Source organism: Ceratotherium simum, chromosome 15 (genome assembly GCF_057802395.1).
Source record: "Ceratotherium simum simum isolate JZ-2026a chromosome 15, ASM5780239v1, whole genome shotgun sequence".
Taxonomy (NCBI): Eukaryota; Metazoa; Chordata; class Mammalia; order Perissodactyla; family Rhinocerotidae; genus Ceratotherium; species Ceratotherium simum.
In genome coordinates, this window is record NC_141914.1 from 41,456,577 (window position 1) to 41,600,755 (window position 144,179).

The 144,179-nt window shown below is 37.3% G+C and overlaps 2 protein-coding genes across 5 annotated transcripts; one reads left to right on the plus strand and one right to left on the minus strand.

Moving 5' to 3' along the window:
* Positions 1 to 33,463: 33,463 nt before the first annotated feature.
* Positions 33,464 to 38,500, plus strand: DNAJC19 (DnaJ heat shock protein family (Hsp40) member C19). Its single transcript, XM_004424683.3, has 6 exons — positions 33,464 to 33,621; positions 34,485 to 34,536; positions 34,616 to 34,689; positions 35,973 to 36,052; positions 36,630 to 36,700; positions 38,345 to 38,500. Exons 1-6 carry the CDS (start codon positions 33,619 to 33,621, stop codon positions 38,413 to 38,415), a joined length of 351 nt encoding a protein of 116 aa, XP_004424740.1. The 5' UTR covers positions 33,464 to 33,618; the 3' UTR covers positions 38,416 to 38,500.
* Positions 38,501 to 46,876: 8,376 nt separating this feature from the next.
* Positions 46,877 to 110,273, minus strand: FXR1 (FMR1 autosomal homolog 1). Of its 4 annotated transcripts, XM_014783158.2 has the most exons (18): positions 110,121 to 110,273; positions 89,674 to 89,726; positions 87,128 to 87,221; positions 76,703 to 76,774; positions 76,137 to 76,285; positions 75,812 to 75,905; positions 75,230 to 75,346; positions 73,738 to 73,908; positions 71,950 to 72,028; positions 68,109 to 68,218; positions 62,677 to 62,763; positions 60,610 to 60,667; positions 60,460 to 60,522; positions 55,334 to 55,537; positions 53,233 to 53,433; positions 52,437 to 52,517; positions 48,659 to 48,750; positions 46,877 to 47,927 (listed from the first exon to the last, which is right to left on the minus strand). In XM_014783158.2, exons 1-18 carry the CDS (start codon positions 110,169 to 110,171, stop codon positions 47,757 to 47,759), a joined length of 1,947 nt encoding a protein of 648 aa, XP_014638644.1. In that variant the 5' UTR covers positions 110,172 to 110,273; the 3' UTR covers positions 46,877 to 47,756. The 4 variants fall into 4 exon arrangements, with proteins under 4 accessions (XP_014638644.1, XP_004424741.1, XP_014638643.1 ...); XM_004424684.3 differs by lacking the exon at positions 52,437 to 52,517 and having other exon boundaries at positions 110,121 to 110,272; XM_014783157.2 differs by lacking the exon at positions 52,437 to 52,517 and having other exon boundaries at positions 60,460 to 60,667.
* Between the last annotated feature and the right edge of the window lie 33,906 nt (positions 110,274 to 144,179).

Genomic DNA, 144,179 nt, shown 5'->3' on the forward strand with positions numbered 1-144,179 from the left:
GCCCTGAGCTAAGATCCATGATAATCCTCCTCTTTTTGCTGAGGAAGACCGGCTCTGAGCTAACATCTATTGCCAATCCTCCTCCTTTTCTTTTCCCCCCCAAAGCCCCAGTAGATAGTTGTATGTCATAGCTGCACATCCTTCCAGTTGCTGTATGTAGGACGCAGCCTCAGCATGGCCAGAGAAGCAGTGCGTCGGTGCGTGCCCGGGATACGAACCCGGGCCACCAGTAGCGGAGCCCGCGCACTTAACCACTAAGCCACGGGGCCGGCCCTATTTTTTATACTTTTGTCTTTTAACTTTCATACTAGAGTTAAGTGATTATAGTATTAGAGTATTCAGAATTTGACTATATACTTACCTTTATCAGTGAGTTTTATATTTTCATATATTTTCACGTTACTAATTAGTATTCTTTCATTTCAGCTTGAAGAACCCCCTTTAGCATTTCTTCTAAGGTAGAACAATCTGCTGATTCAGGAAGTGTGAGGTGAGACCCAGGAACCTTCATGTTTTCTCCCCAGGTGCCGATGATCACCCAGTTATAGGAAACACAACGGTGTGCAATGGCGAAACTCTCAGAGCCTCCTGAGCAACACAGAACTGCATTTCTCCTACATCTTAGGCTTTGACAGTGCCCTGTGCCTTGAGTTCTTGTGGCTTAATTTAATCGGTCTTTTTGTTTTACTTCTTTGTCACTAGTTCATCAGTTGCCACTCGTCAGTCTTAACAATATGCCTGCCTACAGCAGTGTCTCTCTTCATTTCTAAGTCATTGCTTTTATAATCTATGATCTTACAAGAAGATAAACAAAACTACTATAATTATGTATAAATTAAGAATAAACAGAACAGCTTTAGCTACTGAAGTTACCAAAACAAACTACTGCAAAACAAACAAATAAAAATCATGGAGAGTCTCAGACATGGAGGCAGCAGACACAACTGAGCATGGAAGTGAGAGTGGGATTAAACTCAGGGAGATTCATGAGATTAATTGAAGGTCTATACCCCAGTCCCATCACCAAAATTGTTCTCAAGAAATTAAATGAGCCATCAGGGAAAGCCAGAGCTGTTAATGTGGGTGATGGTACCCCACAGTGATGTTTTCTCAATCCTGGATTTGGGGTCCTCCAACACAATACCTGGTCCCCTCACACTGAGCTCATAGTCAGCCTTCATCTTCCTTTTCTCTCAACCACGAATAGACAGGCAAAAATTATCAGATATTTGAGAAAAATATACAGCATAAAAGAGGAAAATCATATGAAGTACAGAAAGAAATTGTCCCCAGAGGAAAGCAAGAGAATTCAGAAAACCAAAAAAAACAATTTTAAAAGTATGCCTTAATTAAAGTAGGCTTTGCTGAGCCAAATATTTCAAATTTATCTCTTGTTGATATACTGGGATTTGACACTTTGAAACAATATACAATGATAAGATTTGGAATGGGCAAAAGCTATGCTATTCTTGCATTCTCATAAAACAGTCATGGCCTACAGATCCTTAGGAAAGTTGTCATATATCCTCAGAGGTACATGTAGTCTAAAGACAGCTGTTATATTCAACCCTAAACTAAGATATTACAAAATCTGTTTGATTTATTATAAAAGGAAAATTACAAAAAGTGACTCAAGAAGCAAACAAAATGAATTGACAATTAAAGATCTACATTCCTAGTTTTCATCACTGAAAGGAAGGAAGAAAGAAAGAAAAAAGAAACCAGGCCCAGAAAGTTAATTCTATAAAATCTTCAAGCAATAATTAATTACTAAGTTATTTAAATTTTACAGAATGCATACAAGGATACAAAACTTCCCAATCCAAAACAATATATTGGCAAATTTGAATTCAAAAGTTGATTTAAAAAATAATATGTCAAGATTAAGTAAATATTACCCAATGATGGTTCAAAATTAGGAACATTATTCTTATAATTCTCTAGATTAACTGATTAAAAAAGGGGCCAGCTCAATGGCATAGTGGTTAAGTTCAAGTGCTCCACTTCAGTGGCCCAGGGTTCGCAGGTTTGGATCCTGGGCACAGACAGATGCACCACCTGTCAAGCCATGCTGTGGCAGTGTCCCATATAAAGTAGAGGAAGATGGGTATGGATGTTAGCCCAGGGCCAATCTTCATCAGCAAAAAAGAGGAGGATTAGTGGCAGATGTTAGCTCAGGGCTGATCTTCTTCACCCACACAAAAAAAAAGTTAAAAAAAAGCATAAAAAGTATTTAAAGAAATTTGAAAACCATGCAAATACTAATCATAAGAAAGCAAGGGTGGCTATATTAATGCCAGACAAAGTAAACTTCTTATCAGAGATAGAGGGGAACATTTCATAAGTGTGGCAATTCATCATTAAACATAATGATCTTAAATGTGTAAAGTCATAATAGCAGAGCTTCAAAATACATGAAGCAAAATCTAATTAAACTTAAAAGAGAAATGGAAAAATCTAAAATTATAGTTGCAGATTTAGCACTCCTCTGTCATAATTGATAGAACAAGTACACAGAAAATCAGTAGGGATACAGAAGATTTGAAAAATAGTATCAACCAACTTGACCTAATTGACATTTATACAATACTGCACTCAACAATGGTAGAATACATATTGCTGTAAAGTGCACATGAAACATTCACCAAGATAGACAATATTCTGGAATATCAAATAAGTTTAAATATATTTAAAGGACTTACATCAGACATAGCATGTCCTCTATGTATAAGAGAATTAAATTAGAAATCAATAACAAAAAGATATATGAAAATACTCAATTATTTTGAAATCAAAAACACACCTGAATAATGCTGGGTCAAAAAAGAAATTACAAAAGAAATAAGATTTTTAAATTATTATGAGTACATTATAATAAACACACACATATTAAAACTTGTGGAATGTAGTTAAAGCACATTTAAGGAACATTTATAGCTTTAAATAATAGAGAAGAAAAGTCTAAAATAAATAATTGCTGTTTCCATCTTAAGAAACTATAAAAAGAAGAGCAAAGAAAACACAAATAGGTATATATAAGTATATATAATAAATATAAATAGAAGCAGAAATTAATAAAACAGAAAAGCAACAGAAAATCAACGAAACAAAGATAGTTTGAAAAAAATTATGAAATTGATTAAAAAGAGAGAGAAAAGATGTAAATTAACAATATCGGGAATGAAAGAGTAAAGATCACAAAAGTTACCTCAGATATTAAAAAATAATAGGGACTATTATGAACAACATAGGCCAACAAACGTGATACTTAGATGAAATGGATAAATTCTTTGAAAAACATATCAAAATTGACAAATAATAACACAGAAAATTTAATAGCTCCATATTGATCCAGGAAATTGAATTTATCATAGAAACATTTTCCTTCAAAGAAAACTTCAAGCCTAGGTGGCTTTACTGGTAAACTCTGTCAAACATAAATGGAAGAAATAATACCATTCTTGTACAAATTATTTCAAGAAGTAGAAAGAAAAACTTCCCAACTGGTTATATGAGACCTGCATTACACTGATATCAAAAGAAGACACAAAAAATTACAAAAAAGAAAATGATACCCAGTAGAAACAGAATCCCTCATGAATATAAACACAAAAATTCTCCAAAATATATTAGCAGATTGACTATAGATGGAGAAGCCCTGTGTTCAGACAGTGATTGGTATTCTCCCATGGAATAATGTGAAGTAGGAAAAGAGCTGTCCCCAAAGGAGAGTATATCTCTCCATTTATTTTTAGATCTTTTTACATTTCTACTGGCAATTTTCAATCTACAGGTTTTCCACTCATTTTAGTTAATTTATCTCTAAGTTTTTCACATTTTTTTCTAGATACTAGCAACAAACAATTGAAAATTAAAATGTTTAACACCATTTACCACGTCAGCAAAAATGGCAGGCAAAGGACCTCTGAAAGTTCATTTCTCCACAAAAGCAATGAAAAAAACCTGCAAAAATTGTCAGAATAAACTTTTTCAGAACTCCAGAAACTAACCAAAAGCTTGCAGCAAGCCAGGGAGCATTTTGTCAAGAAAAACTGCTAGATCTTGATAAGAACAGTGAGCTTTGTGGCATTTTAACTTACCCTACTCCCATTTCCTGCTTCCCAGCTCTTGAGCATCCTTGAAAAAACAACCCACATTCTGGTACTGGAGGGAGAAGAACAGACCTGGAGCTCTTTCAGAGGCTCACTCCCAAAGAAGAGTCATTATTTGATCTGAGTCATCCTTCCGTGTAAGACTCTACTCAAAAGGCTTGTCATTATCAACAAGCAAGAGAGAAGTGGCTCATCACATACAAGGTATTCTCAATAAGATTAACAGCTAATTCCCTATCAGATACCACAGAGACCAGAAGGCAGTGGGATGACATATTCAAAGTGCTGAAAAAATTACAGTATCAACCAAGAATTCTATATCCAGCAAAACTAACCCTCAAAAATGAAGAAGAAATTAAGACATTCCTGGATAGTCAAAAACTAAGTTCTTTTCAAGCAGATCTGTTTCACAAGAAATACTAAAGGAAACTTTTCAGACTGAAATGAAAGGACACTAGACAGTAACACAAAATAAAGAGTATCACTAAAGGTAACTACATAGGTAAATATAAAAGGTAGTATACCCACTTACACCAATGGATAGATCATCCAGACAAAAAGTCAATAAAGAAACAGTGGACTTAAATGAAAAACTGGACGAGATGGACCTAGTAGACATATACAGAGCACTCCATCCAAAAACAGCTGACTACACATTCTTCTCAAGCACGCATGGAACATTCTCAAGGATAGACCATATGTTGGGAAACAAAGCAAGCCTCAATAAATTTAAGAAGACTGAAATCATAACAAGCATCTTTTCAGACCATAATGCTATGAAACTAGAAATAAACTACGAGAAAAAAACTGGGAAAGTGACAAAGATGTGGAGCTTAAACAACATGCTGCTGAACAACCAATGGATCATTGATGAAATTAAAGGAGAAATCAAAAAATATCTGGAAACAAAGGAAAATGAAAATATGCCATACCAAACCATATGGGATGCAGCAAAAGCGGTCCTGAGAGGGAAACTCATAGCGATACAAGCCCACCTTAACAAACAAGAAAAAAGCCCAAATAAGCAACCTTAAATTATACCTAACAGAACTAGAAAAAGAAGAACAAAGCCCAAAGTCAGCAGAACGAGAGAAATAATGAAAATCAGAGCAGAAATAAATGAAATTGAGACCAAAAAAAACAGTAGAAAGGATTAATGAAACAAAGAGTCAGTTCTTTGAGATGATAAACAAAATTGACAAACCCTTAGCCAGACTTACTAAGAAAAAAAGAGAAAAGACTCAAATAAATAAAATTAGAAATGAAAGAGGAGAAATTACAACGGATACCACGGAAATACAAAGGATTATAGGAGAACACTATGAGAAATTATACGCCAACAAATTGGACAATCTAGAAGAAATGGATAAACTCTTAGACTCATAAAACCTCCCAAAACTGAATCAAGAAGAAATGGAGAATCTGAATAGACCAATCACAAGTAAAGAGATTGAAATAGTAATCAAAAACCTCCCAAAAAATAAAAGTCCAGGACCAGACGGCTTCTCTGGTGAATTTTACCAAACATTCAAAGAAGATTTAATACCCATTCTTCTCAAACTATTCCAAAAAATAGAGGAAGGTGGAACACTTCCTAACTCATTCTACAAGGCCAATATCACCCTGACACCAAAGCCAGACAAAGACAATACAAAGAAGGAAAATTACAGGCCAATATCACTGATGAACATAGATGCAAAAATCCTAAACAAAATGTTGGCAAACCGAATACAGCAACACATTAAAAAGATCATACACCATGATCAAGTGGGATTTATACCAGGGATGCAGGGATGGTTCAACATCCGCAAATCAATCAACGTGATATACCACATCAACAAAACAAAGAATAAAAACCACATGGTCATCTCAATAGACGCAGAGAAGGCATCTGACAAGATACAACATCCGTTTATGATAAAAACTCTTAACAAAATGGGTATAGAAGGAAAGTACCTCAACATTATAAAGGCTACCTATGACAAACCCACAGCAAACATCATACTCAACGGGGAAAGGCTGAAAGCCATTCCTCTGAGAACAGGAATGAGACAAGGCTGCCCACTCTCACCACTCTTATTCAACATAGTACTGGAGGTTTTGGCCAGAGCAATTAGGCAAGAAAAAGGAGTAAAAGGAATCCAAGTAGGCAATGAAGAAGTGAAACTCTCACTATTTGCAGACAACATGATTTTATATATAGAAAACCCTAAAGAATCCATTGGAAAACTATTAGAAATAATCAATAACCATAGCAAAGTCGCAGGGTACAAAATCAATCCACAAAAATCAGTTGCATTTCTGCATGCTAATAACAAACTAACAGAAAGAGAGTTCACAAAGATAATACCATTTACAATTGCATCAAAAAGAATAAAATATCTAGGAATAAATCTTACCAAGGAGGTGAAAGACCTATACAATGAAAACTACAAGACATTATTGAAAGAAATTGATGATGACATAAAGAAATGGAAAGACATCCCATGCACATGGATTGGAAGAATAAACATAGTTAAAGTGTCTATATTACCTAAAGCGATCTACAGATTCAAAGCAGTCCCCATCAGAATCCCAATGACATTCTTCACGGAAATAGAAAAAAGAATACTAAAATTCATATGGGGCAACAAAAGACCCCGAATAGCTAAAGCAATCCTAAGAAAAAAGAACAAAGCTGGAGGCATCACAATCCCTGACTTCAAAACATACTACAAAGCAATAGTAATCAAAACAGCATGGTACTGGTACAAAAACAGACACACAGATCAATGGAACAGAATTGAAAGCCCAGAAAGAAAACCACACATATACGGACAGCTAATTTTCAACAAAGAAGCTAAGAACATACAATGGAGAAAGGAAAGTCTCTTCAATAAATGGTGTTGGGAAAACTGGACAGCCACATGCAAAAGAATGAAAGTAGCCCATCTGCTATCGCCATTCACAAAAATTAACTCAACATGGATCAAAGACCTGAAGGTGTGACCTGAAACTATAAAACTCATAGAAGAAAATATAGGCATCACACTATATGACATTGGTCATAAAGGAATCTTTTCAGATGCCATGCCTACCCAGACTAGGGAAACTAAAGAAAAAATAAGAAGTGGGACTTTATCAGATTAAAGAGCTTCTACAAGACAAATGAAACCAGAATCAAAATGAACAGACAACCTACCAGCTGGGAGAAAATATTTGCAAAACATATATCTGACAAGGGGTTAATCTCCATAATATATAAATAACTCACACAACTGAACAACAAAAAAACAAACAACCCGGTCAAAAAATGGGCAGAGGAAATGAACAGACACTTCTCCAAAAAGATATACAGATGGCCAATAGGCACATGAAACAATGTTCAACATCACTAATCATCAGGGAAATGCAAATCAAAACAACACTAAGATATAACCTCACACCCGTTAGAATGGCTATAATCACCAAGACAAAAAACAACAAATGTTGGAGTGGATGTGGAGAAACAGGAACCCTCATACACAGCTGGTGGGAGTGCAAACTGGTGTAGCCTCTATGGAAAATGGTATGGAGATTCCTTGAAAAATTAAAAATAGAAATACCCTATGGGGCCGGCCCCGTGGCTTAGTGGTTAAGTGAGCGCGCTCCACTGCTGGCGACCCGGGTTCGGATCCCGGGCTCGCACCGACGCGCTGCTTCTCTGGCCATGCTGAGGCCACATCCCACATACAGCAACTAGAAGGATGGGCAGCTATGACACACAACTATCTACTGGGGCTTTGGGGGGAAAAAATAAATAAATAAAATCTTTAAAAAAAAAAAAAAGAAATACCCTATGATCCAGCCATCCCACTACTGGGAATCTATCCAACGAACCTGAAATCAACAATCCAAAGAGGCTTATGCACCCCTATGTTCATCGCAGCATTATTCACTATAGCCAAGAAGTGGAAACAACCCAAGTGTCCCTTGACTGATGATTGGATCAAGAAGATGTGGTATATATATACAACGGAATACTACTCAGCCATAAAATAAGACAAAATTGTCCCATTTGCAACAACATGGATGGACCTGGAGGGTATTATGTTAAGGGAAATAAGCCAGAAAGAGAAAGACAAACACCATATGATCTCACTCATATGTGGAATATAAACCAACACATGGACAGAGAAAACTGTATTGTGGTTACCAGGGGCAATGGGGGTAGGGGGTAGGCACAAGGGGTGAAGGGAGACATGTATATGGTGATGGACAAACAAAAATGTACAACCAAAATTTTCACAATGTTATAAACTATTAAAACATCAATAAAAAAAAGAAAATTTAAAAAAAAGGTAGTATAAATGTAGTTTTTGTTTATAACTTTTTTCTATCTAATTTAAATGACAACTGCACAATGCAATAACTATAAATCTAAGTTTGTGGGTGTATCAAATTATAAAGATTTAATTTGTGACAATAACAGCATAAGGGGGTGGAGGGAGTGGAACGCCATAGGAGCAAAGTTTTTGTATACTACTGAAATTAACTTGGTATTAATTGAAACTAAATTGTTATAAATTAATATGTTAATGGTAATGCCCAAGGCAACCACTAAGAAAAGAACTTTAAAACATACAGTAAAAGAAATTACAAAAGAATTAAAATAGTATACTAGAAAATATCTACCTTACACAAAAGAAGGCAGTAATATGGAGGATTGGAGGAAAAAAAAGACATAGGACATATTAAAAACAGACAGCAAAATGGCAAATGTAATTTCTACCTTATCAGTAATTATATTAAATGTAAACAGATTAAACTTTTCAATTAAAAGGTAGAATTTGGCAAAATCAACAAAGAAACACAATCTAATTATATACTAGAGGCATACCTCGTTCTATTGCGCTTTGCTTTATTGCACTTTGCAATTATTGCGTTTTTTTACAAGACCCTCCACTAGCAAAAAACATTACGACTTGATGAAGGCTCAGATGGTGGTTAGCATTTTTTAGCAATAAAGTATTTTTTAATTAAGGTATGTACACTGTTTTTTTAGACATAATGTTATTGCACACATAATAGCCTACAATAAAACATAAACATAAACCAAAAAAGAAAACAAAAAAATTCACATGATTTGCTTTATTGTGACATTCGCTTTATAGCAGTGGTCTGAAACCAAACTCACAATATCTCCAAGGTATGCCTGTATATACAATAGACCCACTTCAGATTCAAAAACACAAATAGGTTGAAAGTAATAGAATAGAAAAAGATACACCATGCAAATGGTAGTGGAAAGAGCTAGAGTAGCTACACTAATGTCAGACAAAATAGAATTTAAAACAAAAATTGTTACTAGAGACAAAAAATGACTTTCATAATGATAAAAAAGGTCAATCAACCAAGAAGATATAATATTTATAAATACATATGCATCTAACAACAGAGACCCAAAATACATGAATAAAAAACTGACGGAATTAAAGAAAAAATAGACAATTCAACAATAAGAGTTGGATATTTCAATACCCTCATTTTCAATAATGTATAGAACAGCTAGCCAGAAGATCAGAAAGGAAATAAAAGCCTTAAACAACACTATAAACCAACTAGACCTAACAGACATCTATGGAACACCCCACTCTATAACAGAAAAATATATTCTTCTTAAGTGCACATGGAATATTCTCCAGGATAGAACATACGTTAGGCCATAAAACAAGTCTCAATAATTTAAGGGATTGAAATCATAAAAGTATATTCTCTGATGACAACGGAATGAAACTTGAAATCAATAACAAAAGGAAATTGAGGAAATTAAACAACGCACTCCAAAATAACCAATGGGTCAAAGAAGAAATCAGAAAGGCAATTAGAAAATACTTTGAGATTAAAGATAACAAAAACACAAAATATCAAAATGTGGAATTCAGTGAAAGTATGACTCAGACAGAAATTTGTAGCTCTAAATGCCTACGTTAAAAAAGAAGAAAAATCCCAAATCAATAACCTAACTTTCTGCCTGAAGAAACTAGAAAAAGAAGAGAAAACTAAACCCAAAGTAAACAGATGAAGGAAATAATAAAGATTAGGTTAAAGACAAATAAAATAAAGGTTAGAAAAACAATAGAGAAAATCAATGAAACCAAAAGTTGGTTCTTTGAAAAGATCAACAAAATTGACAAACCTGTAGTTAAACTGGCCAAAGAAAAAGAGAGAAAATGCTCAAATTATTAAAACCAAGAATGAAAGAGGGGACATTACTACCAACCAGAATATTAAAGAACTCCTACAACTCAATGATAAAAAGACAATAACGCAGGGGCCAGCCCGCTGGCGCAAGCGGTTAAGTGCGCACACTCCGCTGTGGCGGCCCGGGGTTCGCTGGTTCGGATTCCGGGCGTGCACCGATGCACTGCTTTGGCAAGCCATGCTGTGGCAGCATCCCATATAAAGTGGAGGAAGAGGGGCACGGATGTTAGCCCAGGGCCGTCTTCCTCAGCAAAAAAAGAGGAGGATTGGCGGATGTTAGCACAGGGCTGATCTCCTCACAAAAAAAAAAGACAATAACCCAGTTTTTTAAAGGGCAAAGGATTTGAATCAACATTTCTACAAAGATATACAAATGACCAATAAACACATGAAAAAATGCTCAACATCATTAGTCATTTAGGAAATGCAAATCAAAACCACAATGGGATATCACTTCACATCCAGTAGGATAGATATAATGAAAAAAAAAAACAGAAAATAACAAGTGTGGGTGAGGATTCAGAGAAATTGGAACCCATATACATTGCTAGTGGCAATGTAAAATAGTGCAGCCACTGTGGAAAACAGTTTGAGAGTTCCTCAAAATGTTAAACATAGAGTTACCATATGATCTAGCAATTCCTCTCCTAGGTATAATAACCAAAGAATTGAAAACTTAGGTTAATACAAAAATTGTACAGGAGTGTTCACAGCAACATTATTCATAATAACCAAAAAGCAGAAACCAACTCAAATCTCACCAACTCATGAATGGATAGACAAAAAGTGGTACAGTTATACAATATTATTCAGCCATAAAAAGGAATGAAGAACTGACACATGCTACATCAATGAATTTCAAAAACTTTATACTAGTGAAAGAAGTCAGACACAAAGGGCCACATAATGTAGGATTTCATCTGTATGAAATGTACAGAAAAGGCAAATCTACAGAGACAGAAAGTAAATTTGTGGTTGCAAGGGGTTTGGGGTAGGAAAGAACAGTGAGTGATGCTAATGAGTATTGGGGTTCTTTCTGGGGTGATAAATATGTCTTGGAATTAGAATGTAGTGATGGTTGTACAACTTTATGAATATACTAAAACCACTGAATTGTACAATTTAAAATGGTGAATTTTATGGCATGTGAATTATATTTCAATTTTAAAAGTTTTTAAAATATCATTTACAATATCATCAGAAATGACTTGAAAGAAATGATGTTTTTTTCTTTCTTTTTTTATTGAATATAATTGACATATAACATTATATTAGTTTCAAGTGTACAACATAATGATTCAATATTTGTATATACTGCGAAAATGATCACCACGATAAGTATAGTTAACATCCATCCTCATACATAGTTACAAAAAATTGTTTTTCTTGTGATGAGGACTTTAAGATCTATTCTTGTAGCAGCTTTCAAATATGCAATACAGTGTTATTAACTACAACCAGCCCTACTGGTCTAGTGGTTAAGATTTGGCGCTCTCACCACTGCGGCCCGGGTTCATTCCCCGTCAGGGAACCACACTAACCACCTGTCGGTTGTCACACTGTGGCAGCTGCACGTTGCTGTGATGCTGAAAGCTATGCCACCCATATTTCAAATACTAGCAGGGTCACCCATGGTGGACAGGTTTCAGCAGAGCTTCCAGACTAAAACAGACTAGGAAGAAGGACCTGACCACTCACTCCAGAAAAAACTGGCCATGAAAGCCCTATGAATAGCAGCAGAGCATTGTCTCATATAGTGTGGAAGGTGAGAGGATGGCGCAAAAAGACCAGGCAGGATTCTGCTCTGCTGTACACAGGGTCTCTAGGAGTAAGAATCAACCTGTCGTCACTAACAACAACAAATTACTAACTTTAGTCACCATGCTATACATTACATCCCCATGACTTATTCATTTTACAACCAGAAGGTTGTACTTTTTGACTCCTTTCACTCATGCTTTTCTAATAAGTTTATAAAAGAAAGCCTATAGTCCTATTGATTCAGTAAATTTCCTGACACAGAGAAAATGAGAAATTGTTCAAATATGACATCTTTGTGGCCCATTTGTAAACAGATGTTCTCTATATTTTGTTATAATTTATTTTTATATTCTACCACATTTCCCAAAAAGGGGGGAAGGATTTGAATTGACTGTTTTTCCTTACTAACATATCAGCTAACAGCAGATGGATCATCTGTAAATAAGACATCTCTGATTATGAGCCATAATGAATCTTTAGCCATTTTTAAGAGATCCAAAGTAATTCAAAATTATACACTAAAGCATAACACATAAGTGACCAGCCTACGCATATTATCAGAGATTACTCTGTTATTACTCAAGTTATTATGACATGAGCCCCACTGGCCTACTATCTGGAAGTTAAAGGTGCTCCCGCAACTCCCAGCATAATTTCTGGGAGTTTCCTAGTGAGTTGCCACAGGCATCCTCCAGAATAATTTCCTCCATATCTTCTGCTCTGCACTGTTATCTCACCACTTTAGTACAGCCTTTTCTGGGACTGCTTCTTTGGAGACAGCTGCTCTGCTGAGGATAATTTCACTGGAGATCCTGCTGATGTCCCCACCAAGGCTTGGAGAGGAAATGATGCTTCCCCTCATTTCCACAGTAGAATAAGACTTTTAAAAGACTTTATGGAGGATCTGAGGATAAGGAAGTCTGACACAGAATATAGGTTATAGTAGAATAGCCCTTAGAGATTATATGGCACCACCTGACTTTGAATCCACACCTGGCTCCTGCCAGGGCTCTGTGAAGCAAGAGTCAGTCCACTCACACCACTGGAATCTCCATATAATCCCATACCTCTGAATTTGTGTTCAAAACTTCTTTAGTCGTAGAAAAAGGAAAAAAAGAAATTTTTCCTTTCTCTAGTTCAAGAGGGGAAAGTCTATTTCCTTCAGGAAAATCCCACCTTACTCTTCCATACCGTTTCCAGCAGTTACTTACTTTTTTAGCTAGTACCCAGGTTTCCTAACTTCCATTCTAATGCTCTTTCTACTGCTGTGTTGAATGTATGTCATTCAAACACTGGCCCAGAGAATTCTGACTTTGTCAATGCACACAAACATACAGATTGGCCTAGGGGACCAATTAGGAAGTTACCCTAATAATCCAGCCAAGAGTTGATGAGAGTCTGAACTAAAAGTACCAGCAAGGATGAAGAAAAGGGAAGAGAATTCACACTTACAGTTAGCCATATGTACTGACCAGTTAGATGCAAGGATTGAGAGAAAAGATAAGATAGAGCGGACCAGGAGCTGAGTGTCACTGAGCCTCTATTTACACCAAGAGATTGGATATCAAGAGATTATGGCCATAAAGTCAAAATAGGGATGGTAAAAGTATCATGTGTTCAAAGGAGAACACCAAGTTCAAACTCATGATAGGTAGATAGGAGAGGGCATACTTCTCATTAAACCACCTGGTCATAGATGTGTTCTTCTAACAGGGCTGTACAGTAGAAGCTCTTAAAAAAAGAAGAAATTAGCCTAGACAAACCAGGAGACTGTGGAATTAACCAGGGGTGGAGGCCACAGCGGTTCCTAAGAAACAGTGTCTTCCAGTGGCAGATACATATCTAAGTGATATACCAAGGAAATGAACCCTACTCAAAGTAAGGGCGACATGAAACAATGTCCAATGCTAGACAATGGGGCTTCAGGGAACGTAGCAAAGAGGTCAAGGTCCCAGCAGAGCTGTCCTGGCCAAACTCTGGGCAAGGACCAGAGGACGTTTGGATTCTATGGGCCTGTGGCTAGTGGGGAGGCTCCTACCTCAGGTGAGCAGGGACAGTGGGAAAAGAAAGAGACAAGAAGATCCAAACTTCAGTGTCTCAGAAGTTCTTAACCCTGTTTGTACCATAGACTCTTTTGCCTGTCTGCTGAAGCCTATGAACTCTTTCTCAGAATAGGTTTTAAATATGCAATAAAATACATAGGATTATAAAGGAAACACTTTATTGGAATAAAGCTATTGAAATTTGTTTTTTAATTTGTGACATATAACGATAAGTATGCTTCTTTATTAACACATTAAATAAGAAGAGATATTTCAATATACTCTATTTTTAAGTATGATAAGTGTAAATGATATTTTAAGATTTATTATAACTTTAATGTGCTATAAAAATATCTGTCACTTTGTCACTGATCTCTATCAGTGACAAAGTTACAGGTACTACTAATATTACTGTGTTTTGTTGCCTGCATTCGTAATTGAAGGAAATGATAAATTTCAATTAGAAGTTAATGAAAATAAAAACAAATTTTTTCCCATTCAAGTTCACAGACCCTTCGCAGGCTGAGAACTCTTGATTAATCATATACTTCAACAACAAAGAAATGAAAAAGCTGATCAAAAAATGGGCAGAGGATATGAATAGACATTTTTCCAAAGAAGATATACAGATGGCCAATAGGTACATGAAAAGATGTTGAACATCACTAATTATTAGGGAAATGCAAATCAAAACTACAATGAGATATCACCTCACACCCATCAGAATGGCTACAATTAACAAGACAAGAAATAACAAGTGTTGGAGAGGATGTGGAGAAAAGGGAACCCTCATGTACTGCTGGTGTGAATGCAAATTGGTGCAGCCACTATGGAAAACAGTATGGAAATTTCTCAAAAAGTTAAAAATAGACAAACCATATGACCCAGCTATTCTGCTACTAGGTATTTATCCAAAGAACATGAAATCAATAATTCAAAAACATTTATGCACCCTATGTTCATTGCAGCATTATTCACAATAGCGAAGACGTGGAAGTAACCCAAGTGCCCATCAACGGATGAATGGATAAAGAAGATGTGGTATATATATATATTATATATATATATAGGACGGAATACTACTCGGCCATAAAAAAGACAAAATCATGCCATTTGCGACAACATGGATAGACCATGAGAGTGTTATGTTAAGGGAAATAAGTCAGACAGAGAAAGACAAATACCATATGACTTCACTCATATGTGGAAGATCAACAAACACATAGATGAGGAGAACACATTAGTGGTTACCAGAGGAGAAGGGGGTGGGGGGAGGGTGAAAAGGGTAAAGGGGCACATATGTTTGGTGAAGGATAAAAACTAGACTATTAGCAGTCTATATAGAAACTGAAATATAACAATGTACACCTGAAATTTACACAATGTTATAAGCCAATATGACCTCAATAAAATAATTTGGAGAAAAAAAAACAGATCACAGCTTGCCTGATGGAACATAGATCTAAGACAGGAGCTGGGGAATGGAGAAGGTAAAGAAAATGAGCTGGAGCACCAGCAAGTATAAGCTCAACTCTAACTTTTGTGGGGTCCTGGGAAAAAGTATAAATGGAGACTCCTAGCTGTGCACAACTCACCCACTCACCTCCACGTTCTCTTCCCACCACCGCCCTTTTTACTGCTCAGTAAGAGGCCTCAGCTTGAGGGTTCCCAGCGTGAGGTCTAGAAGGAGGATCACAGTCTCTGAATGAGCACATCTCCTCGGCCCCACAAACTCATCTCCCATCAGGAGAGGCACAGCCAGAGAAGAGCCAGAATGGAACCCTCTAAAACATGGATCTTAAGGCAGAACTTGGATGCCAGGATCGCAGGGCATTCCTGAGCAGGTGTGTCTTATCTTTAAGGGCCAGCAGGTATGCAATGCATGGGTGCCATTAAAAGCGTTAAAAGACCAAGATGCTGCAAACTTTTGACGTTTTGTTTTGACTCTTATTCTAATATTCTCCAGCAATCTAAATGGAACTGTTTTCCTTTTTTCTCATTTTTCATTATATTCTTCATGACGTTATATTCTTCACTTTTCACCTAAACTACTGAGTTGCCACTTTTCTTTCAGGGTCCAACTTGTCTAGTTCAACTCTGCACATCTCTACACCCTTCCCTTCAGTGACTACACCTAGCTCTGATAATCTTAAAATAGCATTTGAAACATTTAAAAGCCTTCTCTAATACATGTCCCTTTCTCGACTACTTTATCTCCATGAAAAGAGTACATATTTTCATCATTCACAAATGAGAGAGGACTAGAATCTCTGTCCTCTTCCTATCTTTGCCCTACCTCATCTTCACTAGACGGGTGGGACAGGGTTTTCTTTCCCCTTTATCTCTTTCATCCTGCCCCATGCTCAGTCCAGGTAGAAAGGAGATAATTTACCATAATAACACATTAACTGTATACCAAGAGAGGTTTGTCTGTCTGACGGGTCTCCACTGTGGAGAATGTAAAGATCCAGGGCAAGCCAGGAGCCAGGTAGGAGGATGGATAGAATGGGAAGAAGAGAGAACACGAGGGAAGCAGACTTCTTAGTGCCCCAGGAAGTGAACTCCCCCCCTGTAGGAAAAGTGACCTGAGGAGAGGAAGAAAGAGAAGTTTGCAGAAATCATTCAACTCCAAATTTATCCTTGAGTCTGTCTGATAAATGCTGTCTGGTATTTAAGACTGAGCCCACATTTCTTTCTAACTACTGCATTTAATTTATCATAAGCCACATTTCAGTTTATGGAGAAGGAATGATTCAGTTCTTAATTCCATTCTTTTCATTTTCTTAACCCTTACCAAACCCATCACCTGCAAGCTAACCCTACTCTGCAACCCGACAGATTCCTTTCGGTGGGATCACTACTCTACTGTTCTTTATGTTCCAAAAACCCTTCAATTTTGAATGATGCAAGCCATCTCAACTCAGGGATATGTTCAAGAAAAAAAGAAATGCAAGCATAAATGAATCATGTCTTTAAAACAATAGAATTTTTTATAGTTTATATAGAATCACTATTTTTAACAATAGTTTCTGAGGGTGTTGATCTCACCTCTAGTCTGATGACTGCCAAATTTGAATTTTCCATACTAAATTCTAACCCACACTCCATACCATAATTCCAGCTGCCTATTGAGCTCCCATTAGATGTCTCATTGCCATAGCAAAAAATTACTGAAATGGCACTTGACTCCTACAGAGTTCCCAGTGCCACACCCTCTCACACCCTTTCTGTGTCTTACTTGTTGCTAAAAATGAGAACACCTTAGCCGGTGCCCTCATTTCAACAAGCTCATCACTAAAGCAATTCCTTCAGCTTCTGCCTGAAGTCCTTCTCTCCAAGTGCTCAGTCACAAATCCAAAGTACCAAGCTCTCCTCCCCATTCCCCATCACATCCAGCTACAACTCTCACGCAATTAATCCCCATGACAGCTCATCCCACAGGCCTACATATAAATCTATTTAGGCTTGCAGTAATATCACCACCAAACTAGTTAGTTCTCTCTCGCTCTCTCTCTCAAGCTCTCTCTCTTTCTCTCTCAATCTCTCTCTCTCTCCTCCCTCCTTATCAACTAAATTCCAAATTGTCCATTCCATTTATAGTACATGTTATAAGAGCTCCCCTAAAATATTACATCTATGAGGCTCAAGATCTCTCACTACCATACAACTAATGTTCCTCCTCATTGGAAGTAAATGGGATGACTACTGTTTGTTGCTTTTAAGCAAAGTATGCAAAGTTTTCTATGTCCATTCCCAGAAGATAAGTGATATTTCTGCAGCAAAGGAAAAGCACATGTACTTTCTGCACATTCTTTGTTAAAATCCTTTATTTGTTTGTAATCAGATCTTCCTAGTTTTTTATATTGCTATAAAGAACAGGGAGACTTTGGATTTCAGTCATGGTTGACTAAGTAATTCAGATCATCCTACCAACAAAGGAAAACTGGAAAGGATGGATAATATATATAATGTTGAAGAGCAAACAAGATTAAAGAATACATAACTTGTCTGAGATAATGGAGAAGTTAGGAATCCAGAGAGGTTAGCCAAACACTGGCCACTTTTACCCTGATGGCCTTTGCCAATTTTGGGTGAGGTGACAGAGACACTAAGGAACACTTTTCTGACCAGGCTTATGCAGCAAGGACGACAAAATTGAGTCAGGTCTCCCAATTAGTGCTCTAGTGAACCCTCCATCTTTGCAGTGCCACTCCCAAATTGCTGTACCCTATTCGATGAGAGAACGAGAATGAAATCCCCAGCTTCCAGTCATCTGAGTGGTCCAGACAACATCAGTCTCTGAAGTTGGATTCATGTGATCCCAAAGGTTAGTGCTTATAGACACTTGGAGGAAGGGAAAAAAAAAAAAACCCTCTGGAAGAAGTTCAAGTTCCCAAATAATTTTTCAAATAAAATGTCCAGGAGAAAATCAAGTATAAGCAGACACAAGAGAAGGCAAGACAACACAAAGAAGAATAAGTATAAACAACAAACAAGAGAAACAGAGCCATAAAAGCTCCAGATACTGAATTGATCAGATATGAACTTAAAATAACTATATATTTTTTTCACTGAAATGATCGAAAATTTTGTCAGTGAGCTAGAAACTATATACAGTGACTAAAAAACTTATAAATGGCCAAATAGAAATTCTAGAATTGAAAAAGATAAGAACCAAAATTAAGAACTCAACTGATGTGTTTAATAGCATATTAAACTCAGCTAAAGAAAGAATCAGTAAACTGAAAGATAGGTCAGAAAAAAAAAACTTCAAGATAAAGCACAGAAATAGAAAAGAATGGACAAAATAGAATTCAGAGTGTGATGGTTTTAAAATATATCCAAAAATTATTTGACACTCATACTGTCAAAAGGTAGAGCCTAATTCCTCTCCCCTTGAGTGTAAGCTAGATTTATTAATTCAATTCTAACAAATAGAATATGGCAGAAGTAACAGTGTATGACTTCCAAGACTAGGTCACAGAAGGCACTGCAATCTCTTCCTTGCATTCTCTCTTGTTTCACTTAAACTGGGGAAAGTCAGATGCCACAACATGAGGATACTCAAGCAGCCTTATAAAGCGGTCCATGTGGGGAAGAACTGAGGTCTCCTTCCAACAGCTATGAGAGTGAGCCATCTTGAAAGAGTTCTCTTCAGCCCCTTTCAAATGTTTAGATGACTACACCTCTGGCCAATATCTCGACTGCAACCTCACGAGAGAGCTTGAGCCAGAATGATTGTTGCTCCTTAATTCCTGATCTAGAGAACTGTGAGATAACTAATGTTTGTTGTTTTAAGCCATAAGTTTTGGGGTAATTTGTTAGTCATAGATAACTAAGTCACAGAGTAAAAGAAAGCAGATACAGTAAGAAGTTTTCATATGCATCTAATTGAGGTTTCAGAAAAAGAAAACAGGGTAAAAACAATACTTGAAGAAATACAATTAAGAATTTTTCAAAATGAAAAAAAATTCATAGGTTCTTGAAGAAAAACTATCCTCAAGAAGTGCAAATTTTTAAAAATCTATATGTAGGAACATTATATTAAAATTGCTGAAGAAGAAAGAGAAAGAGAAAAACTTAAAAGCACCCAAATAAAAATGATAAAGGTGCAAAATTAGGCTGAGATCTTACTTCTCACCAGAATACAGTGGGAGCCAGAAATAATGAAATGATCTATCTGAAGTGATGAAAGAAATTAGCTATTAATCTATAATCATATACATAGTGAATATATCCTTTAATAAATAAAATAAAGATATTTCCAAGCAAACAAAAACTGTGGGTCACCAACAGATCTGCACTAAAAGAAATACTAAAAATATTTCTTAGGTGGAGGGAATATGATCACAGACAGAAACATTAATTGAAGAAAAGAAAAACAAAAAGAATAAACAGGAATAGAAATGGTAAATATCTGGGTAAATCCTAATGAATACTGACTGTATAAAATAAAAATAAAGTTTTTAGTATTTAAAATACATGTATAATTAAAATACATGAAAACAATAACACAAAAGGCAGAAAGGGAAAAAGTCTTTTAGGAAATGGCAAAGTACTAATTTATATTAGATTTTAATAAGTCAAGGATTCATGCTGTACTATCAACAGTAGTCACTAGAAGGATTGTAAAAGGGCAGGCCCCATGGCTTAGTGGTTAAGTGCATGCGCTCCACTGCTGGCAGCCCGGGTTCAGATCCCAGGCACGCACTGACGCACCGCTTCTCCAGCCATGCTGAGGCCACGTCCCACATACAGCCACTAGAAGGATGTGCAGCTATGGCATACAACTATCTACTGGGGCTTTGGGGGGAAAAAAATAAATTAATTAATTAAATTAAATTAAATAAAAAAGAATTGTAAAAGAGTGTGTAACCAACAAGCAACAGAGGAGCAGAAATGGAATTTAAAAAAACAAAACACTTGACTAATCCAAGAGAAGGAAAGAAAGGGGGACAAAGGGAACATGGAATAGAAGGGTCAATTAGAAAACAAATAATATACCATTAATTATATTAAATGTAAATGGACGAAATAGACAAATTAAAGGACTGACTATCAGATTAGATTTTTTTAAATCCTCAAGTTTATGCTGCTTACAAGAGTACATTAATATAAAGAAATAGCGTTGAAAGTGAAATTACGTGAAACAATACAGCATGCAAAGGCTAACCAAAAGAAAATTGGTATAGATGTACTAAGATCAGGAAAGAAAACTTTAAGGCAAGAAATATTGGGGCAGCCCGGTGGCACAGCTCTTAAGTTCACGCATTCCACTTCGGCAGCCCAAGGTTCACTGGTTCAGATCCTGGGCGCAGACCTACTCACTGTTCATCAAGCCATACTGAGGCAGCATCCCACATAGAAGAACTAGAGGGACATACAACTAGGATACACAACTACGTACAGGGGCTTTGGGGAGAAAAAAAGAAAAAGAGGAAGATTGGCAACAGATGTTAGCTCAAGGCCAATCTTCCACAAAAAAAAAAAAGAAATATTACTAGAGATAAAAAAATTTTCATAAGGATAAAAGGTCAATCCAACAGGAAAATATAATAATTCTGAATTTCTATGCATGCTAACATAGCTTCTAAATACATAAAGCAAAAATCAAAAGAACTAAAAGCTGAAACAGAGAAATCCACAATTATAGTGGAAGATTTTAACATACCTCCCAGAATGTATAGAACAGACAAATAATAAGATATAGAAAATTTGAACATTGTAGCAAACAACCTGATGATATATATCAAACAACTGCAGGATATATATCTCTTTCAAATATATGTGAAATATTTATTAAAAGTGACCATATCCTGAGCCATACAGCAAGTCTTAAGAAATTTCAAAAAATCAAATAATATACAATGCTTTCTGACCCCATCGCAATTTTGCTAAAAGTCAATTTTTTTAAAGTAACTTTAAAACCCTTAAGTCTGGAAATGAATAAATTCACTTCCATACAACCAGTGGATCAAAACTGAAATCTCAATAGAAATTAGGAAAATCTGGAATTGAATGATAAAAATACTACATATCGGGGCTGGGCCGGTGGCACAAGCGGTTAAGTGCATACGCTCCGCTTCAGCGGCCCAGGGTTCACAGGTTCAGATCCCGGGCATGCACCGATGCACCGCTTGGTAAGCCATGCTGTGGCAGTGTCCCATATAACGTAGAGGAAGATGGGCATGGATGTTAGCTCAGGGCCACTCTTCCTCAAGAAAAAAGGGGAGGATTGGCATCAGATGTTAGCTCAGGGCTGGTCCTCCTCACAAAAGAAATAAAATAAATAAAAAAATAAAAAGACAAAAACAAACAGGAAAAAAAAATACTACACATCAAAATTTGTGGGATATAGCTAAAGCAGTGCTTAGAGGGGAATTTATAGTCTTAAATGTATACACTAGAAAAGAGGAAAGGCTGAAAATTAATCAGTTAAGCAAACATCACAAGACATTAGAATGTGAAGAGCAAAATAAACACAAAATAAACAGAAGGAAGGAAATAGCAAAAATACGATCAAAAATTAATAAAATCAAAAGCAAACATATAATAGTAAAGATAAAGCCAAATTTGGGTTCTCTACAAAACTATTTAAATTGATAAATGTCTAATGAGACTGATCAAGAAATAAGAAAGAAGGCATAGCTATCTCAAGTCAAGAATGAAGAAGAGGACATCATTACAGATAATTCAGACACTACAAAGATATTAAGAGGATATTTTAAATAACTTTATGCCATTAAATTTGGAAGTGTAGATTAGAGGGAAAAATTCCTAAAAAAGACATAATTTACCTAGGAGAAACAGAAAATATCGACATTCCTATAATTATTAAACAAATTAAATCTATAATTAAAACCTTCCTGAAAAGAAAACTTCAGCTCAGAGGTACTTACTGGTGAATTCTACCAAACATTTTAGGAAGAAATAATATCAATTTTTCACATTCTTCCAGAGAATTAAAAAAAAAAATAGGGAACACTGCATGCATCAGTTTCCTATGGCTGCCATAACAAATTACCACAAACTGGCCTAAAACAACGTGAATTTATTCTTTTACAGTTCTGGAGACCAGAAGTTTAACACCAGTTTTACTGGGCCAAAATCAAGGTGTCAGCAGGGCCACACTCCTTCTGGAACTTCTAGGAGAGAATTTGTTCTTTGCCTAGTCCAACTTCTGGGTGCTACTGTCATTCTTTGGTTTATGGCCACATCACTCCAATCTCTGCTTCCATCTTACATTGTCTTCTCCTCTTCTATATGTAATCTCCCTCTGCTTCTCTCTTATAAGGACACGTGTAATGGTATCTAGGGCCCACCTGGATAATGTCCTCACAAAGACTCTTTTTCCAAATAAGGTAACATTAATAGATTCCAGGAATTAGGACACGAATGTCTTTTGGGGAGCCATTTTTCTAGCCTACCACCCTCCCCAACTCATGAAGTCAGCATAACCTTGACATCAATACCAGAAAATGATATTATGAGAAAGGCAAATTACAAGTCAATGACATGAGTGAACATAGGTACAACCCTAAATAAAATATTAGCAAACCAAATCCAGCAATGCATAAAAAGAATAAATATATCATGATCCAGCTGAGAAATGTAAAACTGTCTTAACATTAAGAAATCAATGTAATTCTCTACATGAATATTGACAGAAAAGAAGATGGAAAAAATAGGGAGATACACATCTCTTTAGATCTTCAACAAGATAGAGGAGTTGTGTTAGATGTCACCTTAGTCTACAATTTTTTCCCTGAGAAAATGTAATGAAAGGAGCCATAATGCCTTTGCTACCTCTACCAAGAGACCTGTGGGTCTGTGGATGCTTAGAGGTATCCCCCCTACCAGACACCTATAATTACCAAGACAGCCACAACAACTTTCCTTTGAGCCCAGGACTGAGGTGATGATTGAAGAATCCCATCTTTAAGAAGAGGGCAGGAGCAGGACAGGTTATATCTAGGTAATACCTGGCACTGAAACTTATCAGGAAGAGGGGGCATGTGAACACTTTCTCACTGGTCTCTGACTTTTGGTGACTTAAAATCTCCAGCTCATTAAAATTAAATAAAGTCAATGTATGATTTAGTCCAGAGATGGGTGGCAGACCCAGTTTTAACAGTCCCTAAAATATTATAGTGCCGTAGTTCTCAACCCAAAGCATATCCCAGCCACCTGGGGAGTTTGACAAACTATCGGGTCATAGGTATAGGGAGCCACTATCATGATAGAAGAACGTTGCATTCTTCAGGTGTTTTACATTTTTTGTGTATCATAGTGGGGAAAAAAAGACTAGAACCATTGGAATAGTGGTGTAACAAATACAAAAATATAAACGCATGGGACAAAAATGTCAATACGCTCCTTTCCCTTTCCCCAGATATTTCTGGAATACATCAGACAAACCAAATTAATGTTCATGTATCTGTTTTCTATTGCTGTGTAATAAATTACCACAAATGTGCTGGCTTAAAACAACATATTTATTATATCACTAGGTCAGATGTCTAGGCATATTGTAGCTGAGTTCTCTGCTCAGGGCCTCACAAGGCTGAAATCCAGGAGTCAGCCAGGGCTGCAATCTCATCTGAGGCTTGGGGGCCTCTTCCAAGCTCCATGAAGTTGTTGGCAGAATTCATTTCTTGCAGTCGCAGAGCTGAAGCCCCATTTTCTTACTGACTGTTAGCTCCTAGAGGTTGTTCTCAGCTCCTAGAGGTCACCCTCGGGTCCTAGCCACAAGGCTTTTTATTTTTTTTGTTTATTTATTTGTCTTGTGAGGAAGATCAGCCCTGAGCTAACATCCATGCTAATCCTCCTCTTTTTGCTGAGGAAGACTGGCCCTGGGCTAACATCTGTGCCCATCTTCTTCCACATTATATGGGACGTCGCCACAGCATGGCTTGCCAAGCGGTGCGTCGGTGCGCGGCCGGGATCCGAACCCTGGCTGACAGCAGCAGAGCGCACTCACTTAACTGCTACGCCACGGGTCGGCCCCCACAAGGCCTTTTAAAACACGACAGCTCACTTCTTCAAAGCAAGCAGGAGAATCTCACTCCAGTCTGTTATGATGGTACCTTTGCCATATTATGTAATCTAATCAAGGGGCGATTATCGCACCATATTCACAGGTCTAGCCCACACCCAAAGGGACAGAATCATACAGGGGGTGTACACTAGTGGCTGGGAATCTTGGGGGCCATCTTAGAATCTGATCAACCACGGTGTGTACTGCAGGGAGGGGGAGAATATAAAGGAATGAGAAAACCTAGAATGGGCAGAGAGTAACTAGAAGAAGGGAATAAAATAGATTGAGGAGTGGTGGCAAGAGGGAAAAGAGCTGAGCAAACAGCATTGGGGGAGAATTGGGAGAGTTACGAGTTTTGTCTAGCAATGGATTTTGCATGAGGTAGACACTAAGAAAGACACAATAAGAAAAGGGGACTTTAAGGAAATTTTTCTGGCTATTAAGAACTTAGTCCCTCATTTGATATTTTCTTTAGAGATTGCCATAAAATATCTTAATTTCTTTCAATTAATTATATGTGTAGTTGTTTTTGTTTCTTTTTTTTTTTTTTTGGGAGGAAGATCAGCCCTGAGCTAACATCTGCCAATCCTCCTCTTTTTTTGCTGAGGAAGACTGGCCCTGGGCTAACATCCGTGCCCATCTTCCTCCACTTTATATGGGACGACACCACAGCGTGGCTTGCCAAGCGGTGCGTTGGTGCGCACCCGGGATCCGAACCGGCAAACCCCGGGCCACCACAGCAGAACGCGTGCACTTAACCGCTCGCGCCACCAGGCCACCTCGAGTTGTTTTTGTTTCTAATTTTTATTTTTCGCTTCACTGTTGTTCATTTCAATGCAAATCTGTGCTCAGAATGAAACTCAACATGATTCAACATTATTTTGATTACATTGGAAAGATTAGGCTTAGGATTCGAACAGACAAATCAAATTTCTACTCCTTCACTTACTAGCTAAGTTATTTCTTTAAACCACCACCAATTATTAACCACTATGTACCTATTCTAAATGATGTTGCTTAATTTAGCTTGTGGTCAAGATATCACTTCTAGTTAACTGGTTTATCTCCTGTAATCTGGTTAAGCGACAGCTGTGATCACCAGTTCATCCAGATTGACAACAAAATAACTAAATGCAGTTAATTGCTTCATTCAACTCCTTATGTGGTTGTACATATTAAAAACAATATCTATAACAATCTATTATTGTATAAAATAAATGGCAGATTCTACTATTATAGCTTTTATTACACCTTGCACCCTGGTAAACCAAGTGGCAAATATTATTAAGTCAATGATCTGAAAAATAGGAAAGTGAAGTTGAGACATCTCAGGAGGAGAGCTCACATTAAACTCATGCTTCCCAGCCTAGACTGCAAAGCATCACAGTAGCTGAGGCTTCTGTCTATCTTGTCCAGTGATGGTTTCTCATAGCTTTGTATGTAATAAGTGCTCAATGAGTACAATATTTGATAAATGAAAACAATATTCTATCTCTAATTACCAGTTGCATTTATGGTGCGAATGGCCTTTTTAAGGCATCCAAGGTCAGGGTAGAGGTGGAAGACCTATCTGTCAGAAAATCAAGGGCTTGGAACAGTTGGGAAATAAATTGTTCTTGCTGGAAGATATTATAAGTAATTTATTCCTTAATTTTACAAATATCCTTCGATCACTTTCTATGTTCAGATTCTATAGTAGATGTTGTAAGGAGTAAATAAAGTATATGAGACATGAATTCTATTCTCAAGGATCTTCAATCCAATAGAGAAAATACTTGTATACCAATAATTTCTATACAAGGCTAGATGTGGTAAGTGGCACGTGTAACACAAACAAAATTGTACAGGAGTTCAGAGAAAGGAGAGATCACTTTAGACTATGGATTGGCTAACTATGGCCCATGAGCCAAATTCACCCTGTGGTCCATTTTTGAATGGTCCATCAACCAAGGATAGTTTTTACATTTTGATAAAACAAAGAATACAGAGACTATATGCAGCCTGCAAAGGCTAAAATTTTACTATCTGTTCCTTTACATAAAAAGTTTGTGGACACCTGTTCCAGATGAAGGAACAAAGGTGGTGTCACAGAAGGCACATTTGATCTAGGCCTTTAACTGATGGACAGAGATGGGATGGGCGAAGGGCACTCGGAATGGAGGGAATGACTTGAGTAAAAGCCCAGGGGCAGTGGACTTCAGGGCACATCTGGAGAATAATGGTGATAAATTCCATTTGGCAGGACTATGAGGTTTATGAAGGGAGAGGTGGAGGTGAGTCTGGAAGGGTCGTCTATGGTAGGTGGGCTAAGGAAATTGACTACGCAGTAACTGAGGACAACACAGTTGCCAGAAAGAATTTCATAGAGTTTTTGCAATGGCCTCCCTTCAACGAATCTAATGACGAGAATAAAGATGATTTTTCATAGTAGAACACTATAGTAATGTAATTTTTATGACAGTTAGCCAAGGACAAGTCGCGTGCTTCATTCTGGCCACCAAATAACTCATGCCAGCAATGTGTATTCTCTTAACATCAGCCTGGGTCAAACTGAAACTCCCAAATGGTGCTTAAAGACATCTTGCTGTGTTACTTCTCATCTCCTCCACCATCCAGCTCCCTGAAAATGTGATTTAAAATGGGACTTCAGACAGATCTTCCAGTGTAACTTTGTTTCACATGACACTATGTTATTAATGCATGACACTATATTATTAATAATATTCACCAAGTCTCAGACCCACTATTTCACCCTCATTTAGCGGCAATCTCCAGCAATCAAATAATTGTGCTTGTCTGTCTGGCCCAGGCACAGGATGCACTTACACACACAGTTCTGTTGGTCAGTTCCATTTGCTGACAGCTCAGCAGGAAGGGCTCGATGTATTCAATGCAGAAAGCTGCTGCATTCAAGTGGAACCCTGGCTAGAGAAGGGGGAAAGAGGACTGAGAAAGGCAATGGAAAACATGTGCTGAGATGGAATGAAATGGAGGGTTGGTTAGAAAAGGCACCTAGGCTACCCCAACTTCCAAGTTTCCCCTGAAATCCTGAGTACCTCAATTTTCCTTTCTCACAGCCGGAGAAGAGAGCAAAGCCTTTATCTAGAAATACATGCCTCCTGGGTGCTGTCACTCTGGTCAAACATATTGCAATTCTCTGACTGGCCCTCCGCTCACATGCTCCAGACAAAATAAGGACAACAGTTCTTGTAATCAGAAAGGAAAGTAGGAAGTCAGAGAAAAACAGATGCAATGAGAAAAAAATGAAACAAGTTTAGGAAAGGGGAGAAAAAATCACAGAAGAAATAGTTATCAAGTATCTTACAATAGCTACAGGGAAGGGTGAGTCACCTGACTTGGAAGCAGATGAGGTCAACTGGAAGAAAGAGTGGCTGGGCCTCAGGCCTTCCCTTCTGGCTTCCCAGCATCTCGTCCGCTTCCCCACTGCCTACGTCCTCATATGATTCCTACCCAGGCCTGTCCTCAGTCCCTCTTGCTCTAAATCTCTCCTTTCTTCTTTCCTTTCTGCACCCCAATTAAAGTATTCCTTTTACTAGTTTTAACACCAAAAGGATCTCTTAAAACACTTTATAGAGGAGTCTGTTGATCATAGCTCAGTATGATCATTTACCAAGAATATACATATGCAAACAGGAGACAATAGGATGAATTCCCAATGATAGATTGCCAGGTCATGGCAGGATCATTGGAGGAAAAGAGATCATTGGAAGAGAATAAAAAGGGGTGGAATGAAGGAGAAGAGAAGGGAGGGAAATATTTATTGCGTGCCATTTAGTTTTACATATAGCATTATGTGAGCAGTTGCCTACAAAAGATTCCCTGGGCTAAACGGCTGCTGGTCAGGAACTTAGACTCCCTTAATCCAAGTCTAAGATAATTCCTAAAAAGAGTAGTAAGGAAATAAAAGGAAAGACAATTCGATGACCCTCTCATCTTATGACCCTAACATTATATACATCCGGAAAGTGGACAATAAGCATGAGTGATTACTGGACTCAGTCAGGTCTTTAGAAAAGTCAGTCAATCCCTCTGAGGCCCAGTTTCCTCATTAATAAAACAAAGCTATTAGGGAAAAAACGGTCTCTATATTTTCTTCTCATTCTTAAATTATATAATTCCACGAATTTTCTCAAATTTCCCCCTCTATAAGATCATTCTTATGGCAGATAAACATGCTTTTATTTCTTCCATCTTAAAAAAAACAAAAACAAAAAACTCTCCTTATACTGCTTCTCTGTCTGGGTAATGCCCTATTTCTCTAATTCTCTTTTCAGCAAAATTCTCTGAAAGAGATGTCTTATAATCCATATCTCCATTCTTTCTCCTCCCATTCTCTCTTGAATCCACTCCAATCAGCCTTTTGTCTCCATCATGTCTCAGAAACTCTTCTCATAAACATCACCAATGATCTCTAGTAGTCAATTCTCAGTTGTTCTTTTATTTGACTATTAGCAGCATTTTACACAGTTCCTCCACTGAACAGTTTCTTCATTTGGCTTCCAGGACACCACCCTCACCTGGTTTCTGGTCCCCCTTTTCAGTCTAATTTTCTGGTTTTTCCTCATCTCCCCAAATTCCAAATATGGAAGATCCCAAAACACAGCCTTTATTCCTCTTCTCTCTCCACTCATGCAATGGATGGTTTCACCTGTTCCGTGGCCTTAAAGACCATCTATGGGCTGATGACTCCCAGAACTCTCTCTTGACACCAGACTTGTATATCCAAATGCCCACTTGAAAACATTCCTTAGATATCTAGTTGATATTTCAAACTTAACATGACAAAAGCTCCCACTCCCAGTCTGCTCTTCTTGCAGTCTTTCCAGTCCCATTAACTCCATCCTTCCAGCTGCTCAAGCCTACAGCTTTGGAGTCACTCCTAAATCCTTTCCTTCTTTCACACACTACTTCTCATCCATCAGCAAATTCTGTCAGCTCTTCCTTCAAAACATAAGCAGGAGTCCAGCCACTTGATTCCACTTCCACTGCTTACCATCATCTCCTACTTGAATTATTGCAGGAGCCTCTTATAACAGTCACCATCCATTCTGGAAACAGATGGCATACTCAAATGGAATAACTGAGAATTTAATAAAAGGAGTGTATACAAAGGTGTGGACAGTATTAAGGGAAATTAGCAAATGATGGTCAAGTGTACTGTGTCTAGCAAGGCAGTGGGGGACAACGGTGTCATTATTACCCTTAGACCTGAAGGAGAAAGGAGTGGGAGTAATTACCTGAACACACACACAACAGGAACTGTATTCTTCAGTGGACAAACTCAGCCAGCCTGTGGTAACCAACAGGAAGGAAGATGGAGAAATGAAGACATGAACTCACTCTCCTCCTGCTTTCTGATCTTCTGATCTCGGACATAACTGAACCCCAAGCCAGAATACAAGAGAGCCCATTGATGCAGTCCGTTAAGGTCAGCCTCCTAACCTTCTCTGCTCCTCTGGGACACAAAGCAGAATGGAAAACAGTAGAGAAGGGATCTGGAGAAGAAAACAAATACGTCAGGCAAAATATCCTCACCTGCAAAACAGAAATAAATATTACTGTCATGGAGTGAAGTGAAATAATCTACATAAAGCATTTAGCACGACATCTGGCACATAGCTTTTAGGGAAAAAAACAACTCTTATTTGCCTGGCATCACATTTCCAAGTGTGGATTTTTATGGAGTGACGTTTTTCCAAACTTCAGATCATGACCAGTTAGTCGGCTATAAACTTAATGGGTTTCTCAGTATTTTTTTTTTTTTAAGAAATAGAAAAGACCAGCATGCATTGCATGAAGTAAGGATAAGTACTGTCTCCAAAAAATTAATTTCAATTAAATTCAGTTTAAATACACATTAAATTCAATGTGCATTTGTGTGTGCATGTGTGCGTGCATGTGTGTGTGTTCAATTATGTATTTGTTCCCTTGGTCACAATGTAAAATATATTTCTTACTAAGAGTCATGGTCAAAAGGTGTTTGAAAGCCACAATTCAAGAACACTTCTAGCTCCCTCTCACCTCTCACTTATTCTTCCCCAAGAAGTGACTTACTCAATTGACAAATTTGGGAGGAGAAATTGAGCAGATGTGCTTGAGTCCTTTCTCATTCTCTTGTCCCTGCTAGTCCTCTCTTTTGTCTTCTCTTATTCTCTATAGTAGACTAAACAGTGGCACCCAAAGATATCACGTCATAAAACCTAGAACCTGCTAATGTTACCTTATATGGCAAAGTCTTTGCGTCTATGATTCAGTCAAGGATCTATGATTAAGTTAAGGATCTATGATTAAGTTAAGAATCTATGATTAAGTTGTGTGTCTTGATATGGGGAGATTATCCTGGATTATAGGGGTGGGCCCTAAATGCAATTATATGTATTGTTTAAGAGTGAGGCAGAAGGCCGGCCCCGTGGCTTAGCGGTTAAGTGCGCACGCTCCGCTACTGGCGGCCCAGGTTCAGATCCCGGGCGCGCACCGACGCACCGCTTCTCTGGCCATGCTGAGGCCGCATCCCACATACAGCAACGAGAAGGATGTGCAGCTATGGCATACAACTATCTACTGGGGCGTTGGGGGGAAAAAAAAAAGGAGGAGGATTGGCAATAGATGTTAGCTCAGAGCCGGTCTTCCTCAGCAAAAAGAGGAGGATAAGCATGGATGTTAGCTCAGGGCTGATCTTCCTCACAAGAAAAAAAAAAGAGTGAGGCAGAGAAGATTCTAAACACAAAAGAGAAAAGCACTGTGAAGACACAGTAGAGAGAGATTTCAAGATACCAACCTTCGTTAAAGATTGAAGTGATGCAGTCACAAGTCAAGGAATGCTAGCAGTCACCAGAAGCTAGAAGAAGCAAGGAATGATTATTTACCCATTCATCAAGCGACAGACATTTAGAAAGATTACTTTTAAAGGTTCTTTCCATGTCCTTAGTGGGTAGGGAAGGGATTACCAAACTTACATCCATGATTGAGCTATCATGAGAATTGGGAAGGCCTCTGCACGCCAATTTGCACTCTGACTTCCCTCATAAGAATAATAGCCACACATTGAGCAATAATTATGTGCAGAGTACACTATGTACATAAGCTCTATCCTCACAAAAATTTGGCAGTTCAGTCATCATCACCCTGTTTTACGAATGAGAGAACTCGGAGTCAGAAATAACTTGTCTGAAGTCACACAACTAGTAAGTGACAGAGCCAGGTTGTACGTCTAGTTTGACTTGCCTCCAAAAACAGGGCTATCTCCACTTCAACTTGAAGAGTCTCCCTGCATTGACCATCTCTGGTCTCCTGAGGCTGGGCTTCTGTATGATAATCTGTTCCTCAAGCAAGCTGAATGCCATAATTTGTACATAGCAAAAATATGCATAATAAGAACTTTTCTCAGGCAGCAATCTAGTTTGTTTCTGGCCAATTTGGTCCCAAGTCCTTACACCTCACTTGATTGTTTCTTTTGTAGTTGTTGGGGGAAAGTCAGATAAAAGAGAGGCAAAAGAGGAAGATGTATATTTAACACTAGTGTCTTAGTGTTAAGACATCTGGATCATCTGTCGAAAATAAACTACATTACAAAAATCTCAGGGCTAGAAGAGCTCTTGGAGATCCAAATACAGAATCTTTTTATAGATGAGGAAAACAAAGCCAAGAAATTTGCATATGTGTCTAATAACCAATCAGCTCATCAAAGCAGAATTTCATTGCACTGTAAACAGATTTCTAATACTTTGTAAGTTCTAAATGGGAAGTAACTTCAAATTTATTTTGATCATCCAAACATTTTATTGTAAAACTTCCATTATTTTTCTCTTCTCAAGCATTCATGTAGGGATATATGAAACTGATGCCCTATAAGGGCAAAACCAAACCCTACTTTTCATTTTATATAGCACTTTTCAGTAGTTGGGATTTTGAGATCCCATAATCAAAATACTAAGTGTCCAGGCCAGCCCCAAGGTAGTGGTTAAGTTCGGCCCATTCTGCTTCAGTGGCCTGGGTTCACAGGTTCAGATCCCAGGCATGGACATACACCACTCATCAGCCATGCTGTGGTGGTGACCCACATATAAAATAGAGGAAGACTGGTACAGATGTTAGCTCAGGGCTATTCTTCCTCAAGCAAAAAAAAAAAAAAAAGAGGAAGATTGGCAACAGATGTTAGCTTAGGGAAAATCTTCCTCAGCAAAAAAAAAAAAAAAAAATTAACTGTCTTTGAAGTACTAATTTCAATCTACACATCAAACCCCCAAACATTCACACAAGGTCCTGTCAAGTCACATATTTTTTAAAAAATTCTTTTAAATAAAACAATGCTAACGAACAACCCCTGAAACACCATGCAGTTTGTTCATTTGGTTTTCTGGGACATCTCGTTTGCTATACTGGGTTGCTGCATATTTACTTGGCTTCATAGTGGAACTTTTACAGCATGTTTAAGGATATTCATTACCTTTGACAAATATAAACAAAACAAATAGCAAACGGAGGTGCTGAGAAGTAGGAAAAAAAACATTCTGAGTAAGGCTACGCAGTATTTCCTCGTGCCCTTCTATGCCAATACCCCGCCCTGCAAGAATTTCCAAACAACTTCCTCGGCCCAGGAACAAAGGGCAAAACACACAGAAGCCCCACCTTTGAGCCCACTAAGGAGGCGATCCGCCCACCCATCGACCAATCCGAAGTCTTGTTCTCCACCTACCCACTGCTTGGGCGACCTTTCTCTGTCTGTGGTCCCCTTTTACGACAGTTTTCCGGCCTAGTTTGCGGCCGCCACTGCCGTATTTGCTAGGGCGCCCCTGTCCGGGCGGAGAGTGCCTGCTGGTGGTGGCCGAGGTGCTGTCTGGTGGAGGCGTGGAGTTGTCGGCTGCAGCCTCCGGGGTGGGATGAACCCCGCTCCCGGCGGAGGCAGGGGAGTCGAGCCGGAGCCATGGTGAGTGCGGCTTCCCGGTCTCCTGGGCGATCTTGGGCCCAGGCTCCAAACTCGGCCCACCGCCTCGGAGGAGAGGAGCCGAGGTGGTCTGCTTAGTGCGACGCTGGCCTGGGGCCCCCGGAGAGTCACACTCTCCAGGACACAGAGCTGTTGGCTCTCTCCTCTCGGGCCTTTGTGTTCTTACAGCGCCTTTCTGCAGAGGGCTCCAGCCTCTGGTCCGCCGTCGCCGGGGCTCGAAGATTAGTGGAAACGCATTTAACTATACCTGCCCTTCCCCCTAATACATTGTCAGTACTTTCTCTACTTTGCTCTGTCCTTCTCCTTGGTTCTTGCTGACACATCTCTTCTCCTCGATTCCTAAATATTTGAACTTCTCTCCTGTTCTGTAATCGTGAGGCGGGACAGTGCCGAAGCCGCTCTGAAAAGCTAGTGTCCTAGTTAAGTCCACGTCTAATGTTGAAAATGCATTATCAGAATTTTACGGGAATCCTCTGTAAACAGTTCTTCCTTCCCTAGCAGAAACTTTATTTCTGTTGCTCTTAATTGAACTTGAGTGTGACTTCATTTGCCCGGAGGTGAAAGAGAGGATTTCAAAAGAAGGAAGTCGTCTTTTTCACTGTTGTAAAAGTAAAGCAGCAAAGCAACTTGCCCTTTTCTTCTGCAGTGAAAATCCCATACCTTTGTAGGGCATCAGATATAAAAGTTGCGGTAGTTTTAAAGGATCGTTCGGCAGAATATTTTCACCCTAAAACTTGTTTCTCCCGTTGAAATGAAATTTGTAATGAGTTGGGATGAGAGAATGGGTATGATAGGGAAGGGTGGGAGTTAGAGAAGTAAATATTTACTCTGCTTCCCCTTTCCAGGCCACTACAGTGGTAGCAGTTGGACTGACCATTGCTGCTGCAGGATTTGCAGGTTTGTTTATGGTTTGGGGTTGGAAGTGAAGTAGGGGAGTTTGGGGACTTTTTAATTACTCTATTGCTTTTGTTTTTAGGCCGTTATGTTTTGCAAGCTATGAAGCATATGGAGCCTCAAGTAAAACAAGCTTTTCAAAGTCTGCCAAAATCTGTAAGATCTATTAAACATTTTTGCTAATTTTTTGCTGCCTGTGTAGGAAGACTCGAGGAGGGTAAATTTCCAAACATGAAGTTCTTAGTGATTGCTTTGGCCCCCTTCTCTTGCTTCCCACAAGGAAGGTTTAGAAGTTCTGAGCATTGTAATGGTGCTACTCTAAAAAATTAAAGGTTATGTGTACCAGAATTGGGGCAGAGGTGTTAACAATTCTAGTGTCATGAAAGTTAATATCTTCTTATTGTTCACATACTGTTAACTTTGGCATCATCTGTCCACATGCTTGCCCCCTCTCATCTGCTCTGCATCACAAGCACAGAGGGATCTAGGGATCTAGGGATCTATCCATTCTTACTGTGTGGCCCTGGCACTCCCTAACATGATACTTGGGTAGCACTGCAGTTAATTAGGCTATAGAGTATGACTGGAGGTGATCCTATCCTTTGGGCTCACAGTTCAGAATGAATTTGGCTGTGACAGCCTGTTGAGTATTTATCTTTATTGTTGTGATTGATTGTGACAGAATAGAGTGATGGTAAGCTTTACCAATATGATTTCTGACATAACAAGGTTAGAGGACCTGATAGCCTGATTTTCTTGATATATATCTTTTTTTTTTTTAATAATTTTATTTATTTATTTTTCCCCCAAAGCCCCAGTAGATAGTTGTATGTGATAGCTGCACATCCTTCTAGTTGCTGTATATGGGACGCGGCCTCTGCATAGCCGAAGCTGTGAGTCGGTGCACGCCTGGGATCCGAACCCGGGCCACCAGCAGCGCAGTGCGTGCACTTAACTGCTAAGCCACGGGGCCAGCCCTTGATATATATCTTAAAGTCTTGTTTTAGTAGTTACCTTGAACCTCAAAATACCCTTAAACCACTTGTCTCAAAAGAGCTCTAAATCCGCTTCTTGAGGCACTTCTTGTTCTGAAACATATAGTCATATTCTGAGATAAAATTTTTATCTAGAACATGGCTAACTTGGAATAATCTTCCCTTCACTCCCAGAGGAACTGGCTTTGAGGCGCTGTTCTTGTCTTATATTTTCAGGACAGTTTAGGTTGTCTGGAGAAAAAAATGTATCTGTTTAATGATTATCAAAATATTTGTTGCTACTTATAGAGCTAAAATACCATAGGAATTGCTCTAAGTTCTCTGAAATGTCTCAGTTTTTCTGCTGGTTCTATGAACAATTTACAGGCATTATTTTTTTTTTTTTTTTTGCAACTTTCAGTTTATTCTAATAATCTTTTCTTAGAAATGCATTTCCTCTTTTAGGCCTTCAGTGGTGGCTATTACAGAGGTGGGTTTGAACCCAAAATGACAAAACGGGAAGCAGCATTAATACTGGGTGTAAGGTAAAATAATTTCTAATATTTTTAATATTTTTCTACAATTCTAGAGCTATGAGCAAATGTAATAAAGCCCTTCTCTTGTTAGGAGCGAGTTCTTGTATTATGTACATTTTTAAGATCTAAACACTTCCTTTAAAAGTGCAATGAGCAGGCACACTGGCAAATAAGCACTTTTTAATTCATTGAAAGATAGACTTTTCCAACAGATAATCACAGTGCCCAATGTTGTTTTCGATAGCTAATACCTTTTGTGGTGAATTTCTGCCTTCATTTCCAAATACTTAAACGTGCTTTCCTTTTTAATAAAAGTAACGTTGTAATGAATATTATCAAGTTCAACTAGGTTTTTGTTTGAGAATGCCTTATTTTTCTAAGGAGCTGTTTAGTTCCCTGATTCAAAATATTCATCTTCCTTGTGTGTTAGGGAAGAGGTTCCTAAACAGCTTTTCATATTGTTGTGATCACTTACTCCAGTTCACAATATTTTTAATTGGCTTTCATGTACAATTTTTTAATGTGATCCAGTAGTAGTCAACAATACCTTTTGACTGAAGTAAATACCTTTTCCTTTTTAAATTAGCCCTACTGCCAATAAAGGAAAAATAAGAGATGCTCATCGACGAATTATGCTTTTAAATCACCCAGACAAGGGTAAGTAGCCATTAAACTCTTTTTATATGTTGTTGGAGTGACTATTATTAATGGAATAATTTTTTATCTAACTTGACTATTATAAGGGAAATGCCTAAATCTGTGTGTGATCACTGTCTCCCAGGCTGGATCCATTTGTTGTTTTTGGTGTCTTAAAAGAATAAATCATGAGTGAAAAATGTATTTATAGAATAATGAGCAGACCTAATTACTACTATAATTTGGAAGTGGTGATAAGCATTGACAATGTTTTGAGATGTGCAGTTGTGATAAAACATGACTTCTAATCGCAAGTTATAAATATTGCTAATACCACTGTTTGGGGGTGGGGGTTGGTCTACATTCTTAATTAAAGGAAATGTTTAATTTCAGTTAATGAAACTAAAAATGTAACTTTTTCCTATTCATTTAGACCTTTGAACTAGAGGTTACCTAGTTAGAAACCTATAAGATGTACTTTTTAGTTTCTTAAACACTTCTAAGCAGCCTTGGCTGTGTTGAAAGAAAGCAAATAATTCCTTGGATACCAAAATATAGAGCACAAAATCCATGTTCCAGTGCTCAAATCCTTTTACTTTCATAGGAGAGGCCTTTGATTAAGAAAGAGGGTTTTGAGTTTAAACGGAGTTGTAATTGTTTGGTATCTCTGCATAGCCTCTTTTACGAAATTTAGCTTGTATTAACTGGAGGGCTTCTGATTCAGCAGCTCTAGGGTGGAGCCCATAAAGCTGAATTTCTACCAAGCTTCTTATTGATGCTGATGTTTGGTGGTCTGAATACCACACTTCGAGAAGCACTAATTCAGCAGATTAGTAGAAAAGGAGCTGTAGATATCATCGTGAAGGGACAATTAATGACAGGAAAAGAGAAAAACTATGAAGGACAGAAAAAGAATCTAAACCAAAATGGGGTCTTTCCAACAAAGCTTAGAAGCCTTTGAGAATATCAGGGTTTTAGGGCCGGCCCCATTGCCTAGCAGTTAAGTGCGCACGCTCCGCTACTGGCGGCCCAGGTTTGGATCCCGGGCGCGCACCCACGCACCTATTCTCTGGCCATGCTGAGGCCGCATCCCACATACAGCAACTAGAAAGATCTGCAGCTATGACATACAACTATCTCCTGGGGCTTTGGGGTGGAGAAAAAGGGAAAAAAAAAAAAAAAAAGGAGGATTGGCAATAGATGTTAGCTCATCGCCAGTCTTCCTCAGCAAAAAGTGGAGGATTAGCACGGATGTTAGCTCAGGGCTGATCTTCCTCACAGAAAAAAAAAAAAAAATCAGGGTTTTAAAATAACACAGTACAATAAATATGTTCATTCATGATCTGTAATCATTATGAATAGGTGTCTTACACTATTTCAGTCACGTAAGTATATGGGGTTTTTTTTTAATCCTATTCCTATCAGCTTAAGGTTTTTTAGAAGGTGCCATTTTTGTGGAAATCTCCCTTATGTGGCTTTCTTCATTTCCCCTTGGTCAAATATATTACCATATATTTGGTGATCCAGTTGCAATGTCAAAGTTATTATTTTTAAAAATCAAAATATCATTTCTGCTAATTCCACTTCTCAGATAGAGAAGTTTTTCAACCAAGCAGAAATTGAGAATCCATATTATAACTACTCCTTTTTTCTTTCTTCCTTTAGGAGGATCTCCTTACATAGCAGCCAAAATCAATGAAGCTAAAGATTTACTGGAAGGTCAAGCTAAAAAATGAAGTAAATTTATGATGAATTTTAAGTTCTTGTTAGTTTATGTATATGAGTACCAGCTTTTTATAATAAAATGCCTCAAAGCTACAACTTTTAAAAATGATTCACCATAAGCTAAATCAAAGCCTTGGTATGAGAGATTAATACTCAGTAATTATGGGTAAATACCATGAGTAGAAATATTGTTCATTGCTCATTTAGCAAATAATTTGGTACCTACTTCAATGCAAAGTGAACAGGACAGTCTCTGCTCTCAAGGAGCCCCCAATCTCATGGGAGACTGATAAACTGGTAATTCACGTACAATATGTGATAAATATTATGATAGAATTAGCATAGGCTGTTACAGTACGGACTCATCTCATTGGGAGGAAAGGCTGTTTAGGTACAAAACTGGCCCAGCTGTTGGAATTTAAGTGAATTTAGCCAGCACTTTGACCTAAGAAATTGGTCTAGGTATGTATATATCCCTGACAGAATTCAGATTTCATACATTAAAAACTGTAACAGTATGATAAAAGATTTGAGGGTACAGGTCTTGTTTTTCATCAAGAAAGAATTTACATTGTATTCAGCTAGCCCCTTAAAGAAACTGAGCATTCATAAATTATTTTAATTGGTTATTTTTTTACATAGAAGTTTTGCATTTGTTATGACCAAGCTTAAACACAGCAAAACTGAAAACTGAAATGCCGTTACCAAAATATTCAGCTTGGACTCTTTTTGAGAGTTTATACACTGATATATTTAAATGATCTTTTGAGGGCAGATGGCTTACTATTAGCCTAACATAAAATACATAAGGATCTTAACCAGAAGACCTGTATAAAACATGAGGTAAAATAGCTAGTTTGTGGTCACCAATAGGAATATGTATTATTTTGAGCTCTAAGATGATAAATTACACTACCTACCTTCTAAAATCACCCTAAAGTTCTTAATTATTACTGGAGAACACAGACTTTCCAGGTCAAAATAGTGGAGGTAATCATATTTAGTGTCTGAATGTGTTTAGGGGCATTTCAAAGTTGGGATATATTTGCTCTTTTGGCTTATTTTCCATTTTGTTTCCTTGTTTAAAATCTGATCAAGTCCATTTGTATGAAGCAGCATCAGCTTAAGGCAGCCATGGCTTTTGTATAGGATAAAAGCTTTTAATTATTTCCAGGAGCAAGGGGGTATGAAAGTATGGTTGATTCTTGTTATTCGAAGCAGTCATGTTCTATGAAGTCACAGAGAACACTGAATTAGTGAATACTGAACCACTGTTCCTAGGGGAAATACAGGTTCCTGTGAGCCTTTGGTCACATTTTTGTCCATCAGTATATAACCTTCTTTTATGTGTTTCTGTTTCAAGACAGCTTATTTAATATCTATTGTTGATTCATTAACACTGAACTCACAGCCAACACTATAACTCATGCCAGCACATCACAGCCTTCTTGTGTTTAGGAACATTAGGCATCACTTCACTAAGTTTGGGGGCCACCTTTAACAGGGAAATCATGAAAAAAAAGCACAAAAATGTGAAAAAGTTGGCACTAAATGGACCATGGAATGGATACTTGTTTACAGTATGAAAATTTAAACAAGGCAGAGCATCACTTTCTGGGCATCAGGTGATTCAGATTTTTTACCACTCTGCATGTCCACAAATGATCACAAGAGCACTTTGAGTGTTGATTTGGGGCTTACAAATAAATTTTAGTGAGTAGGAGAATTTGCAAATGAGGAATATGCTAATAATGAGGGTCAACTGTATTTTGGCTTACTGACCTTTTATTTCAGTCCTTTGTACTAATCAAAAAAATGTTTATATGCACAAGAGCTTTAATTGAGAAGAGACAGTATAAACTAAAACTTAAAAACAAAATTTTTCAAAGACAAATAGAAAGTGTGATAATATGCCCAGAGGCAATCAAACATTAAGTCTACAAAGGAAAACTTCATGTAGTAAGTATAAATACTTTTCAGTGTTTAATGCCAATAGCATACCTGTTTTAAGACAAGTATCAAAACACTTGAAAATAATACTAAAGAGCACAGCAGAGCACATTTTTCTTTCATAGTAATCAGCTTTATTTCCAGGCTTACCTCTTTCAAGTAGAAGAATCCACATTTCATTGAAGGCTGCTAGGCAAACCTACCATTTTTCTTAGGGCAAAAAGTCATCTATGTGAGGGTTCTAGGTCATAGTGGATAACTGATGCACGTATGATCTGTAAAAGAGCCTTCATCTTTTAATGGTATTTTCTTACAAAATACTGGATGTGTAATGTTAACATGTATTGACCACTTACAATGTGCTAGCATTGTGCTAAGCACTTTCCTTGTATCTCAGTAATAGTTACTATTGTTAAGTATGTTTCACAGGGAAGGAAACTCAAGGTTAGTGAGGTTAAGTAACTTGCCCAAAGCAACATGCTGGGTGAGAAGGCTGATCTTGAACCCAAAGTTATGTGCTGTTGATCTCTGCACTGTGGTACCTTTCACAAATCTGATAACCCAGGGATGTTTTCCTTGGTGGATGAGATGTGAGTTTAGGACTTGTCATTACACATCTAGCTTGGGGCCTTTTTATCAGTCCTCAGAGGAGGAAGGTGTGGTTGAACACAACACTAGGGAATAGGAGGTGCAGATTTCAAGGCAAACTTCTGCAATAACAGCCAGACAACTTTGAGCAAGCCATCTGCGTGCTTAGGGTTCTGCTTCCTCATCTGTGCCAACTTGAAAACTGTGAGGATTCCTCCACGTTTTATGGATAGGGAACAAAAATCCAGAGCAAATGGTTTCTGAGGTTACACAGCTAGTGAAACAGTAATTAACCCCTGGGTGTCTTCTCCAATTTACTATGTTCATTTGTAATTTAGTTCTCTATATTAGTCCTCAATAGATAGGTTTTGGGAGAATTCTTATCCACAGTCTTAATATTAGATCTGGCATACCAGACGTTTAGTTTCCCTACTTAGCCCCTTCCCTTTTGCCTTCACTGGGCCTCTGATTTATTACGAGTCTTAAGCTGCTTTACAAAAACTGCTTTGCTGGGGATGAAAGTGGGCTATAATGAATGGTCCTGGAAATTAAATCTTTTCGCTCCCTTAAGCATTTTAAGCAAATTCTCTTGCTTTCAAGTATTTTCCAAATGATGGGAATACCTATGGAAGCATTTAAACAAGAAAAATAGTCTAGTTACACAGATCAATCCAGCAGACCCAAATCACTCAAGAAAGCAGTGAGAACTTGTGTGAAGATAGATGGAATACAAGTCCATACCTATGTATTCTGATTCTCGAAGCTTGGTTATATGGTTTTCTCTGCTATCCTTAATTTGCTCTACTCTAAATTACAACAAACAGAAGCAAGAAGGGTAGAAGGCAGCTAGAAGCAAAAAGAAATGGAAAAAATTAGGTAACTAGCATCTTAACACAAGGGTAAAACTCTAAACATGTGAACTATGCCACACTAAAAAGCTGTATTGTATACAGCATATTGAAAATTTATGCCATACCTTAAAGAAAACCTTGCATCAGAAGTATTTTTTTAAAAAATTCACTCAGGGGCTGGCCCCATAGCTTAGCGGTTAAGTGCGCACGCTCCACTACTGGCGGCCCGGGTTTGGATCCGAGGCGCACACCGACGCACCACTTGTCCAGCCATGCTGAGGCGGCGTCCCACATACAGCAACTATAAGGATGTGCAACTATGACATACAACTATCTACTGGGGCTTGGGGGAAAAAAAGGAGGAGGATTGGCAATAGATGTTAGCTCAGGGCCAGTCTTCCTCAGCAAAAAGAGGAGGATTGGTATGGATGTTAGCTCAGCGCTGATCTTCCTCACAAAAAAAAAAAAAAATTCAGGCAGAATGCTTCATTTAAAGAATTAATCAAGTTTTAAGTTTCAACACTTCAGGCTAGAATACTGAGTTCTGTTTCAATGACAATTTATAAGGCATCTTTATGTTGATAAAGACCTATAAAAGTTGTTTTGCAATTCAGAAGTGTACAGTGGGGTCACATTTTATTGAGCATAATGATCCCCCAAACCACGTTAATTCCAATGAAAATTTAGAAATTGGCTCAAAAACTTCCAGAACAGAATATTATAGAAAAAGTATATATAAATTTGAAATAAAGTAAAAAACACTATTTAGAATGGTTAGGCTCGAGTAGGTTTTTGGTTGTATAAAGAATCCTGAACCTTGAGTACCAGGAAACTTAAATGACCCAAGCTCTACTCTGTTGGCACTGTTGTTCAGAGTGCTGTTTATCTGCTTAGAGCCAACTGTTGCCTTAGCAACAGGATATAGGAAGAGCTTTTATCCAGTGCTACCTATTATTCCTGACCCAATGATGAGGTCATAGTCCAGTGTTATGGTATAATCTGGAACCCGTTAACACTTACTGTTACCTTAGGGCTCTTTCAGTTAATGGAATTTCAAATGTAATGTTTACATGACATTTTTCTTTACAACCTGAAAACAGCAAGTTGAAAAATGAAGCTCAAAGAGGTTGAGGTGTATAAAGCTCCAAGGAACAATTAAGTATAAACTGGTTCACCTAGAAAAACTATGGGAAAATTTTTATAAATGAAAATAGTCTCTAAACTAGAAAATGAGTAGCTACATCTGACAATTAATCCATCAAGTAAAAAGGGTACAAAACATTCAAAAAATATCCCTGTAATTTTACATCCCCCCAAAAATACCAGTCACTGAAACACAAAGAAATTTTGAGAAGCTGTTAACTAGTATACTTAATAGTAGGGCTTTAAGACTGAGAATGTCAGTGAAAAATAATTTTGCCCTTGCTTTTGATATCTTCAGACTGCATACAGCATGGTTGGAAATGTCTAGGATGGATACATATATAAAACAAACATTCTAATTCAGCACACCCCTTGTTGAGAATACTTAGGCATGTGGTTAAGTGTTACCCAGGGTCCCACATATGACTAGACTCAAGTTATATTAATATTGGAAGGGCCCTTAAGAGATCAACTAGTCCAGCCCTCTCTAGTTGGAGGGAATGGAATACAGAAAAAGTTAGAAGATATTAACTCCCAATTCTGTACTTAGACCTACAACATCTTTTCAAATTATCAAAGGAAGAAATAGGAAAACAAATGGACTGATAGAAATCCTCTTACAAAGCTGCATTATAATTTATCCAGGGAATTTTTGTGCACCTTATTTCAGTACTTGAAATAGTGTATAGAAGATGCAGATGAATCTGAATCTCAAGTGATCCACTGATTGCACCCTTTTTAAAAACAAAATTGGGGGGCCAGCCTGGTGGCATAGTGGTTAATAAGTTCAGCACGCTGCACTTCAGCAGCCCGGGTTCATGGGTTTGGATTCCAGGCGCGGACCTACACCCACTCATCAAGCCATACTGTGGCAGCAACCCACATACAAAATAGAGGAAGACTGGCACAGATGTTAGCTCAGGGCCCATCTTCCTCAAGCAGAAAGAGGAAGATTGACAACAGATGTTAGCTTAAGGCCAATCTTCCTCAGCAAAAAAACCCAAGAAACAGAATTGGTATTGCCTTATAGACTACATGTACCTCCCTCATCCAATAATTAGGGGTTTTCTCGATGATTCAATTCTTGCTTGGATTTCTAGAGCAAATGATTATACTTAAAAATGTATCATTAGGTTGAACCATAGGAAATTTGCCACTTTTGTGGGTCAGAAATGGTCAACTATTTGCAATTTCTTATGGTTCAACATAATTATTTTCAACCAGCAGTTGAGTGCAGTTTCGAATTATTGCCCCTTGCCAAACGTTTAACTACAGCAGACTGCAATTATTGCAGCAGTGCCTGAAATAAAACCCAAATGCTATCACAGGTTAATCGTGTTATAAATGACTACTATCCATTCAAGAACACATCATAATAGACAACTAAAATTTTTAAATAAGGAGTTAAATTCACTATACCAGATATCCTTATGAAAGGGTATAGGGGAATCCAAACCATAAGAGCAAAGAAAGGAAGACTGAATGAGACTTGACAACAAATACCTTACTTTTTGCCTTTTGGAATTTTGCCAAAGCCACAGACCCAGTTTCAATCCAAGCTCCTAGAAGCCTTCTAGAAAATCCAAGTGTAAAAATAGTTTTCCTTTACTCTCATTTCCAATAACCACCAATCATCTGACATAAGACTTACTGCATTATAGCCAGTTTTCCATTCTTTTCTCCTTAGCAGACTAAGCTCATTATAGACACAGCCTAGGAGAAGACTAACTAGTTGGTTTCAACCTCAAAAAAGTGTAAATCTGTTTGCAGAGAACACAAATGGTACTGTTTCCCAATCTAACTGCAACATTCAGTTAACATGCCAACTTTGCAGAGACCCTTCTCATGTTCAACACTAGACTCATAGCAAACAATAGCTACAAAAGTACCTCTGACTTAGCATAAAGGTGATGGGATCCCAGCCACAAAAGAATGGCTGACGTGAATGGAGATCCACAATACAAGAGTAAAATACCAGCTGCTTTTGCCTCCTTCTCACTAGCTTAGTTTTTCCCTGTTCGTCAGTTATTTTGCTTGCCTACATATACCTGTCCTTTCTTTTTAAAAAATTACGTATATGTAAGCAGCCTCCCTCAACCTTGTCCTAAGCAATGTCTCAGATAAGTTTTCATGAACTCACCAGTTTGATGTGCTGCTTTTCTTAACTCCACATTAAAATACATAACCACTATTAAGATTTCTGTGTATTTTACCAGTGGTGACTGACCTGTCAACAGAGATCCATGCCATTTTGCAAGTTTTAGGCCCACTGAAGCTTAACAAAGGTGATGCCAAATCCAAGAATCCTAGCCTTCCCAGAGTTGCAGGAAAAGCAGATAATTTTTGCCCCCACACAATCTCACATCCTACTTCATGATTTAGTTCAGATTCCATATATGTATGCTGAAACAGTATTTGAGCCGCCCAAGACCTTTAGATTTTTTTTTGCTTCAGTGTTTGGGTCTTTGTTTAGTGTGTACTGGCAAGTTCTCCCACAGCAACAGCTCATCTAACTAGTATAGTAGCCAAAAAAGATGCACCCCTCTCTAAGTCTGGAAAGCTCCCTGAATCAACAATGATTACCTTGAGGAGTAGGCTTTTCACTTCTGAATCTGAACATGGGCTGTTTATCAAAAAAAGTATCATGATTCTGCAGTACATATATTTTAAGGACAAGACACTAGGTTTAGTCATTTGTAAATAATGAAATCTTAATACTTATTTCCAAGAATATGGTTATTAGTTCGACTGTAAAGAACTGCTTGGACTATACCAACTGTTTAAGATGGTTTTGTGTTTCTTCCTTTCCCGTTGCAACTATGTTTAGGGAAGAAGGATTTTAGTCAATCTATTTTACGTGGAAGAAATACCATATTTACCAATTTGGGGATTAATGAAAATTCTTCTAATACCTTATAGTTAATCTGTAACCCTATTATTGAAGAGAACTAAGAATAACAAGGCCAACAATTTTACTTGTTTCTAACTTTGATGGATAAAAAAGACATCTGTGGGTAACTTTTTTTAAAACTCAGGATATGAAATTACTTGATATTGTTATTCAAGTGGAAGCATTACACTATTCGCACCACACCTTACTTAAAAATGCTCATTTATCAAGGTTTTAGGAAAAAGTATTTAATACTTAACCTCAACAGTAATGAATTTGAGGGATAGGGTTTTATGTACACTGACCTGGCAATTATTACTTGTTTAACTATAGCCTGAATTCTCCTTTAGTCATTATAAATTAACTAAAATCACTTAACATCTTTACACACATAAGAAATCAACACAAATTATGCACATAAAAACAGTTTTTAGATGCCATGTGACAGAAAGGGCTGTCTTGCTTGCTCAGTGGTTTACATAATATTGTAGAGCAAAACCCTCCCATAAATCCACGGTTATTTATTATGACCTCACAATTAGCTGCATAAATTATTGTATCACGTTCCTCTTAAAGCTAAGCTGTCTGGCTAAAACAGATACAAAAAATACATACAAAAAATACAATCCTTAGTGTGAGAACCTTTAAAATTGTTTCCTTGAGAATCAAAAAGCAAATTAGTGGCCTATTCCTTATTTAAAAATTGCTCATCATACTTCTTTATAAAAATAATTTTTAATAAAATCAAAGGCAAAAGCAAAATTCTGGATTTTACCCCATTGCCTTCCAAACATTGCCTTTGATTAGAATTTTATGTTAACAAATATATGATCAATTCCCTAAGCCATTCTAACAGACTAAATTTTAAGTGCTAAGATTTCAGAGGAGTCATTACAAAATGATTAACTGACCAACTAATATTTTAATACTATTTATGAGCAAGTATAAATGCTTTTTAAAAAGCAATCAGGATACTATTCTAGGCCTGTAAGTAGCTCCAACTACTTGGCAACATTTGATATAAAAAGTAGAAAGTTAAAAATCAGCAAATGGAAGATCAAAGTTTATTTACTACCTGCATACAAAAACATATTGCACATCAAACAACCAAAATCAAAAAAACAAAAAAAAAAAAAGAAAAAAAAAGAAAAGGAAAAGATACTCTACTGAAGACTAACATGTAGTTTATACAGAATAAACCTTCTGGAAATTGATCTTTTCAGTAGTTCAGGTTATGTCTGAATGGACATGTCTAATTCAGCTTAGTGTTTTAACTAAAGCTATGTTTGATTTTTAAATACTGTACACTTTAATAAATAAACCAAACAAAGCCTCAATGTAGAACAGTCACTGCCAAAATCACCCAGTGTCCCTGCAGATGAGAGTTTAACAAATGTATTCCAGTGGTCTGCAGATTTTCCTCTACATACAGCATTTAAAAAACACATTAAAACAGACCAGTTTCCAGACTAAACTAATGAAGAAATTACAATTCAGTGCAAAATATTTTAGACTGCATTTCATTCTAGTTTTCCTCGGGTGAAGAAGTGGTTGCATATTATTAAAAATGTAACAAAAGCAGCTAATGCTTTCATAAAGAATATTACGTTAGGGATCCCACCCCTCCCACCTCCCCCCATCTCTGCCATATTTTGAAAACAAAATAACATTTCCTATAGCCAGCAACTTTTTTTAATGTTACATATACTATTCTCAAGGCACATCTGATGATATATTTTATAACACAGTAGGTGTCAAAGTATGTTTAACATATGATTTCTTCAGGATCCCTCCCCTTTCTGAATTCCAAATGGAGGAACTGAAAGTGCGATGTAAAGACTGGCGATCCATATTCTATCTTTGGCAAGCTTGTACAAGCACTATTGTAAAATGTAATGTAAAAGAACTGTAAACTAGGAACTTCTTCAGTTTATGAAACACCATTCAGGACTGCTGCTTCTTGAGTGTTTTCTTCTTTTAAGGTATTAATCTTTTCTTCTCCTGGAGTACGCTGTAGCTTAGAAATTTCATCGCCAGAAGCACTAGTTGGGCCATTTATTGCCTTTTCTGAAGGACCATGCTCTTCAATCACATCTTTTGCCTGCCAAAGGGAGACAACTTTTTCAACTTCTTTATAAATGAAATCTATAGCTGAGGAGGAAAATAGCTACATAAAAATTAATCGGCTAATAATTTTAGTTTCATATACCAACAATGGATCAAAGAATTAAAATGTTCTTAAAACACAAAACAAATATCAATATACTCCACCTCTCTGGGTCTTTCAACTCTATCTCTAGTACCTAGCAGTGCCTAAACCACAGGAAGAATCTGTATTTGTTTACTGAAAACTTGTACCTAATTTTATTTTAACCACTGGAAAGCTCACCATGTAAAAGATATAAACAGTGAAGTCCCTAAAGTAAGGCAAATAATCAACTACTTTACTCACCTTCTTTTTTGAAACTTATTTACATATCATATCCCTTAAAGCATTTAAATAATTGAAACTTATACGTCTATATCCATCATTGAGAAGAGGTATATTATAGCCTATTGCTCCCCAAATTAAGCAACAGTCTCTATACCCACTATCTTTGGGCAGAATGAATTTTACAAATACTGTTCAGAGTTCTAAATGAAAACTATTTCAGGCTCAAGCATGCATATCTTCAGTTACTTGGGGCCAAGAACAAAATCAAGAATAGTCTTTACAATATTATTCATCTAGTTTGGGAAACAATTGATCATACAGTAAGTTAAGAAATAAAAATAAAGCTAAACCATACCAAAAAAAAACAAAACAAAACCTACAGGTTAAGTTCTCCTTACCATTTCTTTCTTGTTTTTAGCCAAAGTTTCCCTTGGGAGGTTTCTTTGTCTGCTCTGAGACTCAGCTCTAGAAATATAATCTGCAACTGTGACTGTTGAAGATGAGAAAAAAATTACAGGTGTTGAAAAAATATTTCTAAAGTTTATTTATGGATAAAGAGTAATTTTACTTTTAAAATAAACTAATGGTGGGTTACCCAATTTCAAAATTTTCTTAAGCTGGGTACCACCTCCAACCAAAAACAAAGCTTGAAAAATCTGCCTGTGATTGAGTGCTGACAACAGAAAATTTCAAGCTGGAGATCGAGGAAGCCTAGATTAAAGTCCTCTTTCACAAGAATCCAGCCATTTCCTTCTGGTTGAGTCTATGGTTGTGGGATAAGTTTAATATAAAAATCCACAACCAAGAATAGGAAACACAGCTTTCTAAGCCCAGACAGTGTTTGCAATTATCAGTGGAAAAAAATGGGGCAAATTTGGTGCAAATCATGGTGTGGTATATATGTCAATTTGGTATATACATCAATTTGAAATTTTCATCCAAGATGTAAAAGATTTACTCAAATATTGTTTTTTGTTTTTGTTTTTAAAAAGCACAATTAAATAATTTATCCAAGTGTGGTATTTTATGGTTCCTTTTTAACATTTCATACTTCTATAGAAACATTCTGAGTGATCGGAAAAAAAAAAAAAAAAAAAAAAAAAACTACAAGCAAACTAAAGATGACAGACTACCACTGTAAAAATGTGGACATTGATCATGGTGGAAAAGGGGCCACTACAAATTCAGTAACCACCCCCTCCCCACTTTGCCAGTCTCTCAAGGGACTGATTGAAGAGAGAGTATGTGAGTGTGTGCAAGTCTGTCTGTGTGTGTTTGCAAGGAAGCGTGTGGACGCCAGTAGTGATACAGGTAAAAGACTTACCCAACCTAACACCCTACTGCCAACCCAAGTGCAACAAATGAACTCTGGTCTACAAGTACTCTGGACTAGCTTCACTTGATACCTCAATCCTTTCTCTTCAAGGACTTGCAACTTAGAATTCAGTGATTTGAAGAAATATCAAAATAATCGCCTTCTTCCTTTTAAAGACTTATTTTCTATCAAACTGGTAAAGAAAAATCCCTGAATTATGTGAAACACAGTGAATTTTAAATTATGGGAGCAAGTTAATTATGTAAAGAATGGAAACTCAAGTAATCTTTAAATTATTTAAAGTCACTATGTATGGGGAGAATTGGTCCATCAGGTTCAAATTATATGAAATAAATCATTTTGATATAAGAAGCTAGATAGTATTTACAATTCATTTTTCTTAATCATGAATTAACATGCTAACACTTTTATAAGATTCAAGAACTTTCTAGAAATACTAAATCTTTTCAAATCTCGAGGAAACAACTTAATTCAGAACTAATACATATCATTTATTAGAAACATCACTAATTAAAGATGTTTCACGTCTAAAAACTGCCTCTTTCAAATTACAGGAAACTCAGGGTGCTCATATTGGAGCTTTTTAAATCGTTTCAATTCACTGTTAATGAATTTATAAATACTTTTAATAATAGTTTCCAAAATTGGAGAGGAAGAATACTACCAAATCCAATTCATTATTATGTCTACATACATGGTGGCAAGACCATTATAGGTATGATTCTAGTTCAGGAAGCACCTTAATGAATTCATTCTGTTTCCACAGTTCAGTCCTCAGTGACACCTGGAAGGACTCAGCTACTTGGAAACTCTGCTGCATAGACAGAAATACTGCTAAATTTGAATATGTGACAATTCTTAGAACCCTTCATCCACTATGTGCAGAAACAGAGTAACATACTTTGAAACAGATTATCAATTAAATTAAGAGGCACTTAGCTGGAAAGGTAAAAACTTACCAGTGCCCCTCACCCTCCAAAGAGAGAGAAAACCAAAAACCTCAGTTGATTCAAAGAAAAACCTGTTTACAGCCAGTCCTTATAATACAAGCCACTTAAAAGTTGAATACAGACTAATATTTACAATATCTAAAAAAAAAAAAAAAAAAATACAGGCAATTTGTGCAACATAATTTGGACTCTAGAATTTCCTCTAAGGGGTCCAAGCTACTCAGTTGGACACCAGTGTATTGTCACATTATAAGTATAGTAAAGAATATTCACTGCTTAATTTACACTAAGGGCAACAAGAAATTATGAGCAAATGAGAACAAATTTAATGACTGTATTTAAGAGAATGTTGATATTAACTTTCGATGGAGGCTGCTTTTCTAGAACTGCTGCCAGGGTCAAGGAGAAAATGATGTGCTTGTTCAACCTATCCTATCTTGGGTTTATTTTTTTGGTTTTTGCTGGGGGCGGGCGGGGGGCAAGGAAGGCAAGGGGTTCTACGGAGGAAAAGCAGTAATTCCAAAGAACAGAATAAAACAGGAATAAATGCAGTATGGAACACAAATCATTGTCAAATTATTGAAAACTCCAAATTACTCAAATTTCAATTAATACCATGCAGAAATCTCTGCCTATTCTTTAACAAACCCCACTACATTATTCCTTTTATGTCCACTGACTTAGTAATAAACCACCATCCATCCAGTTAATAAGTTATGTTGTAATCTCTCCTATGCTAAGCCCATAATGATAGCTTGAAATATTTTATGTATAAAGTATGGCCAGAAACTGCATTCACTGCTGTGCCAGCTTCAAAAAACTAAATAAATGTGATCTCTTGATCTAAAATATATTTCTAACACTAAAGAGGGGGAAAGAAGGGAAAACAAGAACAAACATTTTCTGGAAACTTACTATTTTTGACAATATTTAATTCCTTTTCAATTTACAACTGTCTTTACAACATGAACTTTTTTTCAAGAATGGGAACTAATACCCTTAAACCAGTTTCCCAAATGTCTCTACAACCACTAAACTCAAAATACTAAAGATACTGGAATTTACATTCTTTATTTGGGGAAAACACATGAAAGAACTTGCTTTGGAAAAGAATGCAAAATTGATTAGTTTAAAAGGGGTTTATTTCTGGTGCACACAATTTTTTCACTGTGAATATACACGTGATTGATTCTCTGTACACAGGAAATGGAATTATGTTCAAAATAATATAGACACAGCAAACAAATTTCTTTAAAGTTACTAAAAATTATGACTACTTAAAATTAATTAACATTCTAAAACTAAGTAAGTACTATTATTTTGAATAGTTAGTAGGTGTAAGGGAAAAGGCATCACACTACAATAAACAAACAAAAACATAAACATGCATTCCTCTTATTAGGAAAAAGACACTTTCAAGTATTTTTCTCATTTATACTTTTTTTTTAACTGTGGGTATTACAATTCCCACAAAAATGAGGTGCTGAATCCAGATATAGTAAGCAGGCACCATGCAAAAGCTGCCCAGTTTTGCCAATCAACCTCAATCACAATCTATAACATAGTCCCTGGGATGGCAGGCCCCAACGCAAGTGTGAAGAATCTGCCAAGTGGACATGATAATGGTCTTCTCAACAGTATTTCCATGTAAAAAACTGAGACACAACATTAGTTCAATTAGACAGGTTACTAAACATTTACGGTGTGAAGAATGAATGCATTTTCTTAATAGTAGTAGTCTTATTAGTTGAGTAAACAATTTATGCAATGCACATCTTGAATGTATATGCACACATGTGTACATGTAAGTATAATATATTTAAAAAGCAGACACATGACATTTTTTTCATGCTTGTGACCTGGTGGTGTCAACAGGTCCACTCAAGTTACCTGGCTGTCTATCTTCTGCCTGACCCCTGAAACGACGCCTGCGGCTACGATTGCGTCGCTGGGGCTTTTTTTCACTATCATCTGTAATTGCAAAGTTTACCATGAACTATTCTGACAAAAACAAAACAAAAAAAAAAAACTTCTTTCCTTCAAAGATTTAAGGAAGGGGAAAGAGAACCTTTTAATTAAACAGGGAAGATAAAACAACATACATCACTGACAGGAAAAATACTTCTATAGTTTAAGCATTCCAAATAGGTTAAAAATGGAATTATCATCCGGAAATTAAGAGGGTTTTAACTCTTAATTAAACAAACACTAAGACTTAAATTACCATCATTCAGGGATAAAGTTTTCCTCTCCAATACATTATAGTTTTTACCAAAGTTAATGACATTTTATGACCATTTTAGCCCTTCGGAAATTAACGCCTACTCAATATACATACTTTCACTAGCATCATTTATAACTTTTGAAGAGGCAAGCTGAAAGCCCAATTTTAGTTTAGGAACAATGAGAGTATTAAGTGCCCCCCAGTTTGAATATCTGTATTGATTTAATGGCATCAAAGGGCACTTTTAATCAACCCTCCCAGTTTCAAATAATTTGGCTATACAAATCTGAGAACTAGACATTTAAGACAGACACAAAGCTATCTACCTTGTTTAAAGTAAACACTAAGAAAAATTCAATTTGCAAATTGCATATGTCTGGGTTTTTTTTTTTTTTGAAAAAAGCATCATACATTAACAATATTATACAATAATATGTATCTTTTCCCTAAGTGCTTACATACCTAGCCCATTTTCATTAACTGAAGCTGTATCAGATTCAGTCATTCCATCCATCAGAACAGCATCTTCATCAGTCCTTCGTCTACGAGACCGCCTACGACGGTTAGTACTGTGATGAGATTCGCTGGCATCAGTGTCTGCAGTCTGATCTGATTCTGTATTATCAAGTAAGCTGTATGGATTGCTGTCTGGATCTTTGAGCACTATATGCATGTCAGAGGCAAGAAATATTCATTTAAGAGAGCTGTAGTTATTAGGAATGTTTTGATCTATATTGAACTCTATCAACTGATAAAGAAACTTCACATTTCCCTCCCAATAAAAATATATTGTCTTCAAATAAAATATTTTCTGTATCCCTGTTTTACCTGGAAAGTAACAAATATGAAAAAACTTTAAATGACAATGAAAAATTAAAGCAGAAGATGAGCAGACACCTCAGCTTCCTACCATTTCTCTGACTTGAAAATATATTAGGAAATAGTTAATTATTACATGCTATTTTAGACATTCACATTCCCAGCTCATCTTGCCCAGAGGCTAGAGAAAAATGAGGAGAAATAAATATTCAGCCAATATGAATTAATTCTAAGAAAAGAGCTTTTGTCCTCTTTACTGAGTTCAAGGTGACTGCTGCTGCTTTGTGCTAATGTTAATGGACTATTTCCGAGTAATACTCAACACCTGCACTCCATGACATAACAGAAATCTGTTACTATGAACTGAAGCAATCAAAACAAGTTCACACAAAAAAGCAAACTAAAGTAGGCTGAAATTCTAAGTGGGTATAAGGGAAACGTGAAAATGAATGTTGACCAGTACTCCCATTTCCAGAGACAAAGAGTGAAGGTGGGGTAAGGTGGGGTAAAGTAGGGTAAGGGTGAGAAAGGAAAAGTTTTAAGATACAATCCATAAGAAAAAAATACCCATCTTACCTATGTGCATTTATTGCCTCCACCAATCAAATTATAGAAGAAATTCACCTAATCACGATTTTTCCTTTCTAAGTTTCCTTTGGTAACAGCTAGCAAGCTATCATCTTTGCAAAAGACACTAAGTTTATCCATTAATCATAAACACTAGGTAAAGTACATTTATTTTGTAATTCAGCATACTATAATTTTATAAACCTTGGTAATAGTGAGCAATGCACCATAATATAAAAACTATTTCCCTAAAAGCCAGCAGACTTAGGACTCAAAGAATATCACTGGAACCAGAGAGTACCTTTTAAAAAGTCCCTAAATTTTGTGATTTGTTCCAGCTCTTTATAATCTGTAAGCAAGTTTGGTGTATATTTAATTATATATACACATATGTTCTATAATCTTTAAAATATTACATAACCTTTCCTAGGGTGTATGCAGTAACAATTTAAAATTAAAGTGGTTTTCTTAAAGTGCTATACAATAATGATATGTTAAGATTATATCCCTGATATAATCTAGTCCATGTATCCCGAACAATTCTCCCCCCTAGCCCATTACTGCTAAGCAAGAACATTCTGGAAACTCCTACATCTCTGCTTAAGTTATCATATTTAAAATTTTCAAAAAGATATGAGTAAAAAGTTGCTTATGCACCTCAAATCTGTTTCCAAACACTCCTTCACAGCTCAATTCCTCAATGAAAATTTTTTTAAAGGTTAATTTGAAAATTTTTCCCTGTTCCCGTAGTACATAGTGTAGCAAAGAATGCTTTTCAGTTTATTTTCAATATTAAATAAACAAAAGTATTTAGCTCTCTCTGTGCATTAGAATTCTCTGAGTCTGTCCGGTAAACAAATATATAACCCAATACTCTATGGGGAAAAACACATTCTAATTACATAAGCCTCCAAAAACTGATGAGATAAACATCTGACCATCGAAACAGAGAATCAGCCAAATCAAGTTTCTCTGACCTGAACATTCTAGCTAACCCTTCACTGAGAAAACATTCTACAGGGCTTTTCCTTATATCGCTGTATGTCCCACTATTTTCCTCAGACACTGAGCAGAAAGAGAAACCTCCAAAAATAGGGGACCGTGGGAAATGAATTAACTTGTATAAAGTTATACTGTTTACAAAGAAAGGATGCTGACATAGTATATAAAAGACTACCAGAACTGATGGAGGATTTGCCACCACGTGGTCCACCACGACCTCGACCCCCTGAAACACTTCTGCCTCTTCCTCCTGGGCGTCTCCTGCTGTCACGCTGATGCCGGCTCTCTCGATCATCTTCTCCTGCCAATGACCAATCACTCAGCTCGTCTTTACGCTCAGATTCTGTTTCAGAAGGGTTAGACAGCTCTGAGTTTGTACCTTGGGAAAGAAGAGAACACAGTAATTAGATTCCTATTAAAAAAAAAAAAAAATGAGTGAAATATTTCAAAATTATTTCCTGCAAATCACTATTTAAATAACCCTACTGATTGGCTGCTTCAAAGAAAGCTAAATAAAAAGTAAAATGAATTTGAAATTTATTAACTAAAAAATAAGCCAATGTTAATATTATACTAGTAATATAATACTGTAACTACTAGTCAGATTAAAAATTGAATTATTTGGATGTGCAGAAACACAGCCAATAGAATATTACAGAAAACATACACAACATTACATATATAGTATGAAAATGCACTTAATATGGGGAAATAGTGAAAAAAATTTTTGCCCATTTTTAGGTTTTAATAATTACTATAATAAAAAGAACCATTATCCAATATTTAAAAGCAAATTTAATCATAAATAGAAAAATGAATAGTTTAACTGTATAGTATATTCCACCATTATTTCACTGATTCTAGGAGGCACTTTTTTTTTCACATTTTAACATCTCAGAAATTAGGATGCTTCTTGTAATTGATGGTCTCATAAATTGGGAGTGTATTTTTAGTGGTTGTACTTAAAGTAACAGTATGTTTTATGAGCAACAGTGTCTTAAATTAGAAGAATACAGTATTTGAAGTTACTGAACAAATTTTAAGGTTACTCTGAGAGAAGACAACTTCAACCTGACAATCAATAGAACTGAAACCATTATCACTGAGACAAAAATTAAGCAGGACTTTCAAAGTTTATAGACCATTTCTAATGTTCTAGCGACCTATTTTTAATAGTGACCTTTTAAAAATTTTAACACTGCATGAATTCTATAAAAGCCTATACCATTATTGTATAATAATTAAAGCATCAGGTTTTTATGACCCACTCACTATCATACTCATTCCCGCTTCTATTCTTTGTTCTGGGATGCCACTTCCATCCTTCCCTTTTATCATATATCCAAATACATCTCCTTCAGAGCCTAGTTCAATTTCTAGCTTCAGACCAACCTAAACGAAAACAGATCTCTCCTCTTATTTCCTCAAGAGTAACGTATATCTCTCATGTAACGTTGTCATGTGTTTTCTATTTTCTCCTCTTTGGATTTACTTCCCACTTGGTCTATGATATATTTAAAGGGTAGAGCTCTGTCTTATACCTCTAAATGCCCCCAGACACTTAGCAATATGCATAACAATTTTCTCTTGATAAATGTATTTGCTGCATGATTTTGAAGTTTCTTCGCTAATCTCCCAAACAAGAGTGATTCCATGATAAACTAAAAGTTTCCTATATTTAAATTCCACAAGTCATTTCGGGATAAAAGCAAAACATAAGAGCTCTTCAGATGCACAAAGTTATAAGTACTAAGATGCAGGGAATAAAATGTAAAGTTTAACAAATGAAGAAGCCTACTGACTTCCTTTTTCCTTTAAATATAACTCCTGAATGCATCTTTTTTCTCCACATGCCATTAAATATGGCTGTAACTAGTCAATTATATAAGAATGGATTAAGTAATTAGTTGGAAGTATATTTTAGGAAGAATATAGCAAGTTTCTATTATTCACATTTGAGCTCTTTATTAGGAATGAGAATCTCACAGAAGAGAATGAATGTCCCAAACACTTATTTCTCCAAATGATAAAAAAGAACTTTATTAACTAACATTATGGTTTGTTGGAATAGGGCGATTTATCATTTCATGAGTAGTGAAAAAAACCTTTGGAATGTAAGAACTTCTGAATTTATTTACAAATATACAGCCTGCCTAAAAACATTACCAAAATTTGAAGCTAGGTGAATATCTCGTTTTTACATGTTTTCACAAAAGTTCCTGTTAAATTCTCTTCTCTAATATAGTGTGGTATTTAACTCAATGTCACAAACAAGGAGCCAGCCCCAGTGGTCTAGTGGTTAAGACTCAGTACTCTCACCACTGCAGCCCAGGTTTGTTCCCGGTCAGGGAACCACACCACCCACCTGTCGGTTGTCATACTGTGGTGGCTGCGTGTTGCTGTGATGCTGAAAGCTACGCCAGTAGGGTCACCCATGGTGGACAGGTTTTAGCAGAGCCTCTAGACTAAGAGAAGGACCTGGTTACCCAATGCACAAAAAACTGGCCATGAAAACTCTGTGAATAGCGGCAGAGCATTGTCTGATATAGCACCGGAAGGTGAGAGGATGGCCCAAAAAAGATCGGGCAAGGTTCCACTCGGAATCAACTCGAAGGCACTAACAAAAACACAAGCAAGGAAATTCTTCCTTAGGTTTAATCTAAATCTAGTATTCAAGATACTTAAAAGAGGGTGTCTAAATCATAAATAGATTTTAGTAGATAAGAAAGGTATTAAAGTCAAAAACAAAAAGGGCTACTGCATTGGCTAGTGCTCCACTTTATTCATACTAAATATCCTTTAAACATTTTTGAGATGGCAAATGGAACCCTGCAGATGTGATTAAGGTTACGATATGGAGGGTGGGGGGACGCACAGGGGTGTCACCCTGGATTATCCAGGTGAGGCCAAACTAATTACATGGACCTTTAAAAGTAGAGAACCTTTCTCAGCTGCAGAGAACCAGAGAGATGGCAGCATAAAGGACTCTCTGCAGTTACTGGTTTTATAATGGAGGCAACAGAGGCAAAGAGGGCCATAAGCCAAAGAATGGAGGTCATCTCTCTAGAAGCTGGCCATGTCAAGGAAACAGATTCTCCCCCTAGAGCCTCCAGAAAGGAATACAGCCCTGCCGACACTCAGATTTAAATTTTAGCCCAGTGAGACTCATGTCAGACTTCTCACCTACAGAACCATAAGATAATCAATTTGTGTTGCTCAAGCCTCTAAGTTTGTAATTTGTTAGGGCGTCAATAGAAAACGAATACTCTGCTGAAATCACTGCAACCATAGCAATCTCTCAATTTTGTAAAAGGTATGTTCATGAATCCAGAAATCTTTTTTAAAATAGCTTAAAAATTGGATCAGTTTCATGAAGCATTTTTAAATCACTCTAACACAAATAGACTTGTTTTTAACAAAATTTTAAATCAAATTTTCTCCTAAAACTTCTAAATCACCTTATAAAGGTTTACATACTTTTGAATGATTATATATGCTAAACTGAATAGCTAAAGTACCACACTTTATCAAATCCCACATGCCATTCATTGTAAGACACAGTATTTTGTGTGTCATTAAAGAAAATGCTGCCAATTAAAGTTGTAAGACACCATCCATTGTAAGACAGATACCAACTTCAGAGATGTTACATTAAGAAAATGTTTCTTATACAGCATATATATATATTATCACCTAAAAATCCTTCTGATATCAAATGGACAAGAACATCTATAACCAAAGTCAAATGGTTTTTATTTCTCTTAAGGCCACTTAAGTTCAACAGCTATTTCAAGAAATATGTTACTAGTCTACAAAGATTCAGAGGTAAGAGTGCCATCTACTGAACAATTTGCATAGCTTTCTTCAAATGATATTCCTCTACCACTATCATATAAATTTACCACCTACTGTCAACAAAAGCATTTTGCCAAGGAATGACCTCTCATCAATAAGTGGACTTCCCACATAGACTTATAAAATTCTTCAATGAATTCATCATCCTCATCATCCAAAAAGCCAAACCTGATTATTTGTACCAGTAACTCATACCTCTAAAATCATTAATTATATACTTAATTTCTATTTAATTACTGGTTATCTTTTGTATTAAAAGTATTTTCAGGAATAAAATAGTTTGCAATTCTCAGCCCTTCATATGCTATAAATGCTTTTACTTTACTGGAACTTTGCTTTTCAAGATTCAAAACAGGGTTAACTTTAAAATTAAAAATATTAATAAAACACAAAAATATGAGGATGTAAAAGGGAAGGTATAATTAACCTTCCAACTCTTACAACAAATGAAAGATAGTACAAATTTAATAGCACTCTGGCATCATTAGATAATGTTCCAGTCACACATGAAACTTGGATGTGGAATCAGCACACTGTAGGCTTTTGTGTATTTCTACTTTCCCTAAATGCCTTCTGTTTTGGAAAAGGCTTATGAAATATTTTCCCAAAGCAGTTAGGATGAGCACAGGGGAATAGAGAAGAAAGAAGGGAAGAGAAAGGGAAGGAAACAAGGGAGGAAAAAAAATCAGGTCACTGCCAAGATCCAAGTCCAAATGTAGAAAAATGGAACAACTCCAAAGCTGAAGAAGAATAAGTGAGAATTTAGAATTAGAGAATTCTTAACCATCACCATCCATTGGCCCCTTCCTACATGGGTTAGGCCCCATCCTTACGGTGACATACACTTTAGAAAAAAATGTTCATTTATAAAATGTTAATTAGGTTCTGGGCTTTTAAACCCCTCACTTTAATGAAACGCTGGATTTCACAAAATAATTCCAGATATGAGATATTAATATTCAAAACTGCTGAATGGGCCAATAGAGTATATTTTAAAAGCTAGTACAGATTTGCTATACATGCAATCTTGGCACAGTGATTAGCATTATTTTTTGTTTTTACTTTTCCTAGAGGGTAGGCAAAAGATGATTCCTACCAGTATCACCACCATTACTAGGTTTCTATTGGAAAATGTATACAATTGTACAAGTGAAATATTTGGAAAACAAGTTTCATATATATTTATTCTAAATATTTGGAATAAACATGATCACGAACTACCAACTTAAAAAACATGTTTCATTTCATTAAATAGCTGCCTGAACATTATGCACCTTTTACTGTCATTAATATAAAGTATGTTGTCACTACCATTAAGACATACACCTCAGAACTATCTCCTGCCCTCAAAGCCAAGACAGAATGGTGAACTAAGTTAATAATAATAAGCAAAACCTATTGGAGCGCCTAAACTAGTACTACTACAAAAAAAAATTTGTTTTTTACCATAACCGGAGGTGTAATTAGGGCCTCGACGACCTCTGCCTCTTCCACTATAAGACCTAGAACCTTGTACAGAAGAGACGGTACTTTCATCAGTGGCATATCCTTTCTCTTTTTCAGGCCCTCTGGTGGAAGAAGGTCTGAAACCCATACCAATCTGTCGTAGCTGTTCATCAATCTGCAGGCGTTCCATTCTTAGCTGCTCTACTTCCTATAATCAAAACAAAAAGGTAAATCTTCTTATGTGTAACTTTTCTTGAGTGACAGCTATACTCCCTACCAATGAAAAAAGCTGTGATCTTGGGCAATTTTTTGGTAAAGTACAACTGTGTTCCTAGTAAACAAAATTTACAAGGTCATTTGCTGATTTAATTCACCCAATATTTACTAAATGCCTTACTGTCTGCCAAAAATGCTAAGCGCTACAGGCATACAATATTAAAAAAAGACAAGGATTCTCCTCCTCCAAGAGGATGTTTAACAGACAAGTGTTAAAATAACGTATTTATTAAATAACTAATAACTACACAATATTATCCAATTGAGCCCTTAAGAAGTTAAAATGCTACTAAATGCGGTACAGGTACCATCTATGAGATGTACTATTAGCAACCTACTTTCCTATCAAAATGGTGACACCTGAGTTGTGACTTAGATGAACTAGTAGACTTGGTAAGTCAGAAACTGAGGCCATTGTACAATAAGGTGTCTAGAGAAAGCTCTTGGCTAAAAGGTAGTAGAGTACTGGAAGATAAAGCATGAGCTCAGAATACCAGACTGAACTGAGACTTATAAAAGATGAGGTGTTTTTGTTTTTTTCTTTGTGAGGAAGATCAGCCCTAAGTTAACAACCGATGCCAATCCTCCTCTTGTTTTTCGCTGAGCAAGATTGGCTCTGGGCTAACATCTGTGCCCATCTTTCTCTACTTTACACGGGACACCACCACAGCATGGCTTGACAAGCAGTGCGTCAGTGCGTGCCCGGGATCCGAGCCTGTGCACCCCGGGCCACTGAAGTGTAGCGCGCACACGTAACCGCAGCGCCACAGGGCCTCCCCCAACGATGAGTTTTGAAAGAAAGGACTGACGTCAGACACACTTTCAAAATATTAACATAACAGCAATGATATGCATGACTACAAGAAAACATACTAGAGACAGAGCAGTTAAGGATACTACTATACTCTAAACAAGAGAAACAGAGCAGAAATAAAAGGAAAAGAGTGAAAAATGACAATCCCAACTTTTAATAATTTATGGGGCACCTCCTTTCTAAAACCTTTGCTCTTTATTTATCAACTAAAATAGACTATATTAGAAACAAAGGTTACGGGCCGGCCCTGTGGCTTGGTGGTTAAGTGCGCGCGCTGCGATGCTGGTGGCCCGGGTTCGGATCCCGGGTGCGCATCGAGGCACCACTTCTCTGTTCATCCTGAGGCCGAGTCCCACATACAGCAACTAGAAGGATGCGCAGCTACGACACACAACTATCCACTGGGGCTTTGGGGGGAAAAAATAAAATAAATAAAATCTTTAAAAAAAAGAAACAAAGGTTAAGAATTATCAAATGAGGGCCGGCCCTGTGGCTTAGCGGTTAAGTGCACGCGCTCCGCTGCTGGCGGCCCGGGTTCGGATCCCGGGCGCGCACCACTTCTCCGGCCATGCTGAGGCCGCGTCCCACATACAGCAACTAGAAAGATGTGCAGCTATCACATACAACTATCTACTGGGGCTTTGGGGGGAAAAAATAAATAAAGAAAACCTTTAAAAAAAAAAAAAAAGAATTATCAAATGATGTCTATGGGGATAGGGCATTTGATTCAGGTAATACCACAGTTACCAAGAAAGGCCATCTTGACTCCTGGTTCTGGCCCTATTTGCATGTAAAATGTCAAAGTAAACACAATATGGTTCCAGTACAGAACATGTTGATACGTTAAGTGATGACAGTCGAACTACAGGAACACAAGAGTGACTATTTGTTAAAGAGTAAAGAAAGAAATGTCAAGTTCACAGGGAAAAAGAAACAATGTGCATGAGGCCCATCATTTTATTATGGAAAGGGACCTTTTCTTTTTAAATTCTCATGTAGAAAAACAGGGCAAATCTCAAGCTGAATTAACAAAAATATTTAAAGATTTGGAATACACTACAAATATAAAATTAATTTAATTTTAAGGTATGGAACAACAATGATATCAATGTGAACAGTATACAAACCTTTAGATAAGCAATATGATACTCTAAAAGAACTTGCACATTTCCGATGCTTTCTTTAGTGCCAACAAATACAAATGGAACCATCCCCTGTAAGAAAACACAAGATTCTCAGTATTGAATATTTTAACAAAGTTCCAAGCCTAAATGTAACATACCAATATATAATTTGGAAAACTTCTAAAACACAGCAATTCACAGCTACTAAACTTCAAGATTTAAAAATAAACTGCTTTAAAAAAAACAATATAATTTGAGAAACACTGACATTTTCAGTAATGTCACATTTGCATTACAATTTGGCATTTAAGTGTGCTAAAAATTTAAGAAATTTTAAAATATCAGTTTATATCAGGTTTTCTAATTTCTAATTCAATCTAATGTTCTAAGTATATAAACCAGCTTTTAAAGAAATTTTCTTCAAAACTGGCATGAATTTACAGACTAAATATAACACCTTAGTAGTGACTGCTTTAAAAACATACCAAAACACACTAGGCCAGGTCATCCCTATAACATGGGCTCAGACAACAAAACCTTCAATGTCTATGTATTGGAGGGAGTACTTGTTGGTCATTAACATAAGTATCACCTACAGAGTACAAATATTTACACAATGTAAAATAAAGAAATTACTGTTAGTCACAGGTATTAAAGCAAGTCAAAGGATTAAGCCAGACCTGGTTTACTTGGCTGAATTTCAAGAGAAAGGTTTAAACAGGTGGGAAAGAAGAGAAATAAGATAGCTAAATAACAGTGGGTTTTTTTCTTTTTCTTTTTTTTTTTTTTTGTCTGAGGAAGATCAGCCCTGAGCTAACATCCATGCCAATCCTCCTCTTTTTGCTGAGGAAGACCGGCCCTGGGCTAACATCCGTGCCCATCTTCCTCCACTTTATATGGGACGCCGCCACATCATGGCCTGATAAGCAGTGCATCAGTGTACACCCGGGATCCGAACCCGGGCCGCCAGCAGCAGAGCGCACACACTTAACCGCTACACCATGGGGCTGGCCCCAATGGGTTTTTTTCTTTAAAGAAATACACTTCCAGCTTCCTATTGGCTAAGGAAAATGAGTAAAGCCTAAATAAACTCACCCAGTTTCCCAGTGTCTCTCATTTTCTTGATTTTACAGAATAGTTTCTAACAGTTATTTAAACAGATTGCCTTAAGAATTTAGAGTTCTAAATATGGAACCAAGTGTGGCTTAAGAACTTTTGAGGGGCCGGCCCGGTGACGCAAGCAGTTAAGTGCGCGCAGGCGCTGGCCCGGGGTTCACCGGTTCGGACCCCGGGCAGGCACCGACACACCGCTTGTCAAGCCATGCTGTGGCGGCGTCCCATATAAAGTGGAGGAAGATGGGCACGGATGTTAGCCCAGGGCCAGTCTTCCTCAGCAAAAAGAGGAGGATTGGCAGATGTTAGCTCAGGGCAGATCTTCCTCACACACACACACAAAAAAAGAACTTTTGACAATATGTAAGAAAATTACTCTGACTTATTTTTAACTAATTTTTTAAAAATTTAATTTGTGAATTTTAGACACAGGAGAGTAAAAAGTAGAAACACACCAGGGCAGAAACTAAGGACACATGACAGCTTACAGAAAGCTGTAGTGACTATAAAGAATTACAACTATGAAGGCATGAAACAAGGGAATCCAACTTAAGCTTAGGAAGTGAGTCAGTCTTAACCTTGTCCTCAAGAATTCACAGGCAAATAAGAGTGGATGCAAAATGAATAAAAGACAGAGGAGAGGAAAAAACATCTAAAAAATTTTAAGCAAATATCTTATTTCTGGGACTATATTATTTATTCTACAAAGTTACTTTTTAATGAACATAATATATCTCAGTTTTACAGTTAAAAAAACAATTTGTCCAGAGTCATAAAAATACCAACTGTGCCAGCCAATTTCATATCTAGCTACCTAATTCCAAATAACATCCACTTGTTAACTGCCAGAAACTATGCTAAGGAATAAGGATAAATAAAACAAAGTCCTTGTTCTAAAGACAATCACAATCTCCGAAAAGATACTCAACATTCCTGTAATAATCTCATTGTACAGCTATTAGCGATATGAAGTAAAAACACAGGAATATTAGGTAGAATGTGAATTATGCCACCCCAGATGTGAAAATTTAGGAGAATTCATAAGAATATGATTATTGTTACTTAGAGTGAATGTTAAAAACAAATAGAATTTTACCAAGTACATAAAGAAGGGAAAGTCATTCCAGACAGATGATCTGCAAGGAATAAGAGAAATACAATGCCTGGGGCCGGCCCTGTGGCTTAGCGGTTAAGTGCGAGCACTCCCCTGCTGGCGGCCTGGGGCTCGGATCCCGGGTGCCGGCGCGCACCGACGCACCGCTTCTCTGGCCATGCTGAGGCCATGTCCCACATACAGCAACTAGAAGGCTGTGCAACTATGACATACAACTATCTACTGGGGCTTTGGGGGAAAAATAAATAAATGAATGAATGAATGAATGAATGAATGAAAGAAAGAAAGAAAGAAAAAGAAATACAATGCCTTGACCCTGAACTTGAGATGTTATCACCAATAGTTACCTCCAAAGAAAAGGAGAGGTAAAAAGGTATCTTTAAAGGTACATATTCTACAGAATATTTTAATGGCTATTGTAAAGTCACACTAAGAAAAAAATTTAAGAGTAAAGAGTAATGATTATTACTGAATATGAGTTCATTTCTGAGAATTATTTCAGTGAAATTCTAGATTTTTGAAATACTAAAAACTGATTATATAAATGGATATCCAAATGATCGACGAGTAGGAAAGAGCTTGCCAAGCATGACACAAAATGCATAAGCCATAAAGCAAAGTCCAAAAAAATCCAACAATATAAAATTTTTTAATGTCTGCACACGAAAAAAGAAAGAAAGAAGAAATACTTGCTACGTATATGAAAGACAAAAGACTTCCTTAAAATGCAAAAAGCTCTTACAACTCAGCAATAAAAAAGACAAAAAACATGCAAAGGACAAACAAGCTACTTACAAAAAAATAAAAATGTTTTTTCAACATATGGAAAGGTAACAATACACCTTATGGAATGGCACTAAAGTTTGATAGAACTCAGTATTGCCAAATAAGTGGAAAACAGATATTTCCTACACTGGTGGAAGGAATGTGTGGGAAAATTAACAAGATCTAAAAACTTAAATGCCATATACCCTTTGATCTATCAAATCCACTTCCACCAATTTACTCTCCAGTCACAAGGGATGTTTGTTTCACCACTGTTTTTAATAGCAAAACAAACATGAAAAGGCACGCTGACAACAGTCTGAAATCTATTAGGCATGATGGAGAGAGAAGGAGAAACACAGGACATATACACACATTTTTCACACTAGACCTTTCTATGCTACTCTAACTTTTACATAAACGTATTTCTTTTACAATTAAAAACTCAAATCTAATTTTAAAAAATCTTAATTAACCGACTTGAAATATTTATCGAGTGCCTACTCTCTACAATTCATTGTGGTAGGGAAGAATGGCAAATATGACAATTCGGATTTGATTTCTTGACTTCAAGGAGTTCGTAACCTGGCCTGGAGACATGAGATAAACCAGAAAACAAAATATAAGGTTGAAAGAAAATCATTAAGTACCTAACACCAAAGACTTCAGAATAAACAAGTTTTAAAATCAGTCTCCAGTGGATTTAAACAGCTTAAATTGTGAAATGGTGGCCCCAAATAAGCTAATACCAACCTTCAGATTTGTTTTAACATGCAATGTTTTGAAAACTGAAAAATTGGTTTACTATACATTTCCAGCTTCTCTTATAAATATCAGAAGATATAGCAACACAAAATGCATGCATTCCCACATGGCAACCAGAATAAAGCCGAGCAGCATCTGTTCCTTTTATAGAAAGGCACCATGTGCCCTCCCATCCCTATCTTGTATATCCCAATCCACCTAATCATGTACATAATCTGCTTGGTTTGTGTAAGCATGTAAGTTTCTTAACCCTGGCACAGAAATGGTGGTAACAATGACCAAAACTACAAACACAAGAAAGTACAGTAAGTTCATATTTATGAAAGACTTTGAAAATTAACAAGATGGTAAAGCAAATGGGGATAAGTCAAGCTAAAGCAAATGGGGATAAGTCAAGCTAAAGGAAGACTAAGTATTAATATCAAGCTAATTTAAGAAATTTATAGTTGAGTCATTTAATGGCCCTGTCCAGTAAACATCCTGATCTTCAGATCAATTTTTAGGTGGTGGTTGTATGCTAAATGGATCACCATTATTTTATATATTAAACATAAAGGGGGAAGTGCCGATTATCATAGTATGACACCATCTATTTTAATCCTCATCTCAAAGGCATCTTGGAGTCATGAAAAATGGGGTGGGAGGGTGGGGCAGTGCTTAAGAATAAGTAAAAGTTACTTGAGAGATTTACAGCAATTTCTGAAGCAGTGTAGGGTGAAATCAATCTGAGCCACAAGTACTCATTTGCATAATACTAAGTTATTTGTTTTTCCTCATTCATTTTTAAGTGTATATTTACCTACATGTTTTAACTAATTAAAAAAAATAAAGCAAGTGGCTATCTTTAATAAGCATCTTCACAATACCCAATACTTGATATTTCAGGCTATTTATCTGGACTAAAGTCTACAGTTTTCTTTTTTTTTTTTTAACAAGACTAACTCTATCCAACAGGCTAACCAACTCTCCAAAGAGTAATCTATTGTGCAAAACTGAAAAGGCTGTGAGTATACTGCTTTCTGGGAGATAATTTAGGGGAAACTTCTTGCCTTATTATATTCAGGCATACAAAGTTTAAGTCAACTATTCAGAGTCGACCACTAGAGCCACAAAGGTGAGAGGTCCTCAAAGTGATGTACGAGGAGTGAAAAACAGCATTGTGAACAAAACATCAACATGTGAGAGGAGACTGAAAACGAAATTTCTGAAAGCTGGCATCAGAATTAATAGCAATATAAAAGCTTAAAGATTTCAATTAAGAAATGGTCACTGCTTTCAAATTTTACAAAAAGGTCAAGGAGAGTGTTATGTATCAAGAATTCCTTTATATCAGACTGTTGAGAGGAAATTCTACAGCTTTACACTCTAAGTACAAAAAAAGAACTGTTAAGATTATCAAATTGAAACCTTTTTATCAAAAATTGACTTTTTTACTGCAGTACTGAGAAACCAACCAAGAACCCAAGGCCCACAACTCAAAGATGACTTGTTTTCTAAGTGTGTATTATAAGGGACAGAATTTTTTAAAAAAGAGAAAAATCCACTGCCTCAGAGCGTAAGTAGCTCACTAGATATAACTTTCCAGAACAATTTCCAAAACATAAAATAATATTGTAAGTCAGCCAAGAAAAGAACATGAAAAAGAACAGGCAAAGTATATTACATTTTAAATACTTACATCTTCTCTAGGTAGTTTATTTTCATTGTCTCCTTCAATTCTCACTCGAACCACACCAGATTTGTCCACTATTTCTTGAATAACTTTGCCATTTTTTCCAATTACTTTTCCTTTAATAAGAGAAAACAAATCTAATAAGTTAAAAATCAATACTGCTTTCCTTTCAAGACCAGCCCAAATTATTTAAGACTTGCTACCAAATTATAAAAACCAAGCAAAGCTCCATCTTTTTACTCTCAATTAATTCACCGTAAAGACTACTGAGAAATTTTATCCTTGGTCTAAAATGTCCTTCTCTTCAGTATGCCTACGGCTATTAATAACTGGGACTGACAATGTTGCTCACATGTAAGACATTTTCAAAGTCTAAATGATTTTTACTATGTTATACATCATTTTTATATTTTTAAAATATCAAGTGCAACTCATTTCAAAAGCTTGGATATATAAATAAAAGCAAAAAGAAAATTATTTTAACATTAATCATATTTGTTATTCTTTGGTATTCAAAAAAGTAACAGTCATCAATCTTGCTTTTATTTTCAAGTTTCTATCTGTTCAAAAGATACCTGTGACTTGAAGATACTTTTAAAATGAATATTCTCTTCACTGAAATAAAATGTTTATGTTTAACAAGTATTACATTTGCAACAAGAAATTTTTAAAAGTACTTCACAACTATACAAATACATGCAGCATGTATATGGTATGCTTGCTTCCTAGATGTGAAATACTGTAAAATGACATAAAATCCAAATTATTTACCTTCTCTACACTTAACTTGTAAGTCTGTCAAACAGTAGTTATTGAGTATCCAATAATTAAAGAAAGAAACTAAATGGGAGTTACGAAGACTCTCTTCCCCTTAGGAACTTACTAGTTATAAAGATAAAAATAACATACACTCATAAAATAACAAAGTAATACTGGGTAGTGTTACCCGGTAACAGAAGTAAATATGCAGGTAACCTTCACTACATGGAATAGATGTATCCCTTATAAAGTTAACAGCAACACCACATTTGTTATTAAGTCCAAATCCCCATTTTTTTTTTTTTTTTTACTAAATCAGCAATCTATTTCCACAATAAATTTTGGTTGAAAAAGGTATAAAATGGAAGTTTTTCCTACTGCAAGCTTGAGAGAACAGTTTCCATTAAATAATAAATAAGGGAACAATGGCAACAGTAAGTTGATCAATACAGCAAAGACACTATTACAGGATTTTCTATCCCTATTCTCAAACCTCCTTAATTTACAAGCAGCCGCAATTGAACATGTAAAAGAAAAAAACAGAGTAGGACAGCGAATTCACACGATGTATGTCTTCTCTGAGCAGCCCTAGTAGCAGCATATAAAAGCTGCCTTCACTGTTAACACAGTGAGGTTCAAGCAGCAACTCCATCCTTGACCCTGCTAAAAATAAGCAAATATCTTTTCGACAAAACAAAATCAGGTTGATATACCATAATTCCTCCCCCAGGATCTTTGCCCCTTTCTTCTTGTGAACTATACCAGTGGTGAGTGAACATCCATCACCCTTCTGGGGTCCATGGCAGGGACCTACCTGCAAGTTTTATTTAGTCCCATCAGAGACTGTCAATATTTTAACTGATCATTTCCATAGTTTAAATTCCAAAGCATACTGACAAACTGAAGCAGACCTGTAGCATAAATTGAGCATTGAGCATAAATACTGAAGGGACAGAGTAGAGAAGTGATTAAGGAAGGCTTCCAGGAGTTAAAAGGTTTCAATTCATTTTCAATTCATTTTCAAATCAATGTTCACATTTTTTCTTTTGATTTGGGATGGGTGGGAATGGTCCAGTTCTTATCTTGGAACCTGAATGCGTAAGGAAATCCTTCTCTGGAACTTACCCACCAAGTAGTCCTCATTCCCTTTTACATCTCAGTCCTCTTTTTCTCTTTCACTTGGACTAAGAATGTACTAAAGATGCTTCACCCATAAAACATTTTGGAGGGAAATGCATTATACACAACCAGTTGAAATCTTTACACTACTTCTGAGTATTTCACCAATGTATAATAGCTGCTGTTAATATACATTTCCTAAAGAGTATACCAATAACCCAGATCACCAAAGCCAAACAAGAGAGGGTAGAGGAAAAAGGGGACACGACAGGTACTCACATCATTGCACTAACAAATGAATAAAGAGAAGAATCAGAGAAAACCACATATATATCCAATTTCCTTATTTCTGAAATACCAGGAATTTTTACTCAAAATTAACAATACTACAAACCCTATAAGACCAAGGCTATCTTCTATAAAATTGTTGAGTTGAAAATAACCCTGATTTCCTTGTACACACTCACCACCAAATCATTTTTACAAGCGAAGACATCTAAGTTAAATTATGTTCCGTGAAGCAGCAACCACAATGTTAGTACTCATAGGTGTCAATAACTGAGAGTGATTTAAACAAAAAAGGGGATCATATTCAAAAGCAGCTTTCTTGTCAAAGGTTATCATCGTTAACAATGATAAACATTTGATAACATTTTGTTATCAAATGTTTATTAAAATTATACAAAATTCTTCAAGCTTATATTCAATTTTAACATTTCAACTCATTTCTCCAGCAGTTCAGTCTACAATAAACAGTGGTTTCCAAGAACAGATACTATGGAGCTTACTTAACTGGCAGTATGTCATACCTATCCAAATGTCTAGGCAAAACAAAAAAGCTTTTTATATAACTAACAGTTGAATACCAAGAAATTGTCCAAATTCTTGTGTTGTAGACTACTGTCCCAGAGAATACTACTCGTTACTGGCCAAAACAAACATCTTTCTATAGTGCGTTTGGTTTGTTTTTTTGTTTTGTTTTTAATTTTCTCCTACATGTCTGTTTTACAGACTTTGACAAATAGAACACCTATAGCAAAGAAATTATTTCCCAAAGGCAGAACAGGCCTAATTATATATAAATGGAGCCCAAGGGGCTCTAACTATTCCAATAACGTCAAAAAACTAACGAGACGCAATAGGTGACAACTCATCCCTCTCTTAGTAAATGTCACTGTGTTGTGTTGAAGCTTTTGTATTAAACTTTTAGGATAATCACGTGACCAAAGCTTTCCCATTTGTCTCAAATAGCACTGAAAATTAAGGATAGCACAGATGTAGGGGATATTAATAACAAAGCTATTAAACTACTCATCTCAAGCTATAAAGCTCATTTACAGCTTCCAACTCAAAAATTTTTTGTCACTTAACTTACAACTCACAGGTAAAATAGTTTTCATTAATGTGTCAAAAACTTAGCAGTGAAACCTCCCCTCATATTATCACCATCCTTCTCTTCCGCCCATGACTTCTTACCTTATTCTATGCCTTTGCAACAACCAATTATTATTTATTCAGGGCCTACTGTGTAAGTTTATTACCCTATTGTTAGTCCACTCTTACTTTTTCTTCTGCACTAAATAAAAGAAAAAAATTATCACAAACATCTTCTCAAAAAGTACGACGACAATTTCGATGTGTATGAATGATAAAAAGACATTAAGAAAATGAGCAAGAGCCCAAGGGATGAAAAGGCTTAAGAAAAACTGTAATAATAACAAACTGTCATAAAAACCATGGGTCTTATTAGTGCATCACCCTGTATAGAAGAAAGAAAACATCTTTACTTTTTAATATGACAATAACAAGTCACATACAATGTTATCACTAAGAGAATGAAAACAAGGACTGCTATCCAAATGCTCCACATGAGTAAAATAAGATATCAGAGAAGACTGATTTTCAATTAAGTCACTGTATGTAATTAAATAACATTTAACTTATTTAACATTTAGTAATAAGTACCTACCAACAAGATTCCTAGGAACCTGAATAAAATCTTCCACAAATTCCAAGAAACCTCTAGCCTTTTTTACAGCATCAGCACTCTGTAGAAGGAGAAAATAAATATGAAATACAACCATGAAGAAACCCACAATCCAAAACAAAAACAAGAAAAATCTGAATTATTATGCTCTAGTACAAGATTCTGCTCAACCCACTGGAGTGACATTTCAGGTCAACTAATTCATGAAGTACTAAAAAAAAAAAAATTAAGAGTAATCATTAAAAGTCTAGGAAAAAGGTACTATTAAGAACCAAAACATGTTAGGACATCTTTAAGGTCCCTTTTAAGCTCCTGAGAAAATCAGCAAAGAATTTAACTTATTTATGTTAGCCAAATTTTAACCCACTCCTAAATACATTTCCCATGTTGAATTTCTCCAAGTGAATGTTAAAAGCAAACTGTTCATATTGTCTATATTGTCTGCATTGTTTTTTCATTCTCAACATAAAAAATGATTTAAAAAGCTATTTTCACAGAGATGCATTTAAAAAAAGTAACTACTGATAAGATCATTAAAAATTCCTAATTTCTAATGAGTACAATTTTAAAAGAAGATAGGGGAGAGGTCTCTCTAAAGGGAATTTACAGTTCTCAGTAACAGTTAACTTCCACTTTTAATGTTCATTCTTTAATAACAATAGATCAAGTATTGTGTGCTCATTATATTATATACCATATACAATAAAAATTTTAAAACCATATTTAATCCTCAAAAACTGTAAGGTAAGCACCATTATTATTCTCATTTTACAATGAGGAAAATTAGGGGCCGGCCCGGTGGCACAAGTGGTTAAGTGCTCGCGCTCCGCTTCAGTGGCCCAAGGTCCGCGGGTTCAGATCCCGGGCATGCACCGATGCACTGCTTGTCACGCCATGCTGTGGGGGTGTCCCATATAAAGTAGAGGAAAACGGGGCACAGATGTTAGCTCAGGGCCAATGTTCCTCGGCAAAAAAAAGGAAGATCAGCATCGGATGTCAGCTCAGGGCTGATCTTCCTCACAAAAAAAAACAATGAGGAAAATTATGCATGTAAATGAGGAAAATTATGCATGTAAATAACTTGCTCCAAGCCCACTCAAAGTGGGAGACACAGAATTCCAATTCAGGGAGTACCGCTCCACAGCCTTTCGCCTTAATTACTTGGTTATACCGCCCACTTCTGAAGGTTTCAGAAATAAAAATCAGGCCTCTTACACCGATTTCCTATATAACTGATGCTTTTCAAAAGAAGACCTACATATGAAAAGTCAAGACTTGAAATTATCACCCCCCAAAAAAACTCATCCATTTATTCTAATGTGAAGGATGGTCTCAATGAAAAGTCTGCATTATTTATTTTTCAGATTTATTATTTTCCTGTCCACGCAAATGTCACAATTAACCAGTGACAAAACATTATCCAAATTCAAGTTCTACAAAAGCCATTCTATGCTATTTACAACTGCTAGTGCCTCACACATAGCAAACCCTCAAAAAATAACTGAATAAACTATTTGTAATGCAGATAAAACTGAGTTAAACTCAGAAGCAGTTGGTTAAAAGAACTTCCAAAAACAGTACACATTAACTTTCATTATCTCATATGATACAATATCATCTTCAATTCATTTGTATATGTATAATGATTACTAGGACTGACTGATTGTAAAGTGTTTCACTAGGAAACTGGAATTCCAGGTAAAATAAGATCAAACAATAGTTAATAAGTTATAGTAAAGTTACCAAAGTGGAGGACAAACAGCAGCTTACCTCTCCATAGATTCTAAACGTTCCAGTATCTTCATCCAGCTCAATAGCTGTAACTCCAGGAACCTTCCTAGCTTGCTGTATGTTACTACCATGTGTTCCTATTGCCAGGCCCATCAAATCTTCTCTCACAACAAATTCCTCATGAAAAGCTGCTGCAAGTTGTTTTGTACACTAGTAAAAGAGGTAAATTAGAAATTATAAAAATGCTCAAAAACAAAAATGGTTTTTTTGTACACCCATGTTCATAGTATTATTCACAATAGTCAAGAGGCAGAAGCAACTTGATGTCCACTGAATGATGTATGCATAAACAAAATGTGATATATGCATACAATGCAAAATTATTCAGCCTTAAAAAATTCTGACACATGCTACAACATGGATAAACATTAAGGACATTACGCTTATTGAAATAAGCCAGTCACAAAAAGATTAATACCATATGATTTCATTTATATGAGATATCTAGAGTAGTCAAATTTACAGAAAGTAGAATGGTGGTTGCCTGGGGCTGGGAGCAGGGCGAAATGAGAAGTTGTTCAGTTTTGCAAGATGAAAAAGTTCTGGAGATTGGTTGCTCAATAATGTAAATATACTTAAATTAACACTACTGAACCGCACACTTAAAAATGATCAAGATGGTCAATTTTATGTTATATATCTTCTACCACAATTAAAAAAACAAAAAGAACTAAGAAAAAAAAGGAATAAAAGAAACTCATTTGGGGTCATATAACAGAACGGGAAAAAAACAATTTGATCAGTCTATTTAATCATAGTCACAGAAAAGAGTAATTCAAAAATAATTTTTCAGAATTACTGATACAGGGAATTCCCCAATTCAGATGATTCATGTTTCAAAACTCATTCACATATCCCTCATTTGGAACTTTTAAATTAATAAGGCTATCTGCAAACCTGTCCTAAAGATAAACATACCTCAATTTCCCTAAGACGGTGTGTGCTTGCATGGGGGCTGGGGGCAGACAACAGACAGAAGTCTCCTAATAGTGTGGCAGTGAAGAACAGGAGAAAACAGGAGCACGTTACGACAGGACAGAGAAGCAATGATAGGCTTTTTAAAAAAACTGTATGCTGTGTGTCATCCTCTCCTCTTACACAAGAGTTATTACAGCGAACTAGTTACTAATGGAAGTGTGTTGTGACTGACAGGTGACAGGGTATTAAAAAAAAAAAAAAAAAGGTTAAGACCAGAGTAAAGAACTAGCAGTACAGTTCTACTGGATATCCCTAGTGAGTATCTAAGATCTTTGGCATCTAAGTCCTAACAAAAAACTCAACAAGCATTTAGCAAACGAAAGGCTCTGTTTGAGAAAAGTAATAGAAAAAAGCAGTTCTTCAAAGGACACAATGACTCCAGGTCCTAAGTCGCCTTACCTTATAGTCAAGTAGTCTGATCCAGGAAACTTTAACAATATACTTATGAAACTAAATGACACACAAAAAACCTTTTATGAGTAAACCCACTTACTTCTAAATGCTTAGTGGCCTCTTCATTTCTGGACATAAGCATCAACTTCGTACGAATACTTCGCAAATGCATGTCACTTAAAATATTTACTCTCTTCACAGTTGCTTCACTGGCAGACTATAAACAAACAAGTTAATCACTCAAAAACTTAATCATTCTTCAAGATAATACACACACGACCTTCCACACAAACCCTTCTTTGATTCTCTTCTACCTCACTCCTCTCCTCACCTGACATTCCCTCTTCCACAAGTAATCTCACTTTCCTTTCTGAATTTCCATTTTATTTAGATCTGCTAATCAAATTATGATGGTGGGGTGGCGGGAGGCCAGGATCCCACACATTAAGAATTTTATGATAACATCATATTAAGATTTTTCCTCCCTACTCTAGAAGAAATTAAAAAATTAACATTTTACAACTGCAAAAACAATTTTTCTCCTACTATATTAATAAATTCACTATTCACCAAGTTAGCTTCTACTATTCACCAAGTTAGCTTCTATCTTTTGGAACATTTTTACCTTTTGAAATATCTGTGCACTATCCATTAGCAAACTGAAAATAGGGAGTTATCTTACCAGTATCATTAGCTGTGTTGTTTCCGGATGGTAAAAAATTCTGCATGCTCCTACTGCTTTCTTAAAATCTTTATGTGCATTTTCATTAGCACACCTATGGAGAAATTAATTCAAGTGTAAGACTTAAATAACAAATTAAATTTAGAGTGCAATTATAATGCAAGCTCAGTATTTCACTTTAACAATACCCATTAAAACTTTTGTTTACTAAAAAGATCTTGTATCACAAGTTTTTGATGGGGCATTCTGGGAAAAAAGATTTTTGGAGCACTGAAAAATCCTCCTAACTCACAAAGCAATTCAATAGTAAACAAAAATTACTCACGCCTCTCTCAAATCCTCAGGAACATCCACTGTGCATTTAAAGAAGGTATTTTTTTTGACAGTTTTATTTTGATTGACAGGCCGAAGTCGTTCAAATGTGACTATTTCATTGTAAGTGGCATCACAAGCAGCATATTCAATGACATAAAACTAAAAGACATCAAAATACTTTAAAAGTCCCATCTGAACAAAAATAATGAACATTAAATGAAGTTCTAATTACCTTGCTGGCTTAACCAGCAGACCCTCCCCCTTGTGGCACAAATAACTAAGAACAGCTTATTTATTCAATCTGATTTGCCTAAACTAGATGATAGGTTCTTACAAGCGCCAACCTTGGTGGTCCTCACACACTTGGGATGTACTTCTGGAGAGCAGCTTTGGTATTTGCAAATTCAGAACACAAACAGAAATTAATAGTCTGATGAATTTTTGAAATGTGTGATCAACTATTTCTGAAGTAGGGCTTTAGAAACAAAGCTAAGAGTTGGAGTGATATTTACAGAAACCGAGAGTTGAGGTATTTCCTTGGAAACTAGTGACAAAGCAAGTATTAACATCACTTACTTCTCCTTTCATCATTCGAACTTTAGCCAACCACCATCCACATGGTTCTTGGTCATTTGCTCTTGAATATACCTGAGAGGGAAAAAAAAATCTACTTATCCATTCATCCCAAAAGATTTCAACACTGTAAATAATGACTCATAAATGTTAAATCTCGTTAACCTCAACAATCAAAAAATGTTATTGTATTGAAATTGGTGTACTAAACGTAGTTTAATGAAGAGTTACGCACACTTAAATTTTACTACTGAAAAAGACTGAACCCTTTATGAGCAATTTGGCTCCTTCAAAATCGAATTCCGAATTTGGGGGGTTTACTAAACATAAGTATCATTTTAAAGAAATGCTTCTTACATGGCAGTTTTACATAGTGTAAAATATAAATCCGTTTCTGTCAACATTGTTCATATTTAAGCATTGCATTCTGATGATTCACGTATGAGAAGGATAAGCTAGAACTTACTAGAGATGTATTTTAAATCTATTATCAGTATTTAGATGTTGAAATCATGAACTGATTTTCAGAAAGTGATAAACCCAGTTTTAAAATTCCTTCAAGGATATGACATTTAGATCCCCTGCTGAGGAACCTAAACCAAATGTGCTAAAAATGTTTAGTTGAACAAAAAATGACACACATTTAGTCCATTTAGCAGAATATTTATCTTACAAAACCTCCTAGTCAAAAAATTTATATCTTATATGCTCTGTATCTGTAATTATCAGATTTTTTTTAATATAATAATGGAAACATTAGAGAAGTTTCCATTAGAGATTAAAGTTATTTCTTACGTTACAGCAGCTTGTTCGATGTATTTTCAATACATGGGGCAGTGGGGACGCCTGGGAAGAGATGACTTAAGAAGTACCCTCACAAAAATCCTGATTATATGAACTAAAGTTGCCCTCGCAGAGGTGGCCAGAGAAACCTACCAACACAAATTAACAGCCATCTGTGAAATCAATGCAAATAACTATTGATAGGCAAATAGTTTTGGAAGGCCTGAAGCTTCTATCAAGATGATCTGAGAGTAATCTTGGAACTGGTGGATACTGGAACTGTAAATGAAGAAGCCAAAACCTTGTGATCAATTTCACTGCGCACCAGGATTAGAAAAAAGCTATGTGGGGAAAAAAAGGTCTATACCAATCAGGCTCCAGTGGACTCAATTTTAGCTTCTACATTTCTTTTATGAGCAAATATATCTATTTCATGACTCTGTCCTTTCTTATAGGTCTTCCAAAAAACAAGAAATTTTACTGTTTTATAATAGAATAAAACTCATTCTATTGTGCAATTATTATATGTATCCAGTGGGCCCTTTTATAAATCTAACGTAGAATCTAATGATCTTACTTTTCCTATATCTTTTTTTTTTTTTTGTGAGCAAGATCAGCCCAGAGCTAACATCCATGTTAATCCTCCTCTTTTTGCTGAGGAAGACCGGCTCTGAGCTAACACCTATTGCCAATCCTCCTCCTTTTTTTCCCTTAAAGCCCCAGTAGATAGTTGTTTGTCATAGTTGCACATCTTTCTAGTTGCCGTATGTGGGACGCGTCCTCAGCATAGCTGGAGAAGCAGTGCGTCGGTGAGCGCCCGGGATCCGAACCAGGGCCGCCAGTAGCAGAGTGCGCGCACTTAACCGCTAAGCCACAGGGCCGACCCTTACTTTTCCTATATCTTAAAACACTATGCTATTTCATTATCATTCATCAATTATCCCCAACTACGCCTTTAAAAAAGTCTAAAACAGAACAATGATGGTATCACCTGAAAGGATACAACAGTGAAATATATCGTTACTACTGCATCATCCTCTAGTTTCTTTACTGCCCCATCTTTCAAGAAAGTATAAAAAGACTGGAGATACAATTCTTGTGGTCTGCTTCTGGCTATCGCTGAACAGTTAACAATTAAGAATTTTTATTTTCCATCTATAATTGCAAAGATAAAATTTACAGGGGAAGAACTCTCACAATTATTAGAGGAATCAGAATGATGCAAAGAGGCAGACAACAGCACTCTCGATTTTAATAATGAATGTGAAATTATAAGCAGAATTTCAGACTATGAAGTCTTCAGATGACATCCTAGATGAATATTTTTCAACAATATACTTCTGAGGAGAAAAAAGAAATTTAGTATTCACATCCAGTTAAATCATTCAACTCAGACAAAATCTTAGGACAAGAATCTAGACCATTGTTTTTCAAAAAGAACACATGACAGCATTCTTTCATCTTTTGTCTTTCCACACCAAAATGTACTCGATACAGTTCATAAGCAGACAAATACCAAAAGCAGTTGTGCATACAAAGATGACCAGAAACAAACAGATGAAGAAATGCAAAAAATTCAATGGATGAGTCAATCCAATTGGTTAAATATGAAAATGATGCAATTATAGTGCAAAGACAACTATGCTCTCTGTTCAATAAAATTAGAAGCCACCAAAAGTTCCAAAATATTTTTTTTTTTTGAGGAAGATCAGCCCTGAGCTAACATCCATGCCAATCCTCCTCTTTTTGCTGAGGAAGACCGGCCCTGAGCTAACATCTACTGCCAATCCTCCTCCTTTGTTTTACCTTTTTCTCCCCAAAGCCCCAGTAGATAGTTGTATGTCATAGCTGCACATCCTTCTAGCTGCTGTACGTGGGATACTGCCTCAGCATGGCCGAACAAGCAGCGCGTCGGCGCGTGCGTGCCCAGGATCCGAACCCAGGCCGCCAGTAGCAGAGCATGCACACTTAACCACCAAGCCACGGGGCCGGCCCCCAAAATATTCTTGAAGTATTGCATTCTGATAATTCAAGTATAAGATGAACCATAAAAAAATTACAAACTAGAACTTACTAGAGATATATTTTAAATTTGATGTCAGTAATTTTAAGATAGACATGTTCTGGGTTTATGCATGATAGCTGAGGAGCAGTAAGTAATATTTAAAGAACTTTACTCATTTTAGGTATATGTATTGTCAAAAATCAGGAAAAAAATGGAATAAAAATTTGTATTTGCTATGTTTAAATGCTTATTAAGGGCCGGCCCCGTGGCTTGGCGGTTAAGTGCACGCGCTCTGCTGCTGGCAGCCCGGGTTCAGATCCCAGGCGCGCACTGACCCACCGCTTCTCTGGCCATGCTGGGGCCGTGTCCCACATGCAGCAACTGGAAGGATGTGCAACTATGACATACGGCTATCTACTGGGGCTTTGGGGGAAATAAATAAATAAATAAAAATTATTAAAAAAAAAATGCTTATTAAAATACCTAATAATGTTGACCGTCACCATCCTTTTATTCTTACTTCTGTAAAATTATATGTAAAATGACATAAACAATAAAAATAGTCCATTGGACCCAAATGACAAATGATGATGACTATTTCCCCTAGAATAATGAGGATTAAAAAAACAAAGGGAAAACCTTAAGAAAAACAAGGAAAGTGCCCATTACAAGTTCTATCTCAGAAAGGCAGTTCAGCTAAGCAGACTGGAATACCTCTCGGTGATCTACAGTGGATGGGGTCCCTCAAGCTTGAATGCTGAAAAAGCTGGTCTTAAAATTACGTAAATCCCTTTGTTCTAACTCTATGTCCACCAAAGCATTAACCTTCTAGGAATCTGGCTTCCTATGTAAGGTTACCTACAAAAAAGAGAATAAACCATTTTGGACTACCTTGAGGCTTTGTCAGTGAATATTAACATGATGGATTCCATTTTAAACTTCCATCCATCTCTGTACGCTTCATTAATAACTTAACCCCTGAAAGATAAAGCCAACTCAATTTAAGTTCCTGAGCCTGAATCAAAACACTATGAATTTGGCTTCACTTGAGTGCTGTGGGTCAAATCACATCCTTTTACAAAATGAACAGTGTCTCTCACACAATAAAAAAATCACTTTAATAACCCAGCATTAAAGCTATGCCCTAGTGTACTATGTCTCAAATGTTGACTGCTGAAGTTATTTATGACTATGTCATTGGAAGTTAAGAGCATCTCATAGAAATTCTCGTTCTTCAGGTTTCACTTAAATCTCCCAACTATTCCAAGGGACCAATTCACACTCTAAAGCAATGGCCCTCATTGCTCTAACATTCTAAGTTTCTTCAAATCCAAAGAGCTTAAAAAAAAGCAGGAAGTCTCCTCCTCCTAAGGACTGCCCATGAGAAACCTAAAAACACAACAGTACTCAGATTGAAGAAGACTACAGCTTCATGGAGTGGAGGATGGAATAAGAAGAATCAAATTCCAAAGGCCTATTTCAGGATTCTTTCTACCCAATGACTCCAAGTCAAACCTTATTACAAAATGATCTCCAAATTCTAGCACACAACTAAATTGTAACTTAATTAGAATTCCAGTCCGGCTCCTAATGTTATCAACTTTTCATTCAAGTTAATAATGTTCAACTGTGCCTTTCCAAGTCACAATCAAATAGAGATAATATGAACACCAGAGGTAGAGAATTTCTACCAGTCGTCACCAAACTAACTATAAAGAAAATTTCTAAATAATGTTAACCATTGAACTGAATACTCAATCATAGTGGCCTATTTTACAACGTAAGCCTGTTCTCTCTCATGGAGTGGGTGAATTCCTGGGATGAGCACAGACCAGGCCTGTGGCAGAGCCTGAGAGCCTGATGCACCCAACACCTGCACTTAGCAGAGGAACCCGGCCCAGAGCGGTTAAGCAACTGATTCAAGGTGACGAAGCTAAGGAGGGACAGGACTAGAGCCCAGCCTCCAGAGGCCTAGCACACTGCTTGTGTCCCCAGGCTGTAAATTTTACAAACTACGAGATACATTTACTGAGTACCATTTTACATTTTACAACTACATGAGATATATTTATTGAGTACCATTCCCCTGTATCCACCATTTCATCTCATTACGATCTATGAAGAAATAGAAAATGTACAGTAGGAAAGTAAGCTTAACATCTAGAACACAATAATTTGATTTATCTACCTATACAAGAATATCTCATTCATATTTGTAGCCAATACTTTTAACAGATGGGTTTCATAAGTCTTGGAAACTGCCCATTCCCCAAAAGAGAAAGATGCAAGTTATAAAGAAGAATATGTTCACCTCTTCTTTAATGTATAAGCATTTCCCAAGCACTAAGACTAACAATGGACTTGGTATTATGAGAAAGACTGACTCTAACTACGGACAGCCAAAATTTTCAGACTGGTCCTAAAAATCAAACAAACATTTTTAAAGGTAAGGTATAAACTATACATGTATACTGTACCTTTTGTATAAACAAAATATTGCATTTTTTAAATGAGGGAGTATCCTATCTCAAATTAATTCTTATTCCCTTTATCTAATTTCTCTCAAGGCACCTATCTCAATATTATAATTAAAATATAAAGATGTACAACCATGTCTGACAATCTGCCATAAAAGATGGAAGGAAAGGCATATGTCAAAGAACAAAAACTTGCAAATTCTTATCTCAACCAGAAAACTTCACAATTCAAAAAAAAAGTTTTTTAATATCAAGTATGTTAAACTCAAGAGGAAAACTTAGAAAACCTCGTTAAACTGTATCATTGGCTTGAGATGTCAGGCTTCCGGGGCAGCGCGCGCGCGCGCGTGTGTGTGTGTGTGTGTTTATTAACTTGCTGAACAAGGCAGTGTGTGTGTGTGTGTGTGTGTGTGTGTGTTTATTAACTTGCTGAACAAGGCAGCTATCTATAATAAAAGACAAAGAATCTCATATGTGAAATCACAGGGGGGAAAATAATTTTTCTACTGCCCTTCCAATATCCTAACTAGATTATATATCCAGCTTAAGAACTCTTCATTTTCCCATTACCTCCAACTTTACAAGCTAAGCATTATTTTCTTAGCAATGGTTAGCAAAATCAACCATTAAGCAAATAATTACAAAAAAAGTAATTATATTTAATATTATAAAGATTTTAAAATACATTCCACCACTTTTTTAAAGTCAAAAATTAAAAAATAAAGTCAAATAATTAGATTTAAAAACAACCTTTGAATTTCAGACCTTTCAAAACCAACTTTCTATTATAAATCATATAGTGTGTTGTCTTCTTGAGGCCATTACCAGACCTTGACACTAATTTATGTTCTATAACTTCGTGTAAGTCTCAGAAGTTGGCTGAAAAAGCGAACCTCAAGTAGCCAAACATTTTTAAAGCAATAAAATTTTAGGGTAAACCACATGAAACTGTCAACATTCAACCATTCCTAACCTGTAAGAGTGGAAATTTCATATGGCTTAACTTTAAATAAATGCCTGAACAGCTCAATGGAAAGTTCTCTCCTGGATCATTTTTGTTCTAAGTTTATTACTAATAGCCAAATCAACGTCACCTTTCCCTTCTTCAAAGAGGAAGGGTTCCTAGAACTCGAAAAGAGCAAGAGCTGTGAGTCTCGCACAAAACTGACAACACCCTGTGAACACAGCATGACATGTTAAATAACAACACTCAGGACAAAAACTGAACCTAGTTACCAGCTTCCCAACCTTCAGGCTACACAATCTTGGAAAGGTTAATCAAGTATTCATCGAGTTTAGAAGAGGCCCTCAAGAGAGTGTTATGTTAAACTGAGATCATCTGTTTAAAAAGCCTATTAGTTACATACTATATGTTAGTGCTATACAAGCGTCAGTTGTTATTATTGCTATACTAGTATTTGTGAGTAGCAGAAAGAAAACACTGGCTGATGAGTTAAAGAAAATTAATATACTAAAAATAATATACTATGCAAAAAATTACCCTAGAGAAAAATATCAAGTTAGATTAAAAACCTAAATACTCCTTTTATTTAAAAAAAAGGCCACAGGTGTAGAAATATTAAAATGAATATCTTGGAGGCCACACAAAAAACGGGCAGATCTGAATAAATAAAATGTAACTTTTTAATGGCAAAAGCCATTGAACATTTTAATTGCCTGGGAGAAGGCACAATATAACAGATAAAAACTTATCCATAAAATGCAAGGATTTTCTACACCAAAAACTAGATAGACAAAAAACAAAAACAAACAATTCACAGAACAAAGGGGCTAACAGCCAATAAACTAATTTAAAAGATGCTCTGTATGACTAGTGATCGAGAAAACAAAGATTCAGAAAACCTCAGCATCCTTCTTTCAAGTTTATAAAACTCACAGATGATTAATAAATCAGCCAGTCAATCTATGAGGAAACAAATACTTTCATGAGTTAGCAAAACTATGAAGTGATAATTCAAAAAAGCATTTTTGGAGGACAAAATGGTACATTTTGGTACTATCAAAATTTTAAATATACATGCCTTTTGATCCAGCAACTGAACTTCTTGGAACTATATTATCAGAAAATGATTTACATAAGGACATTAACTCGGGTTTTTTTTTGGTAACAGCAAAAAATCTGTCAATAGTTTCAGTGTCTTATAATTACGATACATCTGTACTAAGGAATATCATGGGGTGGTTAGAAAGAAGGAGGTAAATCTGTATGTACAGACATGAAAATTTCTATGATATCCTAATTAACGGAATACAAAAATCACAAATATATTATTCCCAATTTTTGTAACTTAAAAAAGCACATAGTCTTTACAAATGCAAAGAAAAAATCTGAAGAGACACTCAACTCTGGTAAATGAGATTTAAACTGGGGTAAGCAGACAAACACCTACACAACTACAGAAAGAGGAAAAGTTTACTCTTTACTCCATACACTTTAATTCTGTATCATTCACTTTTTACATTAAGTTTTATTAGTTTGAATTGAAAGGGGGAAGCTTTCAAAAAGTTATTTGGTTCAAAACATAAAGCACTAACAACCGTAATTCCTGAACAGTCCAGGTCACATGGACAGATTCCTAACAGTGGCAAAAAAAACACAATAGTCTATAGGTGGCAAGATTAATTTTATTTATTTATTTTTTAATTTTATTTATTTTTCCCCCAAAGCCCCAGTAGATAGTTGTATGTCATAGCTGCACATCCTTCCAGTTGCTGTATGTGGGACGCGGCCTCAGCATGGCCAGAGAAGCGGTGCGTCGGTGCACGCCCAGGATCCGAACCCCGGGCTGTCAGCAGCAGAGTGTGGGCACTTAACCGCTAAGCCACGGGGCCGGCCCGCCAAGATTAATTTTAAACTTATGTGAATTTTCAAAATTTTCAAAAGCGATAAAAAATGACAGTAACATCTTAATTTCAGATAACGATTCTCATGATTTTAAGGAGCCAATTTCACCAAGACTGAACCACAAAACACATGGTGAAATAAAACACTCTCTAATCATCAATATCCAAATCATCCAATCTCTTACATCAAACTTTTGTGCACAGTTGGGGAGGTGGGCCACAAAGATGGTCCAGAAACTGGACAGGACATCGCTAGACTGAGACTGGGGAAAGCACACTGTATAACAACACCCTCAGCACTCCACCAGGTTTTTCTTTTAATCTGAGCCTTTACAGCACCAACAACTGAACAACAATTAAAAAAGTATGAAAAGCACTACTCTCAGAATTGACCACCACAACATTTCTAATTCTAGAACATTTCCAAAACTAAACCATTCCTTCCTTGACCTGACTCATCACCAGAATTCCGGAAGAAAAAAACTTCTTCTGGAATAGGAAATAAATTTGAAAACGAATCAAGCTTTTATCCATCCTCACAGAAAGATGTTGATTAGAAAAGGATATAACATAGGGCCAGCCTGGTGGCGTAGAGGTTAAGTTCGCACGCTCCGCTCTGGCAGCCCGGGGTTCATGGGTTCAGATCCTGGGCACAGACCTACATACTGCTTATCAAGCCACACTGTGGCAGGCGTCCCACATGGAAGATGGGCATGGATGTTAGCCCAGGGCCAATCTTCCTCAGAGAAAAAAAAAAATTATAATATAACATTGAGAAAAATACTTTCACTAGATTCTAAAGTCCAAGTGAACATGGTACAGTAGTAATCGACAGCATCACTGCTAGAATTCATAGAAGCCACCAAGTACTCCACTTCACACTCCTTAATTTTCAACACTGCTTTGTTTCCCCGTCTTCCCATACCATCTGTGACATTCCCTCAAGGACACAAATACACACCACACCTTGACTACAGTTATAGGTTTCCTTACAAGGAAGTTCTTAGTACCAACTTTCGGTAGAAGTCAACTACAAAAGAAAAAAATTACTAAAGTGAAGGATCTAACATTAGAGAACAGGCTCACCGTGCCCTGACAATGAGATTATAACATGCTTTGATTTAGCAAAAGCAAGAGAGTGCACATTGAACTTAGAGCAAGTAATTAAAATCTAGGCAGAATTTTAGAATGGAAATGAGTTCAGGTTATCAGAAATTAAAGTGCTACAATTCTTTGGTTTCCTAGCATAACATCTATAATTAACGGGAACGCAAAGAAAATTTAGCATTGCAAAAATTATGAAGAATTAAACTGGCAGGTAACTAAATGAGTTCATTTGCAAAATGCTCAGAACAGTGGCAACAGAGTATGTACTGTTGTTTATAAAAACATTTAGATAGCTATTTCATCAGTAAATGTTCTCCTATGCCCCCAGTTCTCCTACATAAACAAGGGGCAAATGAAATTTGAAAATCTTTTTCAATACTACCAAGCCAACTCCTTGTGAGAAATATATTTAGCATATTTGAGCACCTTGGAGGAAATGTATCAACTCCTTCAAATCGAAAATCAAATTTTCTATCTCCAACAAACTCATTATGCCTCTATTTCACAATTATTCCCAAGTTCCTTTTTACATAACAGCAGACATATTAATCAACATTAACATATTCAAGACAAACATCCAAAATCTACTAAGTGTGAAAAAAGCAAGATACAAAGCAGTACACTATGATCCCATTTTTATTTTTAAAAAGAGGGGAGGGAGAGCTTGGGAATGCTATGTAAACTGTGAACAGTGGTTTTTATCTCTGGGCAGTGATTCTTGTTTTTTTCCTTTTTGTTTTTCTGTACTTTTAAAATTTTCCAGACATTTCTAGAATACTCAACAAAGCAGTACGCTAATCACAATATTTCACATTATTACATATGAACCATAAAGTAATTAGCAAAAAGAAGGAAAATAACGACCAAAACCATACAGTTCTCTGTGCTCGATTCTGTGCAAAGCAATTCAAATGCACTATCAATCCTTAACTTTCAAATTATTTTCATTTTAGTGGTAAAAAAAAAACTTGACCAAGGCCATAAAGCTAAAAATGGTAGAGCTAACACATGGATCCCAGTTCTGACTCCAACACTCAAGCATTGCTATATTACACAGCCATTATCAATAGAAAGAACAGAGAAAAGGAATTAGATTTATTCTCCATCAGCTAAATAGATTTTCCTACGAGAATATTTATTTAAAACAAAAAAAAAATAGGCCCACAAGAAAATAAACTTATAAATACATACCTCTACTTCATCTCCTTCACTGATTTCTTTTTTTATGTCAGGTGGTGGTGGTAATCTAACTTCATTAAATGGAACCTGGCGTTCTGGCTGCCAACTGAAGGATTAGAAAAGGAATTAACTTTAAAATTTATTACAGATGGTCCCAAACTTATGATGGTGTGACTTAATGATTTTCCAACTTTAAAATGGTGTGAAAGCGATATGCATTCAGTAGAAACCGTATTTCCAATTTTGATCTCTTCCCAGGCTACCGATCTGCAGTAGGATACTCTTGTGATGGTGGGCAGTGGTAGCAAGCCCCAGCTCCCAGTCAGCCACTCGATTATGAGGATAAACAACTGATAACACTTACAACCATTCTGTTCTTCACTTGCAGAACAATATTCAATAAATTACATAAAATATTCAACACTTTATTATAAAATAGGCTGTGTGTTAGATGATTTTGCCCAACTGTAGGCTAATGTTAAGTGTTCTGAGCACATTTCAAGTAGGCTAGGCTAAGCTATGATGTTAGGCAGGTTAAGGCTATTAAATGCTTTCTCGACTTAATGATTATTTTCAACTTACAACGGGTTTGTCAGAATGTAACACCATCATAAGTCGAGGAGGATCTGTATTTCAATAGTCCATAATATGGAAGCTATTTATTCTATGCTTAGTGCTGAATATTTTTCAAGTTAATCATTTAGCTTTCCCTAAAGAAAAACAACCTTCATATTACATATTTTTCCAAGTAATTAGTTTACTGAGGTAGAACAGTTTTTGTATGACTCTTGATGAAGTTTACAAATAATTAACATCACTGATAATAATTATATATTACTTTCCAAATTACTCATTCTCAGGGAACATACACAGATTATGCTGCAAATGAAATAGGCTAAGTTCATAGTAACGATTTAGATTCAAAATAATGTCATATCTACACCACAGCCAAACAGCAGTGAGATCAACTTATTTCACACTTGTACAACTATATAACCTGTCAAAGGAACACATTTTCAGAGATTATAAATATAATTTATATTTATAACTCCTTTTTAGTGTACATGTTCACAGAAATACAGAAAACTACTCAATTATTTTGAATAGCTTAATTACGAAAGACTTAATTTTCTCACATAGAATTTATCTTTTCTACAATGAACATATACGTTATAATTAACCTAGAAAAAGCTTACTTTTAAAATCTTTGTAGCTGGGCCGGCCCCGTGGCTTAGCGGTTGGGTGCGCGGTCCGCTGCTGGCGGCCCGGGTTCGGATCCCGGGCGCGCACAGACGCGCCGCTTCTCCAGCCATGCTGAGGCCGCATCCCACGTACAGCAACTAGAAGGCTGTGCAACTATGACATACAACTATCTGCTGGGGCTTTGGGGGGAAAAATAAATAAATAAAAAAAAAATTTTTTTTTTAAAAAAATAAAATCTTTGTAGCTAATACGATTTATTTATTTATTTATTTTTCCCCCCAAAGCCCCAGCAGATAGTTGTATGTCATAGTTGCACAGCCTTCTAGTTGCTGTACGTGGGATGCGGCCTCAGCATGGCTGGAGAAGCGGCGCGTCTGTGCGCGCCCGGGATCCGAACCCGGGCCGCCAGCAGCGGACCGCGCACCCAACCGCTAAGCCACGGGGCCGGCCCTCTTTGTAGCTAATATGAATATATTAAAACTACTAACTTAGCTGTTGCTTAACTGACATTTTTTGTGTTGTATTTTATAAGCTGAGTTGATAAAGTTAAAAATTCTTTCCTACTCTAAGTTCTAACAGGTCATTCATATCCCTGGGAGGTATATGAGCAGATAAAATGCTCCCATAGCTTCTATCTACCAATGCTAGGCAAAACAGCAGGAGACAAGTAAAGATTTTTGAGCGCTTTCTTTTCACCATTAATGTCTAAATGGCAGCTGCTCAAAGACAGCAATCATCTCAACACTTGTCTCTACATGAAACAAGTTGAAACAGCTGTTGAGCAGAAATCTTTTTAGGCAGTTCCAGAAGCAACTTAAAAGTGAAAGCTGAACAGTTCTTTTTGGACCTTCAATTATATACAGTGCTCCTTTATAACCATTCCTAACCAAGCCCAGCATACTGTCTTTTAGAACATTACCTAGCCCTTACAATGGATATTATTCCTTATTAACATCAAGCAACTAAAGGCAGCTTAATACTTATTCTGACTACCAGTAGTCATTTAGAAAGCCTTCTACAATATCATTTCAACATTCTGGGATTTTAAGAATTAAGCATATTATAAAACCCATTTGTGCCATCCATATTTGCAAAAACTACTTACTGATTCATGTTCACATGTGTTTTGGCAAAGAACTGGGTCATGAAAAAGTGACGAGTATATTGTGTACAGAAAAATAGACGAAGAGTTATCAAAACTAGAATTATGTGAACTCAAAAGATGATCAAACAACCAAAGACCCCCCACCCAAAAGCAAAATCATTATTTATTGGTAACAGGAACACCCAAAAGCAAACAGTTTGGCACTACTGATCTTTAAAATTAAGATCTCTATCAACAAAAAATAACTTACTTATTCTCAAAAACAACTGTGAGGGAGTCTTCATGAACATCTTTGATAAATCCCTGTAAAAAACAAAAGTATTATTAAAAGCATATCAATATTCAATTAAACTTACATTAACTCTTAAGGTCTATATTAACTCTAAAAGACTGTCTATATCAAAAACAATATGGAGTACTGAAAAGAACAGAACTTGGAATTAGGCAGATCTGGGTTTGATTTCATGTCCATCACTTATGAGATGTATGACCTTGGAAGTTAGTTAACCTCTCTGAACTTCAGTTTTCCGACAGTACCCTCTACCTCAGAATTAAAAAAAACTCATGTACATCCCTGAAACCTCAGAGGCACTAGTCGATACTCAAACTGCTCAGACTTGAGAGTCAGGCTGCCAAGATTCACATCCCAGGCTGTATCATTTATACGTTCTTGAGCACGGTTTTAACCTAACGGTTCATTTCAGTACTATACCTCATGGAATTATGAGAATGAAATGAAATAATTAACGTTTACCACAGTACTTGACATAGAGAAAGAACTCAAATTTATGACAAATATTAGTTATAAGTATTAAATTACAGCCACGTGTCGCTTAACAATGGGAATACGTTCCAAGAAACGCGTCGTCAGACAATTTCGTTGTTGTGTGAACATCATAAAGTGTACTTACACAAACCTAGATGGGATAGCCTACTACATACCTAGGCTAGAGTACTAATCTTATGGGACCACCATCATATGCGCTCCGTCGGTGACCAAAAACGTTGTTATGCAGCACATGACTGTGTAGCCCACCTTTAGTAAATGGCATGCCTATGTTTTGCATACTAACCTTGCCATTAGTCTTTATTTTTCCTACCAATTTCTCTTCCTCCCTCACTTAAAAAAAAATGGGCTATAGTGAGTACACTGCCTCAAAACCATTTTGGAATGAATATAAATTCTCAATAAAAATCAGTGGTCATTTTCTACCCTTAAAGTTAATTATGAAATTAGTCTTTTTACTCTATCTTCATTTGATTAATACAGCTGGAAAAAATGGTAATATCTGACATATTCAAGAACAAGCCAAGGACTTGGGTGTAGAATAACTGTTGTTCAAATCCTTGCTCCACCACTATATAACCTTGGGCAAGCAGTACTTGGCACTTGTATGATTACAACCGATATTAAATGACACTTTATATTACTGTCAATCAGAACTGCAGACTTCTCAACCTTAATCAAATGCTTACACACACACTTTGAACCACTAGGTACTTAGTAAATACTTTCCTAAAACACTTTTATCACACTAGACTCCACAATGTGCAGTAAAAACTAGCTAAATAAACACACACACACTTGCAGCACCTGGTTAAAACATGGCAGAAATGAAACATCTGTTTACCTCATCTCCCTCCCAAAAGTCCATTAAATAATTCTAAGGGAATGTTAAGGCATAAACCCACAAGAAAAAAGACAAACAGAAAAAAACTGCAACAAAATTTGGGACATTTACAAAGCAGACAAAAGGAATTACAAAGCAATTTAAGAAAAAGGAACTACTACTACTATTTAAATGCTTACTATGTGTCAGACATTATTCTAAGCAAATTAGCAAACCAAAAGATTATGAAACAAACTGGCAGTGGAAAAACCAAAAAACAAGCAGATCACCACTCCAGAAAATCTTTGGAACTGAAGATAGATCTCAGAAAGAGGATAACAGATGAAAATGAAAATAAGATCATTTTATTTTCTTTAATAATGTAGAATCACCAATCACAGAACACAGCTAACTCAAATCTAAAGTCTCTCAGTGCCCTCCTCCCACATTTGCTACTCAATTGTAGATTTTGTAATTTGGCCCTGATCTCTCTCCAGCTCCAAATGCCTAGTATCTGATTTATTTGTGTGCTGTGGGACATTTCAATGCAAATACCCTCATGGGAGGCCTAAAACTCAGGATATCTTCCTTTCAAGAATGCTATAGTAGCTCCTGCCTTACAATTGTGGAGACAATTTTTATTCCTCTTTCTCCTCCCAAAGCTAAAACTTAAAGAGCTGCCTTTTCAGTTCAAGCTCTTATTATCTGACCATCCTCTAACGAGTTCCTGGCCAGTTTCTCTATTTCTAGTAGTTCATCTACACATCCACTTCCAGGAATCACTTTGATCAGCTCTTTCACAGTAATGTTACCAGCAAATCTCTCTCTATTACACCCTTGCCATTTGTAAGGAATATTTCAGAAACTGAGAATTTTCAAGCTCATAAATATTAGAGTAAAACATATCTTGCCATCAGAGGTTAGTTGTACTTTCAACTTTCACTCATGTGTTCTAGTCCTTCACAAACAACTTTTTGAGTTTGGAATGTTTCACTAATTAATCTTTTTGTGTGTGCGTGTGAGGAAGATCAGCCCTGAGCTAACATCCGATGCCAATCCTCTTTTTTCTGAGGAAGACTGGCCCTGGGCTAACATCTGTGTCCATCTTCCTCTACTTTATACGGGACGCCGCCACAGCATGGCTTGATAAGCGGTACATCAGTCCACAACCGGGATCCAAACCTGAGAACCCGGGGCCGCTGAAGCGGAGCACACGAACTTAACCGCTACACCACTGGGCCGGCCCCTCACTAATTAATCTTTATAATTTCTGTACAATCTATACAGTTGATTAGTTCAAATCAGAGCTCCAAGCCACTGGGAAATTCTGTTCTTCATTATAATAAAAACCTCTTTTTCTATCTAAAAATCAGTGCCTAAACCTCTTCCTACTCCCACCCCCAACTTTACTGACTTTACTGCCACCACAAATATCAGCATCAGCTTTGTATGGGTGCACATTTTTCCCACCCAAACTTTAAGAAAAAATACAGCTCTGGACACGCACTCTTATTGCTAATATCCTTCAGGAATAAGATTAAATAGACTGAACACCTGACACCCAGTCCTTAAAGTGTATTTGGGCTGTAGCGAATAATTAGGAAACAAGTTCTAATCCCCAAAACCTAGATCATAGGGATAAGATGCTTCTAACGGCCAGATTTCCATAAAATTGTGACCATTTGATGTAGGACCAAGTCAACACTTTTCAAGATATTTCTGTACTCTCCAAGTCACGAGAATGATGGGAGGTCCCCATATACTGAAGAGACCCAAAATGGCAGGTTTGGGTCTGTGCCAAAATCTTGGAGAGTCAGGGGACATCAACTAACAATAGCCACATTTGTCTGCAAATGGCATAGGGGAGCTTTATGACTCTAAATCTCTATGACTTCTGTCCTCCTTGTATTAGTCCAACCTTTGGGGATTTAGTCTCTCTCTTCCTTTTCACACTCATCTGGCCCAAGACCCTATTTCCCAGAACAAAACCTTTGACGTTTCTTTTTCTTCTTCCCATATATATGCAAACACTGAAGATTCCAAGGCATCATTATACAACAGTCCCTTAATTTGTTCATTCACACAGTCCAACGTACGTTTACATTTGCAACTCTTAGCTATAACTTAAAATAATCATCAGTAAGTAACGATGCAATATAACACATATCTTATGTGATAAAAATATCTTAGAACATTATCCCTAAAAGATAACAAACAGAGCATGATATAGTAATAACCAAAAAGGCCACAAATCACATCAGAATTGGGAGTAAGGGAGGCGACAGATGGACTAGCAGGAATCCCTGAGGAGTGGAAGCACTATATGAAGGATTTTTCAAAAGCAATCTAGCCTAAAATCAAAATTTTCAAAAAACAACTCAGTCAGGGCCCGCCCCGTGGCTTAGCGGTTAAGTGTGCGCACTCCGCTACTGGCGGCCCGGGATTCAGATCCCGGGCGCGCACCGACGCACCGCTTCTCTGACCATGCTGAGGCTGCGTCCCACATACAACAACTAGAAGGATGTGCAACTATGACATACAACTATCTACTGGGGCTTTGGGGAAAAAATTAAAAAAGGAGGATTGGCAATAGACGTTAGCTCAGAGCCAGTCTTCCTCAGCAAAAAAGAGGAGGATTAGCATGGACATTAGCTCAGGGCTGATCTTCCTCACAAAAAAAAAAAAAAGAGCTTTAAAACAAAAAAAAACAACTCAGTCAAAGATTCAGTAAGATGGCAAGTTCACCAATAAACAATTAGCCTTCTAGATAAAGGCAACAAGCACCTAGAAAATAAAACATACAAAAATATTCTACTAATGACAGCAATCAAAAAATAAAATCCTAGAAATGCCCTCAACTACAACAAAAAAATGTGCAGAACCTATATACAAAAATCTTTGAAACTTGACTAATAAATATAAATAGAATATTTAGGGAAATGTAAACCACATCATGTTCTTAGATGGCTTTACACTGTAAAAATTTCAACATGCCCCTAAATGGGATCCCACTAAAATACTAAGAGAGTGTATAATTCTGCTGAGGGGGAAAGAGGTTAATCTTAATAAAATTACATCAAAGTCTACCTTAAAAACAAATAAGAAAGCACTCAAAAGGAAAACAATTTTATATAGATATATATGTATTTTTTTGGGCAGGGGAAGATTTGCCCTAAGCTTACACCTGTTGCCAATCTTCCTTTTTCCCCCCCAAAGCCCCAGTATATAGTTGTGTATAGTTGTAAGTTCTTCTGGTTCTTCTATGTGAGCCACTATCACGGCATGGCTACTGACAGACAAATGGTATGGTTCCCTTCCCTGCCAAGTACCAAACCCTGGCCTCCAAAGTGGAGCGCACCCAACTTTAACCATCAGGCAATCAGGGCTGGCTCAAAAAGAAAACTTTCAAATGGGGGTAGGGGTAACAAAAATACACTACCACTATCAAATATTAAAGCTAATAAGAGAAAAAAGACAAGACATGTTAAAGAAACAGAACACAGTTTTCAAAAATAGGTCTAAGTCATTTAGGAAATTACAAACAGGAGGAGGAACGAATTATCTCTAAATGGTATTGGGACATTTGGATAATTATTGGAGAAAATGAAAAGGAAATGTCTTCATCAAAAATAAAATCGAGGGGGGCCGGCCCAGTGGCGTAACAGTTAAGTTCGCACGTTCTGCTTCAGCAGCCCAGGGTTTGCCGGTTCGGATCCTGGGCGCAGACCTACTCAGCGCTCATCAAGCCATGCTGAGGCGGTGTCCCATATAGAAAAACCACAACTCTACAACTATGATACACAACTATGTACTGGGTCTTTAGGGAGGAAAAAAGAGGAAGACTGGCAACAGATGTTAGCGCAGAGCCAATCTTCCTCAAAAAAAAAAAAATCAATGAAAGATTCAAACTTTTTTAAATCAATAAGGATTCCAGGAGAAAGCATGAGTAAATTATTTATAACCCTGGACTAAGGAAGGCCTCTCTAACCAAAAAACAAAACCCAAAAGCCACAAAGTTTGATAAATTTGTATTACCTAAAAGCTAAGATGTGATAGGTAAACAGTATTGCATACAAAGGAAGAAAAGAGGGCCGAGGGCCGGCCCCGTGGCTTAGCAGTTAAGTGCACGCACTCCGCTGCCGGCAGCCGGGTTTGGATCCCGGGCGCGCACCAACACACCGCTTGTCCGGCCATGCTGAGACCGCGTCCCACATACAGCAACTAGAAGGATGTGCAACTATGACATACAACTATCTACTGGGGCTTTGGGGGGAAAATAAATAAATAAATAAAATTATAAAAAAAAAAGAAAGGAAAAAAGTGAAACACAAGAGTTAAATTCCCAATTTATAATATTTTCAGGTGAGTTAATAAGAACAAGCTGATAAAAGAAGGTAACAATGGGTATGAACTATGCAAATGAGTAATTTCACAGAAAAAATAAGTTGTAATTTTAATAATAAATCACCTTCAAAATGTTACATATTTACTGCAATTTGTTCTGAACTTTGCTTTTCTCTTCCCACTTTATATCTTGTAGATCCTTCCTATCAGAATATAAAGATCAATCTCATTTTTTTTTAACATTTATATAAACTGTTTGGCAATTCTGAGGTGGAAGCTTAAACGGCCTATGGAAAGAACAAAGTGCACAGGATATCTACCTAACTTAAGGATACATTTTTGAAGTTACAGAACATTACAGCTGAAAAACAAGGTTTTTCAACTTGATGAGGGTAGTCATGGGGAAAAAAAGTCCTATCAATTGAGTAGAAAGAAACATGGTATAAATACATTTCAGGAATTCAAAAACTGAGATTATAAATATAGTCAAAAATCACAACAGATGAATAATGGACCCTGGTTGTAGGAAAGTCATCTAACAACTCTGAAAGATATACAAAATTTCCTTTTTTTTTTGCAGGGAAAGATTTGCCCTGAGCTAACATCTGTTGCCAAGCTTTTTTTCTACCCTCCCTCCCCAAAGCCCCAGTGCATGACTGTATATCCTAGTTGTAAGTTCTTCTTGTTCTTCTACCTGAGCCGCTGCCACAGCATGACAACTGACAGACAAGTGGTGTGGTTCCACCACAAGTAAAGGAACCCACACCACAAAAGCGGTGTGAGTGCTGAACTTGAACCACTAGGCCATCAGGGCTGGCTCTACAAAATTTCTTTTATAGACCTTTCAGATCCCTCACTGTGGAGACACGGAAGCTGAAACCATACACATCTATACAGCCCCAAAGTTTTACTTCCTAGGAGATTGTAAATACTGAATTTATTTACTTATTTTGTGTGTGTGAGGAAGATTAGCCCTGAGCTAACATCTGTCGCCAATCCTCCTCTTTTTGCTGAGGAAGACTGGCCCTGGGCTAACATCCATTCCCATCTTCCTCCACTTCATACAGGACAGCACCACAGCATGGCTTGCCCAGCGGTGTGTCGGTGCACGCCCAGGATCCAAACCCGGGAGACTGCAGAGGAGTACATGCATTTAACTGCTATGCCACCAGGCCAGCCCCTATAAATACTGAATTTAAAACCTCATCTTCTGTCTGGAGCTCTTTTCATTAAACCATTATCAATTAAATGATAAAGCTAGTTTTTAACTCCAAAAGGTTAAGTCTGGTAGCCATATTAATTTGAAGAAATAAGGCATCTTTCCTAAGAAGCCTATTTAAGGCAAAGTTCCAGAATAAAACATCAAAATCTAGTTCATAAATGGAAAGGCTGCTATCTTGTCCAAAACACAGACTCGAGTTAAAATAAATTTGTGTGTGTGTGTGAGGAAGATCAGCCCTGAGCTAACATCCATGTCAATCCTCCTCTTTTTTGCTGGGGAAGACCAGCCCTGAGCTAACATCCATGTCAATCCTCCTCTTTTTTGCTGAGGAAGACCAGCCCTGAGCTAACATCTATTGCCAATCCTCCTCCTTTTTTTCCCTTTTTCTCCCCAAAGCCCCAGTAGATAGTTGTATGTCATAGCTGCACATCCTTCTAGTTGCTGTATGTGGGACGCGGCCTCAGCATGGCCCAACAAGCGGTGCGTCGGTGCGCACCCAGGACTCGAACCCAGGCCACCAGTAGCAGAGCGTGCGCACTTAACTGCTAAGCCACAGGGCCAAAATAAAATTTTACTGTTTAAAATACTGATCAATTTATCAGATGCTCTGCTTGAGATGTGGCTTAGAAATCCAGAGATGCATAAATTCCTTTGAGAACATTCCCACTAAACGCATTAAAAACATACCATCCTAGTCTAGAAAAATTCCTTTTTGACTGCAAAGTATCACTTCAAATTCACCTACTAGATTTTTTAAAAATCTACTAACGACCTCCTATTATTGCAATTACATTACAACACAAAAATCACGTTCCTTATAAAGGGGGAAACAAACTTAAAAATATTAATACTCAACAAACTACCCCAAAAACCAGACAGCTTGAATCCTCAATTAAAGTAAGACTTAGAGTAGATTCCCAGATCCAAAAACCCAAGATTCACACCTTAGAGCTGTAATTCTTAAACTTCAAAATTTTTATTATAAGAGTTCGTTGACTGCAAATAGATTGAGCAAAAAAAGTCAGCAAGAAACAGTAAAATCCTCCTAAACAGAGAATAGGTTTTTAATGACTCCAGTCTCAAGTGGTAAAAGCAAGGGATCCATCAGGAATCAAACCTCTAGTTCACATTTATTCTCTTAAGCAAGCAAAAAGAAAAAAGTTCTCACACTCACATTACCGCCTCCTTCAAACTTGATCAAGTCTCCTTACATAATTTAAGATTCACTCCAGCTTTAATACTTCTATCAAAGTTTTTCCTCATCAAGTCTTTCTCATGATCAATGGCATGAAATTTAAAGATTTTTCTATTTATTTGGCACAACAGTCAACCACATTTTTGATGCCTTTTCCAATGTGCTAAAACATTACAATTGATGGCTTAATTACTAAAGCAAACTTGTAATAAAATACTGTGTTTCTAAAAATACACTGAGTAGAATAAATTCTTTACATATTAGAGGCATTGGGCTCAAGTTGTTAGATCCTGTAGGGCCTTTCCTCTGACTAGGCTCACAATCTCCATTTTCCCCAAACACATCAGTTCAAGTTTACTGCTGTGAATAAATATGATTACAAAAACATGACCCAGGAGGAAGTAAAAGTTAGTCGCATAATTTATGCAAAATTTGACTCCGGTTTTTGTTTTTCAAGAACTGCCACAATGAATTTGATAATCACTTGTTACCCTCTGATCAATTATCACTTTATTTACTGATTCATTCTCTGGCCCCAATCTACCTTCCCAGCCCATCAATCCTAACAATTTAACATCTCTGAAATCAGAATCCTTCTTATAATTGATGACATCTTAGAATAGCTGACAGCCATATGGCAGTCAGGATATAAATGTCACTGTTTAAGCATCCTCAAACTTGGTTTGCTTACAATTTGCTATGGCACTTGACTGGAACCCCTTGATATTTCATTCAGCAAACCAATGAAGGACCCCTTCAGGAAGGATTAATGTTTCTTACCAGAAAGTTGTTCTGTCGACACCTTCTGACAAAATCAAGAAAGCACCAGCACAAAACTTGTACAGTGTGTGGAAAATCTTGGAGATAACAGAGGAGAGCTCTTTTAAAATATGCTTGCAACACCAATGCTCTCCACAGCACTGAGAAAAATATTGTGAAAAGAAACAGAATCATCTCAAGATGAAGATGTTTTTAACCAGTTTATTTTGCTTATGTTTTCCACTTATGTATGCAAGTGTTTAAAGATGACCTTTCAATAAGTATATGACAAGAACTCTAAAATATAAACTACCACTCACAGATTAATTGGCAACATTTCTTCCTTCTTAGTGTCACAAACGATGCCACCTCAGATGCAAAAAAATTGTATGGATCTTCCACTAGCTTCTCAAACCTCTGTATGGAAATATAACCTACTACCTAGACTCTAAACTCAACCTCCAACTATATAGACATCTCCACCCTTGGCTTACTTTTATACATCAAATCAACATGTCAACAGAATCATCTGTTGTCCTGTTTTCCACTCTACACACATACAACCCAGGAATTACAGGATTAAAAAAAGAGAAAACTCAAGGCCGGCCCAGTGATGTAGTGGTTGAGTTAGCACGTTCCATTTCGGTGGCCTGCGGTTCCCCGCTTCGGATCCTGGGCATGGACTTGCTCACTGCTCATCAGGCCATGCTGAGGCAGCCTCCCATATAGAAGAGCTACAAATTCTACAACTACGACACAGAACAATGTGCTGGGGTTTGGGGAAGAAAAAATAAAAAGAGGAAGATTGGCAACAGATGTTAACACAGGGCCAATCTCCCTCAAAAAAAAGAAAACTCAGGGCCAGCCCAGTGGTGTAGTGGTTAAGTTCACGTGCTCTGCTTCGGTGGCCCAAGGTTCGCATCCTGGGCACAGACCTACACACCACTCATCAAGTCATGCCATGGTGGAGTCCTATATACAAAATAGAGGAAGACTGGCACAGATGTTAGCTCAGGGACAATCTTCCTCCCCAAAAAAACAAAAAAGAGAGAGAGAAAACTGAATACAGCAAACAGTACTTCTTAACCAGGCTTCTAAGAGAACACAGCCCAGTCACTAAGGCATTCATTGTGTGTCATGAACTAACTTCTCTCCCATGCATCTAGAATGGTACTAGCTACACAATATCGTTGGAAGAATTGAGAAAAGAATGTTTCTGTTTTATAATTCAGATGAGAAAACCTATTGGGTTGAGAAAACTGACCTACGGGCACTCAAGGGTGTGCTAGAAGTACTTATAGCTACTCCTCTTCCCCCAAAATACCACAGTAAATCTTCCTGGAGATTTTATGTTAAGTAATTTAAAGAATTTATAATAAAACAAACATTTTGTCTTTCTAGACTGTGTATAGAACTAATGGATATAGAAAGAACTCCTTATTACAAAAAATAAAAAACAAAAAAAAATCACTTACTGAAAACACCACAGTACAGTGGTTTCACTGTTAAGACTGGTCTCAGATCCACTACCTACTATGTGGCAGGTAAAAGAAAAAAAAGCCCAGGACAGTAAGGAAAGGAAGACTGGCTTTAGAAAATAATACAGACTCCTAACTAGCTTTATTTGCCCCATAGTAAACCACAATGTCCCCCTTCCAGGACTCTTTACGGTCTTCCCAGAGCACCCTAGACTTTTTGGAGCAATTCTCAGGAGGTTCTATCAAGCCTGACTGAGACTCAGCTCTCCTGGATGCTGGATATCCTCTACCCACCCCAATCCCAGAAGCGAGAGAGATTTGGCTAAAAAGAGCAAGTACTTCATTCCCCTACATGCAAAAAAAAAAACCCACAAAACTTTAAAATAGAGATTACTGGCCGGCCCCGTGGCTTAGCGGTTAAGTGCGCGCTCTCCACTACTGGCAGCCCGGGTTCGGATCCCGGGCGCGCACCGACACACCGCTTCTCCTGCCATGCTGGGGCTGCGTCCCACATACAGCAACTAGAAGGATGTGCAACTACGACATACAACTATCTACTGTGGCTTTGGGGAGAAAAAGAGAAAAAAAGGAGGAGGATTGGCAATAGATGTTAGCTCAGAGCCGGTCTTCCTCAGCAAAAAGAGGAGGATTAGCATGGATGTTAGCTCAGGGCTGATCTTCCTCACCAAAAAAAAAAAAAAAAAAAAAAATAGAGATTATTTAACGTGGTGCTAGCACAATTGCCTATTAATATTCAAAAATAAGTCTTGATGTAGCAAATATAAAACAAGTGAATAAAACACTACAAAAAAATCTAGAAAATTAATATATACAATCTGAACACAGGCTGTCATAACCAAGACTGGAAACTCTGAAGCCTTAACATACAAAAAATAGTTCACTATGTAAAAAATAAAACTTCTCTATGGCCAGGGATACCAGAAAGTCAACAAATAACAGATGGGGAGGGGGTACTCTTATAATAAATAGTCCTAAGAGATTTCAAAGAGAGACAAAGAACTCCCCAGAAGCAAAATGGGCAAACAGGGAATTTATGGAGAAACAAATCCAAACGGCCAACAAACATTAAAATTCACAAATGGAGATCTGCAAATCCAAGTTCCTATGAAATAACCCTTTACAGCCAACAAATTGGCAAAAATTAAGAATTACAAAACCCACTTCTAGCAAAGAGTTGACATTCATCAATGGAAGAAATAGGAAGCCTTTTGGAAAAGTAATCCGTTAACATTTACTAGAATTAAGAAAAAATTCCCTTCCACCAAGCTATCCCACTCTTCAAAACCTACCCAATGGAAACAGGTATGTAGAGAGGCAAAAAACTGAGAACAAAGCGAGTGTCTAATAACCGGGAAATGGCTGGATTTCATGGTAATTCTTACCATAAAATATCATATACCATTATAAAACAAATTACACTCCAAGTGAAAACAACCAAGACGTAGATTATTTTATAGAACAACACTGAAAAGACCTATATCTGTATCTGAATGTGTATCTATGTACCATTCTATGAGTACGGAGAAAAATCTGGTACCCTGTATACTTGACTATGAACAGGTTACCTGAAATGGAGTGGGGATGAGAGGAGAGCAAGCGATGAAGGGGAGCCAAGAAAATTAAAGGGAAGAGTGATTACAATAAAGCAATCTTATTTATACTTATGCATATGTGTAAAATTATATATATGTATATGCCTGTACACTAATCCTCGCTTTTCCTGTTTCGCTTTCCAGTTTCAGTTACCAGAAGTCAACCGCAATCCGAAAATATTCAATAGAAAATTCCAGAAACAAACAATTTATTAGTTTTAAATTGTGCGCCGTTATAAGTAGCGTGATGAAATCTCTCACCCTCCCTGCTCAGGAAGTGAATCATTCCTTTGTCCAGCATATCCACACTGTATTTAGTAGCCATCTAAGTTATCAGAGCGACTGTCGCTGTATCATAATTCTTGTGTACAAGCAACCCTGACTGTACTTAATACTGGCTCCAAAGCACAACAGCAGTGATGCCGGCAATTCAGATATGCCAAAGAGAAGCCATAAGGTCCTTCCTTTAAGTCAAAAGGTGAAAGTTCTCAACTTATGGAAAGAAAAAAAAATCGTATACTAAGGTTGCTAAGATCCACAGTAACTTTCATGATAGTATGTTGTTATAATTGCTCTATTTTATTTTTAGTTATTGTTGTTAATCTCTTACTGTGCCTAACTTATAAGTTAAACTTTATCATAGTACCTACATATAGAAGAAAACATAATATATACACTGTTCGGTACTATCTCCGGTTACAAGCATCCATTGGGGGTCTTGGAATGTATTCCCTGCATATAAGGGAGAACTACTATATAAACATTTATTTTAAAGAGTTGAGATATATCTTAAACTCTTCATCAACCAGTACTTCTTCCATACAGCACATATATACATCACCACTCTCCACATCTTTTTAATTTTTCCATCTTTAGGGATCTCAAATCTACATTCTAAGTAACAAACTTCTTTGATGTTTATAATACCTAAAAAATCTGACTTGTAATTTGATTTCAAAAACAAGCACATTTGGGCCGGCCCCATGGCTTGGTTAAGTGCGCGCGCTCCACTGCTGGCGGCCTGGGTTCAGATCCAGGGCGCGCACCGACGCACCGCTTCTTTGGCCATGCTGAGGCCACGTCCCACATACAGCAACTAGAAGGCTGTGTAACTATGACATACAACTATCTACTGGTGCTTTGGGGGGAAATAAATAAATAAAAATTTATTAAAAAAAAAAAAAAACAAGCACATTCAGGACTGCTACTGCAATCAAAAAATTTCTTAATTTCAAACAAGACATCCTTTTTTTAAAGACCTACATAACTAAATCTACAAATGCAAATTATTTCAAAAATCAATGGACATATACTCTACAAATAAAGTGTGCAAATTCATTAATTACACATTACAGAAATTACTGCATCATTAAGGAATAAGTACTATTAAGGAAAAAGAAATTATTCAAGGCAGGCCTTCAGACTTCATTTGTACTGAACATTTAACTGTTCTGAATTTAAAAAAGAATGAGGAGAGGATTTCATAAATAGAATAATTATCTACTAATGTTTGCATACCAGTAATGTTCTTGGTTTGTTAATTTCACAAGCTTATAATCCAATAGCTCTCCTTGAAACAGAATGACTCAGTGGTTCCAAATGGCCACCCAAAACTATTATGATTTTCCTGTTGCAAAAAGCTGACATTCTCTATATCTCTATGTATGCGTTCAGTTCTATGACAATATCTGAACTTGACCAGGATCAATACACAACCCCTAAAAATAAATTCACATGCAGTTTAAATCAAAACCAGAAATGATGAAGTTAGTTTTGTATATATGCCATTATACTAAGATTAACAACAAATCAACGGGTGTCCAGAAGCCAAGAATGATTGATTCACTTGTTCACGCAAAAAATATGTACTGAACGCCTACTATGTACTAAGTACACATATCAAGTCACCGAAAAATTTAAGAGTTGAAAATACAAACCTGAAAAACTATAAAAGCAAAAAGTTATGAAACAGAAGAGAAAGAAGAAAAGTTTTATCATAATTAATGAGCCAGACTAAGAAAGGCGGAGAGACAAGGGCCTGAAAGATGAGATTCCTGATCCTGAAGAAATCTTGATGGGGAATGCATGTTCCCTTGTCAACAATAACTATAAACATCACTTATTACTGGGGGAGACCTCTACTCATCATCCCAAAAAAGCTAAGCAAAAAATGCTGAGGCTAGAGTATGGGAGACAAGTTAAAACAACTGAGATTTAATATTGGTTCAATTTTGCCATGGCTTTCAGCCTCTTCAATATAAGGATAAATAAATTAAAGGGATTGTTATACATGTAAATATACATGTTCAGATTAACAAAACAACGCTTTGCATTGCTTAATTTTGTTTTGCTCCAGCTATTCTTTATGAAGATTTGGTCCTAGAAAATTTAACAGAACCATCACAACACAATGTCTTACTATTAAACATCTGCTGAAGAATCTTTTAAAGCCTTCTGATACTCAAAAATACTATGTGACAAGATTACCAAGATGTGTCACATCGTAAGGAAATCTGAATAAGTAGTTTCATATATATGCATACACAAAGCATTTCAAATATTTCCCCAATACCTTACATAATCAACAATATAAAGCTAACAATTGAGGATAGTATAAATCAAAAATATGCAACACAAGTTATAATTTGAGCCATCTATGTAGTCTTAAAATTTCTAGTAGCCATATCAAAATAAGGAAAAAAAACAGGTAAAATTAATTTTAATAATAATTTCATTTAATCTAACATATCCAAAATACTATTCCAACATGTAATCCACATTTAAATATTATGTTTTATGTTCTTTTTTTCATACTGTCTTTGAAACTCAGTATGGATTTTACCATTAAACAATTCAGACCAGCACATTTCAGCTCCATGGCTAGTGGCTACCATATTGGGAAGAGCAAAATTTTTGCAAAGTGAAGACACAGCTCACGTCATTTCTCCAGGAATCCTCTCAATTCAGTCCTCTTGACTTCCATTGTATTAATTAGTAATAATTTGTAATTATTAATCTGATAAGCCATATATTTGCATTTCAAAAACAAAAATCACTGTAATCATTAAAGAGACCAGGCTCTCTGGAGTCTGAAAGATCAAAGTCTGAGTCTTTAATCAGTCTCTTATTAATTTTATGGACCCAGATTCACTTAGCCTTAGTTTCCTCAATTGGGGGTAACATTATCTCCTTCACTGTGCTTGAGAGGACTAAATGAGATAAATTCATGTAAAGTACTTCCAGTAGTCTGAATACTCAATATATAATAGCTGTTATTGCTGTCACAGGACCTTAGTGAACTAACTGAACCTAGCAGACTCCACCACTCAATACATTTGTTAAAACAAATCCAACTGTCTCAAACTGCAGATGAATAAACCAAGATCTTAGCCATTTAATACAAGAATTAGGGATCAATCATGGAACACATATTGCTCTTCCCACCACAAAAAGGCTAGTTTGCCTACATCCTTAACACTGTGGTACAGAATTCATTTCTTGAGTTATAATCCAGTCAAGTATCTGCACTGTCTTCCTAACCAAAATGTAAACTCACTACCCTGAGATTTCCTTTGAAGAACCTCTAATGCTATGTTCAACTAGGCAATCGGAAGTAAGAAGCCCTAGAGTTAAATCTCATTTCAGCTACAGAGTAATCTTGGACAAGTTACTTACTCACCATTGCAGTTTCCTAATATTTAAAATGGGGATAAAAAACAATACCTCATGGAGTCCTTGAGAGCGCAAATCAGGAAATATAGGTATAAGCTTCATAGATATCTAGTAAATAACATGCACTTGTACTCTATACTATTATCTTACAGAAGGCAAACATTTGATAACACATAAAATATACAGGTGCATAAAAGTAAAAATACGGAAAAAAGTCTATTTTCCGTTAAGTGTACAGAGCCAAGGCCTTAACAATATATCTCTAGGTAAATAAGATTTTTTTTTGCTTTTCGGTTTTCAGATTTTTCATAATCATGTATGGTTCTCGTTATACAAAAAAAAAAGTTTAATTTTTAAAAATTAAATGGCCTTTTCGGTTAGTTAAATCTTAGTTCCTCTACATTTTTATAAAAACTGCATGTTAAAACACGTACAACTAAAAATTACCTTTAAAGTATCTGGAACAGTATGTTTTTTAATTTAAAAGAATTTCCCTAATATTATTAAGACAGACACCATCTTTTCCTCAATTACTGATCTTCACAAAAAAAAAAATCAACAATATTCCATACTAACTGTGAAAAGTCAGTACACTCTCAGAACACAATTCCTTTACTACAACTCTACAGATCATCATTAGTGATAATAAACCTACTCCAAAATTTAGTGAATCTCACATTTCGTTCTAACATTAAATTAAGCTGAAGTAATAAATTCTGGAAATATTGTAGTACTTCGAAATTTGTTTTGTAGTCAACCAATTACACAGTTAAAGCAGAAATCGCAGAGCTCTAAAATTAATTCCATCTTCTATGGAGAACACCTCACACTTCATTCAGCCATCTTAGAGATTACATATTTCCTTGGAACACCGTGGAAACTTTCCTCTATATGAGCCAGAAATTGAGACTTAACTTTCAACTTCTATTTAAAGATTTTATTTATTTATTTTCCCCCCAAAGCCCCAGTAGATAGTTGTATGTCATAGCTGCACATCCTTCTAGTTGCTGTATGTGGGACGCGGCCTCAGCATGGCCCAACAAGCGCTGCGTCGGTGCGCGCCCGGGATCCGAACCCGGGCCACCAGCAGCGGAGCGCACGCACTTAACCCCTAAGCCACGGGGCCGGCCCAACTTCTATTTAAAATTATATTCTGTCACGGCTATGCAAGTTGCAATGCTATTACAAATCTTAACATCACATACATCAGTTAAAAAGCATTTTAATGACTGCAAATGGGCACAGGGTTTTTTGAGCAGTAATGGAAATGTTCTAAAAGAAAATTACACAACATTGTAAATACAATAACAATCACAGAGCGTAAAGTCTATCTCAAAGCTTTAAAAAGAAAAAAAGGCACCTTAAAAAGCCAGTAGTATAAACCCTCAGATGCTGCACTCCAGGTAGAAAGGCTATAAAAGCAAATTTTTATATAAAATGATATCCCCCATCAAATGCTTAATTAACCTATCTCTCATTCTTTCCAATCCCCATAGATTTATAGGGCTGCAAACATGAGCATATCAAGTTGTTCTCTAACTACTGCTAAGAAAAAAAATCAAGATGCAGAACAAAGTATTCAGCTTGCTACTATTTGTGTAAATATTTTTGGGAAAAAAAGATTCCTATTCAGTCAAATCTTCAGCTTTTCAATAGTTCCAATTAATTTGTGAAATGAAGTTTCAGTTCCACTAGAAAATCTTTAATCACTGTCTACAGAGCACTGCCTCAAGGCATGATGATACTGGTTACTAATCCCATGACTTTGAAATTCTTCAATGGCAATACACATTTACAGCCAAGTGTGTGTGTGTCTGTGTAGAGGGCAAAGGGAAGAGGAAAGGAAGAGGCAAATCAGAATCACCTGTACACTGAAAACCACCAATGAAACAAAAAATACTACACCAAAGTGTTAACAGCTGTTATCTCAAGGCAACTGGTTTTTTCTGACGGTTCCCAAAATTCCTTCACTGACCGTGTATTTATTTTTTAAATTAGAAAAAATTACTTAAAATTGCTGCTATGCTAAATGAAAGAAGTCAGACTCAAAACGCTACCCAGTACACTGTATGATTCCTCATATAGGACATTCTGAAAAAGGCAAAACTATGGGGACAGAAAACCACCCCTAGGGTCTGGGGGTGAGGAGAGAGGCTGCTGACTACAAAGGAACATAAGGAAAATTTTGGGGATGGTCTAACTATTCTCTCTCTTCATCATGTTGGGGTGTTTACACAACCGTGAGCATTTATCAAAGCTCATACAACTGTACACCAAAAAAGGTCAATTTTACTATATGCAAATTAATCTCAAAAATTCACAGTTAAAAATAAATTGTGCAGTAAACCAATTTTTTTCCAAGTGGGCGGTTTCACGGGATAAAAAATACTGGAGACTACTGAACTACTTCAAACCCCTCATTTTATACAAAAGAAAATAGATCTAGGAAGATTTGTTTAGGGGTCCACTACTAGATAATGACAAGCTGAAGTACAGACCTAGAATTCCAATTTGTTTAACTTCAAATCCAGGGATCGTTCCACCTCACCATTCTCACTCTGGAAGAGCACAGTTTCCACAGAGTGCATGTACAAGTGGATTATGGGAGAACATAAAATTCCAAACGTTCAAGTGCAATTATTTTAGTACACACAAACGTGGCTAGCATTCTTCCCAACCTCTGCCAGAGAACCACCTTACTTTGTTACGTAAAAATGGGTAACGGAGTCAAGGTCTAAGTGGAATCAAGCAGCTTTGTAGAGTATGGATGGGGACCAACAATAAATACTTCCGAGTTCCAAAATGGGAACATTTGATTTACTGTATATTGATTTAAAAAAAAATACGATGAGAAACCAAAGATTGTAAACAACTTTTACTAAAACTTTCAAACTGATGATATTACATAATGAATCTCATTTAAAAAGGAAGAAATGAATATCTTGCACAGCAGGCGACCAACATAAAATATACTCGGCTAAAAAGAAATGGTGTTCGCCTACCTACCATTTACATGCTGCAAAATGATTTGTAAAGGCAAAACAATCCTTTTCTATTTTTCAGTATGCAAGAAAAAAACGCACACCTCCTAATCTTATACAAGGACCGTACTGCCAAATAGAATTTGAAACTTTTCGGGGGGAGGTGGGGGTGTTGATTCAAAAATGATGACCCTTTTCTACCCTTGACTGGAAAAGTATAGTAAGCCCATTCTTTGTGCACTGTGCCACAACTGTATACGCAGTGGTTCAGAGAAGGCAACCACTAGGTTTCAATAAGAACAGAAGTCAATTAAACGTCTACTCAAATTTCACTTAGGTCCTTTGTCTGACACCAAGTTTACACCTAGACTTCTAATATAACTCGTCACGCACTGAAAGACTCCTTTCCCCCAGGCAGACACTGTCTTTACTTTACGTTGACGACCTAAGGAGATTTAAATTTGTAAAAAGCTTAGGGAGATCCTTTAGACGCCAACTGTGATTCCCCACTACGCTCTTACCACGTGACAGCTAAACCAAATCCACACAGCTAATCAGTAAACTAGGAAAGGAAAACAACGCTGCAAATAGTAAATTACGACCACCAAATAAAATAAAATCCCGTACGATAAAAGGTACGCTGAAATGAAACCCAGTGAGAATACATTCTGCGTATGCACATTACTCCTGTATTAGGAGAAGGCCCTCCATAAAAATAGCCAGGACTCTCAAACATCTGAGATGCTGGCTTAGTGAGACTGATTGACAGACAACAGCTGGGGAGATTCGGTATTGATCTTGTAACATCGTGGCACACTTCGGGAGAAAGGGAGAATAGGGAGAAGGAACCGTTATAATGGCAAAACTAAACTGTAAGGATTTCATTTTCAGTTAAGTGACCCCAACACTGAAAGCTCCTACTAAATTCCTCTACTCTTGATTTCCTCTTCCGTTTTCCAGCCCCTATCCCCATAGTAATGCATCTCCTTCCTCTCGATGGAAACAAACAAAAAACCTCGTGGGGGAAAAAACAAAAAATCAACACTTCCTTCCCAAAACACTGGACAACTGATATAAAAAAACGAGTCACCTCCCCCACCTGCCTCCGTGATCCATCTCACACTTTAAATCTTACTTTAACGCCTAGAACTCTCGCCTTTTCTTCCGTAATAAAGGGGCTAAGGCGCCGCCCAATTTCCCAGGCCGCAAAAATATTTCAACCCGCCACACTTCAAGGTTTTCTAGTTTTCTTTCCTCGATCCTAACCCTCAATCCGGTACCCGCTTCCCCTTCGGACGCTGAAGTTTATTAGCGCAAAACCCCAGTACAAAGGTGAATTCCTAAGATTCCGAGACGCGCTCCCCCAAGGGGGTGGGGAGGGGTCGGAGCCACGGGCCCAGGCGCTCCCGCTCGGCCCCGTCCGAGGGGCGGGGGAGCCGCTGTGACCACACAATCCCACCGCCTCCTTTCACGACTCCCCCACCGCCCAGCTCGGGCCTGCTCCCAGGGACCTCCCCGCCGCCCAGCAGCGGCTCGGCTCCTCCTCCCCGGCCCGCCGAGGGCTGCACTAGCATCCCCGAGGAGGGTTCACCACCAGGAAAACACAAGAGGTGTCCGGCGTGTTGTTTCAAAACATAACGGAGCCCGGGCCCCCGAGACCGTTAAACCGCGGTGGAGGGGGGAGAAGCGAGGAACCCTGCGGCCCCGGGCTTTGGCCTGACCGCCCTTTTCGACCCCAAACCTCCCTCTCCCGGACCACCAACCCTCCCGCAAACCTGCCCCAGCCCCCAGCAGACCGGACAAAGCAGCAGAAGGGTCGGTACCTTGTAGAAAGCCCCGTTGGAGCCGCGAACCTCCACCGTCAGCTCCGCCATGTTGGAACCGCAAAGGCCGCTGGGAAGAGATTCTAGAAACTTTCCAACCAGAGGGGAGGAGGGGGGAGGGGCGTGCAGGAGGCAGGGGGAGGGGCGGGGAAAACAGGGCGGGGACTGGGATCCCCCGCCCCACACCCCCGGGGTCTCACTGCGCAGCGCCGACTTTCCCGGCGGGATCCCTCTACTCCTTACATCACTGGGTCTGGGCTCCTCCCGCCGCCGCCTACGCCCTGTTCGCCTCCCGACACAATCGCCCTCCCCTCGCTGACCCGCCCCTACGTCCCCGCCCCCCCGTGCCCGCTGCTTGCCCGCTCCAGCCGGTGTGTGCCTCCAGCCGCCCTGGAGTAAACTGCCCGGACACCGCCTGCCCCGCGCATCTGCATTCCGCTGCGCGCGGGCATCCTGCCCTTAAGCTTCTTGAAGCGTTGGTAGCCCTGGAGTAACTTCCTCACCTAGGGAAAGCAACTTTGGGGGCTCCAATTGCCCCGTTACAACCTTTCTGGCGGAAGAGGGTGCCCAAAAATGTACATACTGTGTGCTGCAAATTCTTTCGCATCGCTCTCTTTTTTAAATGGGTGGCCTTCTCTTGACTCAAATTCCACAGTTCCACACCTCCTCGCGCGTTTCGGCGGAGCCCTCTCCCCACCTGTTACCACTTGAGCTGTTTAAAAGTCAAACTAAGTATTTTGAGTTCAACTTAGATGTGTTCACAACCTGCAGCAGAATTGAGGCTAATATACCCGTTGTTAGAAGTAGTCAGAGAAACTTAATAGAGCTGGAGACCACGTTTTCCCCTGAAGCAATGCATGCGAGCTTCCGCAAATGGGATCCACGCAGAATCATCTTGTATGGCGTTTCTAACAGAACCTACACCAATACTGTAAGCATTATGACGAAGATCCTTTGAATATCTATTTTAACAATACTAAAACTTTTTACCAAAGCGAGGCCTTTGGAAATAATACTAGAAGGACTCTTTTATGCGTGTGTTGTATTACCATTTTAACAGAAAAGCTCTAAAAAAGGATGCTTTGTGGGCACTCTATACCCTCAAGGAAATGCCCACTGACCCCACCTTTCTGGGGAGAGAGGGGTCCAAAAAATGTGTACGTAACATTTGATCAGCACTTCTACGTCTCCAAAGGTTTAGAAAGGAAATGGAGGCTGCAAAAGTGCTCAATATTGTGTGCTATGTACAGAATGTTCTTTTAAAAATATTGATCATGGTGAAGAAAAGGTAAATACCCATCACATAGAAAACAAACTAAATACCCATCAATGAGTAATAGCCACCACTTATTAAGGGCTTTATCTGTCCAACACTTTATTTACCATCTTATTATGGTCCTTCCGAAGTATAATGCCCTGAGTTGCTTTTTTTAACAGCTTTCTTGAGATGTAATTTACATACCACACTTCATCCATTTAAAGCATACAATTCAATGGTTTTTGGTATATTCACTGAGTTGTGCAACCTCACCACAATCAATTTTAGAACATTTTCATCGCTCCAAAAAAGAAACCGGTACCTGTTGGCAGTCGCTCCCCATTTCACCCCAACCCCCCAGGCCCTAGACCTCCACTAATGTACTTTATGTCTCTATAGATTTGCTTAGTCTAGATGTTTCATATTAATGGAATCATATAATATGTGATCTTTTGTGACTGGCTTCTTTCAGTTACCATAGCATTTTTAAGGTTCATCCATGTCATAGCATGTATCACTACCCATTCCTTTTTATTGTCAAATATACCATTATATGGATATACCACATCATTTTACTTATTCCTTCATCAGTTGACAGACATTTGGGTCGTTTCTACTTTTCTCACTATTAAGAATAATGCTGCTATGAAGATTCCTGTACAAGTTATTGTATAGACAGATGTATGTTTTCATTTCTTTTTAATATATACCTAGAATTGGAATTGCTGACTCATGGAACTTTGTGTTTAACCTTTTGAGGAACTGCCAAACTCTTTTCCAAAGCGGTAGCCCAATTTGCATTCCCATCAGCAATGTATGAGGGTCCTAGTTTGCTTTATGGGTTTTTCTTTCTCTCCTTCCTTCCTTCCTCCCTCTCTCCCTCTCTTTCTATCTTTCTTTCTTTTGTTTGTTTGTTTTGGCCTTCAGTGTTTTGTTTCCTTTTGTTTCTCAATGTGAGTGACTTTGGGTAAGGCTTCAAAAGTTCCATTTTGGATACAGGCCATAGCATTCCCTATTATCTGAACTTTGAAGAATGAAGATTGGTCCTCTTCAGGCCTTGCATGCTAAAAACATTTGATTTTGGACCCCCCCCCCCCCACTAACACTTTACTATTCCTTCTAGGTAGACCTCGTGATTTCCATTAAGCAATTTCTTTAAAAAAGGAAAAGTCGTAAAACAGCATGCATAATCACACTTAAAATATTGTGTGTGTGTGTTTATATATATAGAGGGAGAGTCTGGAAGTTAATATTAATAATGTATATTTCTAGAAGGTAGACTTATGGTTGACATAAGTTTTATAATTTCTGTATTTTTTGCACTGTTTGAATTTTTTGGAATGAGCACATCACTTGATTCTTGGAAAAAGAAGTATTTTCATTTTTTAAACGCTATACTGTGAAATATTCCACAGCCATTAGAGATGAAGTTTTAGAAGAATATTGGTATGAGGAAACGTCTATAATGTAACTGTAAAAAGAAGACTGCCAAATACTATATGTGAAATCAATTTTGTACAGAAAATATATACATATATATTTTTTTTTATAATTTTATTTATTTATTTATTTTTCCCCAAAGCCCCAGTAGATAGTTGTATGTCATAGCTGCACATCCTTCTAGTTGCTGTATGTGGGATGCAGCCTCAGCATGGCCGGAGAAGCAGTGCGTCAGGGTGCGCCCGGGATCCGAACCCGGGCCACCAGCAGCGGAGCGTGCGCACTTAACTGCTAAGCCACAGGGCCGGCCCTATATACGTATATTGCATGGAACTGTGTTGTAAAGATTTTTACCAAAATATTAACAGTGGTTATCTTAAGGCAGTGGCATCATGAATTATTATTTTTCTTCATGTTTTCTATGTTTTCCAAGTTTTCTGCATTGAAAAATAGTACTGTTTCTAATTTTAAAAATTTATAAATTAAGTAAAAAAATGTTCTTTAAAAATAGAACCAGGGGCCAGCCCCATGGTGTAATGGTTAAGTGCAAGCTCTCCGCTGCTGGCAGCCCGGGGTTCGGATCCCAGGTGCCCACTGATGCACCGCTTGTCAGGCCATGCTGTGGCGGCGTCCCATGTAAAGTAGAGGAAGAGCGACACGGATGTTAGCCCAGGGCCAATCTTCCTCAGCAAAAAGAGGAGGATTGGCATGGATGTTAGCTCAGGGCTGATCTTCCTCACACACACACACACACACAAAATAGAATTAAACACACGCATAATGAATCCTTGTGTACACAGCTACTACAACACTAAGAACTTAGGATTTTGATCAGTTTTGTGACACTGTATTTAGTTTGAGTTGTCTTAATGAAATGTGATATGGAAACATGCTATCATTTTAAATCTTCTCGAAGTAGTGCACTTGAAAATAACAGTTAAAATATCAGAAATATATATACAAATATAACTATTTATATATATTATATTTATATCCGTTGAAAATAACTGTTCGTAGGGATTTTTCATTGCCGGAAGGAACTCACAATCACAATTAAGAAAAAATAAAGAGGAAAGGAAATAAAAACCAGAAGGAGCCTAGATTAACCCTTAATAGAGCAGTAATTCAAAGAAGTTTATCCATAAAATTGAATAATATGCATCCATTAAAAGGAATGGGATAGGGCCAGAGTTCCCAAATTGTGCACCAACAGGTACCGAGACATGGCAGTGAATTCACAGGCGTGCCTCAGGATATTTTACATTTTTGAGATAAACATAGTGATTCTTGATATCTGTAGGACATAGTGCACACGGCTATCTTAAGATAGTTCACAATTACACACTTAACCGCTATGCCACCAGGCCAGCCCCTACAATTTTTTAAAAAGTAAGAATTTTTATCTTTTTTTTTTTTTTTTGTGAGGAAGATCAGCCCTGAGCTAACATCCATGCTAATCCTCCTGTTTTTGCTGAGGAAGACCATCTCTGAGCTAACATCTATTGCCAATCCTCCTCCTTTTTTTTTTCCCCCAAAGCCCCAGTAGATAGTTGTATGTCATAGTTGCACATCCTTCTAGTTGCTGTATGTGGGATGCGGCCTCAGCATGGCCAGAGAAGCGGTGTGCGCGACTGGGATCTGAACCCGGGCCACCAGTAGCAGAGCCCACGCATTTAACCGCTAAGCCACGGAGCCGGCCCAGAATGTTTAAATAAAATGATGTTTCCCCCCAAAAAACAATAATCAAAACATCAATCGCCAAAATTCTTACCTAGGTATGGTAAGGTATTTAAAATTTGTGTTATTTTTCTATTGCTTCATAAAAAACAAATTACCACAGATTTAGAGGCTTAAAACAACACACATTATCTTTTCAAGATATATATTATACCACACCCTCCGTAATTGGGGTGGATCTCATCTAATCAATTGAGGCCTTAAGGGAAAAGACAGGTCTCCCCAAAAGGAAGGAATTCAGATTCAAGATTGTAACATCAACTATTGCCAGAACTTCCAGCCTGCAGGCCTATCCTGCAGATTTCAGATTTGCCAGCCCTCACAATTGTGTGAGCCAATTCCTTAAAATAAATCTCTCTCTCAGATCCTAGAAATTTCCTGAGTGATAGGAGTGTCTTTTGTTATTCATAGGAGGCCTTTTTGAGCACGCCTGAGTTTATGCTAATGAGGTGATTTAGGGTGGAGGCCCCCAGATAGCCTCAGGTTAGGGCTGGTCACCAGAAAGACCAAGGAATTAGGATTAGGCTATTGGAATTTTCAGCCCCACCTCTGACCTCTGGGAAGGAGAAAAGCGGGGAGGGGAGGGGAGAGAGGAGGGCTGGAAATTAAAACTCTATAAAAACTCTTGAACAATGAGATTTGATGAGCTTCTGGGTTGGTGAACACATCCACATGCTGGGAGACTGGTACACCCTAGTTCCACAGGGACCGAAGCTCCTGCCCACGGCACCTTTCTGGACCTCACCCTTTGTACCTCTTCGTGTGGCTGTTCATCTGTATCCTTTATAATAAACTGGTAAACATAAGTAAATGTTTCTGAGTCACTGTAGCAAATTAATTGAACCTGAGGAGGGGATCGTGGGAACCTCCAATTTATAGGTCCGTCAGAATCACAGGTTACGAGGGCCGGCCCCGTGGCTTAGCGGTTAAGTGCGTGCGCTCCGCTGCCGGCGGCCCGGGTTCGGATCCCGGGTGTGCACCGAGGCACCACTCCTCCAGCCATGCTGAGGCCGCGTCCCACATACAGCAACTAGAAGGATGTGCAGCTATGACAGACAACTATGTACTGGGGCTTTGGGGGAAAAATAAATAAATAAAATCTTTAAAAAAAAAAGAATCACAGGTTACAACCTGGAATTGGCGATTGGCATCTGAAGTGGGGGCAGCCTTGTGGGACTGAGCCCTTAAACTATGGGATCTGATGCTATCTCCAAAATTGAGTTAAATTTGTAGGACACTCAGTGTCCACTGAGAATTGAAGAATTGTTTGGCAGTGTTGGAAAAAACATATCAGAGAGGGTAATCTAATTTGCCAGCCCTGGTAGTCTAGTGGTGAAGATTCGCTGCTCTAACCACCATGGCCTAGGTTCGTTTTCCAGTCAAGAAACCACACCATCCATCTGTCGGTTGTCATACTGTGGCGACTACGTTTGGCTGTGATTCTAAAAGCTATGCCACTGGTATTTCAAATATTGGTGGGGCGATTCATGGTGGACACGTTTCAGTGGAGCTTCCAGACTAAGACAGACTGGGAAGAAGGACCTGGCCATCCACTTCAGAAACAATTGGGCTTGAAAACCCTAAGAGTAGCAGTGGAGAATTGTCTGATATAGCTCAGGAAGGTAACAGGATGACCAAAAAGACCTGGCAGAGTTCCACTCTTGTGCACGGGGTCGCTAGGAGTCAGAATCTGTTTGTTGGCACTAACAACAACAAAATCTGCTTTACTCAAAATCTACCAATTTAAATGTTTTTTTTTTTTTAAAGATTTTATTTATTCATTTTTTTTCCCCCCAAAGCGCCAGTAGATAGCTGTATGTCATAGGTTCACATCCTTCTAGTTGCTGCACGTGGGACTCGGCCTCGCGTTGGACGGAGAAGCGGTGCCCTGGGGCGCCCGGGATCCGAACCCCGGGCCGCCAGCATCAGAGCGCGCGCACTTAACCGCTAAGCCACGGAGCCGGCCCATACCAATTTAAATGTTAATCACATATTTAAAATACCTTCGCAGCAACGTCTAGACTGGTGTTTGACCAAACAACTGGGCACCAGAGCCTAGCTAAATTGACGAAATTAACCATCACCGTCTCTGATCTCTAGACTTTCTTTTAAAGGTCCCCCTTGATTAGGTCTTCCACCCAGGATAATCTCCCTTTTGACTAACTTGAAGTCAGTTTATTGGGAATGTTAATTGTATCTGCAAAACTCCTTTACGTTTACCATATTCTATTGTTTAGAAGCAAGTTACAGGTTCTGCCCACGCAAAAACGTGGATAACCAGGGAGCAAGAATCACACGGGCCATCTTAGAGTTCTGCCTACTACAATGAAAAGACAGCAGAACCTTTTGGTGTCTCTGAGAATCCGGGAAGCACAGCTTTAACCAATCAACCTCTCTCTAGACTATTTCTTTTATTCATTCATTCATTCATCTGATTTTTGTAAAGCACTTAGAAGAAAGCCAGGCACATAGGAAACAGTAAAGCGGTGACTGCCGTCATTTTTATTTTTTATGTTTAAACAATTATTGATGGTATATGTCCAATGTGAGGTGTGGTAGAAGGGAATACAAAGAAAAATCAGACTGATCTCTGTTTGTAGTCCGGGAGTTGAGGTGGAGAATAGCCCCATCAATCAGCAATGACAATTCAACAAACTATACAGTATTACAACTCTGTCCCATCTAAGATGGACATTCAAAGGAAGAATGCCAATTCTGTGCTGAGGAGTCAGTGTGCCTCCACAGGACAGAAGACAATTTAGTGGCATCTTGAAGAAACTGTAGTTTATCATGTAGTCAGGGAAGAAGACATTACAAACCCAAGAACAACATGAAAAATGAGTATGAAAGAGAAAAATTCAGCCCATTTGAAGCTTTTTACTCTGTTCACATAGAATTTGGGACTATTTCCATTTTATTGTATTGTACCACTTAATTGTAACATTTTGCACTCATATTATTTTCCACTAACCTGTAAGCTCTTTGAAGGAAGTTTTTTTTATACCCAAATTTAATAAATATTTAATGAATGAATGGATGGATTTTGGATCCAATTGGGAAGAATACTATGAACCACATTGAGAGGTGTGGAATTAGTGTATTTCTGAAAGGCAGCTGTAACCTTGGGCAAATCATTTAACTTCTCTGTGCCCTGATTTTCTCCTTTGTAAAACTGGGACGGATGAAAATAGTAGCTACTCCAAAAGAACTGATGTGAGGATTGAATGAAACAATATACATAAAGTACGTAGAAGAATGCCTGGTATATATCAGGTGCTCAATAAATGATGGTGTTGGTGTCAGATAATGAACAAGCCATCACAAGTTTAGAAGTAGGGAAATTATTTGACCACGTTTGGGTTTTAGAAAGAGAATTTTATCAGTAGAGAAGAAGAAAGATTTAAAAATCGTAGTACAGAAGGCAGAAACCAGTTAAAGGCAATTGCAAGCATAAAGAAGAGAGAAGTAGAACGTGAAGGAAGGCAATGAAAGTAGAGAAAAAGAGATAAAATTGACATATTTAAAATGTTGAAGCTACGGGACCTAGTAGCTAGAGATATGATGAGAAATGAGGAGAGCCTCTAGGATAAATTTAAGTTTTTACTAGGACAAGTTTTTACTTGGGTACATATGCTGCCATTGTTTTAGAACACAGTGGAAGATTTGTGGAGGGAGATGAGTTCTATTTGTGAAATATTGCATTTGAGGTGTCTTCAAAACATTCAGTGAGGATTTTAGTAGAGGTGTGGGGTAGGGATTAAGTTTGGGGAGTCTGTGGTGCATATTTAGCATTTAAGATCAGGAAAGAGAATGAGATTTCCTTTTTTTTTTTTTTAATTTATTATTATTTGTGTGTGTGTGTGTGTGTGTGTGAGGAAGATCGGCCCTGGGCTAACATCCGTGCCCATCTTCCTCCACTTTATATGGGACACCGCCACAGCATGGCCTGACAAGCGGTGCGTCGGTGTGCTCCTGGGATCCGAACCAGCGAACCCTGGGCCGCTGCAGCAGAGCGCGCACACTTAACTGCTTGTGCCACCTGGCCGGCCCGGAGAATGAGATTTCCTAGGGAAAGTTTTAAGTTTTAATAAGAGGAAAAAGTAGAATAAGAATAAATGCAATTTATAGATAGGACTATTTGGAAAAAGAGGCTATATAGTGTAATTTACAGAGCACGAGAGAATATATTCTCTTATTAATATAGACTACAGTGTTTAATAATAATATTAATAAAAGATAGAAAGCAAAGTGTTGGGGCCAGCCTGGTGGCATAGCGGTTAAGTTCATGCACTTGGCTTTGGCGGCCCGGGGTTTGAATCCTGGGTGCAGACCGATGCAATCGTCAAGCCATGTGTGGCGGCGTCCCATATACAAAATAGAGGAAGGTGGGCACAGATGTTAGCTCAGAGCCAATCTTCCTCACACACACACACACAAAACTACTTGTTGAATGAATAAATGTTTCAAAAAAAAAAAAAGACAAGAAAGCAAAGTGTCTGACTAATGTAAACTAGACATAAACTTCCCTAGAGCAAAGATTTATTTCTGCTTCTGCACATTATCTTGCTTAGTAGTCAATAATTGAGGCTCTAAATATGAATGAATGCATGAGATAGGAATAATAAAAATAAACATCTAATCCACATAATAGCACGGAAAATGCTTAACAATATGTGAATAAAAAATAAAGCAGAATATAAAAGTTGATCTGCACAATGATTATAACTACGTAAAATTTATATGTGCAAATAGGTAAGAATAAGACAAAAGCTTAAACAAATGAAAATAGTTTCATTTGTTAGGGTGATTGGAATGGTGCTTTTTTCCCACATTTATTTAGAGTTCCATTCATAATGTAATTTAATAAGAAAACTGGTACAGCATATTTGACAAGAAGGCAAGAGGACTGCTGTCTACAGCAGGTCTGATTCTACGTGGCTATCTCAGGGTAGTCAATTCATTTCTCTGAGGGAGGGCCATTATGCTGAAATCCGAAAAAGATGATTCTAGATTTAACCAAGTAGAATGGGGACAGTAGTAAAGGAGACAGTCGTCTAGTTAGAGAAAAAAGATTGTGTGAAGGCCCCCAAAGGGTTGAATGACTGTAGCATAGAGTACAGGGGAGATGAGCAAAAGATGAACTTGGTTAGAGGTCCCTGGCAAATGACTAAGGGGTTTAAATTTTATACTTAAAGGGCAATGGGAATGCAATAAGGTTAGAGTAGAGCAAAGGTGTGGCTCTCCCAAGAACAGAAGCTCATGCTACAAAGCATATGATTTCATCAAAATGTGGAGCTTAGAGAAGAGACTATCACAAAATAGCTGTTCACATGACTTGCCTGGCCAGGTGACCTTAGGAAAATTTTCAACTTTTGTAGGTATAAAAGACTGAAAATAGATGATCTCAAATTCTTATCATCTGGGGGCTATGATCAACCATCTAAAAACTTGCTCACCTCCATGTTTCTCTGAATGTTTTTCAGAATTTGCATAGAAAATTATGGGCTTCCTTACTTGAGAGTTCTTTGCTTTCTGTTCTTTTTTAATGTTATTGTTATTAAATTATATTTGCCTCTTTTTTAATGAACTTTTTATTTTGGAATAATTTTATTTATTTTTTATTTATTTTTATTTTTTTGCTCCTTTTTCTCCCCAAAGCCCCAGTAGATAGTTGTATGTCATAGCTGCACATCCTTCTAGTTGCTTTATGTGGGACACGGCCTCAGCATGGCCGGACAAGCGGTGCGTCGGTACACACCTGGGATCCAAACCTGGGCCGCCAGTAGTGGAGCGCGCGCACTTAACCGCTAAGCCATGGGGCCGGCCCCTGGAATAATTTTAAATTTACAGAAAAGTTATAAGGTTAGTACAGAGAGTTCCCATATACCCTTTACCTAGCTTTCCCTAATGTTAACATCTTCCATTACCATCATACATTTGTTAAAAACCAAGAAACTGACATCGGTATATTGCTATTAACTACACTCCAGACTTTTCTCAAATTTGACCAGTTTTTCCACTAATATTCTTTTACTGTTCCAGAATCTTATCCAGGATACCAAATTGCACATAGTTATCATATCTCCTTTGTCTCCTCTGTTCTATGATAGTTTCTCAGTCTGTCTTTGTTTTTCATGACCTTGACAGTTTTGAGAAGTACTGGTCAGATATGTTTTAGAGTGTCCCTTAATTTGGTTTTGTCTGATGGTTTTCTCGTGATTAGACTGGAGTTATGGATTTTGGGGAAGAATACTACAAAAGTGAAATGTCCTTATCATATCATATCACAGAGGTAAAATGCCATCAACATGACTTATTACTGTTGATATTTTTGTTTGTTTGTTTGTTTTTTGTGAGGAAGATTGGCCCTGGGCTAACATCTGTGCCCATCTTCCTCTACTTTATATGTGGGACGCCTGCCACAACATGGCTTGATGAGCAGTGCGTAGATCCGTGCTCCGGATACAAACCTGCGAACCCTGGGCCACTGAAGCAGAGTGTGCAAACTTAACCACTACACCACCAGGCCAGTCCCTACTGTTGATATTAACCTTAATCACTTGGTTAAGGTAGTGTTTTCCAGATTTCTCCACTACAATTTTTTCTTATTCATACTGTATTCTTTGGAAGTCAATAAATCCAACCCACATTCAAGGTGAGGGGTGGAGGGGGTGTGGAGGAGGGAAGGTAGGATTAAGCTCCACTTCCAGGAGGGTAAAGTATCTATACATATTATTTGGAATTATTCAGTAAGGAAAATGTGTCCCTTCACTCCCATTTATTTATTTATTTATATAAGTATAGACTCATGGTTATTTATTTTGTACTTTGGGCGTAATCCAATACTATCTTATTCATTTTCTTGTTCCGATTGTTCCAGCTTCAGCCATTGGAAGCTCTTACAGGCTGGCTTCTGTGTCATTTGATAAACTCTCATCATTTTATTTTTTGAGTATTTACTTGCTTTTTATTACTATAAAACGCTCCAGGCTCATTTTATATTTTCCTTACCCCAGCCCAAGAATAACTTATTTTTCCAAATATTCCTTTTGATATGCAGTTTGTCCCAGATTTAGCCAGTAGGAACCTCTTCAAAATGGTTTGTGAGTTCTTTTAACATGGCTCATCAATATTTGAGCAATATGTACTTTCTTATACAGCAAGATGTTCCACATTCATCTTATACTTTCCATCTCCTGTTGTGGAATCAGCCATTTCTCCAACGAGCCCTGGTTCCTTTTACTAGGGAATTATGTTTGGAAACCAAGGTCTGGGTGATAAATCTATACCTGATTCTTTTAAAATATGATATTTTTATCAAAGACATTTTTATAAACTAAACTTATTTTATAATGCTTCAGAATTTTATTCTTAGGCATGAAAGATGAGCTAGGATGCAATGGACTCCAAAAAGAACCTTTTGGAACTTTGGTAGTCCTGAACACTAGGAGTTATCTTATTGTAAATATGGACTTGACCTTAGACTTTTATTATAATTTACTATTGTAGCAAAGACTTTGAAAAACACATACAGATATCTATATCATCTTTAATCTATGTTCTCATAACGTGCTTTTACTTAAAAGGAGAGAACCACTACTACCTTCAAATAGCATGCTTCCCTCCCATCAACACTTAGACCAACGTTCCTCAAACATTTAAATAACCCTTATCAGTGCAAAGTACTCTGATCTATTCCTTACTACTTTGTTTTAGTTTTTAAAATGTTGATAATGATCCACTGAATTGATTCCATGATCTGACAATGAAACAGGACTGGCAGTTTAAAAAAGCACAAAGTACCCATATTGACTTCAAATAAATGAGTCTCATACTTAAATTAAAATAGCAATTCTTTTGTGTGTGTGTGTGAGGAAGATCAGCCCTGAGCTAACATCCGTGCTAATCCTCCTCTTTTTTTTGCTGAGGAAGACTGGCTCTGAGCTAACATCCATTGCCAATCCTCCTCCTTTTTCTCCCCAAAGCCCCAGTAGATAGTTGTATGTCATAGTTGCACATCCTTCTAGTTGCTGTATGTGGGACGTGGCCTCAGCATGGCCGGGGAAGCGGTGCGTCGGTGCACACCCGGGATCCGAACCCGGGCCGAGAGTAGCAGAGCATGCACACTTAACCGCTAAGCCATGGGGCCGGCCCAAAATAGCGATTCTAATAGTAAAATACTTCTGGAGTTTAATAATAATAACTGAGCATTCATTAGATGCCAGACACTGTATTCAGCACCGTTACATATATTGCTTCACTTAATCCTCTCATTAGCCCTTAGAGGTGGCCATTACTATTCTTTATTTCACAAAAGAGAAAACTAGGGGCCATCCCGGTGGCATAGTGGTTAAGTTCACGTGCTCCGCTTTGGTGGCCCGGGGTTCGTGGTTTCGGATCCCAGGCGTGGACCTACACATTGCTCATCAAGCCATGCTACGGCGGCATCCCACATACAAAATAGAGGAAGATTGGCACGTATATTAGCTCAGGGACAATCTTTTTCAAGCAAAAAGAGGAAGACTGGCAACAGTTCTTAGCTCAGGGCCAATCTTCCTCACCAAAAAACAACAACAAAAAAAGAAAACTAAAGCTGAGAGATGTTAACTAACCACCAAAGACTGTACAACAAATAAAGACTCAAGTCAGAATTCAAATTCAGTCTTTCTGATACTAAAGTTCATGCCCTTAACTGCCTCATCACAACATCTTATACCATTAACAATCTAATGAAGGTGGAATGCACATAAGAGTTAGATGATAAGAGTTGCCTGAAGAGGATGGTGGAGGAAGTCAGCTTAAGAGGGGGAAAATGATTTGATAATGTGAGCCTGGAATAGAAATCTAAACTTGAGTACCAAATCTTGTCTTATTGACCTTCTGAACATTCTTGACTTCTCTCAGTCACCTCTGCTCCAACCAGATCTCAGACTTTCAGTCCTGGATTCTCTGTAGAGTGCATAGCATACTCTTTATTAAAATTGTATATCTCCTATTAAGATTTTCTTTTTGTCAAAAATTATACCTAATTTAATATAGGCATAATTGATACCTACACCAAAGAATCATTAGTTGTCAATGAATTTTAGAAACTGCAGTGCCCCGCTCCTATCTATAATCATTTCCCCTTTCCCAGAGATAACCACATTTAACTTTTTAGCTTATTATTTTGCTGTCTTCTGTATCTCTAAATACTATGTGGGCATTATCTATTGACTTCCCGCTGCAGAAGAGGAGGCCTCAGCTCTCTTCCTTTTACTGCCTCCACTACAGCATGCACACTTTCTATTGCTCTTCCTCCAATGTAGTGTTATTAGAACTTAGGTTGGGTTAATATTATATATATATAATCGTATATTTAGAGCTGAGCCATAAGATAAATGAGGATTACTTTTCTGGGATGACTTTATATTTTTCCTAGAGTTTTAAATTATTTTTTTAACTTGCTTAGTGTTTTTATCAATATTTCAATCCCAAATCCAATTTATCAACAATTCAATCTCAAACTCTTCATTAATTGTCTAAATGTCCTTTCAAGAAGTTGCTTCATAACAAGCATTCTAACAGGTTCATCTTGAAAAAGTCTCTCCTAGAGGTTTTTTTACCGCCTCCAAACTAGAGAGCTTATACTCTTCACCAGATACACAGCTATCATCATGAGATCTCCCTTTACTGGCATCCTAAAGATTCACTTCACATCTCTCCTGTGTTAGAGCCCTTCTTTACCTCCTCAATTTTTTTTTTGAAGGATCACAATCTTCAGTTGCTTCTTCAGAAAGAATGTGGGGAAGTAAATTTTTCTATGTCTTAAAGTATCTTTATTCTACTTCATAGCTGATGATAGTTTGGCTGGCCATAAAATGCAAAGTTGGAAATCGTATTCCTTCAAACATCTGAAATGTATTGCTCAAGTATCTTCTTGTTACCAATGCTGCCATTGAAAAGTCTAAAGCAATCCTAATCCCCTATCTTTTGTATGCGATCATTCTTTTATTTATGGAAGCTTGTGATATCTTATTTTCATCTCAAGTGTTCTGGAATTACTTGATGATGTGCTTTGGTGTGCATGTGTTGAGCACAAGATAGGATATTTTTTTTGAGGAAGATTGGCCCTGAGCTAACATCTGTTGCCAATCTTCCTCTTTTTCTTTTCTCCCCAAAGTCCCAGTACATAGTTGTATATTCTAGTTGTAGGTCCTTCTAGTTCTTTTATGTGGGAAGCCGCCTCAGCATGGCTTTAGGAGTGGTGAGTAGGTCCACGCCCAGGATTCAAACCAGTGAACCCCGGGCTGCCAAAGCAGAATGTGGGAACTTAACCGCTATGCCACTGGGCCGGCCCCCAAGATAGGATCTTTCCATCTGGAACTGCATGTCTTTCTTTTTGGTCCCTGTTCCTGAATTATTTCACCAATGATTTCTCCCCTTCTTGTTTCTCTGTTCTCACTTTTTGGAATGCCTACTATTTGGATAGAGTTTCTTCTTAAAGATTTTTATTTATTTATTTTTTTTTCCCCCAAAGCCCCAGTAGATAGTTGTATGTCATAGTTGCACATCCTTCTAGTTGTTGTATGTGGGACGCGGCCTCAGCATGGCTGGAGAAGCGGTGCGTTGATGCGCACCCGGGATCCGAACCTGGGCCGCCAGCAGAGGAGCGTGCACACTTAACCGCTAAGCCACGGGGCCGGCCCGTGGATAGAGTTTCTTCTAAACTGATAATCTAATTTTCTTATCTTTTTCTCTGTTAGTGTTCATTTCTTAATCTTTTTGCTCTATTTACTGGAAGATTTCCTTAACTTTATCTTCAACTTCTCTATTGAGTTTCTCATTTTTGTTATCATATTTTTAATTTCCAGAGGCTCTTTATAATTTTCTCAAATAAATAAATATACAATTGTCTTAGTCTATTTGGGTTGCTATAACAAAATACCACAAACTGGGTGGCCTATAAACAACAGAAATTTATTTCTCACAGTTCTGGAGGCTAAGAAGTCCAAGATCATGTTGCTGGCAAATTCAGTGTCTAGTGAGGTTCCACTTCCTCATAGACAGCTGTCTTTTTGCTATAACCTCGGGTGGTGGAAGAGGTGAGGGATCTCTCCGGAGCCTCTTTTATAAGGGCACTAATCCCATTCATGAGGGCTCCACCCTCAGAACCTAATCACTTCCCAAAGGCCCCACTTCCTAATACTATCACCTTGGGGGTCAGATTTCGACATATGAATTTGAAGGACATAAACATTCAGTCCACTGCATGTATGCAATGTATGCAATATAGCATCTATATATTTTTTTATATACTTCAGGGAAATATATATATATATTCCTATGTCTTGGCTATATTCATGATATTATTGAGTAATGATCTTTGGTAAGTTTGTCCTCTTTGCATTGTCTCTGTCTCCTCCAAGTTGACTCATATTACTGTCCTAACTGATGTTCTACCTATTCACTTATGGCCTTGCTCACTGACTTCTTTTTTTTTAAAGAAATCATTCCTTTATTTTATTTTATTTATTTATTTTTTTGGTGAGGAAGATTGGCCCTGAGCTAACATCTGTTACCAATCTTCCTCTTTTTGCTTGAGGAATATTGTCACTGAGCTAACATCTGTGCCAATCCTCCTCTATTTTGTATGTGGGATGCCGCCATAGCATGGCTTAATGAGCGATGTGTAGGTCCTCACCTGGGATTTGAACCTATGAACCCCGGGCCGAAGTGGAGCCTGCATACTTAACCACTATGCCACTGGGCCAGCCCCTCTCATTGACTTCTTTAAAAAGGGCTCATTTATACTCTCAGAGAAGCTGGAGCAAGACTATAACATAAAAAATCTGTTCAGTTTCTATTCCCCTTGAAAGGTACATGTAACAGTGGCAATATAGCCCTTTCTGTATACATCTAGATATGGGTTTGTTACTTAGGTTTTAAAACTAAACAATAAACATGAAATTGCTTAGGAATAGGTGATACAAACTAAAAAGTAAAGCAAAGAAATAATTAACAGGGCCAGCCCCGTGGCTTAGCGGTTAAGTGCGCGCGCTCCGCCACTGGCGGCCCAGGTTCGGATCCCAGGCGCACACTGACGCAACGCTTCTCCGGCCATGCTGAGGCCACGTCCCACGTACAGCAACTAGAAGGATGTGCAGCTATGACATACAACTATCTACTGGGACTTTGGGGGAAAAATAAATAAAAAAAATTAAAAGCAAAAAAGAAATAATTAACAGAGAAGTCAAGATAGCAGTTACCTCTTGGGATGGGAGAAAGATTTTAAATCTGAGGGGGCATATAAAGAGCTTCTAAGATATTAGTAATGTTTTATTTTTTAGGCTAATGTGTTTATGGGTGTTCATTCTATTAGACTGCCTGATTTTTATATGCTTTTATGAGTGTGTGATACACCTAAAAACTTTTTAAAGATGATTTGCAAACTAAAAAAAAGATAGACATTTTCAATTTTACTGTAAAATTTCTTGTATTTTAGACTTAATTGCTTTTGCTAATTTTGACTATACCATTTGTATGAGGCATTTTGAAAGATAACTGCCGATATATATACTTTGTAGTACTTTTAAAATATATTTGGGATAAGTAAAACTACTTTGAAACACAGGTAAAATTTAATAGTGTTGTCGCCAATTTCCAATATAGAGGAAATTTCAAAGCCAAAAAGATGGAAATAAATAACTTTAAAAAATTTTGCTGTTCAATACTCTCAAGAATTAATAAGACAGGAGAGGGAATTGGTTTCATAAAACATATTTTTAAACAGGCCACATCATTTCTTGATGATACGAAGTGTGCATCAAAGAAAATTATTCTAAAACTCCATAAAGCACGGCAGTACCACAGTTCTGGTCAATTATGATAAGAGGAATTGGCTGGAGCCCATATAATCTGCTTGTGAATTTGATTAAAATTATTTTGCTTTAAATATATATTTGGTAATGTTCAGAGGAAGATAATTCTATATAAAGAACATTAAATCAGGTAGATGCAGTTGGGCAAAAATGGGAAAGAAGACATCTGCTCTAATTGAGGATAGATAGAAAATGTTTTGGTTTTCTTAGATTTGATGAATCATTTGACTTGGTTTAACTGTTTGGTTTGTTTGTTTTTCTTTTGTGAGTTTTTCATTCTGTTCCCTGTGAATAAGCTAATGATTTTAAAAAAGGAGTTGCAGTAATAGTAATGACACACTGCTATTAAGAAACCAAAAGAGCAGGGGATGTAGAGGGTGTATTGGATCCAGTCCACTGAATAAAGCTAGAGTCTTATCCATAGATAAGGTTTTTTTCCTCTGCCAGGCATTACTAGATATATTGATTAACATAATCAATGTAACCAAATACACATTTGTATGGAGACTAAGCTAGGATTTTTGAAAATTCTAGTGTGATCTTAAGAAGAACTGATTCTTATAAAAACAGTTTTTCATTCATTCTAGAATATAATTAAACATTTCTAGAATATATACAACATGTTAAGCGTTTGCTAACTGCTAAGTATATAAAGAGCAAAAAAAGATATGGTCAATTTCTTTAAACCTCGTATTCTTTTGATGGGTAAATGTTGAGTAAAATTTTTAAAATTATGTGAATTCACCATCACCTCGCACCCCAGGAATAAGGAGTGGGAGAAAAGGAAGATGATGCTTGCATCTCAATTTCCTTCGAATTCTCCAACTTACTAATTAAATCTTGCATAAGCTTTATTATCAAGACAGCAACCACAATACTCTTATTCATAGGTCATATTGTTTGTTTAAATGAATATTGACATGGCATTCATCATAAGAACAAAGAATATATGACTTCACCTAGGAAATGGCTTGAGAACTTAAAAAGATTGTTAGTGCACCCAAATAGTCATGATATTTTATTACAATTTTGTTTTCTGAAAGTCATTTATAGATTTATTTTATTTATTTTTCTGATTTTGCTTTGTTAATTCTTTTCCTACCACAGCAGGAAAATATAAACATTTTTTCTTCTCTACTAAGAATTATTTTCTTAGAGAAAAAAATATCCTTGATAAGATGACATTTTTAGAGAATAATACACAACAACTCAAAAAGTGTGATAACTCTGAATTTCATCTTGATGATCCCTCCTTCAAAGACACTAGTTTTCTAGGCAAGTATACTGTGAAGGGATTTTAGTGATATTGTTTTGTTATTATTATTGTTATTGCATTTTCCATGCAAAAGTGTTCATATTAATGGGTTAGAGGAAGAATAAAGTGATCAGAACCTTAGGGGATTGTATCACTAATAAAAATTTTTTTGAGGAAGATTGGCTCTGAGCTAACATCTGTTGCCAATCTTCCTCTTTTTCTTTTTTCTCCCCAAAGCCCCAGTACATAGCTGCATATCCTAGTTGTATCCTTCTAGTTCTTCTATGTGGGATGCCACCTTAGCATGGCTTGATGAGCAGTGAGTAGGTCCACACCCAGGGTCCTAACCGGCGAACCCCGGGCCCTTGAAGCAGAATGAGAGAACTTAATCGCTATGCCACGGGGCCGGCCCCTAATAAAATTATTTTTAAAAATAATAATCTTCAATACTGAAAATGGGGGGCCGGCCCCGTAGCGTAGCGATTTTTTTTTTTTTTTAAAGATTTTATTTATTTATTTATTTTCCCCCCAAAGCCCCAGTAGGTAGTTGTATGTCATAGCTGCACATCCTTCTAGTTGCTGTATGTGGGATGCGGCCTCAGCATGGCCAGAGAAGCGATGTGTTGGTGCGCGCCCGGGATCCAAACCTGGGCCTCCAGCAGCGGAGCGCGCACACTTAACCGCTAAGCCACGGGGCCGGCCCAGGCATAGCGATTAAGTACGAGAGCTCTGCTGGTAGCGGCCCGGGTTCAGATCGCAGGCGCACGCCGACGAACCACTTGCCAGGCCATGCTGTGGTGGCGTCCCACGTAAAGTGGAGAAAGATGGGCACGGATGTTAGCTCAGGGCCAGACTTCCTCAGCAAAAAAAAAAGAAGAGGATTGGCATAGATGTAAGCTCAGGGCTGATCTTCCTCACACACACACAAAAAAAATTACTGAAAATAAAATTTTATGAAATGGAGAAAAAGCTCCAACTTTGACTTTTCATTTACTCTACAAGTATTTATTAGACTTTTACTATGTCATATATTGTGCTAAGCACAGGTGAGATATAATGGTGAGAAAGATGGATAAAGTCCTTGTTTCCTAAGAACTTGGAGTTTATCAGGCAAGAAAGGTGACTGAACAAGATGGGGAAAGGACTGGGTTCTATTAGAGCCCAGGGCAGGGTAATAACGTAATGATGGGGGGAGGCAATGCACTATTTCAGGGAGGAAGTGAGGTTTAAGCTGAGATCTTACAGAAAGAAATTACACTGTGCATCTATAATAGGAATATATGGGAATTATAATGATAATATTTAAAGACACATCCATAAATCTTCATAAACTTGACATTTGACAGATAACTAATTTTATAAACTGGTTTACAAACAGATAATCATTAGGTGGGCAACTGTATCCCCACTTTAAAGAAAAGGAAATGTTTTAAAGATGTCAAGATATAAATGGGATTCTAATCTCTTGGATCAATGTATATGGAGTTTAGGCATATTTCAAAAAAGGTGTAAATAGGGGCTGGCCCAGTGGCATAGTGGTTCAGTTCGTGTGCTCTACTTTGGTGGCCTGGGGTTTGCAGGTTCAGATCTTGAGCACGGACCTAAGCACCGCTTGTCAAGCCATGCTGTGGCAGGCGTCCCATATATAAAGTAGAGGAAGATGGGCATGGATGTTAGCCCAGGGCCAAACTTCCTCAGCAAAAAGAGGAGGATTGGCAACAGATGTTAGCTCAGGGCTAATCTTCCTCACCAAAAGATGTAAATATATGAAGATTGATGTAAAAAGTTTGAGCCTTCCTTGCATGTCAATTTAAAATAAAGAGAACCAAGAATGTGAAATGTTCAGTTATTCAGGAAACCTCAAAGCATACTGAATAAGACAATAAGGGCTGGCCCCGTGGCTTAGCGGTTAAGTGCATGCGCTCCGCTGCTGGCGGCCCGGGTTCGGATCCCGGGCGCGCACCGACGCATCGCTTCTCCGGCCATGCTGAGGCCGTGTCCCACATACAGCAACGAGAAGGATGTGCAGCTATGACATACAACTATCTACTGGGGCTTTGGGGGAAAGTAAATAAATAAATAAATAAAATAAAAAAAAAGTATCAACTCATTTCACCATCACTAATCAAATATATTATTCTGAGATAAAAGACAAGGGATTTGGGGCATTGTTAAAGAATCTTGTATTTCAAAATGTTCAATTGATTTCAACATTATTTTAAGAATGTTTATGAAACCACTTGTATGAGTATCTGTGTTTGGAGCTCTACAGTCTTAGCTAAATTGTCTAAAATCTCTGCTGAAACCTACCACACAGGATTACTGTGAGAAAATGAAATGTAACAATATGCTTCGTAAACTCCCAAAGGCTGTTGAAGTTTACTCTCCTCCAACTTTCTCTTGCTCCCTGAGGGCTGGGACCGTGCCTAGTAAATAATAATCAAAGAATATCTGCCTTAATGAATTGTTTCCAATCAAATAACAATTAGACACTGTTGGGTAGGCTCCGCGTCCCCACTCTTCTTTCCATGATCAGCTCTGCTTTTCTCTCTCCTACATTTTAGCCTACGTTGTAAGCTTGCCACAGAGTGTTTTGTAAAATTATGGAAAACTATTACAGTAAGCCATAATTACTTGACGCTGATATTCTCAGCCATTTTGGCCCAAATTTATACATTTTAGAGTCAGGAGGGTGGGGGAGGCATACAAGCAGTGTTTCTTAGGGCTATTCCAATTTTGTGTTTTGATATGGGAACCACAGCTTCTTTGAAACGCTTTATGTATCCAGACCTAACTTGAATTGATCTCCTATTTGACTTCTATGGTAGTTTTCATAAAGTCTCTTCCTTTGGCAATTGATTTTGTCTAACATTATGGGATTCCTTAAATTAAGTGGTTAGTTTCTGTCCTAAGTTTTCACGTTTATCTTCTTTCTAGAACATAAGCATATAGTAGGCACTCAAAATATAGTTATTGATTAGTTGATAATTGTGAAGGTTATGGTCCTATGCCTCTCCATTTTCTGAGATCTTGCGAAGCAAGCCACATGAAAATCTTAGGCTTAATATAGTGGATAAAGTAGAAAGGTAATGAGCTTTGAATTCAGAGGGATTAAAATCCCAATAATACCTTAACATCTCTAAACATGTTTCCTCTTGTTTAAAGCGGGAATAATGATGCCCTCTTCAGTAGAATGTTGTGAAACAAAAGCACTTAATACTTATAATTCAATCCTCTCTCATCAAAACCCATATCTTTTATACATGATGAACTCTTTGGGAGCAGGGACCGTATATTAATCACATGTCTATCTTAAACACCTAACAAAATGCCTGGTCTGGCATGTAGTATATAGCCAGTTTTTTCATTTAATTTAATAGCATTGAACGAATGGTAGTGGGTCTTCTATAAATAACGAGATAAATTGGAGACCTATTATAATTGGATATTTCATTTACAGATTTATTTTCAGCTATCACTGCGTTCATTTTTCTTTAGTTGCATAGATATGATGGTCAATATTTATTGAATACTTAGTATATTGTATGTGTTACGACTTTCAAGAATGTTGGTTCGATTGAATTGTTGAGCTGTTATACAAAAGGAAAATGAGACTTAGTCTCTTCCCTTAAGTAGCTTACAGTCTAATTGAAAATGTATAAATGCCTTTATAGAAAGGACATATAAAAGAGCATTTTAAAAACAACAAACAAGTAAATGTGATATATTAGAGTGGCTTTCAAACTTTTTATATCTTGAGCCAGAGTAAGAATTACATTTTACCTGGTGACTAAGCATATATACAAGTAAATAACTAAAACAAAAGTTTCATGAAATAATGCATACTCTTATTTTATGGTTGCCTTCTGTTTTTTTTTTATTCCATGTTATTTCATTGTATTTTGTTTAATTAAAAAAATTCTAGAATCTGCCAACTAAACTTATTTTATGACCCGTAATGGGTCATGGCCTGCATTTTGGAAAACACTGAGTTTGTTAGATTACTAACAATACTTTTTCATTTATCTATGATAACATGCCTTGCGTGCTTTCACTTTTTGGATCCACAAAAGTTATGGGTAATATATAAAATGACTACTCAAAGGCAATCATTTTGTATGAGGCAGAAATTGTTTGACAGGAATAAAGTTGATAAAGTTACAGGTTTCTAGAGAGAATAATCCAGGGACCTAACTGTGAACTAGGCAAAGTTAGAGATCTATGGGAACAAGAATGGTGAAGAAAACATTGTCACTAGGAGCAGGGAAAATAAAGTGGCAGCAAATGAAACAAGAGCAGAGCTGGAGACATGGAGAGGGAAAGTGGCTGTTCGAGACACTTGAGATGTGGGATCAGCTAAGAGGAGTCGGGGGGAAAACAATTTGAGCTACGCTTGTGGTCACTTGGAATGACCCAAAAATACTTTGTAAATTAACTCGGAATGAGGGAAATATAATAGTCAACCTAAACATAAAGCACATTTGATGTGAGACCCCATTCTACAAAGTTGGTTTCTGAGATTATGTTGATGATGTTTGCCTGCAAATTGGTCATTTAGGTATGGTTTTTGCCCAGATCTTTCTTTACCTGGTCTCAAAGTCACTTCAAATTGCTTTTATTTTTTTCTAATTAAATTTTTTATTTACTTATTTTTTTTTCTGGTGATGAAGATTGGCCCTGAGCTAACATCTGTTGCCAATCCTCCTCTTTTTGCTAGGGGAATGTTGTCGCTGAGCTAACATCTGTGCCAGTCTTTCTCTACTTTGTATATGGGACACTGCCACAGCATGGCTGGATGAGCAGTGCATAGGTCCACACCTCCGTGCCCAGGATTCGAATCTGGAGAAGCTCTGGCCACCCAAGCGGAGCACATGCACTTAACCACAACGCAACCAGGCTAGCCCCTCAAGTTGCTTTGCTCTTTTTTTTTTTAATCCCATTTTGAAGGTCTTCTTTTTTTTTTTTCTTTAGAGGAACATTGACTCTGAGCTGACATCTGTTGCCAATCTTCCTCTTTTTTCTTTTTTTTCTCTCCAAAGCCCCAGTACATAGTTGTATATCATAGTTGTAGAGTTGTAGCTCTTTTATGTGGCATCCCACCTCAGCGTTGTCTGATAAGTGATAAGTAGGTCTGTGCCCAGGATCCAAACTGGTAAACCCCGGGCCACCGCTGAAGCAGAAAGCTGGAACTTAGGGGCCGGCCCCGTGGCTTGGTGGTTAAGTGAGCGCGCTCCACTGCTGGCGACCCGGGTTCGGATCCCGGGCTCGCACCGACGCGCTGCTTCTCTGGCCATGCTGAGGCCACGTCCCACATACAGCAACTAGAAGGATGTGCAGCTGTGACACACAACTATCTACTGGGGCTTTGGGGGGAAAAAATAAATAAATAAAATCTTTAAAAAAAAAAAAAAAGAAAGCTGGAACTTAACGGCTATGCCACCCGGCTGGGCCCCTCAAGTTGCTTTTCTAATTGTAGTTTATACTAACCTATCTTTAGTCTTACATATAGTTTCTTTACAATCAGCCAATTTATGTCAGACCAAAAACGTTAATTTTTGAGATAATGATAAAAGCTAACATTTGTTCAGTGCTAACTCTATGTCAGGCATTGCTGTAATCACTTTGCATGTGTTTTTTTTCTTTTATTTATTTATTTATTTTTTGTGAGGAGGACCAGTCCCAAGCTAACATCCGATGCCAAACCTCCTCTTTTTGCCCAGGAAGATGGGCCCTGGGCTAGCATCCGTGGCCATCTTCCTCTACTTTATAAGGGACGCTGCCACAGCATGGCTTGACAGGCGGTGGTCAGTGGGCGCCTTGGATCCGAACCATGGAACCCTCAGGCTGCTGAAGCAGACGGCGTGCACCTAACCACTGAGCTACCTGGCCTTCCCCTGCACATGTTAATTCATCTAAACCTTGGAACGACCTTTTGAGATAACGGTATCATTACTCCCTATTTTACAAATAAGTAACTTAGGCAGAAATAATTTGCCCGATATCATATGGCTAGCTAGTAGCAGAGCCTGGCTTCAGAGCCCTTCTTCTTAAGCATTCTGCAATATAGGCTGCTTGAGGCTAGTATGGTCTGGAGACCATAGCAACTCTCTACGTTGTGTTTTCTAGTACCAGGGCCTAGCCGTCTGACCTAGGAGGCCCAGGCCTGCCATTCCCATGATTCAGCAGTAGCATACATAACATATACACGATGCAAAAACTTAGGAACAATGATATATATACATAGAAGAAATGATAAATTAATCAGGCGCAGATAAAATATTTAATGGCATTGCAATTTGTACAAAGAAATTACATGAACTCTGATGGGATTAATCAGGGAAAACTATTTCTGATGTTAGCAAAAATGACAGCTTTTGGAAGACAGGGAAATACCCCTAGCTAGAGTAGCCTCACTGCCTCTTCTCACCACAATTTGGACCTTGTGCTGGGTGTCTTCTGTTTGCCTCTCTAGGGCCTCTCTCCACTCTTCTTCAGCCGGCTCTGTGCCCTGGACGCTGACCTGCATAGAATGCCTCAGCTGGCTTCTTTGCCTTCTAGCTTTGGGTGGATGCCACCAATAGAAAGCCCCAGCAGGAGGTGGTAGGAGGGTGGAGCGCTATGGGAACTGGTTCCACCATCTCGCATCTGTTTTCATCCATTGACTGAAGATTAGAGTACCTGTCAGTTGGCCCTCACCACAGAGCTGACTCTCCAGGTGCTGGAAGCCACAAATGCCCCTCACTCTGCAGGCCTAGCAGTGGCAAGGGAGCCTGACTCTTTTTTTTTTTTTTTAAGATTTTATTTATTCAGCTTTTCCCCCCAAAGCCCCAGTAGATAGTTGTACGTCATAGGTTCACATCCTTCTAGTTGCTGTATGTGGGACTCGGCCTTGCGTTGGACGGAGAAGCGGTGCCTCGGGGCGCCCCCGGGATCCGAACCCGGGCCGCCAGCATCAGAGCGCGCGCACTTAACCGCTAAGCCACGGGGCCGGCCCGAGCCTGACTCTTATTGCACGGTCTCATGTGGTTTCCGTATATCCTTATCACACTTGTAAAATAGCCTCTTTTTAAAACTCTCTTCAAATTACTCAATTTAAGTATGCCATCTATGTCCTGCCAGTCCCTAAATGATAAAACCCTTTAGGACTCTGCTGCTTTTGACCTTTACCCTAAAGAATTTGAAAATAAATAAGGTGAAACATCTAGGATATCCATAATGTATTTTCCCTATACAATGAAGAAATATGTGTTGTTTTCTTGTGTTTCTCCATTTGTATTGGAAAAGGAAAGAAAGAAGGGAAAGGAGAAAAAAGAAAAAGAAGGCTAGAAATAGGAAATTAACAGTAAATCAGGAGAAAAAAGGAAATTAAGACCAATCAGATGGGCAGCGGAGTATAGTCATTAAGGGCTGTGTTTCTGAAGTTGCCAATCCAGGGCTGAACCACACAGCCACTTACTAGTTGTGGGACCTTGAGAAAGTTACTTTCCCTCATCTCTAACCTGTTGAATACAGCATTTCCTATCTCATAATACTGTTGTAAGGATTAGGGAAAAAACATTTATATCAATTCCTGGCAAATTTAGCTCTTCAATAATTGTTAACATTTCTTTTTTCCTTTCCCCTAACCTTTATTAAAAGCTACTAAAACAACATGTAACTATTTTATGTGTATTTTCATTGACATTGGATTAATTTAGAATTTGAAAGAGAATGGAAACCTACTCTTTCTGATTCCTAACACCACAGCAAAATTAATCATTCCAACCTGCTCCAATTAACTTGTGTTTCATAAATTCAGAGTTTTAGGCATGAACTCAAGATTTTCAATATCAATTTAGTTCATATTCCATAATATAGAACTTCTGGTTTGAAAATGTAAAAACAAAAATCGAACTTCACAATAAAATATCATAGAGAATTCCAAAAAACATGTCCCCTAATTCTTGGATGACTATTTGATTTTAGGAAGAAACTTTTAGAAGAATCATGTGTAAAAGAATCAAGAGTATTTTGATTCACTTTGTAATATATGATTCACCTCACTCTCAGGAAAATGTGATTTTAAAAATGTGGAATGCTTAACTGGTAAGTATTAACACAAAAAAATAACAATATTAAGTGCAGCAAGAATATTCATTGCTTTCTTCTAATTATTAAGAAATCACTCTCCATTGGTGTTATTTGGCTCTTTTCTTTTTTGCTAGTTAAATAAATTAAGAAAACAATTACATACATACAATATACATAGAAGATGTGATATATAGGTACATATAATATATTTTATGTTTTAATATATATAAATACGTATATTTCAGAGTACTAGATTAACAGAATGAAAGTTGAATGAATATATAATACAGAATTTACCTTCATATGTGCAATAGCTCTCTATAGCATAATTGATTGTATTCAATAGGAATATAGCTATGATTATTATGTGTGAGTACTTGGAAATTAGTGTTTTCTTCAGTATGACTGATAAAGTACAAGGTATATATAGCATTTTGAAAACTTTGTTGTAGCATCCAAAATCAAATTCGGATAAAATGTATCATGTAGCAGAGAAAATATTCAAGTATAAATTTAAGAACATTTAAAAATGAAACCTGATTGAAACCACATCATGAATGGTATGGTGTTTATGCATGCATCTGAAAGACATTTGAAAAATATGTATCTGCTCATAAATAAATTTTTCTAAGTGTGCAACAATATAAGCCACCTTTTTTTTTTTTTTTTTGTGAGGAGATCAGCCCTGTGCTAACATCCGCCAATCCTCCTCTTTTTTTGCTGAGGAAGACGGCCCTGGGCTAACATCTGTGCCCATCTTCCTCCACTTTATATGGGATGCCGCCACAGCATGGCCTGCCAAGCAGTGCGTCGGTGCGCACCCGGGATCCGAACCAGCGAACCTCGGGCCGCCGCAGCGGAACGCGCGCACCCGACCGCTTGCGCCACCGGGCCGGCCCCTATAAGCCACTTTTTTGATAATGGAAAATATTAAATCAGAAATATGAGTCACCCTTGTAAGAAGGGAATCAATTTTTAATTAAAGGGAGATTTTGAAGCAATCACTTGGCCCCTCGGTTTATTCAGCTGCAATGCAGTAAATGCCCCTGCTCTGGAATATTTACAACACCTTGTTCAGCAAATTAGCTGAACTAGTTGGGCTAAGATTCAAAACCCCAATTCAGACTGTATTTTGTTATACTCTCATTTCCTTCATAGATTTCTTCTTCTTTCTGTCATCTGACACCCAAGTTACAAAAAGATAAAAGATCTCTTAAATGTGCTGCAGAAATCATATTCTATTACAAATATAAATTCTGACCCCTATTCTTGGTTTACTTTAAGTTTTGTGATTTATGCTTTAGATAATTTTTTGAAATCATGAAACATGGCTAGCGTTGGAGATAAAGACGCCTCACATATTGTGATATTATCTATCACTAAATTCTGTTTTTATTTTTGTTTTGTCACTTTTTCCACCTTCACATGGGTCTTTTTTTCTCTAGTCATTAAAAACAAATCCAGAGCCAGCCCTGATGGCCTAGTGGTTAAAGTTCAGCATGCTCCACTTTGGCGGCCTGGGCCCAGTTCCTGGGCACGGAACCACACCACTCATCTGTCAATAGCCATGCTGTGGCGATGGCTCACATAGAAGAACTTACAACTAGAATATACAACTATGTACTGGGGCTTTGGGGAGGAAAAAAGAAGATGAGAATTGATTAATTTTTTCTGCTGCACTTGTTTGAATTAAACTTCTGTTAAAGGTGCCTCAGCTGTTTTTTGAACCTCAGCGTCACAGAAGCTGGATATAAGCTTCATGGCAACAGGAATTCTTGTTTTGTTCACTGATATATTCCAAATACAGTGCTGGTACATTGACAAATAGATATTTGTCAACTATCATACTTTTTGGTTGTAACAAACATAAACAATACAAAAATGCTTAAATTTAAAAATAAAATCTTTCCATCCACAATCCTGATTCCCAAAAGTAACTACTATCAAGTGGTGTGTATCCCTGGAGATTTTTTTCCTATGTATATCCACTTTTTTTTAGTTCTTAGTGAGGGTACATATTTTTATATATTAATTGGGCTATTTATATTTCTTATTCTTTTTGTATACTTTGCCTTTTTACTCCTCTTACGAAAAACGTTAAATGTAACAAGCTTCCACACTACTGCTCTATGGGATCAGCTAAAATCTGTTCCTATCTTCAGTCACTCTCTTGGTATTTTAAGATCATTTGGTAGGTTAAGTCACATGCTGAAATTTCCAGAAAGCTAATTCTGATTTGTTACTAACATGTTATGTGAGCTCTGGAGAGTTATTCAACATCTTGATGGCTTCTATGCCTTGTCTATAAAATGGAAGCAGCCAAGGGGTTAGTGGTGAGTATTCGGCAAACCTTGGTCATAGAAAATGAATAATGAGGGGCTGGTCCCAGGGCTTAGCGGTTAAGTGCACGTGCTCTGCTACTGGCTGCCCGGGTTTGGGTCCCGGGCGGGCACTGATGCACCACTTGTCTGGCCATGCTGAGGCGGCGTCCTACATACAGCAACTAGATGGATGTGCCACTATGACATACAACTATCTACTGGGGCTTTGGGGAGAAAAAGAGAAAAAACGGAGGAGGATTGGCAATAGATGCTAGCTCAGGGCCGGTCTTCCTCAGCAAAAAGAGGAGGATTGGCATGGATGTTAGCTCAGGGCTGATCTTCCTCACAAACAAACAAACAAAAAAAATGAATGACGAATGGAACTTCCACCTCTCACGATGCAATCCTATTGCCACTTCTGAGCAGGAATCAAATAAATTGCATATGCTGCAAAATTAAGAGCCGATAATTGTGACTTATTTTTTTCTATGTGATTAATAAAATCATTTTAAATACACATTTTAAAAATTTGAATAATATTGGAAGACTATGTCATCATACAATCAAAATTTGAGAAAGCATTTATGACTTTATGAATCACAAATGGTATGAAATACTTGCGACAGTTACCTAAGGTTATTTAGAGTGAATTAGAATTAGAATGAAAATCTCTTCTGGATTTACTAATGCATTTAAAACATTCTCTCTAATTTTGTAAGTGCTTTTGCAGATACACATGCAAATCTGATTCTTACTCATTACATTTTAAAACAATCTTTGGTCAAATTACAAAGAGATTCATCTGGATGTTAGAAAAATGCTGAGAAAGTATAATTAAAATTTTTAAAAAGATTCAACTGAGAGACTTAAATCAGTTTTATAGCCTTCTAAGAAATCTATTTACAAAGTCTCTGAAAATTTCCTTTATTTAGTCCGGTTAAATTAAATTCAACCTGGCAGGAAGTTTTGTTTAACAAAAGTTTCTTATACATACAGGAATGTTATCTATTGTTGCACTTGACTGATATCTAACCTGGCATTTGTGCTAATTGGAAATAACTCCGTGTTCATTCCTTTATGGGCTCTTATACTGCCAACTCACAGAAGCCTTTTACCATGGGCTGCCTAGGAAGACTTAGGGCACAACAGTAAACAAGTTGAATAACTACTGAAAACAATATTGGAATTAAAATGAAAATGTATCTTTTGTTGCTGTTTGGGACCCCATGGAACTTTTCATTAGCATTTTGCCAAGGGCTTCATGAAGTTGGGAAAATTAGTTATTGAATTTTAATACATGAAATCCACACCTAAAAAGAGCAGATCATGACCCCACAGAAGTCTAAAAATACCCTCTGAGGCCTTCAGACCTTGATTCTGTTACAATATTCTTCTTAGGTTGCTAAACTAAGAATTCTTGCTAATGCAGACTATACCGTGAGGGAGATTTGGTGGTGGTGTTGGGTTTATCAAACCATGAATCACAGGAATATTTGATACCTTATGTAAAACCTATCGAATTTCTGCTTCCTTTTTGGTGAATGAGAAAACCTATTTATAAACAAGATAACATGAAAACCATGGCAGAGTTTTCTTTCAGGCAATAAAAATGTAATGCAAGTCTTCCCTTGTAGTGAAAAACAAACAGCTTGACAAGTGTAATTCTGTAACTGCTTACAAGAGGACCACTTTTCAAAAGCTGATCTTTTAGTCTTCTAATCAGTTGTGAAAATTAGAAACACCTCTTAATAGTTGTCCATATGTAATAATTATTACAGATAGGCCTCAGTGGGTAATGGTAGTACCAAGGCTTGAAAGGTGTATTCTAACATATTTAATACATGGTTACTGATATGCACAAGTGTGAGAAGAAGGACAGAAGGAAGGGAGAGAGGGAGGGAGAGGGTGGGAGAGAGGGAGGAAAGAAAGAAGGAAGGAAAAAAGGAAAGAAATTACGTGGAATAAACCATATCTAGAGTTGGCTTGCATTCCCAATTAGATTAGTCAGCTTATGACTTTGTTGCAGTTCCATTTTGAGACATGAGGCATTTATTAAACATACTATTTTAGATAATATCCATTCAGGGAGTGATCTATTTGTTCAAATGATGTATTGTTACAATCTGTTAGACAATTCTCTACATGTAATTGAAGCAAGAACTTTAAGCAAGCATTTGGGAGTGATTCAGGGGATATTTTGTTGTTCCGGGTATATACTGTTTCAATTGATTTTTTAAAATGCTACAGAAAAATATGAATAAAGGAATGTTTATGGTTCACTGCAGCATTGTTTGTAATAACTAAAAATTGGAAGGAACCTAAATATCCATTAATAGATATGATTGAATAAATTATATGCACTCTACTATTGAATATTATGCAGTTGTTAAAGTGAGCTCTGTACACTGACTTGGAAAAATTTTCAAAAAAATTATTAACTCAGGGCCGGCCCCGTGGCTTAGCGGTTAAGTGCACGCGCTCCGCTGCTGGCAGCCCGGGTTCGGATCCCGGGCGCACACTGCCGCACTGCTTCTCAGGCCATGCTGAGGCCGCGTCCCACATACAGCAACTAGAAGGATGTGCAGCTATGACACACAACTATCTACTGGGGCTTTGTGGGGAAAGAAAATAAATAAATAAAATCTTTAAAAAAAAAATTAACTAAAAATGCAAGTCACAGAACAATACATTTACGATGATCCACTTATGTAAAATATTTAAAGTTATATATGTGTATATATGCAAATACTTATAAAAAGGAAAGGAACTTTGAGATTGAATCTTTCATAATAGAATATATTCATGTGTTACTTATGAAATTAAATAGATGTCTGAAAATAGCAGTTATATTTGGGTTCAAATTGGTTCATTGTGTGTTTAGCATGCAGCTGGGTACAAAATTAGTGCTCTTTGTTCTAGTTCTTTTGGTTTCTTGTCAGTTTTTAAGGCAAATATATTACAGTTACTGCTTAAAACATATGGGCATTCCATCTAATTTCCAAAATACAGTGAAAACAAAATCTGTCAATCTAAAAAAAAACTCATTTAGGGAAGTTTAAGGAGAAAAGTCTGGGAATCCTGCCCTTAGTTTGTTTTGGGATAAGGCTCTCAAGACTTTTAAAAATAATTCTTTGTTATAATTTTTATTCATAATCATCATCAATTCATTCGTTTTCTTAATACTCTGAGGCTCTGAAGGCACTAAGTTTAGAGCTTCCAAATCAGGACCACTGAAATTTCCTAAACAGAAATCAAACACATGAACAATCAGCAATTCCACTCCCATAAAATACCAGGATACCAGGAAGAGAAAATAAAATTTAATGCAAGTCACTATTATCAGTAAAACTGCCTTTGGTTGCAGATAACCTAAAACTACGACTCAATTAACTTCGTAAGGAAAATGAATAATTTCACATAGCAAGAGATTTTTCCAAGAAGATTGCCTGGGAAGGTGATGGGTCTCCATCACAGAAGAGAAGTAGGCTGTTGTTTCCAGCAGCAGCTCTATGGATCAGCAGCTATAAGTACAGAAAGAATGGCCCATGTCACGAGAATTGCAGTTGGAAGGGTCTAGCAGGATAGTCTCCAAAGAATCCATAAAACCACCTTTAAGAATGACTCAGCTTTGGATGTGTGCCAAACCAGAGTGCAAAGCCATCTTAAAATAGTACCAATCACGGCGGAAGAATTTTCTACCTCCCTCCCAGTACTCCAACTTAGAGGGGTCAACAATAGCAGCTGAGAATGTGGGAGGAGGTGAGCAAATAAGAAAGCAGCAGCCTACCACATCCCCTTTTGCAAAGGCAGGTCGCTGGCCTGCAATTAGGCCCTCACTGTGTAAAGGGAGGAGTGTAGAGAAACCTATTATTAATGAAGATTGCAGTGCTGATTAACATAATGGCCTGGGCATTGGAATTTCAGGTTCCAATGACTGTATAGACAGTACGATGTGATTTAAAGTGATGATTCAACTTTGTATTACATAAGCATGAAAAGGAAAGTTAAGGAGGAGCCTGGGTTATCTTCCAAAGACCCAGGAAGAAATTCCTTTATTGAATATATTTTTGGAGGGAGAGTTGGAAATAATTATCTCTTCAGATTCATTGATTAGCTTCCATTTCTTTTGTATCTTTAATGCTCACTCCCTATTGGCTACTATGCATACGCACTTGAACATACTCAAGTCATTTCTATTCTAAGAAACCTCCTCATCTCCACTTCCCACTTTATCTATACTGACCTCTCTCTCTACTCCCTTTCAAGGTCAAACTTTCGGAAAAAAAAGTTTACATTTGATATAGTTGACATCTGTTATTTGTATCTGCCTAGCATTTGGGATGTGCATGGGAACCACTTTGCACCCACTCTGTGTGGATGGGGGTAAGAGGTGTCTGTCCCAGGACTCTAAATTCCAGACCTCAGCAGTGGGCACTTGATTCTGACCCCACAAATCATAGTAGTCCATCTCTATGGAAACAGTGATTGGTCTAAGCATAGACTATTCCTTCACCCATTGAATGATCTTGGCAAGCTAGTCAAAATCAACCAACTGTGAAAATAAGAGTTTATTTCTGCACTCTCAGCTATATTCCTTTGATCTATATGTCTGCCCTTGTTCCAGTACCACCCTGTTTTTATTACTGTAGTTTGTAGTTAGTTTCAAGATCGGAAAGAATTAGTCCTTCAACTTTGTTCTTTTTTTCCAAGATTGTTTTGGTTATTCTAGGTCACTTGTCTGAAATTAAAGTGACCTAGAATAATTTTAAGATCAGTTTGTCAATTTCTGCAAAGACTCCAGTTGGGATTTTGATATGGATTGTGTTGAATCTGTAGATCAGCTTGGGGAATACTGCCTTCTTAATTATGTTAAGCCTTCCAATCTGTGAGCATGGGCTGTGTCTTCATTTATTTAGATCTTCTTTAATCTCTTTGCATATTATTTTGTAATTATCAGTGTACAGGTCGTGGACCTTTTTTTTGTTAAATTTATTCCTTAATATTTTGTCCTTTTTGATGCTATCATAAATGGAATTGTTTTATTAATTTTGCTTCTGATCGTTCACTGCTAGTGTATAGATACATAACGTACTTTTGTATATTGATCTTGTCTTGCAA

Excerpts from the sequence above, each read along its gene's own strand:
- DNAJC19 (XM_004424683.3), top strand. Across the intron at positions 36,053-36,629 it reads GCATTAATACTGGGTGTAAG|CCCTACTGCCAATAAAGGAA; the intron begins GTAAAATAATTT and ends TTTTTAAATTAG. Across the intron at positions 36,701-38,344 it reads TTTAAATCACCCAGACAAGG|GAGGATCTCCTTACATAGCA; the intron begins GTAAGTAGCCAT and ends TTCTTCCTTTAG.
- FXR1 (XM_014783157.2), bottom strand. The coding sequence starts at position 110,171 with ATGGCGGAGCTGACGGTGGAGGTTCGCGGCTCCAACGGGGCTTTCTAC. Across the intron at positions 89,727-110,120 it reads CCAACGGGGCTTTCTACAAG|GGATTTATCAAAGATGTTCA; the intron begins GTACCGACCCTT and ends TGTTTTTTACAG. Across the intron at positions 87,222-89,673 it reads ACAGTTGTTTTTGAGAATAA|TTGGCAGCCAGAACGCCAGG; the intron begins GTAAGTTATTTT and ends CTAATCCTTCAG.